The sequence below is a fragment of the Chamaea fasciata genome, unplaced genomic scaffold (genome assembly GCF_029207755.1).
Source record: "Chamaea fasciata isolate MVZ Bird 193981 ecotype frontalis unplaced genomic scaffold, bChaFas1.0.hap1 SCAF_3, whole genome shotgun sequence".
Taxonomy (NCBI): Eukaryota; Metazoa; Chordata; class Aves; order Passeriformes; family Sylviidae; genus Chamaea; species Chamaea fasciata.
Window position 1 is genome coordinate 8,633,740 of NW_027094088.1, and position 141,764 is coordinate 8,775,503.

The 141,764-nt window shown below is 47.4% G+C and overlaps 1 protein-coding gene and 1 long non-coding RNA gene across 6 annotated transcripts; one reads left to right on the top strand and one right to left on the bottom strand.

Moving 5' to 3' along the window:
• Positions 1-7,410: 7,410 nt before the first annotated feature.
• LOC136286385 (uncharacterized) lies at positions 7,411-12,875 on the bottom strand. Of its 2 annotated transcripts, none has more exons than XR_010719884.1 (3): positions 12,812-12,875; positions 10,930-11,032; positions 7,411-7,643 (listed from the first exon to the last, which is right to left on the bottom strand). It is a non-coding gene; the product is annotated as an uncharacterized lncRNA (long non-coding RNA). The 2 variants fall into 2 exon arrangements; XR_010719885.1 differs by lacking the exon at positions 12,812-12,875 and adding an exon at positions 12,187-12,292.
• A 136-nt stretch (positions 12,876-13,011) lies between these two features.
• On the top strand, positions 13,012-88,775 carry BCL11A (BCL11 transcription factor A). Of its 4 annotated transcripts, none has more exons than XM_066177895.1 (4): positions 13,012-13,736; positions 19,345-19,674; positions 74,747-76,626; positions 84,032-88,775. In XM_066177895.1, exons 1-4 carry the CDS (start codon positions 13,682-13,684, stop codon positions 84,131-84,133), a joined length of 2,367 nt encoding a protein of 788 aa, XP_066033992.1. In that variant the 5' UTR covers positions 13,012-13,681; the 3' UTR covers positions 84,134-88,775. The 4 variants fall into 4 exon arrangements, with proteins under 4 accessions (XP_066033992.1, XP_066033990.1, XP_066033989.1 ...); XM_066177893.1 differs by having other exon boundaries at positions 74,747-76,474; XM_066177894.1 differs by having other exon boundaries at positions 13,083-13,736; positions 74,747-74,889; positions 84,032-85,886.
• Positions 88,776-141,764: the final 52,989 nt, after the last annotated feature.

The window sequence follows — 141,764 nt, forward strand, 5'->3', positions numbered from 1 at the left end:
GAGCAGTTCTTTTCCAGGAAGTTTTGGTGCTTTAGAATGAAAGCTGTTAATATTGCACTCATTGGAAAATTCTCACCATTAGATCCGTGGTTTTCTCAAAACCTGTTAAATTATATGAGTGCAGAAATAAGGAAGAGTGGGTTCTATTATTAATTGACACTTATTTTTAGCTGGCATGTGGTGGCAGGTCCTCCAGACAAACCCGAGGCACAGATTAGAGCTGAAAGTTTTGGAAATGTTCTAAATCTTTGTAGTATTGCAGAGAGGAAGTGTAATATTAAACTGACAAATTGAATATATCTATTTTTTTTTCAATGTAATTCACAGTTTCTTCCTATTATTTTTTACTACCCATGGAGATAAAGCAAAACAAATGCCTCAAAACAGAGAGGAATATATTTCCAGATACCTTTTCCTTTTAAGTAATATATCTCTCTCATACATATGTACTGTCAAATATCTATCCACTCCTTTTCCACACCGCGTCTCCAGCCAGAAGTGTTGGCTATGCAAATATTGCAGAACCGACTCTTAACATATGTGCTGTGTGCCTGGCTACAGCTACACGGGAAACTCTAGGTAATAATTAGAGTCTGCATATATTATCTTGCAATTATAATTTTACATAATCGGTTATGTAATCTCGAGGCTGGTATGCGGTGAGAAACTGTGGTTACGTCAGAATTCTTCGGAAGAAAAATAAAATTATTGATTGTAAGTGCACGTCCTAGCGAGGAAGGGGAGCAGAGGGATGGTGCAGCACGGAGTGTCTCGGCGGTGAAAGCCACGCTGGCTCTCGCTGAGGGGGAACTCGCCCCCCAGGAGCGAGCAGGGGCATTCCGGCGCTTCCAGGGCCATCCCGGCTGCTCGGGGCGGGGGAGCGGGGAAGGGGACAAGAAAACGCAGCAGAAGTGGGAAGGTGACAAAGTGGCGGGCGCTGATTTATTGTAGGAGCCTGTGCTCGTTCCCAGCTACTGAAACGCTCCCGCGGAGGAGCGGGATGCGGAGCCGGGGCCGCGGGCTCGGCTCCGCTCCGAGCCGCGGATCGAGCCGAGCCCATCCGCCCCTTCCCTCGGGGGCTGCGACAGCGGCATCCACCAGCCGCTGTCCGAGCGGCTTCCACCGCCCGAAAGGGCCGGGGGCGTGCGGGTGAAGCCCCCGAAAAAAATACAAAATAACCCAGGCACGCTGGGAAAACAGCGGAGTGATAAATAAACCACAAAGTGAATCAGATGAAATTGCCAGGCGTTCGCTCCCGATAAACAGCAAGCTTTATAATATCCAGGTGTTGGGGAAAGCTGTTGTCTTATAGTTTATAAATCCCTGCTGGTGGGAGGGAGGGTGAGAATCTTTGGAGGTGAATGAAATATCAAATCACGAGGCTCTATGTAGATTTATGATTGCATAAGAGGCTCAATCATTTCCATATATTGAAATGTGCTGTCCTTTCCACAACTGCCCAGCCCTTGGAGGGAGAGAAACGCTCGATTCCGCCTTGATCAATGCTGACTGTGAAGCAAGGAGGAGGAGAAGGGGGGGACCAGGCTGGCACCAGATGGAGCAGGGTCTAGGGAAAGGTCAAGGTTAGCTCAGGCTGCTATTGAATCGGTTGCAGCCTCGCAGATAGATCTCTGCCTCCGAGGCACCCACTGGGGCTTCTCAGAATCAAATCTAATAGAAAAGGCAGTCACAGAATGAAATCGCTTCATCTGAATGCTAAAATTGTTATTAGGCTACATTAGAGAGATACCGGGCACATGATTACCAAAAAAGGAAGCATGCCTAGCAGTTTGTGACTGAAATAAAAGCTGTGAATATGTTGATACCATCGGCAATGTGCAAAGATAATAGATAACAGGAGAGAGGGGCAGGGAGAGACGTGTGTGTGTAACGAACAGATTAACATATTGATGCGGATGTATGTATCCATATGAAATTATCTGTGTGGGTCGCCGCGGCTGCACTGGGGTGTGTTTGTATGTATGCAGAGAGGAACACTTGGATTGCTGCGTGTCCTGCAGTGGCTGTGGTCCTCAGCACTCCCAGGACATTTGTTAATTGATTTGGACTGCAGTTACGGACCGAGAAGCAGGAGCCCACTCGGAGGAGAGGTTTGGTGGTGGCTCCTTGCAGGACCCTACCTGAAGCCACACTCAGCTCGTGTTGTGGTGGTTGTTGTCATTCTGATTTTTGATTTTAAGTCCTCCTGGAGGCACAGGGCTCAGACATTGTTCAAGGCCACTCGTTTTCTGGCTTATCTCACGCAAAACTCCAAAGCAGTGTCATTAGGTCCACACACATGTGCAGCCACCCCACATCCCAGACCCAGGAGCACGACGTGAGCGTGCACATACGTGTTTGGAGCAGCAGTGCTGTCAGCTGGCTTACAGAGATCAAAGTGAGGCTCTTCCCAGTTACCGGCTCCTCTACGTTACCAATTCCTTAACCTACAGCACAGCCATGTCTTAAAGAAGGATTTAGTCTTGTAAAATAAATGCTGGCTACACTAGATTAAACATGATGACTGCACTCTAAGGGTTAATAAATTTAGAATTAACAGATCATCCCAGCTTGATACAGCTACTATAGATGATTTAATATGCAGCCTAAGCAGGTTGACAGTCAGCTCACAGATGCAGATAAGATCAAACAGTCTCTTGATTCAATAGATTGAATGGTTGTACTGAGTGTCTGGAAGGTGAGTGACAGTATGTATATGGCAGGGGTTCTGGTAAAGAAGGGCTTCGATTCCCCACTGCTGTGCACTGCACTGGTTTTCCTTTTCTAGCAGTCAACCTTTTTCAGCAATCAAACCCGGAGTTAACATGAAAAAAAAAACCGTCTCAAATATAGTTCAGGAGAGTTATTTGAAGTTTTCAGTAATGAAAAGCTTCATGCTTTAATGGTAATCACCATTACTATCGCTAGTCTGCACTTCAGATTCCTTTTCCATGGACAAGGACATTGCCACCCACTCCATCCCACAGGGAGTCTCAGCTGTCCACAGCTCTGTTTGTCTGTCTGCACCAGACCCCTTCCCTGGGCAGACCTAAATCCACAGGAAGGAGCTATTTTGGAGGCCAAACAAGGACACCTTGCCCCAGACAGCCCCTGGGACTTAGTGAGTGCAGCCTTATCCTAATGTGACTCGCCGTCCAGAGGCTTTGGCTGCAGGAAACCTCAATGGATGCAGAGCGACAAAGACAATTCCCCCGGAATGGAGCTTCTTTCTCAGCTCTTTTGCTTTTCTGGCTTAAAAGTTAATGTCTGTAGTAACTCTTCTGTGGTTTATGTTTTCCTTTTTTGCTCTCCTGTCCTAGTTAAACGGGAATGTAAAACAGTCCTCATGGAGGCTGGTGAGCAATGGGATGACAGAGTGGTCTCTAACAATTTTATTATTTGATCAAGAGTAAAAGCTCCACCTGAACCATTAGATTTTACAATATGAATATGTTTCCAGGCAATTTTAAAAACGCATATTATGCATTCAATAGACCGTCACAGGTCTGAATTGTGTCTTATTGTATTATATGGGACCACCACCACACTGATAGGGATATTTGTGCTAGAGTTACTGCACATCTGAATGCTTATAAATTAGCTGTATGGTTTACTTTGGTGAGGTTTTAAAAATACTTCCATGGTTTTGATGAATGCCCTGCAGAAGGTTGGTGTGATGAGCAGTGCTGCTTTGAATCTGCCAGCAGAGCAAACCCAGAACGCACCTGAGATCTGTTTCTTTGTGATTTTTAAAAATGGGTTCACGTACTTTTACCTGTGAATTATAGTTTCATTTTAATTTAGAAGCTAGTGGCTCCTTTTCCATCCCTCAAATGCTGAGTTAGAAAAGAGAGGGCCTGGATGTGTGCCTTGGATACAGATCCTCATGGGAGTGTCCACAGATTTTCCTGAGCAGGTCTTCGATGCCACTCAGGGATGAGCCTGTTTTTTTCGTACTCCAGGCCTAGGAGCACCTCTCAGGTGAGCTGATGGGGGCAAGAAAATCTTCATCTTCTAATGAGAGACAGGCGACATCAAACTGCCGGCACTTCTCAGCGCGAAGGAAGAGCACTCAGACATCCCTTGCAAAAGAAATGCCGGAGCAGAAGAGCCCACGAGCACACTGAAGAAGGCCACGTGAGGCAGCGTGAAGCCTGGCAGGACTCGGGGAACCCGAGGGGCTCTGCGGGGCCAGAGGGACTCGGGCGCGGAGGGGCCGCCGGACCCCCCGGGTGCCCCCGCGGCGGCGGTGCCGCTTCCCAAGGCGGAACCAGCGAAACCAGTTATCTGGCAGCAATTTGCATATTGATGGTGCCTCCTGCCGTTCTCCCTGATTGCTTTACAGGAAGGAAAGGTAACAGGAAAATACAGAACCCCCTCTCAAAAAATGGCAAAGAGGTTTCTACGTGCACGGGGGCTTTGATGGAAGAGTAAAGCCTGGTAAAGCCCGTGGCAGGGAATTTGTTTGCCAAACTGATTTTTGTCTTAGGATTTGAAAGCAGTTGTGTGTTTCTTTTGTTGTGGTGGTTTTTGCTGTTGGGTTTTTTGTTTGTTTGTTTGGGGGTTTTTGCCTTCCCCCCCCCCACTTATTTATTTTTTTTCAAGTTCTGAGGCTGAAAATGTGAGGTAAAAAATAGAAGCGAGCACTGATCACTTCAGGGAAAATAATTAGCCTCGTCATATTCACTGAATATGTAAGTGTAAGGAGGAGGCAATCCTCGAAGACTGGCAAAGGCGTTAAATAGACACTTAAAAAGCACAGTGTCATGGTACAGGTAGTTTTTAGTCCGCATAAGCAACGTACAGATGTGCAGCGTGGCATTGAATATAAGAGCTAATAGAGAATAGTTTCACTTTTATTGGCTCTGAGTACAGTGGCTGCCTAAGCCACACCTATTGTGAGGCACTTTTGACCTTCCTCGTAGAAATGGCCACGGCTGTGTCCTTGCACATCCCCAAGTGTTCAGTTTCCTTCATTTCTGGGCAGCACCAACCAGGGTGCCAGGAAGCCTGTAGCGCATCTCCCCCCCGTGCTGAGGGGCTGTTCAGCACTGTTCGGGAGGAGATGGCAGTGGATCCCATTGCTTCAGCCACATCCAGACCAAACTTCTCCCTGCTGCCTGTGGGGGATAGCACTTAGAGACTGGTGCTCTCTATGGCCTGGATTTACCCTGTGGATATCTATAGCACCCAAACGTCTGAGGGAGGTGTGTGTCAGCATAGACAGTGCATGGAGCTCTCTCTCCATGTGTTTACATCTATCTCTCTCTCTCCAGGCTCTCAGATGCTGTGAAACTAAATACGCTAGGGCAAATTACAGTCCAAATTGTGAATACATTAATTTCAGTATGGTAATATCAAACATTGTACTTATTTCTGATTTCTGTATTTAATTTCCCTTGCTTTTTTAAATGCTGGGGAATAGTTGCTCAGTGAACAATAGTATTAGTACAATAACTCCCCCCAACCCCACCATTCATACTTAATGCACATCAGCTCTCAATGTAATGCCATACAATATACTTGCATGTTATTTTAATTGACTGAAATCTTATTCATACTGGTGGGAGAAGGCATTCTTTTCACTGCAGCCAGGATTCATACTGCACTGACAGAATTATGTGTGCTGACAATAACAAATGGTGGCAAAACTATCCAAACTGCTCAAAGGAGTGGGCTCTTATCACAGGTTATTCACTACCACTCCTGCTCCCCCTCAGTGCTGCGTCTTCCTGTGCAGCTTTGGGCTATATAATAATTTATTCTTCTGAGTACAGAGAGTTGCATTAAAATATTATTGTAAGCATTTTAACAATTAAGCTGAAATTTTGCGTAGAATAAATATGGCAAAGGAGAAAACCCACAGTAAAGCTGTCCTTATTTTTAAGCACAGAGAAAGGACTCTGCTCTCTCAACTATTAATTATTTTTCATCTAGATCCTCACACAAACTATGTCGTGTTCTGCAAAGCAGGCGCTTTTCTTCTTGGCTGAAGCTAAAAGCTAAACCTAAATGTCACCTGAAACAGTAATATAAAATGAATATAGAGAATGATGATTGTGTATGTTAAATTTCAGTTCAATGCATTCTAAGTGACTAAAAGTTGAAGCTCTAAAAAGCAATGTGAGTTATTTACAGAAGATGTTAAGGCACCAATCTAACAGCATGCTTGAGTACATGCTTACTTTGAGCATGTAAGTACAGCTGATGTGCCCAAAGATAAATATGTGCTTAAGAATTTTGCAGTACCCAAGGCCAAGTAGATTCCTCTGGCAGGAGTCATATCAAGCAGAGTTAGAGGAGGAAAATCCTTTTTTATTGCACTGTCCTTTCCACTGTTCCTCACACCAAGTGTGCTAGGAAGGAGGGACTGTGTTCAGCAGCAGATAAGTAAACAACTAAATCTTTCTTCATCTTGTATGGCAAAACTAATTTCTCAATAGAGGTAATTTCTTTTTGATTGCTGATGTTGGGTTTCTCAGATTAGTTAGTTATTTTTGTTATTCTACTTTTTAAAATTGATTTGAGGTATAGCTGGATTTATTTATCCAGACAAAATGTTTGCCTTTCCCTGCCTGCGACATCCAGAGTAGAGCTTTCCAGATTTCCTCACTGGGAGAGTTTGATCCCCTTGCACAGAAGTGCACTTATCAGCTCAAGTCAGAACAGGAATTTAGGAAGCTGTTTGTGTCCATGACCTGTCTTCCTACCGCTCATAGGCTTGGACACAGAGACCTGCTTAGATGCATGGCTTGGGATCTCAGCAGTGTCTCAAAAGGACCAACTTGTGCCATCATGGGTTCCTGTGAGGCAAGACAGATGGGGGGATTTGGATGTGTGGAACATCTTGCTAAGGAGCACCTGGCTTCTCCTAATGCTTTGTTTTGGAATGGCTCGCACAGGACACAGCCCTGCAGCGTGAGTCCCAGGCTGCAGCCAGGCTTGGTCAAAACTCTTCCTGAAACAGATGGAGATGCTGCTCGAGTTCAGGTGTCCCTGCTCCTTAACTGTGTGGGGAGGTGGGCATGGAAACTGTGGGATCCAGCTCTGTTAGAGCAGTCCATTCACAGCTCATGGCTCATCTTTCTGGCTCTGGGCTGGGCTTTGTTTGCTGTAGGGTCAAGGCAAATCTCGAGTCTGCATCTAAACTAAACATGCTTTGTCTTAGTGTGATTTGAGGTGATAAAAACTGACTTTTGGAAGTTTAAAGCTAGAAAAAAGTAGGAAGCATTTACCAGCAAAATCCTTTGTAACACAAACCAATATTTAAACTCAGGCTCAATATTCAAAGCTGAGTGGCTCATCCCATTGTAAGTGATGCCAGCACACGTGTAGGACTCATTTCCACACATTTCTGGGGGGAAGATAAAGCCAAGGAAGATTAAAAGACACCGAGAAACTGTTAGCAAAGATATTTATTTATGTTCTCTTTTTCTTGCACATTTAGGACCCTCTTTGGAGATAACTAAAATGTCATTTCTTGTTCCTGGCCTCTTCTCAGTGTATAGGAACAGGCAGGTGGGTCAGGGTGGCAGGTGTACCCTATGAAATCCTCAGGGTAGCTGTAGCTTTACCTTGGGGTATCTATACATATTCCATTGAGTATGGAGCTTCAGAAGAGCTGGAAGTACCAAATTCATACCCTAGATGTCAGTAAAAGAAAAAAACATTAAAACCCATTAAAATCATTTTATAAGTCTGTGAATCAAGCAATGGGTTAGTCAGTTATTCATAAGATAATTCCCTATATGGACTGACAGTTGAGTCCCAAGTTTCAGCTCAATCAAATTTACACAGCCCAAGTTATAACCTCTTCAAGATGGGGATTGTAACAGGAGCACTGACAGACCATAACTACTGTGCCTCTTTAGTAACAAAAGCTCAGCTACCTCACTCGTGCCGTGGCTGCTGGTGCTGCCAATAATTAAGACTGTATGGATTTGCATTCTAGGTCAGGTTCTGGGAGATTTTAAGTGTACATAGTTTAGATCATGTTGGCTTGAAGTGTAGCCTAGAAATGCTCAGGGGCAGGTTACGTGTTTACTTATAAAAATATGTACAAATATTAAACCTACAATATGACAACTAAGCAAGTAGCGCAAGCTAAACCAAATTTGGCTGAAATCAAACATTTGATTAAAAATGAGATTTTTAGTAATGCCTTCCTCTGCCTGCCCACACACAGGCAGAACTCTTTGTGTGCTTCAAGGGAGGGTTTTTGTCACTTCATAGTGTGTTCCCTGAGCACTTTGTGCCATTTATTTTATAGTCATCCCCAGAAAACCCAGTCAAGGTTCAGGGCTCCATCGTGCTAGGTGCTGTGCAAGCAGAGGCAGGCTGAAATCCCAGGCCTTGCTGAAACCCATGGAAAAAAAGTCTCCCCAAGTTCAGGGTTTTATTCCAGGTCCTGCCTAGGGCGAGCTGATAACGAAATCTGTCACCTGGCGCTCAGATGTCTGTGATCCTGCACGGACTCGCTGCTGTGTGTGCTGTGCTTGCTAGTAAGAGCTTGCAAAATCAGAGTTTATTTTGAGCCTTTATTAAAAAGGGAGGAAAAAAAAAAGGAGAAAAAGCAAAGCAGCGCGCCCAAGTTTCTCCTGCGGGAATACTAATGCACATACTATTTCTAGAACGTGCAAGTCCTCTGCTCATTCACGGGAGTCAGCCTGGTGTGATAAGAGTTCCACCCACGTTGCCTCCGCCTGATTGAGACTATCAAGACGGTGTCGGAAAGCACCCCGTGCGATCTGCTGTTATATAATGCAGCCCAGCTCCGGGGAACTGGCAGAGTTTTGGAATTTGTGTTTGGTCCTAATGTTCTGTAATGTTGGCAAGTGAGATTCCTGCTCTGAGTGAGTGACAGTTGGAGCTTCGAAGCAGGAACATTTGCCCACCAAAGTTGCTGAACTCACCCACTGCCAAGTCTGTCACTAAATTAGCAGATAGGCAGGGACAGCAGTACATGGCATGAACTGTGCCATGCTCCTTTGTACCTTCAGGTCCCAGTCCTGGGAGCCTGCCTGTGAGATGGAGGAAGGCCACACTTCTCAATGTTAGTTTTATGTCCCTTTCTACAACAACCTCTAAGAATCTCAGGTGCTTGAATGTACAAGACGACCACGCTGTTTCTCAGGCAGAGCTGAGGTATGAGGAAAGGGACAGATACATTCTGGCAGATTTAAATCTTAGGCTAATTTTTACGGCATGAATGTTCTCACCTGGGCACTCTGTCCTGCTGCTGCAGGTTACTGCCATTGCTGTGGGACAAGGCTGGGTGCCCACCTCTGCTCTCAGCTGCTCCAGGGCATGAGCTGGTGTCTCAGGGTTCTGGTTCACGTGGAACAGCCTGAGGCAGGATGGGCACTCAGCTAATGAGACAGACCCTTCTCTGAGGTTAGCTTCGCCTTGGAGGAAGCCTGAAACCCACCATGGCTGTGATTTCAGCGTGTGCCTCAGAATTTGCTGAGGTGTAGGGCCACATTTCCTTCAGCTGACTGCTCTGGGGCTAGGAGTCTGTAGCCACAGAGCAGCTGATAACATGGCCAGGGTGACAGCAGCTCCAAATGCTGCAGCACGACTGTGAGGCATTCCGTGCAGCTTAGGCAAAGAACGGTTGTGGAGGAACAGGAGGAGACACAGGTTTGTGTCAATCCACAGGACACGATCACTGGAGCATCTTCTGTGCTGGCCTGGGTCTGTTTTCACCTGCCCTTCCAATCTGCCGGGGTTTTTAGGTGTTAGCCAGTCAGCATTTTGGCATTTCACACTGCATTCGCCTGCCACGTGCACTGGGTTTGTGAGTATAGCCCAGCAAGGGACACCAGCGTGCAGGAGGTACAGAGAGGGCTGGAGATGCTCGGTGTGTCCCGCAGGCGCTGTGAGGGTGGAAGCAGAGATGCAGGCTGTGGGCTGCAGCGGGGCAGTGATGGGGTGCGTCGCCCTTGCTCCTGGGGCGCTCCCGGCCCCAGCTGTGCCCTCTGGCCCTGTCTTTGCCGCCGGTGCCGGGGCCAGCTCGGAGGCAGCTCAGCTCCCTGCCCCCGGACGCGCCGGGGCTGACCCTCCTGCCATCAGCCTCTTCGGCAGCGCCGGGGGCCATCTGAGCCCCCTTTCCGGAGGGTGTCGGAGCCCAGAACACTGGCGGGGGGACCCGGCGGGGAGTGCCGTGTCTCTGGGGGGGGCTCAGCCCGGTCCTGCGGCCGGGGGCGGCCCCGCATCCCTCCCCAGAGCGCCCGGCGCTGGGCTGAGACTGGAGCAAACTCCCTCGCAAGAGCTGTTTGTTGACCACATTCACGTTCAGAGCCCTGAAGCTAAAAGCACTTTACACCATAAAATAAAAGCACTGTCTTTTTTTCTAAAAGGTTACGTCTGGAGGCCACGCTGCTCATACTTCATACAGAAAACTACTGAAAGGGCTATGAAATCCTCTATGATTTACACTCCCTCTCAGTGCATTAGGATATAGATCTACTCGACTCTAAAAATACTGTGGAGTTTCTAACCGACGTGAATATATGTGCATTATTTCAGAAAGTCTGTTAGAAAACTTGTCAACACATTATAAAGCATAAACCAGGACTTGGCCATTAAATACAGAGATCAGAGACAAAATGTTTACGGCAGGAAGCACGGAGAAAAGTCTCTCCATTCAAAAAAAAAAGTCAATTAGCTAAAAGTTTACACACAATATACAGCGAAAGGTTTAGAGCGAGCCCGTGGACCGCAATTACAAGGCATAAATGGAATCAGTAGGGGCTTTACAGTCCCCAGCGCAGTTAACTGGGCTGCCAGAAAATAATTTTAATATTGTCATAATTTATTACCCACCGAAAGCCACATCAAGGATTGTAAATACAGTCACTCTGTGTCCACGACTGCTCGTTAAACAGCCTCGTTCCCTTCCCCTAAAAATACAATGAAATAAAAACCCACCTGCATTATTAATCTGCGGTCATGCCGTGTTAAAAATGTCTTCTCACTCCTTTTCTTTCTTGAGGTTTGTTATCTCCCTCCAATCACATGACAATGCGAAGCGCTGTGGGGTGGGGGGTGGGGGGGGTTAAGGAACGAGGGGGAGCTAGCACTATTGCGATCAAATGCTAATATTAATAATTATCCAGCCAGGATGAAATATTATTTTTAAGGCAGCGAGTTTCCATTTAAATCGAGGCATTTTTACGGTGCTGGAATTAAGGGCATGCTGATGGTAGGAACATCCTCGCTGCCATTCATGAAAGCATCTGTAAAATTAGCTCCTGACTGTAGGTTTTGAGATGCGGTCTGGGAAGTCACCTCTGGAATCTCAAACACGGCACGATAATGAAACAGATTTAGTTGTCACCAAGTGCTTAATTTGCTATGATTTTTAAAAAAGAAAATCAATGAAACGATGCCTGTGACTGGGAATAAGCACAGGTAGGTGTTCTGATGCAGGTTGGCTTTAGAGAGCGTAATGAATTGTAATTCAGAGGAGTGTTAACTGCGAACCGCAGAACCTTTCAGGGGTAATAAAGTCATTACTTTTTACATTGCAGCCACCTTCAAAAGCTTTATACGTGCCATTAGATATAAATCAAGCCCCATATATATATATCTACATCTCCGGTACAGACACACGCCCGTGTTTCGCGCAGGAACATGTGCACGCCTGGCACAGCCAGCCCTGCGAGCGGCGTGAGCCCAGGAGCCGCCGCTGTTGTCACCTGCGGCTGGGTCCCCCCGCCACGTCCCGCTTCTGCTCCCGCACCCTGCCCCGGCGGCCGCGGGGCGCATCCCCGTGCCGATGGATAAAGGGGGGGAGCGGGGGCCGGGAGGGGGGGGGGGGGGGGGGCTGAGCGGCGGCGGGCGGAGCCGGAGGGCGGCTGGCGGGAAGCTGAAACCATCCCACGGCGGAGCGGCTCGGCCCCGGCTGCTGACAGCTCCCGGGTACGCGCTCGGGCTCGCCCCGCCAACAGGTCCCCGCCGAGCCCCGGTCCCCGCCGCCCCCTCGCTCCCCCGGGCGGCCGCGCCTCTGCCCGCCAAAGTCTCCCTTACGGCGGCGGGCAGCTCCTCGTCCCCCCGGGCTCTCGCCCGGCGCCCCGCTCCGGCTGTCCGCCGCCGTCCCGGGCACGGTTATCCCCTCGCACTCTCTTCGCAGCCGCACTTTGCTCCGCACACCCGCTCGCCTTCAGAGCTTATTTCTACCGCAACCTGATCCCTCCCGGTGCCGGCAGCGTCCGCCTCGCTCCGGGTCCTTTCGGCGAAGTTGCAGCCGCGGCCGCATCCTCCCAACTCCAGCCACTTCTCGGTGCCTCCTGCCGCCTCGCCTCCCCCCCTCTCCCGCCCTTCCCCGTTGCCAGCCCGCTGCCCGCGCCGCCCCGCCGCCGGCAGCTCCGCGTTTCGCTTTCGTTCAGAGCCCGTGGCTGCGGGCAGGGCTCGGAGCGCCGCCGGGGGAGGAAGGGGGGCTCCGGGGCTGGCGGGCGCGAGCAGCCCGCGGGGAAAGCCGCGAGGTCCCGCCGCCCTCCGCTCCCCCCCGCGCCCAGCTCCGGCGGCTTCTCCTCCCCTGCCTGCCGCTTCCTCGCCCGCCAAACTCCGCTCGCTGCTCCCCCGCCCTCCCCGGGGCAAGGGCCGAAGTTTCCCGCGGCCCGGCCCGAGCCCCCGCCGCCCTCCAGCTGCCCGCAGGGCCGCCGCCGCCGTCCCCCGGGGACGGGCCGCAGCTCCCGGGAGGAGGGGACTCAGAGGCTTCGCGGAGGATGGGGGGGGGCGGGGGGGGGTGAGCGGGGAAGCCGGGAGCCGGATGCCCCCCCCTTGCTTTTTGGGTGGTCTCCGGTCCTACCTGGCTTCCCCCAGCTCCCCCACCTCCTCGGCACAGCCCGCGGCCAGCCTGCCCCGCAGCCCTGTCTGCCCGGCTCTGGCTTCACCGATGCGTTTGCTTTTTCCAGCGGGGGTGTGCGTGCGAGAGCTGCCGCTGCCTGCCTGTCTGCTCGCTTTCTCCCGCTCCTTTTCCTCCCTTCTCTCTCCTCGTGTGCGTGTTTCATTTCCCCCCCTCGCCCCTCTCCCGGGTCCCCTCTTGCACCCGCTCCTCCGCGGCCACTCGCGGCTCCGGCCGCCGCCCCCTCCGCCCCCGGCCCCCCGGCTCCATTCGGCAGCGTGCGCCGGGCGGCCGGTGCACCCCCCCCGCCGCGCCCCCTCCCCTCTCCCCCCTGCGATCACTGTCCATTGGCTTGTCCTGCTCTCTTTTTCATGTCCAGCCCCTGATGAGTGTCCATTGGTGTTGCCTTCGCCTTCCCTCCTCCCCTCTCCCCGGCTTGCCCTGCCCATGTTTTGTATGTCTCTGTCCATCCAGGCTCCTGACGTTCAAGTTCGCAGGGACGTCACGTCCGCACTTGAACTTGCAGCTCAGGGGGGCTTTTGCCATTTTTTTCATCTCTCTCTCTCCTTCTCTCTCTCCCTCTCCCTCTCTCTCTCTCCCTCTCTCTCTTTTTTTTTTTCCCTTGCACAAAAAAAAAAAAAAAAAAAAAAAAAAAAGCCATGACTGCTATCCCACAATTCATCTTCCCTGCGCCATCTTTGTATTATTTCTAATTTATTTTGGATGTCAAAAGACATTGATGAAGATATTTTCTCTGGAGTCTCCTTCCTCTCTAACCCGTCTCTCCCGATGTGAACCGAGCGACTCACAAGCCACCGAAGCCACCAACCCACCATGTCGCGCCGCAAGCAAGGCAAACCCCAGCACTTAAGCAAACGGGAATTTTCACGTAAGTAACCCGGAGAGCAATTTATTTAATTTCCCCTTCACGGATTTAATTTTTAATTCGAGCGAGAGCAGGGGGGAAAAAAATTAAAAAGTGAGAGCGAGTGAGCGAGTCGGGGAAAAAATTAACTCGGCGCCGGCTTGGGATTCTCAGCATTCCGGTTCATTTCTCCCTCTCTAATTTAATCACCTTGATGACTTTTCTTCGCTTTCTGCCCGTGCCCCTCGCCCGCCGGCGCGCACTCCGCTGCCCCACTCCGCGCTCTCCTCTCGCCTCCCGCTCTCCGCGCTCTTTGGCGGCAAGAGCGGCAGCTCTCGCCCGGCACCGGGAGAGGCGCGGGCGAGGTGCGGGGCTGCCGGGGGCACAACCCGCCGAAAGTGGGAAGAAATTCCTGCGGGAGCGGCGGGCTGGACGCCGGACACCGCGGTGGCCGGGCGGGCGGGATGTGCGGGCGACTGGAGCGCGGAGAAAGTCCGGCGGCCGGAGCCCCCGGACTGCCGGCGGGCTCGCCCCCTCGCCCCGCGGCGCCCTCCCGGAGGGGGCGGCCGAGCCGAGCCGGGCCGCCTCCCTTTTGTTTCCGCCGCGGGGCGCGGGGTGGCCGTCCCGCCGCCCCCCGCTCCCCGCCGCCCCGGGCCAGCGTCGTGCGGGGGCTCCGCCGCCCCGACCTCGCCCCGCGCCCGCCCCGCCGCCGCTCCGGCTGGGGCTGGGGCGGGGGATGGCACCGGGCGGCGAGGGAGTCGAGCCGAGCCGCGCCGCGCCGGCTGGGATTCCCTCCTCGCCCTCGCCTCGCGTTCTCCCGCTCGCTTACTATTTTTTGGAAGATTTTCAAAAAAAAAAAAAAAAGTGGAAGTGGATTTTGATTGGGAAAAATCTCGTGTCTGAATGTTTACAAGCACCGCGTGTGCGGGGAGCCTCCTGCCAACAAACACAGGCGAGAGCGAGCCCGGGCTGAGCACACACGCGCGCACACACACACACGCACACACACACTCGCACCCTCACACCCGCGAACGGCCCCTTTCTCGCCGCCGCATTTCAACCCCAAACCAAATCCGCTCTCCCCGGGAGAGAAAAAACAAACCCCGGGCCCCACCACACCGTTCGCAACAAAAACTCTCCGGCTCCCTCCGTCCCTCCCTCCAGCCGCCACCACACACACCAGGGCTAGATGCAAGATAAGCGGGAGCGCTCTTTGCACAACAAAAGGCAACTCGAGCTGGAAAGGTTTGGGGCGAGGGGGGTGGGAAGGAAGGGAGAGAAAAAAAATCCGCTTTTCCTCGGGGTGAGCCTGGGGGAAGGGGAGATGCTGCATGCTTTTCCTCACTCTTTTTCCACCCTTTTCTTTATTTCTTCCTTTCTCTCCCATTACTCCCGGCGGGTTTTGTTCCCTCCTAGGGATGGCAGAAAACCCAGGGCCATTTCTTCCTGCCAACCATCCCCGGCTCCCTCGGCCCTTCGCAAAACCCCCAAACTTTCCGCTGCAATTTCTCTTCCCCCACGGCCGCCCAGACATTGGAGCCAGGTTCGCACATGGAGCGAAGGAAGCAGCGGTGGCTCTTTGCAGGCGGCCGCTCCGCCGCGGGCAGGGCCGGCCGGGGGCTCTGGCTGCCCAAAGTTTGCCCTAAAACCCGGGGGGTATCGGGGGCTCAGCCCCTCCCCCCGCCCCCCGCCGTTTTTCCTTTCTTTCCCCCGCTACTTTTCGGGGAGCCTTTTTTTTTTTTTTTTTTTTAAATATTTTTTTCATTGCCTGGCTGAAGATGGGGTGCAGCATCACTGGCTTATAGGGATGGGCCCCCCCCTGGAAATGGGGTACGGGGGGTGCTCTTCTTGGGAAGCCGTGGAAGTGGGGTGCGGGGAACGGGGATCACGGCGGGACCGGAGGAGGGGGTTGGGGCCTCCGACTCGGCCCCCGGCGCGGCGGCGACAGGCGGGATCCCCGCGGCTGCTTCTCGCCGAGAAACCCGCGGGCCGGCGGGAGTGTCCGCACGTGCGGGGCGGGAGCGGCGGCCGGGACGGGCCCGGGGGGTCCCTCCAGCGAGAGCCGCCCCGGCCGTGGGGAGGGGGGGTGTGGGTGGGCCGGGAGCCGGGGGGGAAAGGGAGGCCGGGCCGGGGGAGCGGCGCGCCGGGGATGCGGCGGCGGGGCCGGGGCCGGGGCGGCGGAGGCGGCGGGCGGGCTCCGTGCCCGCTTCGGTCGCTAGGAGGCACAGCGAGATCAAACAACCGGGCAGCCCCGCGAACTTGAACCTGGCCGGCTCCTCCGCTGCCTCCCGGCCGGCGGGAGGGGGAGGGCGCCCAGCTCCCTCCCCTCCACCCCCCCCCCCCCACGCCCCCCTTCCTCTTCTTCTTTGTTCTTAATTTTGCGCGGAGTTTGCTTGCTCCGGGAGGCAGCGGGGGATGCTCGCCTTCCCCCTCCCCGGGTTTCCCCTCCCTCCCCATAACGTGCTGGCGGTTCCCATTGTACCCCCAAGTCTCCCTTTCCTTGCACGGCAAGATCCGAAGACACAAACTTGGGATTAAACGACCCTTCTCCATCCTTCCCACGGTACGGTGCGGGGAAATGCCCCGGCAGCGCATCCACATTGCCCCGCGGGCATTTCTCCGCACCGTACTGTGGCACAACCCCCCCCCCCCCCCCCCCCCCCGCCCCATCACCCCCAGTACCTCCTTTCTTCCGGCACTCCAAAATCCATCCCGCTTTTGCCGGTGCGGTTGTTTTGGTGGTTGGGAACAGGGGGAAGAAGGGGGAAAGCTGAAAAGACATGTTGGTGGAAGGGCAATTTGCATGAAAAATAGAGACGGATGATTGGGGACCCAGGCAGGGAATTTTGATTGCCCCAGAATTAAAAGATGCATCCTGCAAATCGGAGGCAAGACCAGGTGAATTGTATTCTGGCTTTTTCTTTGTAATCCCGGTATTTTATATTATGTTCTAAAAGTAGCAGTAATAATAAAAAACAATTTTATTTTTTTTTTTGCTGGCTCTGCCTCCATCAGGAGCCAAATGTTTTGCAGCGAACATAGTGCCAGCCGTATTTCATACATTAGTATATAATTCTTGTTAATTAGCAATAATTTATGTTAAGAGCATAGAAAATGTTGAGGTTACAGGTTTTATATCTGTACATTTGATCATCTTGTTATTTTCAAGAACTTTGCCTCCTATAAAATTAATTAGGTGAAATGTGGAGGTGTAATCAGCAACCTCTGAATTACCACTTCATTTCCTGGTTTTGATTGTAAATCAGCCCAGTCTGTACAGACTTTTAGCAAAGTCTATTTTTGTTCAGTGCCACTTTTAACTGTCTGCTGTCGAAGCAGCGGGTTACCTTCCCCTGCTAAATAATAGTGACAGCGTCAGAAAGGAATCAGGCCGCGGGAAAACATTATAATTGAGTAATGATTATGCAGAGCTCCTCGCTAAGCCAGTTGTAAGGGGAACACGGGTGGTTTTGTGTCTTTTTGCTGCGGAGAGTCGGTGAGCTCAAAGTTAGATTCGCAAAATACCTTTGTCTGCGGCGTGCAGCGAGCTACCGGTGGAATTAGTCCTGCAATAATTTACTCCCTCGGTCCGAACGCAAGGAACGGCTTGGGGAGAAAATCGCCATGCCCGGCAATCCCGCAGAAACACCCTGCTCCTCTGGCGGCTTCCCGAGGAGCGTGAGATGCACGTTGTGCCTCCTCTCCTGTCGGTCTGTAAGTTTAGAAGAAAGCCCCAGCGATTAAGACATTGTTTTTATTAATACGAATGTAACCTTCATATTCCTGTGGTTGACCTTACGTTAAATTAGAAGTAGTACTAGAGGCAAGAAATGATGGACTGGATCCCTGTGTCCTAGTTGGAGCTGAGGTACGGCGAGGTAGTGTGCTCTTTCAATATTATTTTACGCAGCACAACTGGGAGCTACTCCAGATCTTCCTCCTCAATATTCAGCCTAGGTAGGGTTGAAATAAATTTAACCTGAGTTCACTGGATTTTTGCACTTTATCAAAATCAGTTCCAATATTGTGCAGTCAAATTAAAATCTATTTTTTGATTCTCTGTGGCTTTAAGTTCATTAAATGTGAAATTGGCAGCCAGCTAAAGAAGGTCAGACTGATTAACTGTTTAGGACTTGTATTCTGTCTCTCTTGCGTTACCTGGCAGTGTTTTGAGGTGGGTTGTATTTGTAGTACCCTCTCCTCCTGCTCGCTGCTGTTAGTGTGCGTGTTGTGTTGCACAGACAGAGGAACACCAACATGCTGCTGGTATTTATTTTTTTTCCCCTCGTGAAAGGCAGTGGTGATGGAGACTGCACAGAGATTGCCAAGGTATTTCTCTGCAAATATAACGTAAAAAAAAAAAAGCCAACAGAAAAGAGAGCCGAGTCTGCCTCGTTAAAGCATCCACTGACGATTCTGTGAGCAGAAATAGCCTCATAATGAAGCTTTTTGGAGCTCATTCAGAAAATTTGTCAACTTTGACAACATTAAGCAAGGTATTTTGAGTTTAAAGAAGGCGCTTCTCACTGTTGCGAGGAAATGTGGCAGTTGCTTGGCCAGGCTGATTTTTAGATGCTGAAGGCCACCAGTGCTAACATGTTCAAGATAATTTAGGCATTCCCTTCTTTCAGGATTAAAAAATGCAAAATGACTGATTGCCTTTTTTCCTTAGAGTACTAAGAAATATCCCATCCAGCTAATATCCCTGAATGGACTTGGTGGTGAATTTGCTGTTTATTTCGATTCTGAGGAATAGCTCATAAGTGAGAGGTGCCTCCCCCTGCCCGCATTTCTGCTGCACTTGCTTTTTATCATTTTGGTTTTCTGCCTTATTTATTTATTTACTTATTTGCCTCATACCCTCCCCCTTCCCTTACTCCCCCCGTGTATAACTACTGCCTTTAAGTTTTTTTTAAATTGGAAGCCGCAAACGGGCCGATGGGGACAGTGACACAAATCCATGCGTTTACGTCTGCACGTGCATTCTGAGGGCTGGATGTGCCCTGGGTGTGTGTGCCCATGCAGGCTGGCTCTCCTCCTCTTCTCTTTTACACACATGCACACGTTACCTGCACGGCCTGTACAGGGAATGCGCAGTGTCTGTGTGTATTGAAACACCTTCTGTCTACACTCTGTTTCTGAATTTTAGAAAGTGGGTCTGGCTGGTGGAAGATACACACCCATGTGTGTGAGAGTGTGTGCTGTGCTTTTAGCCTTGAATTCATGTACATAAATAATGCATTCAGCAATAAAACACTATATTCCCTTCTTGTCGGAGTACCACAAGAGTTTCGCAGTGTATTCTTTCAGCCTGTGCATTTAATTTTAGCACCGAATCATTCAGGGAGTCAGAAATGTGCCCTTGTGTAGGAACACAGAGACAGTTGTGGTTGCTCGCCCTCTGAGTTCTGTATGCTACAGCTCCTGCAAAATCTCTTCCTTTTAACTGATGAATCCCTGTCCTCTGTGCCGTGCTGACAGCCGTGTTGCATGGGTTTGGCTGGGGGGGAGCAGGCAGACTCCAGAGCGGGGTGTAATATTCATGAAGAAGGGGCTCAACGTATTCCCCCCCCCGCGCCCGGTGCCTTTCCCGAGAGCTCTAACCATTCTCCTTTTGTTTCTCAAACTGCAGCCGAACCTCTTGAAGCCATTCTCACTGATGACGAACCTGAACATGGCACATTGGGAGCTCCGGAAGGGGACCACGACCTCCTCACTTGTGGCCAGTGTCAGATGAACTTTCCGTTGGGGGACATTCTTATTTTTATTGAGCACAAACGGAAACAATGCAATGGCAGTCTCTGCCTAGAGAAGGCTGTGGATAAGCCACCTTCACCCTCACCAAGTGAGCTGAAAAAAGCATCCAATCCCGTGGAGGTTGGCATCCAGGTTACGCCAGAGGATGACGATTGTTTATCAACGTCATCTAGAGGAATTTGCCCTAAACAGGAACATATAGCAGGTAATTTAAAGCAAGGAAAAGTGTTTGTGAGTTTATTTCTGTTTCAGTTGCAACGTAGCATGTTGGCAGTCGTGCACTGCCGTGTCTGTGTGTTCTGCTCGCCGTGACGGCCGGGGTGTCCATGGCCTCCCTGCCTCGGGTTAGCGGTGTTTCCTGGTGCCTGCGCAGCGGCAGGAGCAACAGGCACGTGCCGTGCCAGCCGGTGTTTCTGGCCGTATTGTTTGAGGCCACTCTCGTGATTTGCCTGCATTGTAGTCACCGTCTCCCGGTGTCTCGCCTGCCGGAGTGCTGTGGGAGGAGGGTTCCAAGGCTGCCGCGAGAGAAAGCAAGGAGCTTTTGAGTCTTTGGCAAAGTCAGGAGTGAAAGAGTTAACCGAGCATCCGCCAGCCTTGGTTCCATATTGGCTGTCAGCGTATGGACTGTAATTAAACACAGCCCCATGGCTAAGTGACACCACCGACCTTGACTTTAAGATGCCATTTTCGACTGGCCAGGCCAGAGTAGAGAGGGCAGTTGCTGAAGCGCACAGACATGCTTATTCGAAAAGTTTAAGGGCATGTTGGAAATTTCAAAAGGTTGGTTTGACAGGAAAGGCTGCTCTCTGCAGCCTGCCTCCTCAGCCAAATGATAAATGCATTGCTGTGCTCTTTCTTGTCTCTGATGTGGTTTTGACAGATGTATCTTGATTTTGTTTGCGGTTTACACAACCACATGTCAGCTGTACAAATGTCCAAGGCAGAGTTCTGTTTTGTGCAACAAACAATATGAAATGTAATTTAAAAAAAGAAAAAAGGGTAAATAATAATTCCATTTCATAGCATAATTTTTTTTAAAAATCAGAAGGTCATTGGCCATGCAGATATTTTCACAAAGGAGGTTAAAAAATTAAGTGTACCATACGAAAGAAAATCCCAGAGCCCTGGGAGTGTAACAAGGCACAATCTGCTTTTAAAACCCTACTAGTAAACAAAAGTACTGCCCATTTGCAACGAGCGTTTCAGTTCAGTTCAAACCACACCGTACTGCCAGTTGAAAAAGGCGACACTGCAGCGTATCAACCCCAACAAATGCCTGAGCCAGTTTCAGACTCCCCCTCTAGTGATGTTTGGGATGTGGCACTGCTGGTTCCTCTCTTTGGGGAGCCTACAGGACCGCTTGGGGTTGTCAGAGGCACATGATATGCTGGAGCTTGTCTTGGGCTCGCTTTGGCCACAAAGTTAAACCGTAATAGGGCAGTAGGCGCTGGGAGGTTCAGCGGGATCCTCCCGCAGCCTTCCCTGGCCTCCAAGCCGGCCGCCAAACTGCTGGAGAGCTGCAGTTTTGGAGGTTTTGTGGTGGCAGCAGATCAGTATCGGTGCATGGGTGTCTGCCTGCGCACGTGCCTGTGCAGAGCCATGTGCTTGCACACGCAAACATCATGTGAACAAGTATGTGCTGTTTCTGCAGAGTTATCGGTCTTTCCTTGAAACGCAAATATCTCTACATTTAAGAGGAAACACAGGCTCAGCTACTGCTAAGCTACATTTTGAATGAGACTTAACCCCCCCCCAATAATTCCCCATATTGCACTTCCCAGACACGGATGTTAAGGGTGAGGTTTCTTTCCCAGAGTGGTGGAGGGCAGTGCCCATTTCCATGTGCTGCCTGCGATCTGACGGAAAGCGAGCAGAAGTGTAGGGCATGATTAATGAAGCAGGAGCCTGGCGGAAGGGATTTGTAGTCTTCCAAGCTCTGGAGCCATACTAAATCACCAAATATGGAGGAGCGGCGGTATGATGTAACGCTGTATTTACGTACGGCGCCGCTCCGCTCAAGAGACAAAACACAGTATCTGTCAAGCAAGAATTAAACATGCTGTCGTCCCCGTGGTCCCAGATAGGTCCCTGGGCAGGAGGGATGGCCATGCCGAGGAGTTCTGCACAAGGGGAACCTCCTCTGTAGAGGGTTTTGCTCTGGCACTCGTTTGGCACGGGAGGCTCAGCGAGCCAAGTCTTGCTTTCGCGTGGCGCAGGTGACACGAAGCGAGGAGGATTTGGGCTTGTGCGCCGTCACGGGGTCGTTAACGCAGAAAGGGCCGTGGTTTTCACAGGCTGTAAATGCTTCGCTGAGCGGAGGCAGTGGCTGAGGACAGGGGCACAGTGGCAGGGCCTGATCCTGCTAGCTTGTACACGTAGGTGGGCTTGACTGACAGCAGGCTTGGTGCCGTGCAGGAGGGTCCACAGAGCAAGCCCTGAGTGTGTCCTGAGTAGAGATGGAGTTGTGGTTTTCAGGACTCTTTTGCCCCAAGGTTTCTGGCTGTGGTACCCAGCCGTGCCTATACGGATGGGAGGTCCAAGAATGCAGGTTCTCTGCTCCTCCCTGGCTGGGCTGTAGCCGAGCAACACTGGGGTCTCTTGGTTCTTCCTGTTGGAAATGCCGCCTGGCTTTGGGAAAGGGAGAAGGTGCACCAGGAGTTACGGGGTCTTGCACTGTTCCTCTCCTTTGTGCTTTCATCTCCCTTTTCAGCTGGATGAGTTCAGCTCCCTTGTGTCACAAAGAAGTGTGGTGATAGTTGGAGTGACCCGTTGCTCGTAGCCTGTAGTTTAAGGAGTCTGGCAGTAAAATTTCCAGTGAAGGTCTTGGAGCCTGAACTTCAGGAAGGCCCCTGCAAAGAACCTCAAACTGTTCCAATTCAGCTATTTATATCTGATTTCTGTGCAAGAATGCAAGATTGGAGTGTGTAATTAAGGGGAAAAAAAAAGATAGAGGCTGCCTTTGGAAGAATACACAGAAGTTGGGGAAGTGATTCTTTCTGCTAAGAGACCATAAAATGCATATTTTGTAGCAATATAAAAATGTTCCCAATTAGTTGTGAGGCCGGAAGAGGTGTTCCAGGTTAGCCCTGGCTACAGAGATGCTGTGGGTGAGCTTCGGGTGCAGTTTTTTCCCTGCCTGCAGTTTTGTAGTCAGTAAGTTTGGGTGTTACAGTAAAACAGAATCTTAAGTATTGGTTAAAGATCTACAGACAAGGAAGGAAGCATCGACTTATTCAAATGCAGGGAGAAATGATGTCTGTTTTAACTGTCCTTAAGCTGCTCTTTATCTTGACGTTTTCCAGAGGCAGGGATGAGGACAGGAGCTTATATGTATGTGTGCACCCTGTGCAGCAGCCGTGGGAGCTATATAGGTGCAGGCATGTGTCCATACCTGGCTCTTCCATGTGGGTGTCTGCCTGTGCACAGCCCTGCCTTGCTATAAAATTTTGAGTGATGCTGATCCAGCACTGGAGCTGAAATGCCATAAATTTAGCTGAAAATTAATAGGATATGTTGTGTGGGTCCAACGAGGCAGCTTTCATCAATATGTATGTCAAAGCCTCACCACCAGATACCGGCAGCCCGTGATTTGCAGTGAGGGCGACGGCAGGGCTTTAGTTATCCGCTCTCGTATTTTACAATAGGGGGAAATATTAACTGAAGTATCTGGAGATCAGTGAATGTAAAATCGCTGTTCACTTATTGAAAAGGCCGAGGAAATATTTATCGCCTGCCTGTGTCAGGTTTTGGTGGTTTGTTTGTTGAATGTATAAATCCGAGGGAATTAATGAAAGGTTGGGGTTTGGGTGAAGAAGGGTCTTAAATGTTACTTGGATGCAGTTGGGGGAGCACTTAGGAGTGCTGCTGCGAATTCCCCCGTATAATGCCAAGTGTGCATCCGTGGATGCTCTATTTACTGTACGAAGAGGGGAGGAGGAGGGGAGGTCATTTTTACTGCTTGAGTCCTATATTCTCAAGCTGCTTGTGACATTCAAATAAAACACGTGGGAAAATAATGTAAGAAATCCCTCTGTCTGCTGCAGTCGGGGGAAGGTGAACGTCATTTGGTACTAAATTCCAGACCGAGTATATTTGATTATTACAATTCTCGGGAGGTAATGTCTTTAAGCAGAAATTTTCTTGGGCTGTTATTAGTAGTTGCCGTTATAATTCCGTAGGTTGTGATTGTCAATTCCTTATTTTGTTTTATTCTGGAGACAGAAAAATACTGCTGGCTGCACTGAATAGTTGCATCTGGACAATACGATGAAAGCTTAAAGATAGAGGAGGGGAAGAAGGAATATGGGAAGATTTTGAAGTCAAATTCTGTCTGCTTTCCCCATACAAAGAACCAGAAAGAGCAGGCTGGGTAAAATACTGCAGGCGGGAAAAATAGTGAGGGTGCTACCCAAAGGCTGCCGCTCCCGAGATTTGGAGCGCTGCGTACAAGCTGTATTTGTAAATAAGACAGAGAAAGGTTGTGAACCGGCAGCTTGGCTGTTTTGTCAAAGTACAATGTCAGAGAAACTCTTTCTAAGACAAATTGTAAATAGAAGTGTCACGATGATTGCATGATTGAGCTCTAGAAGTGTCTTGCAATTGTTGGCATTGTCAGAAGACTTTTGAAAGCTTAATTAAAGGCGGTGGCCTGTGCGGCTGTGAAATTTACTTCTGGGGGGGTTGGGGGGGAATGTAAAAAATGTAGGGGATCAAAAAGTTGCTGTAATGCTGCTCGTGCAGGGATCCAGGGAAGAGTCAATAGTTTCCCTGCTTTCCCCGTTGCCTTTATAAATAACGTTTTTTGAAGAAGCAAGCACGTGACACCAATATCATCCTTTGTACGAGGTAAAGATTGTGTTCGTTTTCCTATTCCCTGCTGTTCCAGACAGTTAATGTAAAAATGGCTCTTTATTGGAAACACAAATACGAGTTCACTCGAAGCACAGACGCAGGGTAGAAAGTTTTCATCTGCCTCTGCCTTCCAGGGGGGTATCACAGTGTTCTGGTGCCCTGAATATTTCTGGTGGGTTTTTTTGTTTCCTGCAAATCAGCTCTTCTGAAAGGATGAGAAACATATTTTGTGTTCCTTTTCCTACTGCCTGGGACACTGAATTGTGGAGCTGTCCATGAGCAGAAGCATAGCATCCCTGCGTCTGAAATGCTGGTGGTTCAAGAGGCAGCCTGGCACACGTAAAGCTCCATATAGATCTTGAAAGGTGCATGTTGGCATCACCTGTGGAAAGCTTTGAAAATCATGCGCGTAAAAAATGCAAGGCTCTGCGTGGAGAGTCCCAGCAACGAATGCTGGGTGACGGAAACTGAGGCAGAGAGTAAATTAAACACCTTCTAATTAGCCCGGTGGGAGAAATAAAGTCTTCCCTAAATATGCCCATAATTTGGTAATGCCTCTTTTAAAGAGGAGAAGGCCTATTAGCATCACCCCATTTTGTATATGCAACCCTCAGCCCACGAGCTCTTTTCTTGTTTCATTCGAATAATAAAGAGGCTTGCGAGGCACCGTCAGGCAAGGGGTGCGGAGCCTCCAGTTGTTTGCCTGCACGCATCCTCATTACAGAAATTTTTTTCGGACAAAATTCCCTTCAAGCCTCGGTCTGTTTTTATATCCACTAGTACCAGCTTTGTGCAATAAAAGGCGTTTAGCATCAAGCTGGACATGGCCTGGCATAGTGCCACTTGTGTTTTGTTGTGTTGGGATTTTTTTTGTTTTTTTTTTTTTTTTTTTTTTAGCTAATCGCTGAGAATCTCTTGTTACCTTTCTGCTTGTTGTGATTTTGTTCGGGTCATGATGCTGCCAGTGAGTCCAAGGAAGTTGTCTTCTCCCAGTGGCAGGCATTTGAACGCAGCTTCTGTCTGAGAACGCTCAGTTTTATGTGTCAGTTACTGGGGTACTGCTCAAGTCCATAAAGCACGTAAAGTCCATGTATTTCAATACATTAAGGCATACATATATATGTGTGTGTGTGTATATATGTATTTATGTATTTATGTTCATACTGGTAGCGTGGCCCTAAAATTAACCATTGGGTGGATTTTTGTTTTGTTTTTTCCTTGGGCTAATGAACAAAATTGTGTCTCACTGTGTACATAGACAGTAGCTCCAGCCTGATGCCTGGTGATGTCGGGCATAGCAGGTTTGGGCCCATGTAGGTAGACAGCAGTCCATGGATTGCTGTGATTTATGGCATACTTTTAAGAATAACAGGCACATTAATGGACCCAAAAACCACCCAAGTAGTTGGGTTGATCTGATAATGAGTTTCCATGAAACACAGTTCGCTCTGGAGGGGCCCCCATCTTGGGCGTGCTTTGCTCTGCCAGATGTGGATCAAACTCTTGCAGGAACTGGACCGGTGGCTGTGGACCCCTATGGATGAGCAGACCAAGTGCTCACATTATTCAGACCTTCCTGTGTTAATGCCAAACGCATTTTAAAGCCCATAAACATCCTCCCCATCTCTCTAATCAGGTTTAGTATGCAACGCATCCCGCACGGGGTTCAGCCGGTTTGTTTTCCAACCTTTATTGGCCAGCTGCACTCGCTGTGCATCTTTAAAATATTTCACTGAGGCTTTTTTTGCTCTTGTATCACCAAGGCTGGTAACTTGGTGGCTCATTCTTCATTCGGAGGTGGCATTGCCTGGGGTTGGCAAGGGAAAGGTTTGCGGTGTGGGGTGTGGTGAGGTCAGCCCCGATCCCAGCAGGGAATTTGTGTTCTTCATTTGCCTTTACAATCGGAGCACAGCTACTGTACCTTGGAGCAGCTCTCAGGTGTGAGCTCAGATGGGTGCATGTAAATGTCCTGTCAGATGCAACACAGGAATATTAATGTTTCCTCGGCACCACGCTATAATAAAGCTGTACACAGCCAGCTTAATATGCAGCTGGGCTGGGGAATTGTATAAAACTTCGATAGCCCAGTGTGAATGACAGCGGTGGAAAAAATATTCAATATGCCACAGTTTGCATTCTTGTTTGCCTTTGATCTAAAGCAAAATGAAAACATCCTCTTCTTTCCCTCCTCGTTCTGAATAGGTGTCCTTCCTCTGCAAAATTGAATAGTAAGTAATAAAAGAAGACAAAGTACGGGGCACGGTGCAGAATTATTTGAAGCACATTAACTTCAGCCTGCTGGGGGATGTAATTTTTTCAAGTATTAGCAAACATTTATTTTTTATACTTGGGATTGTTGGCATTGCTTTTCATTCTTTTTTTAGCGTCTGGGTCTGGTTGCAACAAAGAAAACAGAGGCACCACAAACAGGGGCTGGAGCCCCTTTTGCCCCCTGGCTTGGGCACGGCCCAGGCTGTACATCCTCCTCGCAGAGGTTTCATTTGCATCTTCTGGTGTGTTCGAATCTTCAACTCCATCCAAAGGTGTCTGTTTTTCAGTGCGGTTGTGTTCGAGGATTTTTAATAATGTGCTCATTTAACTGAATCAACAGCTGTCAGGAGCGGTTGTAGTAAATCCACAAAATGCACAAAGAAAAATACATACGTTCCCTGAAACAAAACACTTGAAACAAATTGGCTGCCAAAAAAAGCTGCTGAATTCTGGGTTTGCAGACAGTGCAACAAAGTGTTTCTTCTCTCTGCTTTCCCCGGAGACCTCTCCCCGCTTGCCTGCTGCAATTCTACTGGAACTTTTTACCTGAACAGGTTGCTGTTAAAAAAAATCCCATCACTTCCCCATCTGGTGGGTACAGAGCTCAGCTACAGCTCAGATTTTTGTGTTTCACACTAAATAGCTGAAACACCAGGAGTGGGGCAAGACCAAAACCCAAACAACTGCATTGCCGACAAGGCAGGGAGGCTCAGTATCCCTGGGAAATAGCTGTCAGGAGAAGCAGTGCTTCCTCTCTGCCCTTCCAGGTAGGCGTTGTCAGGGTGCTTCAGAGGGTGCAGGATTCCCACTGGAGTGGGTGTGCTGGTGGAGGGAGACGTGGGGAGCTTTGGTCAGTCAGAGCCAAGGACTTTCTGCTTCCGCCCTTCCCTGTTTTGCCTGAACGCTGAACAATTACACCTACAATTTGATCTTAGCTGCAGATAGAAAAACCTCTGCCTAAATAAACAATGGAATTACTGCTGAACAACAAAGGCTCAAAGAAGAGCCCTGCCTTTAGTGGTGTTATTATTGTTGTTGTGGATAATAATATTATTATTACTATTGTTATTATTACTGCTATTACTACAGCTATTACCTTTTTAAAATTATGCATCACAGTTCCTCGTTCCTTTAGGAAGTAAGGAGTTTAATTTTGCATTAATTGCTTGCTTAATTGATTTATCAGGTAGGGAAATATAAAATGCAAAAATAAAAATGTGCTGTGTTGTATCCCCCCCTCCCCAATATTCACAACAATTAATTTGTCACCCAGCATTACTTTGCTTCAGCATCACAGCTGGGGTTTTTTTCAGACATTGAATGAATCATCTGGGTTTTGTTGCATTTTAACTACTGAGTTTATTCTTTGTGGAGTAAGAGAACAGATCAGCAAAACTGTCGTTCTTCAGCCAGGGCATCACAAGCGTGCGGAGCATTTACTGTGTGAGGGTGGCCAGGGGCTTTTCCCTGTGTTTCTCTGTTTCCAATGCTGATTTTCATGTTTCGGGAAGAGTTGTTGTGCCATGAGAAACAGTCGTCCGGAAGCCTTTTTCTCTTTGAGGAGTTAGAACACAGTGGGATGCATTTGGAAAAAGAGATAGAGGCTGTATTATTTTGTAATAAACTATAAACTGTCCTATGTTAAATTTGTGTTACGTTAGAAAAAATCAATAAGGAAAAATTAAATTCTGATAAAGATACTCTTGGATCTTAGAAAATAACTGCTGTCCTTTTAACTAAAACATTTGAGGAGCTTCAAAGAGTATGTATTTCTTCTGATCTTAGAGCTGTGTGACTGGTAGCAGGGAAAAAAAAAATCTTATTCTACATACAAGTGGATTGCTTAACAAGTCAGCACAGACACATACTTGTTTGTACCATAGAGATAAAAATTCCTGTATAAAAATAATTCAGTTGCTGACAGCAGGCATTGTGCTGGGGCTGCCTCTTTTGTGTTGGCCGGGGGTCAGGGACCACGGCTCCCACTTTCTGCGGTGGAGGGGGGGAGGCTGTCATGATCACTTGCTGGAGCCTGGAAATAAGTTAATTGCTTTATTTTAGGGAATGCTCAGAGCCCAGTTGCGTGGTTTTTATGTTTCTGGAAACAGAAATGGGGGGGAAAAAAATCTCCTGATATGGGGGACATGACTTGACGGCGGTTTGGGAGACGTGGCCTTCAGCAGCTCAGCGGCCCGGCAGTAGTTTCCAAACTTTTGTTTTGAATCTAATTCTGATTTATCCTCTCACATCCCATACTGCCTTCCCTGGACTGTTCTTGTGTGAAGTAATGTTGGTGTTGGGGGGGAATTGCTTAAACCTGGGCACTCGTGGCCAGTCCAGGTGTTTGCTGTTGCGGTTCTTGCACGGCACCAGGTCCTATTGTGCCCAATAGATGTTAAAAAAGCGGGGCATTAGCACAGCTCCAGGCATCATCTGTTTTGCTCCGCAGGGGTGCAGGTAGGACGAGCCATGAAGTTGGAGAAGGCTGGTAAAATGGGAATAGGAATTATTTGAACATTCATCTGTCCTTCAAAATCGGGGTGCCGGCGAGGCAGACAGCGCTTCCCCCCAACCTCCTGCTGGGATCGCTGGCAGAAGTGTCTCCCCTGCTCTGCAGCCTTTGGGATGGCTGGATCAGGCCCCGGTGGGGCCGGCCGAGAGCAGGGCGAAGTTTGGGAGCGGCCGGCGGCGCCGAGCAGTGCCCCCGCAAACTCCGCTGGCTCGGCGGCTGCAGCTCCGTTCCCCGGGAGCACAGCGACTTTCGCAGTGGCACGCTCCGGTGCCGAGATCTTTTCATCCCTCCCTTTTAAATGCAGCGAGTCCCTAAAATTAATGCTGCTGCACTTTGATGAAAATAATGTTTTTATAATACATTTGCTGTTTACATGGAAGATGTGACTTGAGGGGAAAAAGGCTTTTTTGGAGGGTGGTGGAAATCTTGTTAATCTGCTCTCGGAGAGCGGCACACAATATACTGCCTATGAGCAAGTCTGTGCTGCTTTTGATAAATTACCATGTTTAGAGATAGGTTTGGCTCTTAAGGGCTTAGTTTTCTGAACAAAGTCCATAACAATGTTTTCTGCCTCTGTTTGTCTCCAGCCCCTTTGGCTTGACTCGGAGCCCTGTGTTTAGTTGAAGCTCCGTCTGGAAGATATAACAATTTTGCATTAAAAAAATAAGGAAATCACAGGAAGAAAAACCCTTTTGCTTTTTGGATGAATCTTACTGATAATTTGCTAAAGCTCATTTGAATTTTAAGCACTTCTTTAATCTTCAAAGGCTAAATTGCTTTATGAATATGCATGGTGTGGGCAGACTTTAGTTCATTACCTAGTTGTAAATTCTAATGACCATTAGGTCCTTGCAGTAATTGCGAATTGTTTTGCATTTTTGATTGGCCTATTAACATGTGCATTCGGCACACATCAGGCCAGCCTGTCAGGCTGCTGAAGGAGAAAAAAAAGGTGAAAATTGTTTTATAGCACCAAGATTCTTAGATTTTCAATCTTGGAAAATTGATGATGTAAAAAAATTAAAGCGGTGTTTTTTCTTCTCAAGATTGAAAGTTCACCAAGAGATTTGACATATTTAATTTACATGATGACTTTGCACTCCTTCATTAATGCAATTTGCATATGAAGCTGTTGTTAATCACTTTTGATCATGTTTTGTGTATTAGCTGCCTCAGTGGCTCTTCTCCCTCAGATGCTCCAGTAGAAAGCAGCAAAATGATGCATCTTCTTGCCAAGTTTCCTTTAGTGAATTGAGGAATTAGGAGTCTAACCTTGAGTAATTAAATATGTTCTATCAGTTCTCTTTTAATGTTAAGTACACTTGGTTGGAAGTGTAGAAGGAAATTGTTCCCATTTGGGGGAGACATTCCTTTAAAAAATAATTCTACATGTGTAGATAGAAAAGGATTATTTTCCATGCTCTGGAGATGCCAGGGCCGGAGGGAGAGGTGACAGCAGGGCAGGATGTGGCGGTGCCCGAACCCTTCTCTGCATGGCCAGTGTTGAAAGCACGTGCCCCAGGCCCCATGCTGTGCTGCCCCTGGGTGCAGAGCTGCTGCTGGCATTGGGGTGGTGGCGCTGCCTTTGGGGGACGCTGCATAAAGGGCAGTGAGTGCCCTGTTTGTAGGAGCAAATTGTGCTGCTGCCACTGCTCCTCTTCCACTCCCGTCTCCCGGTTGCCTCATGGCAAGGAAGGGTCTCTTCTCCTGCCTGTCTGGGCAAGGTGTTAATCATCCAAACCTGGGAGGGGAAACTGGGAGCAGCCTGCCTGGAAGCCTGCCCAGCTCTCATAACCTGCCCGGGCATCTGCGCCCGGCCAGTGCTGGCGGCTGTCCACCACCCCTCCTGCCTGGCTGGGGCTTGGCTCGGTAGCTGTCCCCTGTCCCTCGCGCTGGCACCACCACAATTCCTGGCTGTGGGATCAGGCCCTTGCCGTTGCTTCATCCCGTCGGTTGTCCAGCCTTGGTAATTGATGCTCAGCTTTGGTTGGAGAGTTTTATCACTGGGTAAGAAGATGAATCGGAGGGGTGAAACGGATACCCTGATTAAAGGAACTGCTTAATGAAGGAAAATAAATGGAGAGGGAAAAGGACTATTCTGGAAGGAACAGAAGTATAATTTTAACCTCGGAGGAGACCTGCTGCTGCCCTTCCATGACTTCCACCCATACCACGCTAAAAGCGTGGTGCAGTTCAAAGTTGTTAATATTCAGCTGGGAAACAGTATCCAGAACACAAATAAATTATTAAGTGCATGAACTTTTTCAGCAGTAAGATGAACTGATGGGGTCCATCTGCGAGATCCAGGGGCTTTTTATTTGTGTGTGTCGAACGATTCTGCCCTCTCCGACTTCATAGCCTTTGGTCCCTGGCCAAGTGCATGCATAATTGATTCCACACGCGCTATCATTTTCTTGATGTAATTGCTTTAGTAAGATATGTTGAAATCTAATGGATAATTTACTATATGAAAATGACAAAAAAGTAAACGTTCGTGTTTTGCGCCGGGCGCGGAGAGGAGAGTGCCCAGGTGACCTGCGTGGTGAGGGGAAACCCACATGGACCATCTCCCATGAGCAAAGATGGAGGTAAATCGCTGGGGAAGTTCAGAGCAAACTCTGGAATTAATTGGAGTTTTACAAGACAGGTGAAAGCAAAACAGTGGCATTGTTTGGAAACTTTTATTTTTTTCTGGAGTGATGGCTTACTTGCTTTTTTAGTTGCTAGAATGTGAACTGAGAAAAAAAGTTCTCTGCAGAAGGCAAGGGGGGAGTATTTTTAGAAGTCAGGGTGTCCTGGACTTGCTGCCCTGTGCTACAGAAGGTCCTGACACTGGTGCCTTGCCTGGTAAAAAGATCTTCTCTTCTGGCTGCTTAAATAATGCACCAAATTAAAATCAATGCATCAGGTTGGGCTGGGTATATTTTTAGAGATTTCAGAAGTGTATAAATATCAAATCCACCTATAATTTCATCCCCATCCAGAGGAAAATATTCCACTTGAAAATTTGACATCACATTGGTCTTTAAGAAATGATTTGTTCATCTCATTTCCTTTCCCCCTTGTTTCCCAGTCCTGGAATATTTTGTATTCCTTTCCGTAATTTTTCAAAATAGACTTTTGAGGTGGTGTAGACACAAAAACATTTTCTCATTTGCTTTCCCCCCCTGCCATGATGTTTTCAATGCACTAAAAGAGGAAAAAATATCCAAGGCAAACCCACATAACTGTAGCAAAACTGTTTCTGAGCAAGTCATAATAATGAACAACACATGATCTGAAATGTGATCAGCAAACATATACTTATGCCAAGGAATTTTTGCCATTCACATACTAAGGTTCTGTAAATCAGTAAACCGCGGCAGGGCAGAGGAGCCCCCGGCACGGCAAGGGGAGGAGCAGGAGCAGGAGCAGGAGCAGGATGGGCTGCCCAGCAGAACGGGCTTGTTCACAGAGCAGGGAATGGGAACAAGCTTTTTCTCTTCCACCTTCCTCATCTCCCACTTGATCCCCACACCAGCCTTTAAAGAGGGGAAAGCGCAGCCTGAGCTATCCGCAAAAGTAAAAGCAGGCAAATAAGTAGCAAAGGAATGAAATTTCCTCACAACGTGTTTTATGGGTTTTTTTTTTTTCCTTCCCCCACCTCCCCATCTTACACAGAACCAAAATGTAAATTACTTTCTGGTCCTAATTGGATTTAATTATTTCTTTAGGAGAGGATGGGTGGGAGGGGGTGGGAATGGCACACAGCTGTCCTAACAAAACAAAGGAGCCAGAAAAGCCTCACTTTCCCCCATGTTGACTAATAAACAGTGCAGAGGATCTTAGTGCTGGCGAGCAAATGGAGCGCTCTGTAGACCCGGGGAAGGGGTAAGCGCTGTCGGCAGCCGGGAGCATTAGGAAAAGGCCAAGCTAGCTGTTCGGAAGTGCCCTTAAATGGTGATTAGTGGTTTCCTATCAATTTCTGTAACTTCTCTGTGTTTTAGAGCACCCAGCCTGGCCCTTCCCTTAACCTAAGCCATGTTGCTCAGATGCCTCGGCCCTGTGGTGAGACCCTCGCTCAATACTGGGCATTGAATCTCTCCGGCACCGCTCACTTGGGAAGCACCAGCTCCCTGGGGCACTGCTGGGAGGGACTGGGAGTGGATTTGGGTGGCCCTGCACTTGGTGGGGTGTTCTCTGTGCCCCCCAGCTGGGGTCTGGGGCACTCGGGTGCCAGCAGTGGGGTCCAGGTGAGCTGATGCTGCTCTGTGGGTCGGTGGCACATTGCGCCCGCGGATCTCCAAGAGCTTTACAAGCTTTAATGAATGTGACCACTAACGTGATTTATAGTGCGATTCATTATTGGTATTGGAGGGACTGTATTCTTATTTTGTCATTTGCTGTTAAAATTAATACACTCCATGCTGGCTATAAAAGTGTATTTGCATTTAATTGCAAGTCAGAATGAATTAGTGGATATGATTTAAACCTGAACTCGCTCCCTAAGAAGAAATCTTCGGTGGGGAAGGAAAAATCATGCTCTGTGCTGGATTTCTTTGGTGGACATAGGGATGGAGACAGGAACTGGGGAGAGGAGGGGGCAGGCGGGGGCTTGGCTCTTTTTTTTTCTTTTTAAATTCTTGAGGCGGCTTTCAGCAAAAAATGCCTTTGCCAGGAGGGGCTTAGGCAAAGTGGTCAAGCACATCTGCTCCTGGGAAGGTAGGGAAGAAAAGAGGTTACTAGTAATAGGGCAGCAGCACAAAGGGAAAATTGTACACTGGAAGCATTAGTCTCCTCGGCGGTGGTGTGGCCAGACTGGTTTAGCAGACAGGATGATAGATTGCTTTGTCAAGGGTCCCAGGGTGTGCCCTGAACTTGAAGCACTTTGTTTATCTTGAATAGAAAGGGAAAAGCACAGACATAATCGATGTCTAGTTTTTTAGGAGGGAGGAAGAGGTAGAGGAGGGAGCGAGGGGGTGGCGGCGGGGGGAGGCCCTGGCTGTGGCTCTCCATTAACAGATGAACTTGGCTGAAGTCCAGGGTTTGATGAGAGAGTGTCACAGCTCCAGAGCCGGCCAGCCTTTTCAATAATTTTCTTTTTTTTTTTAATACCTGCTGACTGTACATCAAATGCTCTCAGGTCTTTTGGCTAAAGGCAAGAAGGGGGGTGGGGGGGAAAGACACAGCTCCATTTTTTCCCTCTGAACCAGTTGAGACCAGTCCCTTGGCCACGCACGCAGGTTCTATCATCTTTCCTGGCTCGCTGTTGGGAAAAAAAAAGAGTTGTCGCCGTGCCAGTAACCTGAGGGCCCAGGACAGGAAAAAAAAATGGGTTTGCTGTTCTGAGAGGCAAACCAAACTCAGGAGTGTGGGAGCAGGAGGGTCGTGCTTGTGTCTGGGGAGATTTCAGAGACAGCAGGAGTTAAACTGGGGGGTGAAAAGCATCTGCAAGGCAATGCCTGCCTGGCTGGAGAGGGCAAACCCTGGGGGCACACCCAATGCAGGTCCATAGCTTGTGCACAACACCACCTTTTCGTGGTGGCTCCCACCCATTCGAGTGACTTTATGAGAAACAAAATCAAATTGATCCCCTAGTGCAGACCTGCACTGGGTGTGAAGGTAGCTGCACTTCCAGCCTTTATGCAGCCCCCAGAACATTGCTGGGCCATGCCCAGCCTCAAGGTGCCTAGTGGAGTGGTGAGAATAAAGACAAAATCTGAGATCTCTTCTGGGTTACTGTTGTTTTTACTTAAAATTCCTTCCTTTGCAAGAGGTGGATGTGGTGGGGCATGTAGTAAATGAGGCTTCAGGGATGCTCTGGGTTGGAGCCTCTCTAGAGTGCCTGGCTGGGGGTTTGGGTACACTCAGAGTGCCTGTGACTTGGAGACACAATCTGCATTCATGGTGGTTTGGGGTATTTTTATTTTTTTGTTGTTTCCGATTATGCCGTTTCTGACAGTTGTTCAGCTACTTACCAGTCTTGGCAGGAGGCTGAGCCTGTAACATCCTGACATTTTTGCTTTTTAACAGGCCAGTCTCATCCTGCTGGAACAAACAGCAGCTTAACTGTGTTTCACTCTGGCTGATTTGAATAACGTGTACTCTGGTCAAACAAGAAACTCCTCAAAGGAAGAGCTCGACGCCTTGTTTCCCGTCATGCTGATGGACGGTGGATTTCAAAATGCTCAGAAAGGGCATAGCTGGGAAAACACTGGCTCCCCCCGCTGCAAAGGGCAGCATTTTCTGTGGTGTGAAGGGTAGGTTGGAGTGGGTTGGGTCACCTGCCTGTCCTCTGTCCCTTCAACGCGTTCCCAGCATCATGCCTTGCTGGAAATTGCGAGGTTTGCTTGGCTACTAGAGGCGTTATGTCACGTAGCTTGGAAAGCGGGCACATGTAGGGATGGACTCTGTTAGTTTAAGCTTTGCCTGAGCACTTTGCTCCATGTGGGCATCCAGGTCTGCAAGTTCTAGTTTTTGAGGAGGCTGGGAACATCACATGCTGCCGTGGTTTGAGAATCCCAGCCATATCTCCTCTTGTTCCCCTTCACGTTCTTAGCTAGCAGCTGGTGATGTGCAGTGCACTGAGCTCTGCTCTGTGGGAGGAAAGTACAAAGGCTGGGAAGAGGCTGAGGAATATGGCTCCACGAGGCTGAGTGCCAGGGCTCTGGGTCTAGAAATCTCCTTCCTTACCCTGGTTCTTCCCTTGCTCCTCATGTTTTGGGTCAGACTGTCGCTGGTTTGATGGTGAGCTAGCTTCCCGACAACTTGGTACCCCTGTGTTTTTTCCCAGGCTTTTGCCTGTGCACGTGTGCAGCTCCAGTCTGTGCAATGCCTGCACAGGACTCCCTGTTATCTGCTGATCGAGGTGTTAACCTCTGCAGCATCCATTAAGGGAGGACCTGAGTGGCTCCGGGATGTTAATGAACACACCCTCGCACTGCCAGGGCGAGAGAGGCGAGTGCTGCGGCACAGGTGGGGTGGCTCACCCTGGGTAGGGCCCAAGAGCTGCAGCAGAGTGGGAATGAGAGCCCAGCCTCACTGCTCTTCCTCAATACTGGTGGCTGGGCAAAGCTGGGGAGAGAGCAAAGGTATGGTCGCATCTCCAAACCAACCTGCTCTTTACCTTGCTAAGAAATCCACCTCACTTTACCTCTGGCCTCGGGGACATGAAGCCCCATGGTTTAGGGGCACGTGCTTGGCTGCAGCTGTGCCATGCCACGTCCGCTGGGTGAGATTCACCTGTACATCTGTGGGGAGGCAGCGGGGTTTGCAGGGGCTTGCTGTGTTTGGGCCAAAGGCACTGGTAGCAAAGGTGGGTTGTATGTCCAGGAGACAAGGCGGTGACCTTTGGGTCAAGTACCTGTGTCTGGAGAGCCCACGAGAAATATTGTTCAGTGGGAACAATGGGGCCGTAACAGAGCTGCACCCAAAGAGGCTCCGGCCGAGCAGCCGGCTGGCTGAGAGGCTGCCGCGGGAGCGGTGTAGTATTTCTACTTCAAACTGATTGAAACGTCGACTAAAAATCAATGTTGTTGACTAGGGATAATTTACAGTTTTCTCGGCGCTAAGTAGCTGCGCACGTAAGGATGCGCTCCGGGATGAGCGTCGAGTGGTCCGGGCACGGTGCTGAATCAGATGCATTATAGGTCAGCTCTTTATTTGTTTCATCACGACTTTTACACAGTTGTCATGTAATTTATGGCTGCTTTCACGTTGTCAAACATTTTCATTGCGGCTGCTTCTTAACACACTCCTGACACAAACACGGCTGCTTTAAAGCCACTGTATTGTTTCATAATCTGAGAGGAGGACTGTAAAACATCAAATTACACTATCTTCAGGCTAATCTAAATGCACTACAGATTGAAATCAGAGCTCATTTGTCCCTGATGCAAATTATTAAGTTCTAATTATAAATATCCATTTAATTACCCCATACATTTTTATTCTGCAGACCTTCTCAGCAATTCTGTCTGAGATACAGTAGATGTATAGGAGAAAATCTGCAGTAATTAATGTGCATTTCCTAAATAATAAAGAACAAACATGAGCCACTTTGTTCATGGATGACATATCCGCACACACATTTTTAGCTATCCGTGTCACAGCGGCAGACACTGAATGCTAATTTCAAAATAAATGGAAAAGGCAAAAATTAAAACTTTGGGGGTTTATTTTCCTCCTTTCCGTGCCTGTTGTGGAAAAAGCTGGGTATTTCAGTGCCTTGTGCCCCCTCCATTCCTGGCGAGGAATGAGGGTGGCTCTGGCAAGCACACGATCATGTCCCTGGCCCCTGTCCCGTGGAGGTGCTGATCCTGAAGCTGCCTTGTACTGGAAGCTCCACAAATCCAGATGCATCTTGCAGTTAAACAAACTGAGGGAGCAGCCACTCTCCAACTTCTCAGTTTCATGCCCAACAGCAGCTGGGCAGGTTACAAAAGCTCCTCTCAGGGAGCAGTAGGGAATGTTTGTGATCCCCTCCCTGCTTCTGTGCTCATGCAGAACCCAAGGGCAGAGACAGACGCAGAGAAAGTGTTTGTGGGGGCAGATCCTGCTCAGAGTTACCCCGGGGGTAATCCTAAGAGGTTTCCCTGCAGCTAGGAGAATCACCTGGTAGGCGCAGCGGTGTGGAAAAGAGCTTGGGTGCTCAACGCATGATGGTTATTTATGTTCAGATTAACAAAGGGCTTTGTCCACCAGCCACTGGAGTCAAGGAAAAAAACTTGGAGAAGGTGGCAGAGTTGAGCCCGGATACAAGTGATGCCTGTCAAAAATCAGCAGAGGAGTGTGCGTGTGTGAGTGTATGTACCCACACACATATATGAGGCGGAAGTCTGACTGTGTGGCAGTTAATGTGAGCATTACACAGGCTTCATTGCACTCCCTATTTATACCCATATTTGCATCTGCTTTCTGGGTGATAGAGTAGGCTTTCTGGAAGGGATACTCGTGTGCTATCAGTAATTATAAACAGAAATTAGCTTTGAATTTTCTCAGACATATATTCCACCAAAGCTCCATTCATTTAATCAGTTAAGAAGATGAGGGGCTGCAGCAGTGTCCTTAATTCCCAAATAACTATGTCCTTATTTATTATAATCGTTTTATCTCAAACTTTGTCCTAGAGTCACAGGGCACTAAGAAGTGTTGGTAGGAGCCTAAGGACTTTTATATAAAGAAACCAAACAAAACCCCAGCCTGATTTCCTAAATAGAAAAATAATTACTTTGGCTTTTCTAGCAGCAGTATATTTTTTGGAAAGATCAGCTTGTCCTTTTTATGTTGTTGTTTTCTTCTTCTTTTTTTTTTTTTTTTTTTTCCAGAGTGACAATTACTGTACTGCTTTGAAACATGTTTTTATTATGATTCCTCTGCAGCACAGTCACTGTACAAATAATGCTGCTTGAGATTTTGCATGTTGCCATCTCTATTATTTAGAAACTTCAACTGCAGCCTAACCTGGCGATTTGATGGCGAGCGAGCCACGCTGCAGGCTTGCGAGTGCTTTAATTCCCACATGATCTGCTTTTGCCTGAGCAGCCGAATCTATATCTCTGCTCATGTTGTCTGGAGCAGAAAGTCAACTATGTATCCCACCAGCCACACTAGCTTTTCACAGCTTTATAGTATTTACCTGTAGTTGTTGTTATTGTTATTATTATTATTATTATTATTATTATTATTATATCCTCCTGGCTGGGACTCGCTAATGGGGTCACCCATGTCAGGGTGCGATGTATGGATTATGTTTACTGTGGCATGCTTTTTTTGTGAGGCTGTGGCAGTGGGGCAGGTGATGAACGAAGATACTTCATGGTTTCACTCTCGTCCCTGTGGTTCCAAGTCTCCAACACAATAAAGATCCTCTTGTGATACACAGAGATTTATGTGCCTGTAGTGGACTTAGAGCTAAACTTGAAGGTGTGATAGTCCAGTGCTTTGTGGTATTTTTGGTTAAATTTTGGTTTGTATGTGAGCTGGATAAACACTTGGAATTTGTTGTGAAAACCTTGGAGATGCGTGAACCATCCAGTTAAATAATTTGCCTGGCAGAAATATTGGTCTGTTTCTCATCTTTGGGCCTCCATGAGTCAGCTGGGTGAAATTCATCGCCACAACACAAGTGGCCAAAGAGAATCAAAGGATGGTTTGGGTTGGAAGGGACTTCAAAACTCATCTGGTTCCAGTTTTTCTGCCACTAGCAGGGTCACCTTCCAGCAGACCAGGTTGCTCAGAGCTTGATTCAGCCTGGCCTTGAACACTACCAGGGATAGTGAATGTGCATGTGCTCTCAGGGACCTCAGTGATTAATGCCTTCAGAGGCTTCCTTACCTTCCAAGATGCTAGCAAAGCATTAATTCTCTTAAAAGTCAGGTTTGCTGTAGTACCTTTACACCTGGGCTGTGGAGATTGGACTCAGGGCATGGTAAGGATGGCCTTCACCCTCGGGGCAGCTGGCTTGTCACTATGGCAGAAGGCAGCTCGGAGCTTCCCACTGTTCTCTCCCATAGGTCTCACTTCCCCTTTTTTCTGCCCTGTGCATCCACTTAAATGGGCGACTGTGGTCTGTACGCAGGTTCTTCTTACTTATTTTATCTCCTGAAAGACTCCAACAAGCTTTTACCCACCGAGTCTATAGAGAAAACGGCCAGGCAATTTTTGTTTCAATTTAGGCGTCTCTCCGGAGCACTAGTTCCAGAGACTGATCAATAGGTTTTATTGTAGACCTCACTGTCTGTAAAAGCACCGTGACCTTATCCTGTCTAAAAATAGCATTTGCTCTTGCTGCCTGCAGAACCTTGACCTGTGACAACCCATTTGGAGCATAACTGACACGTGCAGTCAGCTATGCATCCAAGACCCTTGCACGCCCCGGGAGAAAGCTCCCTGTGCCCCTTGTAGCCCTTGTTGAGAAGAAGGAGAGAGGGAGGAGCGTGGGGGCGGATGAGGTGCCCTACTCCCTCAGGAATCCCAGAATGGTTGAGGGTTGGTCTTTTCCAGGTCCTGAGCAAGCCCTGCTCCAGCCCATGGGCAGTGGGAAGCGAGCACCTCTTGAGCATCCATCCTCTTCTTCTGGGAAGAGCCTTACATGCAAACCCGAGTACACATTCACACCAGCACCTTGTGCCACATCCCTGGGTGAGTTCCTGAGCTTTGCGAAGTGCTGCTCTGGAAAACATACTCTCCTTTGTTTCTCAGCTGCTTCTCACATTTGGACAAGGAGGTCACCTGAGTTTCGCCATTTCCTGGTCAATGAGTGTGTTTAAGGCAATTCTCAAGGGTAGAGTGAGGGGGAGAGCTCAGCGTGGATTTTGGTGACCTCTTGATGCAGCTCAGGGGCTTGAAGTGGCCTCCAGGTACTTCCTGCCTGTGGCAATGTCAGGCAGAGAGGAGCCCTGTTGCACACCTGCATCCTTCACCAGAAAAGGCTTGTTTGGTGTTTTCTGTGCAAATGAAGGGATGTGGGAGAAGATGAGCCTGCAGGGACCCTGACACCCCTCCCTCCTGCTGTGGCCGGCTGCCCAGCAAGGGTTAACTATCCTCCCCGGTGAGCAAGGTCTGGTGCAGAGCCTCTGGGAGATGAAAAGGGAAGCAGCTATGATTGCAGAGCTGTAAAAGGTGGCATTTTGTTCTCCCCGCGAACAAAAGCCAGGACTGTTGTTGCCTCTGAGCTTGAAAGAGAGGTCACCAGTGGTATTAGAGCAGCTAATCACAGGAGAGGCCGGGTGGGCTCGGGGGCTGCTGGCGGGGCTGGGACTGGCCAACGCGGGCTGTTCCCAGGCACGGGTTCCTCTTTGGTTACACAAAATGTCTGCTCCCGCTCCCCTCATGTGCAGGCTATTATTAGCCAGTGTCACTCGGTTATCTGAGAGTGGCGCTTTTAGCTGCCATCTAAGTGCTTGACACTTGGGTTTACAGCAGATTAAATTAATTTTTAGGCTGGTTTGGCTTTACTGGGTGTAGACAAAGGGAGCAGCTGCTGTGGAAATGTAATCTGGCACTGGTGAGGGTGGACAGCCCTAGCTGGTCTTCCCCTCTGCCTGTGCTTGGAGGTTCTTAATATGCAGGGGACACTTTTGGTACCTAAAACACCATCCCTTGGAGCATGGACACCTGCATCCCCAGCTCAGTGCCGGGCCATGTTCCTATTAGTCAAAACATGTTGAGATGGTGGGTGTTTGGATGTGACCAGCTGGCAAGCACAGGCACCAAACTGGTGCTTATCTTGTGTCTGTCCAAATGCTGTAGTGCAGAGCTCATGATAAATATTATTTACTTATTGAAGGGTCTGTTGGTGCAATCCATTCCTTTTGCTCCTGGGCATGTTTTTGTCATACTTGTTTTTGGCGAAAAAGCAGCAGGCCTTCAAGAAGATTCTGCGCAAGTTTTTTTCTGCCCTAAAAGAAGATCAAGTCAAGCAATTAGTCAGAGATGGAACTGACTTAATTGCCAATTGTTGCTGTGGGTGATTGGCACAAGGGATGGTCATTTCAAGTGGAGGTGGTGAGGGAGGGGAAAGGAATTTAAATCAGGGTCAGTGTCAGAGACCGAGTTTTTCTGAGTCAGCTTTGGTTGGAAAAGTCTGGTTGAAGGGCATTCTTAGATACGGGATCTAGTATCACTCTATCTTTAAAGTTAGATTGAGAGGGATCAAAGACACCTCAAGATCAAGACACTGCTGGCCCTGCTCCCAAACTGCTTCCTCAATAACCTTCCTCAAGAAGAGAAGGGTAGCGGCTGGCCAAGAGTCAGCAAGGTTGGTTGTGTCAGGAGATATTTTTCTCTTTAGCTGGCTGAGGAGGTTCCAGGATGGCTGGTGCTTTGTGCTCCTAATGTGAGGAATCAGACCAGTCATCACCCCAAAAACCTGAGGGGGTGGGATCTGTGGGGCAGGGGAGCAAGGTTAGCCCAGAGCTGGGGTGAGCAGCCGCTCCGCACGGAAATAGCAGACATTAAAAAAAGTAATGGCTGGATTAAAACTCAGCCTCTTTCTTAAATTCATTGCTGTCTTTTCTTGTGGCTTTGGGGTCAACGACTGGCGTAAGCAAGTTCCAGTTTTGCTGTGGTAGCTCAGCATTGACTGGTGTGCAGCTCTGGCAGGCTGGCCTGCTTTCCCTTGAATCCTCACCACTGTTCTTCCCACTTATTTGCCTGCTGGCATGGGAGAGTCTCTGCGGCTGTGGTTTGTGTGCAGGGTGCATTTCAGGGGAGCATGCACAGGTGCTCTATGGGCGTCGCTAAGGAAGGAGGTGTGGGCTCGGAGGCTCCAGAGCCGAGGTTTTTATGGGTAAGAGGCAAAGCAGAAGCACCTCTGAAGTTTCTCTGCCCAACCTGGTGTTTGGCTTTGATCCATTCAAGACTGATAATCACATTGAATTGGTCACTTTTCAGACTGAAGTCCAGGCAGTGGTGGGAGAAGGTGCAGAGCCATGGTGAGGTTGCTGTGCAAGCCTGAGCGTGGGAGGCTGGTTGCCTGCCCCTTGTAGCCCTTGGCACGTTGAAGACCTCCCTGAGCAGCCTGGAGGCACGTACAGTGACTCTGGCCAAGTTTTGGTCCTGGCGGTTCCCCTCATTCCCTGGGGGACTTTAGGAGAGTCACAAATAATTCAACTTGGTGTGTTGCAGGGGGAGGATTCGGTCTCAATTTCATCATGTAGTGGGGTGTTCACCTGAAAAATGAGAAACTCTTTTGGGTGGGTAAAATATTTGGTGGAAAGTGTGACTGGGTGAATTTGGGTATTTGCCAGTGTTGGCTGGCAAACAGAAGGAGAAATTTAAAAAAAAAAAAAATTGGAAAACTTTTGGTCATTGAACCAAATCTAAAAGATTTTTTTTTTTTCCATTTCATTTCCATTCTGTTTTTCCCTCTGAGTTTTCTGTTTGGAAATCAAATGGAAAAAAATCTGGTTTACGTCCTGCACTAATTAGGAAAATGAAGCTCCTGTGAAGGGGATTAAGTTAAACTTATTAATGACTGCACAACGATTTGACAGCCTCCATTGAAAGACAGTTACCTGCTCATCTTGTCTTATTTAGAGTTTTGTTCAATGTTGTGGCAAGGTGGAGGTTTCATATAGATTTCTGGGCACATCTGTAGGTACACCTCACCTATATGCTTTGCCAGTAAAAGTTTTGCAACAAGTGGATAATGTGTTTTAATCATCCCAACAGACCAGCCAGTGGTAGCATTGCTCTGTAATGTGTTTTGTTGTGATGGAAAGCCTTCCTTGTCCGTGGTATTTTGGGAGTTAGGAGGCGGATTTTACGGAGTGCTGACTGTGCTGCTTTCCATCTTGATGGGGATGTCCATCCTGATGGCTGTTGGCCTGGCCTTGGGGAAGGTGGTGGCTGCTGCTCTTGCTAAGAAGCTCTTGGAAACCTGGTTTTCCATTCCATAATTCCCAAATTTAAATTTGTTTTTGGGGCTGTAGTGTGTCAACCCAGTCAAATTTGAATCATATTTGCATAATTCACACCTCATGTCTGATGGGAGAAAAAGTGTTTCCTTAAATTAACAAAAGCCTGTAATTATTTTCTTCTACATGTTGAACTCTGAGAGAAAGGCACCTCCTTGAATTTTATTCTTTCTAGAATTTGTTTTTGCTGTTGTTTCAGAATAATTTAGTCATGTATTTATTAGGAACTGGCAGCATCTGCTAATTTTCAGAGCCATCACAATGATGGCAACATAAAAACTTGAGGCCAGAAGTGGGGCCAACACCTTATTTGCAAGCAGTCACATTTATTTTGGTGCTAAGGCTGCTCTGTTAGCAGAGGAATATGGTGTTCAGCATAATAAAGAGTATGAAAATTTGGCCCTGAGCAATCACTTCTGCTTCGTTGGGGTCAGATTGTGGAGCCTTTACTCATCATGGTAAGTATTTATTAACCTTCGGAGAACAATGGCTGTAATGAGATTACCCGGGTAAGTGCTTATCCAGTCGGGAAGGAAGTTTTGGAGCCTGGGCCCAGTGGTATTTTAAGAGAGATAAGGATAAGGATAAGGAGGGCTCTTGGCTCTGCAGGTCGCTTTCCTACCTGTGCCTGGCAGGGCTGGAGGGCAGCCCGGACTGGCCAGGAGTTAATGCCTTTTGAACTGGTAGTTTCACTCTGTGTTGTCTTTCCCGGATTAGCCGTGCTCAGAGGGAGAAAAAGCAGGAAAAAAGTCAGTGTCTGAGTGACGTGGACGAAGTAATTGACTATCAGTATCAAGAATTGCTGCACAGCCACGCAGGGGACAAGTCAGAACATACCTTGACAAAACCCTGCAACAAAGAGCTGCTCAAACACACCCTTCAGTCTCGGGAGCTGTAAATTGAGCTTCAATTCCAGGCAAATACTTTTAGGCTTTGTGTACGTTTTTGTATCTGCTTGCAGTGCTTCAGTGCCACTCAGGAGGTGACTGTAGTCCCCCAAGAAAAGCAGCAAGCACCATGCTCAGCCAAGCACCAAGATCAGTTGTTCATGTTGGTTCATGGCAAAGCGGCTTTAGCCATCACAAATCACATGGGATTTCTCTGATCCCCACCTCATTTTTCCATCTGGCTCTGCGTACATCTCAAAAAAGTTTGGGGACGTGAAACAGCTCCTCAGTCGTATTTTAGTTGCTGTTTTTCCTGCAAGGGAGAAACAAAGAGGGGGACCTTGTACCCTGCTGTGTGAGTGCAATGATTGTTCCATGAGCGATCCACACCCATTTCTTCCTACAGGTTAGAGACACATTTTTGGCACTGGACACGGTAAGCGTTCCAACATGTTTTTAATCTGCGGCTCTCACATCTTTAAAGGTCTGGTGTCGTGGCTCTGGTTGCGTGCACGTATTTCAAGGTATCTGGGTAGTACAAAATGTGGGTAAAATACCATGACATGAATTTAATCCGTTGGTAGGAGTTTGTTCTCTGTTTGTTCTGCCTGTCCTTTGGTGACACTTGCTATGTCCTCAGCTTTTTGCCTGTGACATTAGATGACTCCTGGATTTCCTGGTGTCTGGCAAAAGGCTCGTGACAATACACTGTTGCTACTTGCCACATTTATTCTTAAATGCTGAAACCTGTCAACGGCTTTTGCTGGGCATGCAAAGTGAAAAGCCCTGGATTGTTCATTTTCTCCCCAGCGTGCACCTAGGTGTTGAAACACAATGCCAAAATCAAGGAATTTTGTTGAATTGGGTTTTTGATCGACTCCAGATTCTGATTTAATTTCTTCCCCATTTGCCCAAAATGGAGACTGTGCCAGTTGATTTTCCCCCTTCTTCTGAATGGCATTGCCACAGTCTGAACGCAACCAGCCTTGTGATTTCTCAGATGCTTTTTCTTAGAGGCAGAGCCGTAGGAGCAAATGTCTGGGGAGGACCTTCCAGGTCACTGGGTACAGTCTGTGGCCTTCGACATCCAGAGGTGCTGAAACGGCTTCATGTGGCCTCATTTTTTGTTTTACTCAAACACGCTGAGATGAGAACAGTGCCTGGGGTGGAGGTGGCGGGTGAGGAGGAGGGAAGAGGAGATGGATGATCCCTCTCTTGTTGTGGGAAGATTCAGCAGTTGCCCTTGGTCCTTTCACCTCTGCGGGGCCATGTGAGGGTTACAGCATTTGAGACGTTTCCCAAAGTGTCAGCGTTCAGAGCACCATTAGGAAAAGATGAGATGAATGACCAAAATGTAGGGGCAAAACAAATTAGGCAGTTCAAAAGCTGCAAACAAGTCATTTGTGGGGAATAACGAAGGCTTGCGGTTGTGAGGCCGTCCCTTCTCCAGCCCATTGCCACTGTGTTTATAAATCAGGGGAATAAAACAAGAGCCCTTGTTAGGCCTGGGTGACATTGAGGGTGCATTTAGCTACAGAGTGTAACACTGGCTGCTGTAAAATCAGATGGATGCTTGAGCTATGCTGCAGCTTGCGTGGAGATGACAGCAAGGCTGTGGCTTTGGGACTGGGTCAGACCTTGCTCAAGTATTGCGTTTCCCGTTCTGCAGAGGGGGACTGTTCAGCTCCTGAGGTCCAAGCCAGGTTTTTCGCCATTTGTAGCTTTCTAGTTCTGTCTCTTGAGACATTGCTTCAGCCTAATATCCACTGACCTCTTGCTCCCTCAGGGACAGACCTGACACGTCCCCTTGAGGCAGTGGTGCCTCCTGTCCCCTATAACTCCATCTGTAGGGTCTCTGGATATGCGGAAAACCTCCTGGTTATCCTTGCACACCAGGAAACCTAACTGGCTGGTGTAGGTGCTCCTAAGTGAGCAGTATTATATTACCCCACGTAAATGTCACATTAATGGAGCATTATAACCAAAAGATGCTCGTAGATCACTCTAAATCATTTTAGGCATCTGTTATGCTTCCGTCATCTGCTCTTCACCCATTTGTTTGTGTTTGGGATGCGAAGGACACTGCCAGGAGAGCCTGGAGAGGACCTCGGGGGAAGTGAGAGTGGGCTGGAATGATGAGCAGCCCACCTTATGTCTGAAAGCTGTGCTGGGGTGAAGCCCAGCTCCACCAGACTGTTGGCCATGCTGGAGGAGGCGTCACAAGCTGCGGCTTGGCTTTGAAGGGGTGTTGATAGAAAGTGCTGACTTATCTGAGTTGGCTCAACGCCTCCTGAAAGTCCGGTGTAGGCACGGGGGGAACCCGAGCGTCGGCACAGCCGAAAGCCCAAAGCCCACGGTGCCTCGTCTGTGATGGCTTTCTAGATCACACCATGTAACACAGCCCAACAAAGGGCTTTTAAATCCTAGTCAAGAAGACAGACAATAGAAGGTCAGAGTTTAAAAGAGAAAGTGTGCCTCAGACTGATGTAATTCCCCTTCTCCCCCCTTTTCTTAGTGTGAATCCTTTGATATTTGAGCAGGGAAATCCTCTTTATCGGGAAACTCCACCTCCTCTTATCTCATACTCCCTCGAAAATACTATCTGCTCTACTGCCTTTCAGCCTCCCAACCCAGTTTGTCGTGGAAGCCTCCCCGCGTGGGCAGTACTGCCCTCCCATCCCTCTTGCCAGGTGTGCACAGCAAGGCTTGGGGCTCCACACAGGGATTTGCTTTATGTGAACACCCTCTGGCTAATGATTCCTGTGGGGATCCATGCTTGCCTGTCCTGGTCAGGATCCTTGGAGCATGTGGGATCTGCAGATGAGGCAGCCTCAACCTGTCGTGACATTGGTCTTGCTGCAGTCAGCTGGCAAGGTGGTGAAGCCTGCCCATGTTTATCTTTCAGCTCAGCAAACAGAGGTCTCCCTCACCTCCTTGTACTGTGGAACAATCTTTTTCAAAAAAAGATAGAAAAGTGACCATGTTGAGTCAGGGCAGAGATCTGGCGTCCTCTTTCTGGCCTGTGCAGAGTGAGAGCCCTTGGAAGCAGCAGACAGGGAATTTCTTATTCCCTGCTGTGCTCTCTTGTCTTTCCTCTCTGGAATTGTGGGTTGGGCTGGAGCATCCGCAACTTTTCCCTCAAGGTTGTGCCATCCCTTCTGGTTACTTGCATGTATTTTGCCTGAACTGGGGCTTGGGAGGTTGCATTACATTGCTGATTGCATCAGATAAGTTATGTTTCTTAACCTCCTTGCAATGGGCTCCAATAAGTCTTGTTAGGACTCTTATTTAACAAACAGTTGCAAAGCTGGGGAAAGGAAACGTCCCTGTGTGTGCACTCAAAACCACTGGAGATCTTGGCAGGGCTGCCACAGCTCTGGAGACCAAAGAGCTTCTGTCCCACTCCTGCCCTGTGGAGCAGATTGTGGCTCTGACCTGAGCTGTTGGTAATCAGAGGACCAGGCTCTTCTTTCACTCGAGCAGATTTTCACCTGCTGTAACACTGTGGACATCAGTAGGTGTGTTCTCCATGTGTGCTCACGTGAGGCAGGCAAAGGTGCCCAGCACATCTTTGTGTGCAGAGGAGACTAGGTACCTGTCCTGATGGCCAGCTGGTGTCAGTGACTGCTGGGGTGATACCTGAGGAGTTCTGTTCTTTCTACATCTGGAAGAGTCAGTGAATCACCTGTAGTCACACCTAGGGCAACCCTTGAGGTGTAAAGCAGATGGGACCTGTCAGGCCAATTTGCACCAGCAGCTGTTCTAATCCTGAAGACTCATCCCTGAAGTCATACAGGATTGGCCACTTAATTTTTTTCTCCTTAAGACATTAAAAGTGACTTCCAATACGTTGAATTTTGGTAATTCACATTGCTCTTTCCCCTCCCGTTGGCCCTAAACCGCACAGGGCTGGGGGGAGAATTCACAGGACCTCTCAGCAACATTTTACAATCTTCCCAGTCAACTGAGCTCCTGCCTTTCCAACTTCTTATAGTCTGGAAAAGAGCTTGGCTGCAAGAAAACTGTGTCCATGAAATGGTGCAGAGTGGAAGGAAATTATGTCAGTAACTGTGCAGTTGATGTAGATTGTAATTCTTGCAGCCTTCAGTTCCAGCCCAGATTAACACTCCCTTAGTTTAAAATAACAAAAAGGGAACTGTCAAAATCAGAGCAAAAATGTTGGCGTGATGAAACATGTTAACAGGTAGCCATTAGCATTTTATGTCTGCATGAATAGTGGCTGTAAGTGTTTTTTATTGGTAACAAAGCAGGGAGGATGGGCAGAAAATGGTATTTGTTTTCAAACTGGCTTGTTGCTTTAATTGCAGTTTTTTATTGTCATTACTTAGTGGTCATGGTATGCTCTGGGCTGGGGAGGTGGCCTTGGGACACAGCTGGGTTTGCAGTTTTTTTGCCAGAGAAGGAGGAAAGGACAGGACCTTTTGTTATTCTTATTTTGCTCTTACAATGTGTTTGAGATACCCAGCTCTGGAAGAAGACTGAGGGGATAGCTGTGGTGTGGACTGAAACATTAGTGTAACATCCAGGGCTGGTTGGTCCAGGTGTGAGATGTTCCCGGTGCTGAACCACAGGAAAGTCACCACACTGAGAGCAGGTCTGGGTTGTGCTGGTGCTTTTGCTGGTTGACATTTGGACTGATCATTCATGGTCATTCCCAGGCCTCAGAATCCAGTTGCTTAAGAGAATGCTGTACATTTATTGGAAGAACTAAAACAAAAACAAAAACAAAAAAACCCCAAACAAACAAAAAAAACCCCAAAAAACAAAAACAACCCCAAGAAAACAAGAGGAAAGAAATAAAAAGGGGGGTTTGTGTAGACACCAAAAATATTTGCCCCAGAAATTAAGGTAAATCCTTTTTGTTTTTTGATAGTGTTGAGCACTGTGGAGGAGTGGGCATTGGCCCCATCCCACAGCAGCAGCATGTGCCAGCTCAAATGGCTGGAAGTGACTTTGGATGTGTGGTCTTCCTGACTCACCCTTGAGACCCATCACAGCCCTGCTTGTCTCTGTTTCCACCCTCTTTGACCATCCAGTTGGTGTTTCCTCCGGTGCGTGGTGCTCTCTGGCATCCAGCTTCTGCCAGTGTGGATGTCCTGGGGGGGAAAAAAGATAAAAAAAAAAGCTGTGTTCTCTTGCTGTCTCTTATGGACCCTTCCTGTTGCATCCCTTGAGAAAGGAGCCTTGTGAATGTTTTGTTTGTGTCTCAGCAACTGGCAGCCCTTCTTGTTAGTGGAAATGTCATCCCCTGGCTGATTGCTGACTGCGGGGCTGAGTCTCTGTGTCTCACTGCTGACAAGGAGCCAGCCTGGGGCAAAGCCTCTCTTCCACCCACCTCTCTCTGCCTGTTCTTGGGTCATGTCCTGATAATATGTGTCGCTTCCTATTGTTTATTTATACAAGATTTTTGGGGAGACAGCCTGACGGCAGTCGGTGTCTTAGGTTGGTTCTCCAAGGATGAGCTTAGTAGTTGCTCAACTACTTTTGCTGTTGATTTTGGGTTTGTTTGAAGGTTTTCCTCATGGGTGTGTATTTGGGCTTGGGTTCTGCTGTGGGGAGACATTGGTGCCCCCTGTGTAGCCTGAAAGCCTTGCAAATCTCAGCCCTGGGTGCAAAATGTGCCATTTGGGTATCAACACTTCCTTCCTTCCTTCCTTCCTTCCCAGAGAAAACAGAGTAGTGCTGGCAGTTGTAGCACAGTGCCTTGTTCTTTTCTTACGGGAGCTCTGGATTAATGGCAAAAACATGGTCAGGATGCTGCTCTACAGCCTTCAAAAAATCTGTTTGTTTGTTTTTCCCCCTTGGCGAGAGCGAGGACACTTCCCACCTTTCTGCCATATGTTCTTGGATTCTTGCAAGACGGTAGCAGGGTTTGCACCTGGACAGCTGAAGGCCATGGGTGGCTCTGTGGGACCCACTCTGCCCTCCCTCCCTCCCACACAAGTTAAAATGATACTTGCCTCCCGCTGAACCTTACAAGGTTTTCCTCCATATGCACTTCAGTAGGTTTTAACTTTTTTGTCTTGAATCCAAGCAGCTTTAATCAACATAAACGCTTGCGGTGGGTGTAGGTTGCCGCATTTAATAAAGGGTGAGCTTGCCCCCACCCCCCTTTCTCTTTCTTCTCTTCTTTCTTTTCATCCGTTATTTTGCATTCTGCCGCGCGCGATGAGCGTTTAATCCCTGCCCTTCTGTCTGTTGAGATATTATGTTTTTTTAATAGTGCTTGTTTATGACTAAGGTCAAAGACAGTATTTCAGAACAAAAATTAGAGTTAGTTCATAATTGAGTACATATGTATGTTACTGTTTATTTTTATAGTTTGCTAATTTATTTTTAAACAGCTCGGTTGAGCCAACATGTTTATAGGTCTGTTTATCACATGTCTTGCCAGTCGGAGTGCTAAAAGACACATGCTTTTCAATAGCACAGATCCGAAGTGAAATTAGATAATACCGCCAGGTAGCAATTTAATTACATTAATTGAATGTTTAGGTTGAAATGTAGTTTTGTAAAGGCTATAATGGAATACATTTATAAGTGTCTGCGTATAAATCTTGGCATTTAAAATGTTATTCAAGCCTGCTGGCAGGGAAATGAAACTCAATTGAGTGTTTTTGAGGGAGAAATGGGGTTCACAGTACTCATTTCCTGTGAGTACTGTGCTTGCCATCGCTTGGGGTTTGGGCCCTGTCCCGGCTGTTGGGAACCTCTGTGGGTGCCCCTTTCTTTGGAGAGTTACCTGGTTAGGAGGATGCATGGCCTGATCCAGAATGATGGGATGAGGAAACCACAGCCCCTTTGGGTCCTGATGGGGAGATAAAGGAGTGAGTCCAAATGGAGAGATAAGGGCTGAGCTGGTGCTCGGCAGGAGAATCCTGAGCTAGCCAACATGGAGAAAGTGTCTAGCTGAAACCAAGTCCTTGTGGTCACGCACTGAGTGATTTCCCGAGTTTGCCAGCTGCTGTACTGGATTGTACCTGCGGGTTCTGGCCACGGGCTGCCTTCCCTGTCCAGGGAGTTGCCAAATAGCCCTGGAAAAGCAGCTCGGGAAGCTCCAGTGAAGAGCAGAAGCAGTGAATGAGCCACGCTCTCCAGCCCGGATGAGGATTTAATCCTCAGTGTAAACATGTACAAATAACGTATTGTCAGGAGAGGGAAAGGGAAAATTCCTTTGGTTTGATGGTGCCCAAGAATAGCAGGCTTGGTTGGGAAAGGATGGGAAGAACTGCTCTGGCACTCTTTGGTTTTCCTTACACCATTGCCTTTTGCATATACCCATTTCCAAGCAAAAAGCTAAAATCATGGCATTTCTGTTGGGAGTGGGGCTGGCTTTTTTGCAGATCTCTTCCAGGATCCCGAGAGCTGAGTGAGGTTCCAAAAGTAAAATGTAATATAAATAAAAAGGAGCAGGAGGTCATAGGTGGGTTTTTATCGGGGCTCAGGGATAGATAAGGAGTATCCCGAGGAGAGTCACAGCTTGTGCAACATTCTTGTGCCACGGTGGGCGATCTCCTTTTGGGTGTCTGCATGCTGGGAGGGATGGAGGAGGAAGAGTGGGGGGATATGCAAGACCTAAACAGCCAGGCAGTGGGAAGTGTTTGGAATTACGCTTGGTGTGGTGGCGAGCTGGCCCCTGGCATTTCTCTGGCTTTTGTATTGCATACAAGCCAGGAAAAATGCTTCAAGCTCAGCACAGGGATCTTTCCATCTGGTTTGGGCACACACTTGTACGTGGGAACTGAAGCCTCTCCTCCCTAGTGTTTATCTGGGTTGGCATGGTCAACTGAGGTGTGGGTTTTTTCCCCCTGGTCTTGAAGGGTTGACGTGTGCTTTCAGCCCCTTGCCCAAAGCACAAGTAACATTGAAAAGTTGATTCTCAAGTTGCGGTGCCTCCAGTGAATGTGGCAATTTTGGCAGTCATGGCTGGTGTTTTGGCAAAAGCTCCGGTTTCTTTTCCATTTTTTGGATCAAAGGAGGATTCTTGGTGTGTCTTGATGGACCTTCGTGCTGGGGTTTGGCATTATGGGTCAGGTTCTGCTGAAAAAAACCAGCACAAAGCTATTGCTGGACAGGCTTTGCCGCACATAGTAAAATATTTACCTGTGTTAATAGCATTTGCTTTTTCCCCCTCTTACTTCCCCACCAGTCTATATAAAGTGATGATTCTTTAAGGTCTTTAAGGGCCTGATATGCAGTTGAACATAGGGTGGCTATTTGCCCCCTCCTTTGGTAACTTGTGACTGTCTTTAAAAGCTCTTATCAGTGAGGTCTTCTCATCTCCTCTCCTTTTAGCTGAAAATAAGTGACTGATTTACGTTTTTTCATCTTACAAAGGCTCACTTCTGGCTTAAGACCAGCTAGGGAGAGTTTGTGCTGGGGGGAAAAAAAAAGTCCAAATCAGAGGATTTTCAATGAAAGTCACAACATAAAACTGAAGTTAGGGTGGCCTCCACCAGGTGATTACTGTAGTGCCGAGTGCTTATTGCTGGCCTTGAGGTTTCTAAACGCTTGGGAATGATTCCAGCTTGTTTGAGCTTGGGAACAAAACCTCTCAGTGATGCTGCAGCCAGGGTGGAAGGGATCCAGGGAGTGTTGGGAAGCAGCACAACACCATCCCCGTGCTGAAGGCTTGTTTTAATGACTAAAGCTAACAGAGCATCCCATGGCATTGCAGTAGGAGTGTTTGCAGGCTCAGTTCAAAATGCTTATTTAAAAATAATCAGTCATGGCCTAAAAGCTGCCTTATTTTAAGAAGGAGACCAAGATGTTGGACTGCTGTATTAAGGATGCTGAAGTGGTACCTGTTTTAGCATCATATTGCAGTCTTTTTGAGTTGGAGGTCATTTTCTTCAGCCTCGATTCCGCTGCTATCCTTGCAAACAAAACCAAAGTTGGCTTTGTCTCAGGTTTTGTCTCAGGTGACAGAGTTGGTGTGGTAGAGAGCAGCTGCAAACGCTCTTTTTTGGAGTTTATGTGGCCTAGGCCTTGAGAGTTGAGTGCAGGAGTCGATAAACAAGCTCTGCTGATGGTCTTCTGTTACCTTTACAGTGGGATCTGTGTTTTTTAGGATCTTTTTTCCCCCCGAGTCTTTGAGGGTCGGCTACTTAAAGGACTCACAGAGCTGTATTTTCTTTACAGTAATGAGGCATCATGACATATTAGTTGTGGGAAATCTGATAGACTTGGGAGACCCTAGGAGGGTAGAAAATTACTTAATCTACTTTGTGTGCAATAGTCTTAATTTTCAACTATTTGAACTACTGATTGCTGGGGCAATCATCAGATCTTCAGAGTTAAGATGTTTCCTGCTGGAACTGAGCATTAGCTAAATCAGCGATGACAAACCGGAGCGATTGCACATGTCCATCTGAGAGTAAAGAGGAGAAATTAAATTCCTGAACATGAACTCCAACACTTTCTTCTTTTGTGGGAAGGGTGAGGCAGGTGAGGCTCACCTGGTCTGGTGGTTAGTTACCCAGGTAGGGAGCTGGGACTGTGTGGCTTTGGTGGTGGCTCTGGTTGGCTCCGGCGGCGGCTCCGGCAGGAAGGAGCTGGTTCTGGTTTCCTTCTGAGCTCTCTGCTCAGTGATTCCCCTGGTATTTGCTCATTGTGAGTAAGAGCGATAAAATCTAGTGGTGGAATTACATTATCTCTTGGGTGCTTTCTTTCCAAATGAGTAGTAATCCTATGTGTCTTTGACCCGTTTCATGGAGACAGAGGGCTGGATTCTGCTGCCTGTTTTCCGTGAGCAGCAGGCTGAAGCAAATAGACCTTGAGTAAAGGGATTAGAAACCAGCCCTTCTCTTGGGTGAGGTGTTGCAATCCTGGTGCTATGGAGAGTCCTTTCTAGAACGAGTTTTCCCCACGAGCCCTGCACGGGTACCTGCTCATAAAGAGACTGGTGGTTTAGCTCATGGGGATGGAAATAGCAGGAGCGGAAGTGCGGAGCAAGGCACCCACGGTGATGGGACCCATTTTATTCACCAAGATTGAGCTTGTACTGGAGCGAAAAGGACAGAGGACTTTTCATTTTGAAAACTCTATGCCACTGAAAAAAAGTATTTGAAATTGTTCAGAAAGGCAGATGGGCATGGATGTTCAGAGACCTTCTTCTGCCTTTCCGTGCCAGCAGAAAATGAAAAATTCAGTGTGAAAGTATTTTCTTATTAAAAGAACCCTGAACTGGACTGTAAAATGCAATACTAATTTCTGAAGGCTGAGAGCTGCATGAGTGAGAATATTTAATTTCAGTGGCAGAGTACAAACATTTCCTAGGGAGCATTCATTGTATTAATAATAATTAATTAATTCTTTGGCTAAAACACATATCCTGCTCCTGTTCTTTTTTAGTGGCTGGGAAGGTGATCGCACTTCTTTATTTTGCTGAAAACTGCCCAGCAAGTAGGGAGGGTAGAGGCTGGAGACTGTTTATATAAACAGAGGCTTTATGTTTCGCTGTGGGGATGGTGATGCTGGAGTTGCACGGTTTTGGTTTAGCAGAGGAGGCGAGGACTTTAAGCCGATCAGCTGATGCAGGGGGCCCGAGTATCTGACTGCTCCAGCGATAAGTGTCTGTACAAATATTTATACAATCCCGATAGTCTTCTGAATTGCATTATTACAGCACAAAAAGCTGTCAGATTTCCAGGCTTTCCGAGGCGTACTTCTTACGAGGCTCGCGTTCGTTTTGCCAGCGGACACGGGTGAGCTCCGCTCCCGCTCGGAGCCGGCTGGACCCGCGCCACCGCCCTGCCGGGAGCAGGGCAGGTGCTGAGCCCCTGCAGCACCCAGCCCCAGCTGATAAGCCCCGTGAGAGCCTGTTAGTTCAGGCTTAGCACTGAATTCCTGCAGCTCTGTGGCACAGGGCTGACTCAGAGCAGCCGCAGAGTGAGACTGTGGGCTGAAGAAGCTCAGAGGAAAGGGTGATGGAGGGGCAAGCCCTGCATTTGAGAGACATATTTCTGTGCCAGGCTTGCAAACTCCCGCCTTATCCTGGAATGCTGCTCCTCCCCAGGGTCGCTCACGAAGTCTGATCCCAAGTCTGCTGCTGATGGTTGGAGGCTTCCTATCAACACAAGCATCACATCAGGCCCCATATAGGAAAACGACAGTTGTCATCCAGAAGGAGAGGTTAAGAGGTTTTAGTAACTAATGTGCAGATGTAGATGGATTTGAATAGGTGTAGAGGAAAACTAACCTTTTGCCTTTTCTGCTGGAAGTTAGTCCAAATATCCACATAGGTAGATATCCAGACATTGCTGATGGTGATTCGCACTAGATTTGTGTTTTTTCTTAAAGCTCTCTTGGAGCCGTGGGATTACAGGATCCTACCGGCGCTCTGGAATAGAATTTGACAACAGGACTTCAATTCCACTTCAGATCGGATATACGCAGGCAGGGTTCACACTGCTTGCTGCCATGAGGCCAAAGGGATTATTCCAGATCTGCAAAACCAACGAGAGTTTGAGACAGTCGTAGGGAAAGCTGGAGGCTTCACCAGAGCGACGGGAATAAATCGAGCGCTGTCAGTGGAAAGCAGTGGCTGTCTTGGAATAGGGTTGGAATACATCAGTAGCTGCCCCAGCCCTGGCAGAGAAAACCCGTTTTCACATGCTGATAGTGATTGCCTGTTCTGTTCCACTTATTTGTAAGATTAGGAGTTTGGAAAATATTTGCAAGGTTGTGAAACCACAGTCTGGGGTTGCTGAGGGCCTTCTGGTGTCCTTCAGCATCACAGTTTGGGATAGCCTTGGTTTTTAGGGATGAGTGTGTGTCTTCTAACAGCTTTAAGTGTCTCTCTAGAGGTTTCAAAGGAGTGGGCTCTTTACTTCCAGTGCAGCATTTGTTTGGTTTTAGGGCATGTTTTTCCCCAAGGAAAGAAGAGTAGCAATCCCATGATCAAAGAAACAAAGGAAATTGCTGTAGAATTTCTGCTTGACAGTATTTGAATACAAAAAAAAAGTAGTATATAATTTTAGTATATAATTTATAAATGAGTCATGTGTGCCTCAGCTCTGGCCTCCTGGAGCAGTGTCAGAACAGTGTCAGGTTCAGCAGCCAGGGTAGCAGGGAGCAGCCTGTGTCAGCCCATCACCTGGGATGTGGTGCTGCACAAGGGAGGGCAGAGCCATGGGGCTGCTCCCTCCACATCCCTGGCTATGGTGAGCCCCTCTGCTGCTGGAACTCTTTGGCTTGGACAGGGGACCTGCATGCAGGGGAAGGATCAAGTAACTTGGGGAGGGAAAAATCACCTCCTGATGTTTGTGGTAGGGAATAAAGCCAGGTTTTTCATGGTGGCTGGTTAATTTGCTGGGACCGCTGTGTGTCCCGCTCCTACAGCTCCCGGTGCTTCAGCATCCCTGCTTGGCCAGGATCACTGGACAGACCATGCCCATCACAGCAATGTGGTTAGCTGGATTACAGGGGCTTTAACACTGTTTTTCTGCCCGTGTTCTAACAGGAGTAGCCCCATTCCTGAAATTGTACCTGCAAACCTTATGTCTAAGTCATCTCATCTGGCTACTGCATTGCTGCTGAGCCCGGCTGCAGTGGGTGCCATGGAGTAGACCCATCCCTTCATGCAGTTACTTGAGCTGTTGTGGGGCAGTGCTGTGCTCAGAGAGGCTTTACCAGGATAGGAACAATTAGGGCTGGTTTTCGGAAAGTACTAGGGTTGTGCTTAAAAATGCCTGTTGGGCTTGGAAGGGCTGCATGTGTTTCCCTGGCAGCCTCTCTAGTTTCCAGCGGGGACGTGCTCTGCCACTGCAGCATCCCAACTTCAGAGGAGGCAGATGGAAACAGTAAGTGCTCAGGGCAACTTTAAGGCAGCATTATTAATGTCACAGCCCCTAAAAGGAGTCTGTGTAGTGTATTGCTTGATGTATAGTGTAGCTGGACATTTTGTTTGGTGTCTCACAGGCAGCATAGCTGGAGCACGCAGGTTTTGTAGCAGTCACCTGTCCCCCTTGCTGTTTCCTCTAGTGCCAGTAGCTCTCTGGATGAACACAGTGGCATGGGACATCCTCACCAAGAGTCCAGTAGTGGTGCCTGTAGCAACACACCACTTTGGAGGGCTTTTAAAAGCTCAGCTGTAGAGGAGATGGGAAAGTAAGTGCAGAATTGCTTGAAACAGCTTAAAAATGTGGGATGTGTGGTGGAAGGCACGTGCACTGCAGCTGTTTGTGACCTGATCTGATCCTGATCACCCATGTGTTCTACTGAAGGGGGCAAGGAGCTGCAGGTGCTGTGGGAGCTGCATCAAGGGGACGGACGGCTTCCAGGGCTCCCATTTTGGTGTCATCCAAGGCTGTGGAAGCTCAGAGATGGCGTGAGCTCTGTAAAGCTGAGAGCTTAAACAGCAGCAAAACTGTAAGGTGGACAGGGTCCAGAGGTGCACATCCTACTCCAAAGGCAAGGGCCCAGCAGTTTCCCTCAGGACTGGGACTGTGACTTTGGCCCAAAGTACCAAAGTCAGCCATTCAGTTCTGTGGCTGGTCCCTGCAGACTGTCCCATAGGTAGCATCTTAGAGCACCCGCACTTCTGTGGGGCAGAAATCAGAGCTGTGTGTACCTCCTTGCAAACATCCAGGTACTGACTGAACACTGTGAGTGGCCTTGGCACTGAAATGGCAAATCTGCTTTAGAAAAGGGCCTTTAATCACAGCAAAAGCTTTTCTTCTATGTAGGTGACTGGAGTGCAGTTGCAGGGGAAGGACTGGATCCGCATCAGTTGGTTTCTCAATCTCTGCCTGGTGCAGGAGGTGTGCTCTGGGGACAGTTGGGTGACAAGCGATCTGGGATGTGCCATTCAAGGGCTGATTTATTATGACTTTGTGAGGATTTTTAATGTATCTCTCTTTACTCCAAGCATCTTCTCTAGCAGTGGCACGTGCCTGAGTGGACAGACAGACAGGTGGTGGGATGCTGCCCCACAAAAGCCCACGGGGAGCCCGCAGCAAACCCCGCTGGCCGCACACCCAGCTGCTGCCCCACGCGTTGCCTCAGCGGGCAGATGTCGGCATTGCTCAACGCCAGCAGGACCCGAGTGCCTGTTTATTAACGGATAAGATGGTCAGGCCAGCACACGGCTCTCGAGCCGGCCTGTGCAACTCCTGTGGTTTCCAACCGTACTTATCAAGGGAGGGGGTAGCCTGCCCAGCCAGGGTGTTTCCTCTAATCAGTATTTTCACATGCCAATGGCAGGCAGATGTGCAGGGGGCAAAGGCTCGGCCATCTCTCAACAGCTGCTCAGGGGAAGGAGTCATCTAAGGCAAGGCTGGGGAGGTGGGAAGAAACATGTTGCTCAGTGCAAGTAAACATTCCCCAGTACTGGGTAACATGGGGGAAATTCAAAACACATCCTTGGCCATGAATTTTTAGCATCCCATCTAGAAGGAACCAAGTCCTTGCAGTATTGCCTAGCAATAAGTTCAGTTCCAGAAACCCTTCTCCAAGTCTCCTTCTGTTATTGTCTGTCCTGTGTCCCCGAGCCGCCGGGGGCAGCGCACGAGTGTCGCGGGCTCAATTTAACGGCATCTCCCCTGCTTATCAGACTATATAATAAACATGGCTTTAAGGGGGGACTTTTTGGGGAGGGGTGCGAGGCAGGCGGTGAATGGAGAGGCCAGACACCATTGTCTGGCAAGAATGTGAGTCGCCCTGGGCTCGCCTTCCAAATTGTCCCAGCATCAATCCCCCCTCCTTTGCGGGATTTCCTTCTCCAGCCGGGGTTTTGTTTCGGAACAAGCGTTGGTCAAACAAGCTTTTGTTTGCGGTCAGTTGGTTGGCACACATACACCACTTCTGGTGGGGGACAATGAGGAAGCTGTTTCGGGGGCAGCTGTGGTGGGACTGAAAGGGAATACTGATGGAAAAAAGGGCGCGGGGAGGAAATAGCTGGGTGGAAATTAATTGGGAGGATCTTATGGAGTCTGGGTGCTCTGCAGCAGAGTTGGGAGAGTGGCGGGGAGTCCTTCGATCTCGCTGCCTCATCCCTCTCGCCGCCTCGTGCTGGTTTATTTGACTTCTTCCCCCCAGGATACCCCGCCCCAGAGCAGAAAGTTGGACAAAATATTTGTGACTATGCATCTAAAAAGCTATCTTTCAGGAAGAAGTAAACTTATTTACAGCAATAATAGAGTTTAAAGGAATTGTATAAGTGAGACCGACTTCTTTGTCAGCAAAAATTGCAGCAAAACTGTTCATAGATGACATTACCTAAATGACATTACCTACGTATGTCCTTTCTTTCACATTTCCTGTAATCCTGTTATGGCATTGTCCCATTACCTCAGGCACTGTCATCTTTAAATGCTGTCAGATCTTAACTGGATGGCCAAGGACATCAGAAAAGGATCGAGGTGAAGCTGATGGCAATTTCAGACCTGTTGTATATATGGCCATCTCCCAGCCTGCCCCCCGGGTGGGGTGTTGTCTGATAACATGTTCAGGTAAAGTGATGACTCAAGGACTTGTACATCTTTTACGGAGCTGCTGCCCATCCCCACCACATCCAGCACCCTTTTCTGGGAAGTGCAGGGTGTCAGGCACAGACAGAATATTGGAGGTGCTGGAGGTGGCAAGTATGAGCTGTGTGCTTGTTGGAAAGTGCTCCCATCCCCAGGAAAACGAAGACCCAGAGGTCAATGGATGGAATGAGCAACTCTTCTCCCTGTACAGCCTTCGAGGCATTAATGACCGTTGCAAAGCACGTGGAGTTCCTCAGAATTAAGTGCAACATCTTGGTGTCAATACTTTTAATATTCTTGCTCTCACTGTGTTACTGCTAAAAAACTACATGATGCCAATTTCTTTTACTCCGGTCACGAATGGGCCTCTGTGGCTTTTCAGAAGCGCTCTGAGACGTGGCAGCAGATGGGAGGATTGCTACTTCTGCCGCTCACCTGCTGGAATATTCAGCGCTCTTAAGCCCGAGGAGTGGGGAGTGTTGGCGTGGAGGCAATGCCTGTTTAAACTGGCGGCCCCTCTTACCAGGTTATGATAGTGGTGGTGATAGCTGCCAGCTCCAGGGGCAGAAACTGTCATTTTGTTATCTCTGGGTGCAGTGCTGTGCTCTGATGGGTTCTGGTCCCCCGTGGTGGCTGCTGGACCTGGCTGCAGTGCCAACACCAGCAGTCCTGAACCTGAAGCACTTGCTGCAGACAAAAGTCTGTGGTCAGGCATGCACAGATGGATCTGGTTGTCCATCTTTGGCCCTGTGGGCTGGCTTTCCCAAAAAGCAGAGCTGCTCTGTGTGCTGGCAGCAAGGGAAGTGATGCCAGCATGTTGCTCCCAGATGAGTTGTCCTGGCTGTGTGGATGTAGGAGGTGCTGCTGGCAGGTCACAGTACGCCCTGTGTCCTCCTGTGCACTTGAATGTTCAGCAGCATGTGTGGGCTGCCTGTGGTAGCATCAGCAGATGGGTGATGGAGATTCCACCCTCCTTGTGAAGAGTCAGCAGAGGAAGACTCACAGATGAAGAGCAGGAGAGTGGCTCATTCAGCCACATCCATTTGGCCCAGCACAAGGGTTAGATAGCACCAAGGCTTTGTTTAGTCCCAGGGATGCTAAAGAACATGGCCTGGGTTCACAAATTTTTCTGCTGAAAAGTAACAGTGGAACAGCCCCTGGAGTAAGGAAGGATATTATGATATGACCATGTGGCCTGCATGGGGGGTTGTTTGCTTGATTAGGTGAAGGTGTGGGATTTTTTTAAAGGCTATTACTTGTGTCTAAGTGCAGGCAGTTACAACATTTAATTGCATTTTCCTGTAAGAAAATGCTTATATTGCAGAAAACTGGCGTTCTTTACAATCTGTTTTGTATGCTTAAAAACTCCTGATTTTATTTAGTTCTTTACCATCAGTGCCATCTTAATGCATCCTCCAAGGCCAGTCCTCAGGTCTTACTCTCTGCTAGTCTGAGGCTGTGAGTGGGCAGAAATGCCCATGCCAGGACTTCCCTCATGAGTGCAACAGCTCTGCCCGCTTCTCCTGCAGGATATGCTGGAGCCATCTCATCTCTCCATGCCTTCCACAGCCCCAAGAAGGCTCTCCCTGGAAAGGTCTCAATCCAGTGCTTCTTAACTGGACACAGTTTGTGAATTGTTGCCCATCTGGCTACTAAACGGATGGCTTTCTGGATGCTGGAGGACAATTTTTCTTTCCTTTCCAAATCTCTTAATAACTGAAGATTTGGGTGTAAAAGCACTAACTGCACACACTTCACTGGGTTTTTTTTCAGTCATAGCTTGGATTTTTTTCCCCCTATGGGCACAGGAACCATTTATAGTTGAGGTGGGCAGAGTTTGCAACTTATTAATCTCTCCCTCGCATGTGGGTTGAAAAGAGACACCATGCCTTTATCAAAAGCCAGGCTAGCACAAAAGCCTATGCAAAATCATCATCAAATCCTATTAGAGGTGGAAAATATCTCTTAGATCATCTCATTCATTTCCCTGCCAATGCTAGACAGTTCCTGAGAGTTAATTTTCTAGCGTCTGCTGCCAACTTCCTGTGTGACTGCGGGTCTGTCATCTTCCCTTTAGGTTGTCACTGTAACTTCCACACGTTTCCATGCATTTCCAAACAAGCCTTGTTTTGTTCAGTCATTGCCTGTGTTGCTATTTGCTCTGCATTAGGTGTTATCAGTAGTTTCCACTCTGGAGAACATCACCAGACCTAGCTTGTGGCTGGGAAAGGCATCCCCATGGAATGGGGAATGCTGGGTGCTAAGGGAAGCTCAGGAAGTGCCATCCCCTGGGCAAGGGCTCCATCCCCTGCAGCCACAGGCATTGGGAAAATGAAATCTCAAAAGGAGGTTTCTCTCCTGCAGTTGTGGATGTGAGTTCAATGCAAGGAGATTACCCCCCATAAAGCAATTCCCTTCTCCCAAACCCTGCTGGTGCCACCTTTGATAAACTCCCACCCTGAAGTTCTGGACTGGCTGTGACATCCATTCATTCAGCAGGGAGGAATAATAATAATAATTCAACACTGCAGCTATTTATAGCATTAAGCAGATGCAGATTTCATCAGGGTTTGTTTCAGAGAAGGAAATGACACCTAGGAGCAGGGTAACCTTACTTGAAACTTCCCGGCAGCGCTGGCGGCCGTGATTGAATTCCCCGGCATGGCGAGGGTCTGGGCAGCCCTGCCAGCGCCGGAAAGGTCAGTCCAGCAACTGTCACCCGGAAAGCATCAAAAGCAGGAGCTGTCGATAGCGACCTGCATTTGCAGAAAATCTGAGGGCTTTCTAATTAACTGAGGATCTCTAAATTAGAGCGAAGCCACTCGACAAGCCCCCTCGTACGCCTTAAGTGTCAGGGCTCAGCTGATCGCCGCATCTAACAAGCGGCTGATTTTTAACAGTAGCTCTGAGACTCAATCAGCTCCTAATGGCTCCGTTTCAAAACGTTTCAGTGCATTTTTCATCTCTTACTCTGGAATTTATGCTCTTTGTTCCCTGCTCAAATATTCTGGCGCTCTTCCTTAATTTCAGGCTTCTGCCTTGCGACAGCTCCTCTGCCCTAACTAGGCAGCTCATTGCCTGCCTTTCCCCGCATGCAATTCTCTGCCGTGGCCACTCGCTCTGCTTTCTAATCAGTAAGTTTCAGAAATTCCCCCTCTCTCTCCCCCCTGATGTATAGGTAGTGCTGCGGGGTCTGGAATTTCATAATTAAAAGGAAACCCATGTTTAAGCAGGCCTGGTGTAATAGCAGCTGGAAAGTGGTTTTATTTCAGCTTTAGGTTAGGGAGCCAGTTTGGAAATGCACCTGGTTTTGACTTTCCTCTTGCTGTTGTTCTTTGGTGCCACAGATTCGGGTGGTGGTGCTCCTGATTTACACCATGGACCATGAATGAGATTGAACCCTGCTTTCAGTTGCGTTCACAGAGGAGTTAGATTATGCACATTTAAACCGAGGCCTTTGAGCTGCTGGGAAAACGAGTGGGGGATCTTTTCTGACACGTAACTCCTGCCACTGGTAATGAGACCCGTGGATGCATCCTTGGGCAGGATAAACTCCCACATAAACAGTGATTGGGAACGGATAAATTCCGTTCAGGAAGATAGAGAGTTAATCAGCAACTCTTAGAGACTCCTCTGCGTATGTTTATGTTCCAACGGCTTATCCATATCTTGGCAATTATTCACATGAAATAGAATATAAATCCCACAGCCTAATTTTTCTTCGAAAAAATTTCCCCAGGTAATCAAATCCTGAAGTGCATCTTCTATTCCGGTGGTTTTATCAGTAAATCAAATTTTTATCATTTATCAGCAAAAGTTAGATTTAAGCATCTTCACTGTAATGTTTGAAAGATGAACATTTGTTTCAGCGGGTACTGTGCCAATCAATAATCTTGCAGCTTGACTCAGCTATCAATTATTGCTGCAATTATTTGTCGAGTTGGATATTTAAAATGTCATCAGAAAGAGATGATTACATATTCCAGAAAGCAAGGCACTGTATAATCAGATGAACTGAATTCAGTTAAATGTAGTGTGGTACTAACCTGTCCTTCAAAGCTGAATTCTGCAGCCACGACTGAAACAACAGCTTTCTGCATTATTGTAAGGAAACGGATCTTAACCTTGGAACGGCGCGTGTTATTGGGGTCGGGTAATACTCGGCGAGAAGAGACCTTGCAAGCCTGGGAATTGAATCAGCCGTACTGACATAAAAGAGGGAGGCAGGGGTTTTTCGGGGGGGGGGGGGGGGGGGGGAGGGGTTTGGGGTTTTTTTGGGTTTTGCAGGGCTTTTTTTTTTTTTTTTTTTTTTTTGAGGAGGGAGGGCTGGTTTTGTTGGATTTCATCTGCAAATCTATAAATAAGGAAATCCACTCTTTTATCTGCCTTTCTGGGAGTTTCAGCTCCTGAGCTCGGAGCGCCAAATTTCCGCATGCCCTTTTTGCATTCCCTTGACTTGATGTATGTGTGGTAAATACTCTCTGTGCCCCGAGAATGCAATAAAGCTCTAGCAATTCTTGCAAGTCTTACATCCTTCCAAACTCCAGATATTCAGAGTATTATATCATTTTCAACTTCAAGGATATCTCAGCGATGGAGAGGAGACAGGATAAACCAGAGAAGACCGGACAACTTTACGACACCTTTTGGTCCTATTTGCAAAGCAGAGAGGGGAAAAATATATATAATTTATCGATTCTGCTAATACTTGCTTGTGCAAGTTATGAAACTAAACGTTGCAGGATCTGGTTCAGCACTTGCTGTGCTTGCAACTCCATGGTGACATTGAACTTGCTCAGGGACAAAATAAACCTTTGCCTTCCTGGCAGATGATTTGCAGGCGGAGGTGTCGTTTGGGGGGACCTGCAGTTCCCCTGACCCACTTTGTCAGGATGGTTTGCTGCTGGCTAAATATCATTCATTCGAAAGTGAGAAGAAAGCGAGCCAAAGGAGAAGGCGGGGAAAGAGGACAGTCTGAAGAGGATCTGTTTTGGGAAGGAGATGGTGGAATAAGGCTTCCAAGGAGTTCCTCAGCCACTGACTTGGCTGAGGGCTGGAGATTTTCAGCTCCACCGACACCCTTCCCGAAGCATGGGTGGGAGCTGGGTGCTGTGGGCTGAGGAAGGGGACATTGGTGGTGTCTGGCTGATTAAAAGGGCCAGGACAGACTCTCAGGGACCACTGTATCCCTTCAAGGTGATGGTTTAAATACAAATGGCTTCATAGAGCCAGGTGCATCAAATAGAGACACTAAGATGGGAAAAATCGGCAAAAATAAAGCAAGGCCATCAGTGATGAGGGGACTTGATGGCCCAGCCATGCTCTGGCAGCAGTGTCCCTGCGGGTGAGCAGCAGTGGGAAGGTGCCAGCCCCACTTTCTCCACTTTCTCTGGGATGCGGCTCAGGCGTTTGCAAGCACACATCATCTCTCTAGCAGTGCCCCGTGCGGCAGAGCTGCCACAGCCTCCAGCAAGGTCCTGCAGCACTGATCAGGTCAGCAGGCATTAGCACTCTTCCCGGGAAAGCAGTGTCCCGGCGTTGGTCTGGGAATTTCTGTGTGTAAGAGATCCTGAGTACACGATGTGCATTGCAGAGCAGCATCCACGACTCACCCTTGCTTGTGCTGGCTGCATGACTGAGCAATGCCAAAACTGCCGTACAAACAAGGAGAAACACCCCCTGCCCCACACCAATAGTGGTGGCCTGAGATGTCGTGCTAGAGCATCTCCTTCCTCTCCTTTGCAGGAAACTTTCTGAAGTGCGCCTTGCCTTTCCCTCAGATGCCTCCAGCCAGGGAGAAAACGGTAGAAAGTGGAACAATTCATCGCGTAGGTGTTACGAGTGAATGAAATTATTTGGAAGCTCTTTGTAGCTGTATAATTACAACACTGCATTTAAAAAGTGAATTATTGACTTGATTGTCACCAGCAGCCACTGGGTAAATGCGTAATTATGGACTGTTGGAGCCAGGTTTGCTGGATAATCAGGTGAGGCTGAGGGAGGGCTTTGATGCTCTTTTTGTGGCAGGGCTTAGATGAGGCTTAGTCCTTGGCGGGTCCTGGTGGACCTTCCAGCAGGGGCCACACCTGGTGCCAGAAGAGATGATTTAGCGGCTGTCACTCCAGTGATGCCACTCCTGTTTAAATCTTTTACAATCCCCATGCCTGTTCTTGGAAGAGGCAGTCAGGGACAGGCATGTGGGGAAGACTGTGCATCACAGAAAGACAGAATGGTTTGGGTTGAAGGGACCTTTAAGACTGTCCAGTTCCAACTGCTCTGCCATGGAATTACTTTCCACTAGACCAGGTTGCTGAATGCCCATCTAACCAGGCCTTGAACACTACCAGGAATGGCATCTGGGATGTTGGTTTCTTCACTGAGGATGTTTTTCAAGATGTGTGGTGGTATCAGTGGAGAGTTCCTCCTGCAGGGCTGAAAACACTGCATAGTTCATCCTTTAGGTCCCAGCACAGGTATTTGTAGTTACTGGAGCTGCTTCCCATGTGGTGCTGAGGGCTGCATCGCCTCTCTTTCTCCACCCCATAGCGTTAATGTATAGGGTGCATGTGTGCACATGATCAGGTCATCTTTGCTTGATGGCTTTCATCTAAAACTCACTCAGGGCTGAATTGCAAGCACAGCATTGTTTTCCCATGACAGGTTTCTTCTGTTCCTCGCTAATCAAGGCGCGACAGATTTCCACCCCCCCTTAGGTTTTAAAAAAGCACAAAATCAGTCACAGGCTGATACCTTACTTGCCAAGTTGGAGCTCATAGCAGGTTTTCTTGGTGGCCAAATCATCGTTGCCTTGAAAATTGTGACAGACGCTGAGGTCAGGCCATGGGACCCCAGCACCCCATTGAGGCTCCGACAAGCCATGTGTTTTGTTTCTTGTTGCTAATGAAGTATTTTTTTGGGGTGGGAATCTTAAGTGTGTGGACTTTGGTTCTGGTTCGAAGAATGAGTAATGTTGAGGCTACAACCAAATTGGTTACCCATGAAATACTCATATATCTTCTCCAGGCAGGAACTCGTCTCCCTGATCCCATACCTTCCCACCCGTTCTTCCCTCAGGCCCAAAAAACTTCTGCTTTGTGGAAACTTGAGCAGTGCTGTAAAACCCAAGGAAGGTTTGGCTTTGAGAGAAAATGGGGAATTCTTGGAGTTCCTAACTCCAGTCTAAATCTTTGACTGGCAAAGCAATGCCAGCTGCTGTTATATTATTGCTGGGGCTTGGGTTTCTTTTTGAAGTTTGAGGAGTCACGGCATTAATGTTTTGGCCTGGTTGTTCCTTAAAGAGGGTTTTTAAAAGAAGGTGTAATGAAAAAATGGTGTTACTCACACTTGGTTTGGAAAGTGTTTTCCCAGTTTTATTAATATGATTTCAGGAAGTCTGAACTTGTAGGCAGAACAATTATTTTCAGGAATGTAAATATCAGTACTGATATATCAATCTCAGTATTGAATATCAGTTTCAGGAATGCCTTTTATCAATTGGTTACAGCAAAGAAAACCAGATAGAGATGGTGGATGGGGCATTGAGAGTCCTGCAGAGCAAAGTTTCTTCTAGATTTTTTGACGTTTTCATGGCCAGGCTGGTCCCGAGGCTCTCCATCAGGCCTTTGCATGAACAGCGTGGCGTTGGTTTGCAGAATTTTACATTCAAAGGCAGAACAACCGTGGTATTTCCTGTTGTACAAGCAAAAACTACGTCACTTCCTTCAGATTTTTTGATGATATTTTCTTTTTCCAGTGTTTCTGAATCTGGTTCCTCTCATGATAAAGAGAAAAGGTTAGAGAGGAAGTACCCTGTTGTACGCAAATGCAGCTACTGCTGTTATTTAGTATTATTCCAGTTATTATGAGAGCAGCAGTGACAGTGCTGATGCTCCTGGTGCCAACAGCTACTTAAGACCAGTTAAAGATAGACCAGGTTAATCATGTGCCTTTGCCAATCCAGAGGATCAGGAAGAGGAATGAGTGCAAGAAGGAAAAAAAACCCATTTGGACAGTTACAGTTTCCCTTGTGAACTGATGCTACCAGGAAAAGGTGAGTCATGCCAAAGCAGCTCTTCCTTACTAAGGGAGAAGTGGCTGCTGCAGGAATGGAGCAGGACCTGCTTATCTCCCGGCCCTGTGACACTTCCCGTGTCCCAACTGTTTCACTTCACTGGTTTCCCGTTGAAAGGAATTTCAACAGTATGGATTTCCAAAAGAGAGAGAGAGAGAGGAGGAGGAGAAAAAAAAAAAAAAAAGATATTTGACAAGCCAGATGGAGAACTGAATCAAGTACAAGTGGTAACAATTAACTCAATTTTTTTCCTTCCCCCCTTTAAATACCATAACAACTCTGAATTTATCAGTCCAAAAATCAAGCAGTCAGTTGACATTAAAGCTGAATAAAGAAGTTCCTGGGTTTGGCTCAGGCTGTTCTTCCCACGATTGTTTGTTGGTGATCAGAAGAGAGGGGGATGCTTTAACTTCTGTCCTTGCTGTTTGATAGAGGAAGGTGTTTATGTGCCCTCTAGGTGCAGGTAGCCTGGTAAAGACTCCTTGGCTACACGTGCAGGCGTCTTGGGAAGGTGAGGGTGAACACAGGAGCAAAGCCACCGAGGCCTGGGGTGCTGGTTTGTGGAGGGATGCTGCCGTGAACAGGGGCTGGGCTGTCCAGGCAGAAGGGCCACAGCCAGGTCTACTCGGAGATTTCTCTGGCATGGGGATTGCTCTGAGGGAGTAAATCTGCGGCTGTGAATGAAATCCTTGCGCACACCGTTGGCACATGCACAGCCACTGCTTACCCTGCCGGTTTGTTTGGGAAAACACTGGGAAAACTGGGGTGCCTCTATTGCTCCGTGTTTGTGTGCAGCTGGTGCAGTGCCCTGGGGTGAAACACACCTTGTGTTTAATATCCTGCTCCTTAAGCAGGGCCTCCTTCCCCAAACACCATCCTGTGCCACGGGCCTGGTTAGGTGCACCCAGAGGATGCTGCATGTGCTGTGTCCAGTGAGCAGCTTTCCTGGATCCAGCCCTGACTTTTGAGAAACTAAGGAAGCTCTTCCAAAGCACATTGGCACAAGCATGCAGATTATTCCATTACTCACTTGGCAATGCCTTAACTTGCATGCCTAGCTCCAGAAAGGCTTTTTTAATTTTTTTTCTTTTTCCCTCCCAGCAGTGGCATCTAGCTGACAGCTTCTCCTCCCAGCTGGTCTTCTCCCCAGCATCTTGTCTGGCTTTACTGCTGGTGGCTGTGGAGATGGCTGTGGTTCTTGCTCGGAGCCAGCTCTATTGTGCCTGGAGGTGTTGGCTTGCTCCTACTCGGACTCAGAGCGCGCCGGGTGTATCTGTGAGCACAGTACAGAAGCGCCAGCTTTTCCTTAATATAAAAAAAGCCCCTTAATGCTGAAAGCAGCCATCTCTTCATATTTTACTGAGTAATTCTGCCAACCGCCCTTAAAGGCACTCAAATGCCAATATCCATCCCGCTCATTTGTTAACATTTTGCGGATCAGAAGCTAAATCTGTCACTCGTGTGTCACTGGTTAAGTCACTTCTTCTGGGGGCATGGCAGGCAAGAGCTGTTCTGCTGCCTTTTTTTTTTTTTTTAAGCAGGAGCCAATAGCCAATTACTTAAGAAGCACTGGACATTTGCGCTGCAGTGAAATGCTGTGCCTCATCACTGGTCTTTAGCCATCCAGGATGTAGAGGAAGAATAAAAATGTAATGGTGGTTGATGCTTCACTGAGTGAGGCCAGTCAGGTGCCATCTTGGCCCCAGCTTTGTATTTGGGTCATGGTATCCCCATGTAATTCTCCTAGAGGGGTAATTTCCAAAGTAGCAGGAAAAGGAGCAGTAAAATTGACTGGGAGGAAAAATGTACACACAAAAATGCGAATGGTAATTGGAAGCTATTTGTAAAGAGTTGATGAGCTGTCCAGGAAGAAGAGGGCAACTTTGGCCCCAGTCCAAAACCCACTTCACTCGCTTCAGTGGTGAGATGAGAACAGCAATTAGATATTAAAAAATCAATATATAACAATTAAAAAAATGGAAAATGGATAGCAATCAATCGCAGTGAGAAACCACGTTGTGTAGAGATCGCGTCAGGAGAGCTGGAGATGCCGAGGAGAGCTTGTGCCTGGCACCAATGGGGAGAGAAGGAGAGAGAGAGACCTTCTCAGGATTCTGGAGAAGAAGAAAGGGGATAAATGGAAGAAGCAGTAAGGTGGAAATTTTTGATAAATATTTCTGCTGTAGACCTGGAAAGCAGCCGTGTTATGTTTCTGTATCATAGGTGGGTGATGATGTTTTTTCCTAGCTCATTGGTAGCCACGGAGGGTTTTTTGTGAGCAGAGAGAAAAAAATATTTCTCCTTCAATGGAGAGAAATATTTTTAAATAAAAAGGCCCTGAAAAGTTGCACCCAAGGAACCCTGAAGAGTTGACACGTGATGCTTTAAAAAAGCTTATGAACTGGGAAAATGCTGTCAAGAGCTGATCAGGGTAACGTGGGAGAGTGGGCAACACTTTGCTTATCTCTTCTGGGCCATATAACGGAAGAACCAATATAAGATTCAATTGATGAAGAATTAAAGGACAGAAATATAATTCGTGCCACTCAGCCTAGATTTATGGAATATGGATCTTGTCAAATAAACCTGATTTCTTTCTTCTGGATGTCAACTTTGGTTGATAAATGTAGATGGAATAGACTGCACAGTGCTATGACATTGCATATGGGAAGACCAAGCATTGGGTGCCCAGAGCTGGCCAGCAGATTTGGGGATGTGGAGCTTTAGCTGGAGAGCTCAGCAGGTGCTGGTGGGGGCATCAGTGGTGCTTAGTGCTTTGTTGGTGATTTAGAAATTATTATGCAATTCTGGTTGATTGGCATTGTGGGTAAAGCAAAGGCAGGTGCAGAGCAAGAGGGGCAGGTTAATAGGGTGATCTGGAAAGACTGTCAGGAAGGACTTGTTGAGAAGACATCGGTCCAGCCTCATGTGGTCCTTGGCTGGAAGACTGGAATCGGGGCTGTGCTTACAGAGCTGGGTGCAGTACCCTGGAAGGTATCAGCTCTGTGGGAAGCTGAGAGGAAAATCAAGTCTTTCCCAGCATGATGACAAGGGCTAGGCTGGTCCTTGAGTAGTGGAGGGGTGGCCTCAGAATGGAAAAACAACTGGATTTTGAAGTGTGCCTCAATTTCATGAAGAACACCTTGGTGAGTGTGAGGGGCCCATTGTGGTTCAAGAGCTTTTCAGTGTTGAACAGGTAGAGGTTAGAGCTAGAGAAGTTCAGGTGAATCCCAGTACCCATCTGTGAGTGTGGTTGGCTGTATGAACTGACTGTGGTGGTGAGCAGTGGGTGCTCTCCTTGTCTGCTGAGCTGGTCTGAGTAGATTTCACTGGGATTTTGTGCTCTGCCCTACGTTTTGCAGTGCTGGAGGGGGTCATGCTTTACTGAAAGACACTGAGTTGGTCAGAGTGACATGTACCGCAGGGAACATCAGGGGGTGAGAGCTGGGGAGTCCCTTTCAGCCTCAAATTCCTGAACTGAGAAGTAGCTAAGGATGTGAGCTCCAGCCCCAGACTGTGAGCTCCATCCCGGCTGCTGGTGGCCAAGGAGGGCTGGTTCAGGCGGTGACTCCTGACGCTTGGAAATCAGCTGAAAGCCCCAGTGGCATCACAATGGATGACATATCCCATCACATTGTCCTGGTGGATGGTGAGCCACGAAGAGCCCTATGGGATCTTCTTCAGCTCTGGCCTTGGCCAGCACCAGCTTCTGCATCTCCCTGCTGTGAGACCCACCTTGCTTGCCCGTGCTCGTGCCCAGATGCGTTATCTGGGAAGGCTGTATGGACACGGGCTGGCCCACACAGTAAGGAGACATCAGTGGATAGATATGGCCTTTGGGTCTGACTCTTGAGGGGACCCAAATGGTGTCCCAGAAAAACCCGTGGTGGTGGTGGAATGGGAGCAGGGGAGGAGGGCGAGTCCCTTCCAATGCCAGGGATTGCTGTGGCGGTCTAAGGACCTGTCTTGTTGCTGTGCATTAGTGCCATCATTTTTGCAGTTTGGCAAGGCTGCATCAGACTGGAACGTATCTCTAGGTGGTGATATGGTCAGTCAATAGCCTTCATAATTAATCAAGCACTAATAGACAAATTAGAAATCATGTCTCTTCAGAGCAGGAGGTGGAGACAAATGGCTGGTGGATTTTAACTGTTTCTCTCCTTTGTTTTATTGCCTGGTTTTACGCTGCTCTCTTGAAAATAGTGGGTTGTTTAGGGAAGTTTTGTACGTAAACATGATTTAAAATGTAAATTATTATCTTGATTACCAAACATGGACAATGAATTGGAAACTTGTTTTCCAGGAAGCACATGAAGAATAGTCTTACATTTTACACTTCACTAAGTCAATGTAGCCCTAATTTTGCCACGCAGGAAATCAATTCCAGTCTTTATAACAGTCAAAGATGTTATGAACAAAGTAATTTTGCAAATTATGGCAAGTAACACATTTATTGATGACTGTAGCTTAGGAATTTAGAATTTGTGAGCACTGTAATATAATAAGGCTACACTGGCAGGAGCTGAGTGAAATACAGATTATACGGTGAAACTGTAATGCATCATTTGCTATTAGTGGACTGGTAATAATTACCAGTTTCAAAGCAGCTTTTTCCATGTAATCTTTAGTCTCAGTCGTAACAGCCCTTCTCATTGACATTATGATTACACGAGCTGCCCTTATGATCTAGAATATCTAGTTGATGGGAATACTAAAATGTGGTAGCAAACGCTCGATGTTGTATCCTCATTATAAGATAAAATGCTATTTTCTCTGACCTGATCTATAAGGTAGAGAGGCGAGGTAGTGTTTCGTTGTTAGCTCCTACTGTGGTGTTAAAAACTTCCACTTCATTATGATGAAGCGAGATATTTTTTTTTCCCCCAAGCTCACAAATGAGCATAGGAATGTGAAAGTCCAATTGAATTTCCCTCTAATTTCAGCAGATTTAGGTATTTATCTGTGCTTACATGCCTGGCACATACTAAACACAACAGTGCATTTTATTCCAACGCAGGCTTCAGGATGAAACATTAAATATTATTCCAAGGGCTTTTAAAGTGATTAAAGTGTTAAATGCCTGCTGTAGATGATTGAGGCTCTTTGCTTGCCTGATTCAGCTTCTCAGGCCAAACGCAGAATAGCGGCAGAGCCGGGAGGCAGGGAGGGAAGCTGGGATGGAGCAGTACAGCCAGTGCTGGATCTCATAGGATCATGGAATGGTTTGTGTTGAAAGGGACCTTAAAGATGCCTGGTTCTGTCCTGTATCCCCAGATCATCGAGGAGGAAAATGCCCACATGACGCTTTTCCTCCCCTCCCCTGCGAGATGGGAAATAAGATGGGCGCAGATAAAGCGATGTTCCCTTTCCTAATTTCCCTTATTGGTTTTCTTTTAATTTTCCTTCTTTGTATTAGGCAAATAGGGAAAACCTAATGAGGGCAACTCTCAGTGCGGCCTGTTTACCCAAGAGAGATGTCCAAGGAGCAGATTCCTTGGGATGTAAATGTTGGGTCAGGACAGGAATATGTGGTGAAGGCTGGTACCACACTAAGAGCTGATGCCCTTGGAGTTGATGCTCCTGGTTTATATCTATGGTTTAGCAAACCTCAACTTTACTTTTGTTACAATATCACTAAACAACAGCTCATTGAGAACTGCTGAACAAGGCTGGAAATGAATTTATATCCTTCTCTTAGCTCCAGCTTTGGTTTACCGGCATTTAGCAAAAAGCATCCTTATGGGGGTGGAAGTGAATTATTTGCAAAATCCCAGTAATCAATAAAGGCACCCTCACCTTCACCATATCTCACGCTGTTCTTCCCTCACGGGCAGCCCTTAAAAAGTTATTCATCCCCCTTGTTTTGCCATATATTAGAAGGGGCTGCTTTCTGCTGTCATTATTAGCCGGCTTTTTGTTTAGTTATTTATTAGTTGGTTGCTCTTTTATAATGTCCATGTTATCTCCAAAAATAAATTATCATGAAATAGAGTTAGCTCACTACTTGCCAAAGTGGCATTTACCATCCTCAGCTTCTTTTCAGCGCGAGAGAAATAATGCGGCTCCGGCAGGGCGCTCGGCCAGGCCTCCTGGCCACCCTCCAGCTCTTTCCCTGGCGGAGCTGCCGCTCTCTCTGTCTTCCCCTCTCCCTGTCCCATGCTCGATTTTTTTTTTCCCCCCTTCCCTTTTTATTTTTATTTCTTTCTTTCTTTCCTTGCCCCAGCGGTGAATCTCTGCTAAGGAGCAGAAATCGAATCTTAATTTTGTACACATTGTTAGTCTCAAAATAAGGAAGAGACTAAAAATGTGTTGATGCCCAGCTTGCTGGCAGTTGTGATGCTTTGAACTGATCTGTGTGGAGTGCTTTTCAGAAGGGGATTTCTTTCTTTTGTATTTATTTATCTATCTATTTATATATTTATTTACCAACACTCTAAATGCCTGCAGCCTCTTGCAGCATAAAGTCTGCTGAGTTGGAGCAGGCCTTGATTGACTTTAACATCTCTTGCTTTTCTTAGCTCGTTTTATTCTGTGGTTACCCGGCATGGTTCAGTTTTGAACCCAAAGCTGGGCATGGTGGGAGGAGGTGGATGGGCTCGGTGTGGGTTTGGATTTCCCCATTGTGTCCCTCACCTTTTCCCATTCATGTCCCTTGCCTGTCCCTCAGCTGGGATGTTCCTTCCCCAGCTCCCAGCTGAGTGTCCCAGAGGAGGAGAGGAGGTTAGGCGGGGAGGTGAGCGCTCGCCCGCCGCTAGACGGCCAGAGACTGACGCTGCTTGTTGTGTTATTTTGCAGGTAAAGATGAGCCCAGCAGCTACACGTGTACGACTTGTAAACAGCCTTTCAACAGCGCCTGGTTCCTCTTGCAGCACGCACAGAACACGCACGGCTTACGGATCTACCTAGAAAGCGAGCACGGCAGCCCCCTGACACCACGGGTTGGTATCCCAACAGGACTAGGTGCAGAGTGCCCTTCCCAGCCACCTCTCCACGGGATTCACATTGCAGACAATAACCCTTTTAACCTGCTCAGAATACCCGGCTCGGTCTCGAGGGAGGCGTCGGGGCTGGGAGAAGGGCGTTTCCCACCCACGCCGCCCCTCTTTAGCCCTCCCCCGAGGCACCATTTGGATCCGCATCGCATTGAGCGCCTGGGTGCGGAAGAAATGGCTCTGGCCACCCATCACCCTAGTGCCTTTGACAGGGTGCTGCGACTGAACCCCATGGCGATGGAGCCCCCCGCTATGGATTTCTCCCGGAGGCTGCGGGAGCTGGCCGGCAACACCTCCAGCCCACCCTTGTCCCCGAGCCGGCCCAGCCCTATGCAAAGGTTGCTGCAGCCCTTCCAGCCTGGCAGCAAGCCCCCGTTCCTGGCCACGCCGCCCCTTCCTCCTCTGCAGTCTGCTCCTCCTCCCTCCCAGCCCCCCATGAAGTCCAAGTCCTGCGAGTTCTGCGGGAAGACCTTCAAGTTTCAGAGCAACCTGGTGGTCCACCGCCGGAGCCACACAGGGGAGAAGCCCTACAAGTGCAACCTCTGCGACCACGCCTGCACGCAGGCCAGCAAGCTGAAGCGCCACATGAAGACGCACATGCACAAGTCCTCCCCCATGACAGTGAAGTCAGATGACGGGCTCTCCACCGCCAGCTCCCCTGAGCCAGGCACCAGCGACCTGGTGGGCAGCGCCAGCAGCGCCCTCAAGTCCGTGGTGGCCAAGTTCAAGAGCGAGAATGACCCCAACATGATCCCTGAGAATGGGGATGAGGAAGAGGAGGAGGAGGAGGAGGAAGAGGAGGAGGAGGAGGAGGAAGAGGAGGAGGACTTGAATGAGAGCGACAGGCCGGACTATGGCTTTGGGATGAGCCTGGAGGCGGCCCGTCACCATGAGAACAATTCGCGGGCTGGCGAGGAGGGCCGGGCAATGCCGGACGTCATGCAGGGCATGGTCTTGAGCTCCATGCAGCACTTCAGCGAGGCCTTCCACCAGGTCCTGGGGGAGAAACACAAGCGGGGCCACCTCCCCGAGCCCGAGGTGCACAGGGACACTTGCGATGAAGACTCGGTGGCCGGCGAGTCCGACCGCATTGACGAGGGGGCCGTCAACGGCCGGGGCTGCTCCCCGGGGGAGTCTGCCTCGGGAGGCCTGTCCAAAAAGCTGCTGCTGGGTAGCCCCAGCTCCCTGAGCCCCTTCTCCAAACGCATCAAGCTGGAGAAGGAGTTCGACCTGCCGGCCGCCGCCATGCCCAACACCGAGAACGTTTACTCCCAGTGGCTGGCGGGCTATGCCGCCTCCCGGCAGCTGAAGGACCCCTTCCTCAGCTTCGGCGACTCCCGACAATCGCCCTTCGCCTCCTCCTCTGAGCACTCCTCGGAGAACGGCAGCCTGCGCTTCTCCACGCCGCCGGGCGAGCTGGACGGAGGGATCTCAGGCCGCAGCGGCACGGGAAGCGGAGGGAGCACCCCCCATATTAGTGGCCCGGGCCCTGGCAGGCCCAGCTCAAAAGAGGGCAGACGCAGCGACACTTGTGAGTACTGTGGGAAGGTCTTCAAGAACTGTAGTAATCTCACCGTCCACAGACGGAGCCACACGGGCGAGAGGCCGTATAAGTGTGAGCTTTGCAACTACGCCTGCGCCCAGAGTAGCAAGCTCACCCGGCACATGAAAACACACGGGCAGGTGGGAAAGGACGTTTACAAATGCGAGATTTGTAAGATGCCTTTTAGCGTGTACAGTACCCTGGAGAAACACATGAAAAAATGGCACAGTGATCGAGTCTTGAATAACGAGATAAAAACTGAATAGAGGTATATTCGTACCCCCCCTCCCCCCATCCACCCCCGTCCCTAACCCATCCCGCATCCCTGTAGAGGTTTTCTAGTCCCTTGTGATGGAAGTCATGGAAGCTAAGGATATTTGGAAAGTGCTTGTCACCAGCACACCCTGTTTATTTTCTTTTTGTTCTCACCGTTTGAATGCATGATCTGTATCGGGGCAATACTATTGCATTTTACGCAAACTTTGAGCCTTTCTCTTGTGCAATAATTTACATGTTGTGTATGTTGGGGTTTTTTTGTTTTGTTTTGGGTTTTTTTATTTTGGTTGGTTGGTTTTATTTTTTTAATTTTTTTTTTTTTTTAAATTTTTGGATTAGACAGCATGTATGGTATGTTATGGCTGTTTTTAAATTGTCCCTGATTAGTTGCTGAGCAAACACGTCGCTGTTTCCAATTCCGTTCGGGAAAAAAAAAAAAAAAAACAACAAAAAAGGAAAAGAAAAAAAAAAAAGAGGAAAAAAGAGGAGAGGAGGAGGGAAAAAAAAAAAAAAAGAAAAAAAAAGTGAAACAAAACCAACCCGAGAGCAAACAAAACCGACCATGCTGCATACATCCTGTAATACATATCATGTACAGTTTTGTTTTGTGACGTGCAAAGGAAAACTCGCTGTGGGTGACCCTCTGCGGACAGGACCGATAGCACCGAAGAAGCGTTGTGTTAGCCTAGATCGCTGTGTTAAACCAATAAACCCACAATTGGAGACAGAGTTCCCCTTGGGAACATTAAAAAAGGCCTTTAATTGGGAATAACCGACCGCCACCAGTCAGGAAGAGGTAGATTTCTCTTAGCATTTGATTTCAAACACACCCACCCACCCACCCACCCACACACACACACACTGATAATAATAATAATAAAAAACAATCCGAGTGCCTTGGATCTGTCGCGGCCGATGCCGATGGCTCCTTTCTGCTCGTCCTCCACGCGTAGCTCGTCGCCACCTCAGCCGTGCTGGGAGCCGCCTCGTGCCCCTCACAACGCCGGCCACCTAGGAACGAAGAGGGAAGAGGAAACTAAGGAAGAGAAAGAAATGACCCGCTCAGTCCTAGTTAATCATCATTCTCCTCTGCCTTTTATTATTATCATTAATTTTTACTATTATTACTATTTTTTTAAAAAAACTGATCATACCGGTCTAAAAACCTGCTTGGCTCGTGGAGAGAGCTTAAAACAAGATGTAGAACCTTCCCCCTGCCCACCCTGCCCCAAACTTTTATTCCCCCTCCCCATCAATGATTAAATAGAATGTGAAACGCACAGAGGCCCTTCAACACCATTAAACACACAATAAAGGAAATCCGTTTTATGAAGATATTTACTTTTAATAATATCTCTTATTGATTCTGGCACCAAAACAAATAAATCCGGAGCCACTTGGTTGTCAAGCTGACAATCAAATTATAAACTTTAAGACCTCGTGTATACCGTATAAAAAATAAAATAAAGACTGGCAATAATATTTTACTGAGTGTAACAGATAGAGGAGCAAAAAAATAAATAAATTGTGATTTATTAGCACAATGTGGTACTGTTTGCCATTTAAAACTAGAACAGGTGTATAAGCTAATATCAACACGGTGATTAACTATGAACTCTTAAGACTTGCCTTTAATGTGACGCTTTGGAAGAAGTAACAGAAATTTAAAAAAAAAAAAAAAAGAAAAAAAAGCAAAAGAGTAGCAGTATCTGTCTGTGCTCCCTAAAAGTTGTCCTTCATTTTTTTTTTTTCCCATCCTCTGTGTGCTATTTGTGTTGACGTGGAAGAGGATTCCTTGTTTTATTCCTAAGCTAGCGCCTGCCCCGGTTGGTGTTCAAATAGCACTTGACTCTGCCTGTGATGTCTGTATCTTTTCTTTAATCAAAGGTACAGAGGTTGAGTATAAAATAAGACTGCTCAGATAGGACAATTAAGTGCACTGTACAATTTTCCCAGTTTACAGGTCTATACTTTAAGGGAAAAGTTGCAAGAATGCTGAAAAGGAAGAAAAATAAAAAAAAAATAAAAATTCAACACACATTGATGAGCATAAAAAAACAAACAAAGACAAACCCACAAAACCCCACAAACTTTGCCAGCCATTTACTTGACTAATGAGCTTATCTTCTCGGACGCGACATTACAGCGCTGTGAATGGAAACAGACTCTACACTCACATAAAATGAATGATTGCTTTCACTCCTACAGTGCAAGGATTTTTTTTTTTTTGTACAAAAAAAAAAAAGATTAAAAAAAACAAACACCACAAAACCTTTTTTTAAATATAAATGTTAAGAAAATTTTTTTTAAGGTAGTAAAAGAAAAAAAAAACCACAACACTTCATTATGTTTAGGGGGAAACTGTATTTTAGGGTTCATTGTCTTGGTGGTGTACAAGACTTGTTACTCATTTTCAAATGGTAGTGGAAATTCTATGCCTTGGATATACACAGCTCTTCAGGTTGTATAAAAACATGCATTGGGGAAAGGTTTTAAGATTATATAGTACTTAAATATAGGAAAATGCACACTCATGTTGATTCCTATGCTAAAACACATTTATGGTCTCTTTTTTCTGTATTTCTAGAATGGTATTTGAATTAAATGTTCATCTAGTGTAGGCACTATAGTATTTATATTGAAGCTTGTATTTTTAACTGTTGCTTGTTCTCTCAAAAGGTATCGATGTACCTTTTTTGGTAGTGGAAAAACAAAAAAAAACCACAGGCTGCCACAGTATATTTTTTTAATTTGGCAGGATAATATAGTGCAAATTATTTGTATGTTTCAAAAAAAAGAAAAAAGACAAAAAGACAGAAAAAGGTGTGACATTGTACAGGTCCGAGGCCATATAATGGCCCTTTGGGGGAAACCTGTTCCGATGTCACGCTGCTGGCCGTCACAGAGGGGTGTACATATCTTTTTTCGTTCTTTTTTCCTGCTGCCATACTGTATGCAGTACTGCAAGCTAATAACGTTGGTTTGTTATGTAGTGTGCTTTATGTCCCTTTCCTTCTATCACCCGACATTCCAGCATCTTAACTTCATATGCAGTAAAAGAAAGAAAGAAAAGAAAGAAAAGAAAGAAAGAAAAAAAAAAGCTAAAAAAAAAGTAAAAAAAAAAAAAAAAGAAAAAACCGTTTTGCAGTTTTTTTCATTGCCAAAAACTAAATGGTGCTTTATATTTAGATTGGAAAGAATTTCATATGCAAAGCATATTAAAGAGAAAGCCCGCTTGAGTCAATACTTTTTTGTAAATGGCAATGCAGAATATTTTGTTATTGGCCTTTTCTATTCCTGTAATGAAAGCTGTTTGTCGTAACTTGAAATTTTATCTTTTACTATGGGAGTCACTATTTATTATTGCTTATGTGCTCTGTTCAAAACAGAAGCACTTAATTTGATCTTTTATTTTTCTTTGGGGTTTTTTTGGGGGGACTTTTTTTTAAATTTTTTTTAATTTTTTTTTTTTATTATTTGGATGACCAAAGGTCATTACAACCTGGCTTTTTATTGTATTTGTTTCTGGTCTTTGTTAAGTTCTATTGGAAAAACCACTGTCTGTGTTTTTTTGGCAGTTGTCTGCATTATCCTGTTCATACACCCATTTTGTCCCTTTATTGAAAAAATAAAAAAAAAACCTTAAAGTACACAGTGTCAGCTTCTGGTGTCCTCATTTGACACACGCTGTAGGTGGCTTCCAGCAGCAGGCTGTAGGGGAAGGTCCCGCGCAGGGGCGTTTTGGGGGGCCCGCTCCAGTCCCCAGGGAGCGCCCGCCACCCAGCTTGGCCTTAAATCAGCCCCCTCTGCCCAGGAAGAGGATTTTTGGGCTAAGGAGTTCCCTTCCCGGCCAGTGGAAGGTGTTTGCAGTCTGGACCTGTAGCTTTGGGATTTTTCCCCCCTCTAGATCAGGAGTGAGCTGTGAGCCCCTCACCGCGATAGCCTGTGGCACCCCCGGCCTTCACTCGGTCTGCAGCAGGGACTTCCCTCCCCGTTTGGCAAATCTGTGGCAGAAGAGGTGAGCAAACCAACAGCTCTGCAGCCCCCCAGGACACCCCCATCCCCGGCTGCTTTTGGGGACGGGGGTGAAATCAGCCACTGGCGCATGCGGGTGCATGGGCAGCAGCTGATTTCTCTCAGGGGGCTGAGGTCTCCCGCCGTGGCTCTGGGATCACACTGACCCCAGCCCAAAGCTCCCAGCCCCGCTCCCGACTGGAGCTGGGAGCTCCCTTCTTTTCTCCCCGGGCTTTGATTTTTTTTTTGGTGGGAATTGTAGGTTTCTGTGCGTTGTCTCTAAAATCTGGAGTTCAGGTCCCTCCTGCCCCCCCCTTAGGGGTCTGTATATGTTGTCAGTTTGACAAATACTGCATGTTGCAGCATCTCTTTACTTTATTAAAGCACATTCCGCTGTGATATTGTCTCTTGCTGTTCCTAGTGTAATGGATTTAATACTTTTTTTTTTTCTTTTTCTTTTTTTTGATCTCTGTAAAACCTTCCAGTTGTTCTGTCGTCTTCTTGTGATGGCATCGTTTGTTGCCTGTATTTTGCCCGGCGCCTTCTGAAGGGGAGGTTTGGAATTTTAAAAAAAAGACACAAATACCTATTTTAAAAAAAAAATTCCTTTTCTAAGAGAGATTTGACCTGAATGTAGTAAAGCTCCATTATAATTCTGGAAGAGGAGGGATGAAGATTCTGTTGTCTGGGCTAGTGGGATGAGATTGCAGGAGGGCTGGAGAGGTGCTGGCAAGTGCCCGAGCGGAGCTCCCCTTCAGCAGGCTGGTACCCACTGCCTGGAGCTGGAGTTGTGCCAGAGGGATCCCTAGCACAGCCTGGGGGAGGCAGAGTCCCACCCCTGCGTGGGGAGCTAGAGGTGGCAGGCATGGACACTGGAGGGCCAGTGTCCGCAGGAATGTGCTTTGCAGCTGCCTTGATGACACATCTTTTGATCCCATGCCATGAAATACCTGTACAGAGTCTGGTCTTTCCCTCCCTATCGCTATTTTTATTGCTGGTTGTTGAGACCACAGTGCAGGATATTTTCTGGAGGTCTGGGGTTAGCTGTGCCCGGGGTCAAGCATAGCCTGGCTGTCTTTCAGAGAGGGTGCTGTACCCTGGGTCCATGCTACGGTGGTTGTCATCCCACTACCTTTCCCTATACTGTGTTTTACTTCTGAAATAATCATATATAAAAGCACATGGACAGGCATCGGCATATACCCATACACAGGCATCACTAGGTAGACCTGTGCTGCTGCAAGATAACCCAGTGGAAAGCAAACGATTGCATTTATTAAGTGGCACAGCGATGCGTGTGATTCACAGGTTTCCCAGAGCTAAATTTTTCCAGGTTTCCCAGAGCTGAACGAGCCCAGCGGGCGCTGCGTGGCACACAGGGCAGGGGCGGTGGTTTGGAGGAAGGAGCTGCGGGAGAAGCGGCTCCTGCTGTAGGAGGAGTTGTCTGAACACCGGCTGGCGAGGGCGTAGCTTGCGAGAGGCAACGCGCTGTCACCCTGACACCAGAGCAGATGCTCATGAACGTGGTGTTTTTCTGCCAGGGGCAGTAAGTTAATGGTGTGACGAATCCGCTGAAGTTGGTTGGGTTGGGGCATGGATGTCCCAGGCCCCACCATGTGCTCCCGAGCTGATTTGGCATCCTGTGCACACGTGACGTGCGCTCCCCAGAAATTTCCCTGTTTCTATGCAAAAAGATCTCTCTAGGAATAAGTGGTATTTGGGTAACAGCATCTCTGTTGTTAAAATCTCAAGCCCCGTCAACTTTTGAGGAGGAACATGTGTTTATGGCATAGACCCTTTAGTGTCTAATCTCCTCCAAATTGAATGATTAATGTAATGAAGGCGCTGAAACAGTATCCAGAATTTAGACTACAGATGTTTCATATTTATTATGTTTCCAAGGGCTGAGAGAATACAGGAATAAGCGATACCATGTCTTTGCTTGACATTCAGGAGGCTGTGGCGTATCTGATGAGATACAGTTTTGGGGTTTATCTTAGTGCAGAGTTTGTGCCCAACAGAAAAGTGATACCAGCTGCTCTTTTAGATCCCTCCTTCTCTTTTTTCCTCCAATAAAAATTGAAACCCACTTTTGGCGAATGCATGGACAAATTGTAGTATTGACTAGGAGGGAGTGATACTGCCCGGAGGGCTCTTTGCCAGAGCTGCTGAAGAGATGCTGCTCCTCGAGCCCAGATGCTTGGCTGCTGGTTTCCAACGAGCCACAGGCATGCAGGAGGGACAGGAGGTGTGGGGGAACCCCAAGGTTTTGTGCCCCTCAGCAGGACTTAAGCTTTGCAGTGGTGGTGTGCTAGTGGCCGGGATGGCTGTGCTGCTCTTGGCTGCCTTGGAAATCTCAGCCAGCTTTAACATTAGCCTGGAAACTGTTGGGCTCAGACGGCAGCAGCAACAAGCCCTCCCTGGAGGGAAATCAGGCACAGTGCTCTTGCCTTCAGAGGAGACACTCCAGTTAACACCCACTGAAGATCTGGCCTAGGAAGGAGCTGGTTACCGAGTCCTGATGGCAACTCACACGTAGTAGCCCTTTAACCACTCTTTTAAGTATTAATGAAGTAAATTCCACAGAAACCAGCTTGCCATTGGGCTGCCAAGGTGGATTTTGAGGAGCGTGTTGATGATGTGCCAGCCTTGCTCCCTGTGTAGCCTTTAGCCTGTCGTGTGGGTAGTGTGGTGCTGGGTGATCAGCCTGGAGCAGGTGCTGGGAGCCAGGATTGGTTGCTTTCCAGTGCCCCATCCCATGCTGCTGCAGTCAATGGCTTTGCTGGGCATGGGCTGAGGCTGCGCACCTGAGCTTTGCTGCTGCGGCGTGTGCTTCCGTGCCGTGCGAGATCCACCGTGCCGGGAGTTGGGAAAAGCCCTCCGTGAACCACCCGCCGTGTGCCGTGTTAATAGTTCCAGTGGCTTTAGGAAGGCCTTCAGCACCTGGGGGAAGCCCATGAGGGTTTGGGAATGACTAGGAGGAGGTTTGCAAGACAGGTTGGCTTGGTCCTTGCCCAGTAAAGTCCAGAAGTTTTTCTTCCGAAATGGTCCCTGTGGTTCCTGCGTGGTGCCGAGGATGCCAGATGCGGGAGTGTGTCCTGAGAGAGGAAGGGCTCCGTCCTGCCCTATCTCTTTGTTGGGTGTCCTAGTTGTTAGAGACAAAAAAGAGACAAAAAGAAAAGTAGGATAAGGGAATGACTCACACCGTGGGCCATGTCACACCTGTTCTCTCCTCTGTCCCCATGCTCTCTGTAGGTTCGGCGTACCCCCCCAGCTGGCGCAGCGCCCAGGGAGCCCCGGATGTCTGGCAGTTTTCGGATGGAAGTTCAAGAGCACTTAAATTCTGAAAGGAGGTGAAGCTGGGGCGAGCAGCTGGCGGCATCTCGGCGTCCGGAGGTGGCCTCTGTCCTGCTGGCTCGCCGCATCCCCGGGAGAGCCTGAGGAGTCACCCGCCGATGGCAGCGCTCCCCGGGCTCCTCCTGCCTGCAAGACTATCGTATTTATATTTTGTAATAGAGTACAACACTTCTTTGGGGTTGGTTTTTCGGTTTTTTGGGGTTGGTTTTTTTTGTTCATTGGTTTCTTTTTTCATTTTCTAAAAACAAACAAACGAAAAAAACCCCACCCACCAAGGTCAAGGGCTTAATGATGGCTTCGACTGGCTCCTTTCCCCATGGAAAAGACTGTCTTGCTCTCGTGGACAACCCAGCCTGTTGGTTATCCCCGCAACGTGCCATTCCTCGGGAGGCACATCTGATGTGATGAATTAAAAATAAAGCAAAACACAGTGTAGGTCTGTGGGTGGGTGGGAAATTGCCATAATAAATGTTGGAGCTTTAGGTTTTGTTTGCTCTGTCTTTAATTTTTAATGCTAACAAGGGCCAGACGGCTGGTGTGACTTTGTGTTCCCATACCGGCTGCAGAAAAGCAAGTGCTGAGTTTTCACTGGGGATGGTGTTGGCACAAGGGGCTGCCTGGCCCCAGTGGACAGACCTTTCCCGCAGAGCTAGGCCAGGAGTTGGGCTTAGGGCCGGGAACCCCGAGCAGTGCTGAGCCCTCTCTGGCCTTCGGTGATGCTGAAAGGGGGGGGTCTCCCGGCTCTCCTGCATCATCCTCGATGAATGCCAGCTGTTGTGTTGCATTCCTGCTGTTAAAATATGTACTTTTGGGGCTGCTGGGATCCGTGACGTCCGCTCGTGTCCGTGCGAGAAGTGAGGCCAGTGCAGGTTTTGGGAGGGGCGATAGTCATGCACTGGAGACGCTGTCAGACCAGGGGATGCAGAGCCCTGCCCTGAGCTGGGGGAGCTGCTGTCAGGTTGTTGTCCCAGTGTTTCCCAGACTTTGCACCAGGGTCTTGCCAGCGATGCCCATCCCTTGGTCAGCACTGAGCACCCACCCAAGGAGTCTCCTGGTTTGGGGCCGAGGCGCTTTGCTGAATGGAAAATGGGTTATGTGTGAGCTTTGTGCCGTCTCTGATGGGATTTATAGGCTGTAGCTGCTCATGCCTGTGCTGATGAGTGGGAATGGACCTTATCTGGTGAAAGAAGCCAGCTGGGTAGCGAGTAGAGTGGCTGGCTGGCCGTGTCAGGCTGCCGGGATCAGCGGGATGAAGCCAAGTCATGGGGAAAGGGCCAGTGAATTTATTGGCTTTGTGTATTAACTTCAATCTCACTTCTGTTTTATTCATCTCCTTGCTTACAATCTGAGCAAGACCCTCACTTGGGGTGGCTCTCTCCTGGTGAAACGGCTGTAGGGAAAATGATGTTGTCTTTTCCGTGAGCGGTGGTTGCTCTCTTCTTGTTTAAAACCCTGGGCTGTGGTTTTCTCGGGGTGGCCTGGGCACAGCACAGACACTTTGGTACCTTAAAATTTGGCTGGGGTGGGCAGCAGGATCATCTCCAAGGGGTGTCACACTGGGAGCCTGGAGGACTTGGTGCGCTGGGACACAAAGGGAGCTATTGCAGCTTCTTCTAAGCTGAATTGGTGTTTGAGGGCAAACTACCCCAAAGTCTACGCACAGCCTCAGCCTTTTTTTATCATTAGGGGATGCTTTTAAAGGTTCTTCCTAACCCAGCCTGTGCCACCACCCCTGTGTCTGCTCCTAAGGGTTTTTTAAGCTTTGGAAGGGTGAATCCTGTTGGAGTAAGCACCTGATTGATTTTGAGTGCACCAGTGGTGGAGAGTTAGACACCTGCTCCTGCCCTGGGGATCTCTGCTCCAGGCAGCTGTGTCAGATCAGGGCTAATGGAGTTATTTACTACAAAGGGGTTGCTCTGCTCATTTCTCTAGACTGCAAGTCAGGACTCACCTGGTCTGTATCTACAGCAGGCTTGGCCCAGCGCACCTGGGATGTCATGGTTCCAGTGTGCTGGCTCCTTCTGGGGGTGTGTCTGACCCGCTTTGTGTGAGTACAGGCCAAATTCTGTTCGTGGATGTCTTCTGGGGTAGCTGGTTATGCTTTTGCTGCTCTGCCTGGTGGAACAAGTGTGATGGGATCTGCTTTCTCTGTGGCTTTGTCTCTCCTTCAGCAGGCAGCAGAGGGCAAGGGTTTCTCCCAGGAAAAGCAGGAAATGACAAAGTGGGGATGGCTGAATATGTTTCTCCAAGCACAGAAGTGATACCTGAAGTGCTGAAGATGTAGTCAAATAGTCTTGAAAATGTCTATTTTTTAATACCATTGTTAAACTCTCCCCCAGCTGTTAGGACTTTGAAACATCTTCAGAATTTGTGTTGCCTTAAAGTTCTAAAAAGGTGTGATGTCTGTGCTGAGAGTCCCTTGTAAGCCATGGGTGCCAGCCCTGCTCCTGCTCCAGACTCTGCTGTGGCTCTTGCAGTGCACCAGGACAGCCTCAGCATGAGGTCTTGTGGAGATTCCAAAGGGTTTCCACTGCTCTGGGTGACCTGAGGGGGCTCTGGGCTTTAATTAAGGGTCTCATTAGGGTCCTCTTTTTGTCTGACTAGGACTTGGCTGAGTCTCCTTGCTGTGTCTGTGCTTGGGATCACCAACGGCTTAATGAGTTTCTGCCAATTAACAAGAGTCCAAGGTTTCCTGTGAGGGGAGGGCTGGGAACCTGTTAGCCTCAAAGCTGAAGGTTGCTGGTGCAAGAGGGGCAACATTCCCAGGGGTTTTGTATTTTAGCATATTCTCCAGGTGTTGATCTGCACATCCAAATTGGAAATAAGGTATGGTTGGTCTTTATTAAAAAAACAAAACAAAAAACAACCAAAACCAAACCAACAAAACTCCTAAAGTTTGGGGGTTTTTAATAAAGAAAAGATAAATTTTCTTCTCAGTCCCAGGGGTTGAGCTGAACCAGATTCCTGGGAATCACCTGGCTTAGCTTTGAGGTTTTGGGTTTAAAAAGCTGCTTTCAGACTTGGAGATGATCCGACTATGCTGTGTTTGACTTCTACGCACACTTTTCCTGATACTAAAATGCAGCAAAGGTCAAGGCTTTTGTGAAGTCTAGCTTAAATTTTGCTTCCAAAATAACGTATCTTTTGGATTTGTGATTTATCAGGGCTGGACTTTTATGAGAGGTAAGACCTCACCCCAGAAGGCATCTGAAAACAGATTTTGTGAGTGAGTTTCCAAGCAAAACTGCCAAACTCCTTGTGGTTTTTTTCAACCCCAGCTTTGTGTTGAGTCCCACTAGGTGACTGTGAGACAAGGAGCATCATGGTGTTGGTGGGTGACAACACAACTGTGGGCTCTGGGAGAAGGTGGAGGGAAGGTCCATCCTCCTTGGGCTGCTGCAGGTTATTTTACCATCTTTAGCCTCTACTTTGGGTTTGCATCTCCTTTCTTGTGTGTGTTTGAGCTGTCTGGGTGCTGGTGAGGCCTGGGGTGAGCCTTTACCTGTGGATTTTTGGGAGCAAAGAGGGGGAGGGCCTGCTAAGCATCACTGCTGGTCCAGGGCTCCCTGCTCTGCTGTGGTGTTTTACCTGACCTCACTGAAAAGTCTTGTTGAGGAGTGAGCTGAACCCCCCCAACCCCTCAAAAATGAGAGTGGTGCCTCATTTCCTTCTTTTCTTACTCCCTGCTTCTCCTCCCACCCAGTTTTCCCATTTCAGGCATCATCATTCAATTGTGTGTAGTATCTGCTACAAGTCAAACATTGTTGCCCCTCCATCCCAATTCTCTCCCCCCAGAAATCATCCTCTTAGCATTCATCTTCTGCAGGGGTCCAAATAACCAATTGCCTTCCCAAGGCAAGATGGAGTTGCAGGGGGCCGAACAACAACAAAATAAACCCCCTAAACCCCAGATATGGCCCTTACTCCTTAATCTCACTGGATAGAGTTACACATCTGCTAGAGGCTTGTTCGTTGTTGCCATTACTTTTATTGCGTCTTTAGCAGTGATGAAGTTCAGATGGCAGAACCAGTGGGCCCCAATTTAATTTTGCCTGGCCTCCCGTAATGAGCACGATGTGATCCCTGGGAATGCCGGCTCGGCTGCGGTTCTGTGGCCATGGGCAGGCAAAACCCCACGGTGAGGGTGGGAGGAGGGGGAAGATCTGGGACTGAGGATGGCAACAGGTGGGTGGAGGTGCCTGTGCTGTGTGAGCATCACATATCTGCAGTGAGGGGGGTGGATGGGCAGGTGGTTTCTCCTGTCAAAACCCACATGAGGTGGATTCCCACCTTTTTTTGGTGGCCGGGGTGTGTGCACCACGACGCTTTCTGAGGTTGGTCCAGCCCTGATGGCCCTTCCCTGGCAATTTCCGTGACCCTCCGGGTTTCCAGTGGTGATGTACAGAAGCTCCCACCTCTCCCCCAATGTCTGCATGTGTCTAAGGGCTATACAGGACTCATTTACGGGCCTCCCGTCGGTGGGATATGTGCATGCAAAATGAAGGTTGTATTTGGCTTCTCATATTCGGATCTATATTCCATATTGTGTTGACCAAGAAAAACACCTCAGCCCCTGTGCTGAAGAATGTGATGGACTGATGACTTTCAGAAACGTACTGTAAATCAAGGAGGCTAATAAATACTTGCTATTAATAAAACAGGGCTACTGCCTTTCAAGTTATTTTTACATTTTACAACATCCTAACTTAAATGGCATGAAGAAGGTGGCACCTTTGGACCTCTCCTTCTCCCCCAGCATGGCGTGGCTCAGCTTAACCCCCCGAAAGGCTTGGGCAGGAGTTTTTCCTCATTGAGGAGGTTTAGATGGAGCAGCCCAACCCCACGGAGCTGATGAGGGGTTGACCCCAGTGGCAGGGTCCCCTTGGCAGAGGGTGGCCTCTGGCTGGGGCATCCCTGGGTGCACCCTGGGGTCTGGCAGATGATCCCTAGAGCTTGCCAAGCCCAGTGTATCAAAGAGCCTGCAGCCAAAAGCTCCACCAGCTGCACCAGCTCATGCTAAACCTTTAATGGTTCCCAGTTGTGAGCGCAGCCGCTCCAGGTGGTGAGTGCACAGGCACAGCATCCACAGGCTGCTTAACCCTTTCCCTCAGGTTTCTCTGGACCTGTGCATGAGAGGTTGGGTGAAGATGGTGGTGGCCAGGGGCCTACTGTGACAGACACCGGCAGGCAGCAGAAAATGCAGCTTTGAATTCGCTTCCTGAGTCTCTGTATCAGTGCTTGTAGTGCCCACAGGGGTGCCAGATCACTCTTTATATAGCCCTGCCCTTGGAAACCCGGGACACTCTGGGCAGGGAGGGAGCAGGGGATGGAGCCCTAAATAAACCTTTTTCCTCTTTGAGTGTCTGTCCTTTCCCTGACCTCCTCCTGCAGCTCTACTTCAGTGAGCAGAGCCCAGTGGCTGTGACACTTCTGTCCCCCTTCCCTGCGGGTGGAGGGTGTCCTCTGGCAGCCCTTGCTCCATGGCTTGTGTCCATGAAACCCCCCACTGCTGGGCCTGCACTGCCATCCCCAAAACCCCGCTGCACCCCTCATTCCACTATGGATAACACTTATTTTTTATGTTCTCCTTCCAACAGACCTTTTCCCTGCCCTCTGCCTGGCACAGTCCCCTGGGCTTTGGCTTTTCCATTTGGAGGCTTTGGGAAGGAACATCCCTTTGGGAGCTGCTCTGCACCTGGCTGCTCCAGTTGGCTTTTTTTTTTTTTGCCTTTTTTTTTTTTTTCCTAAAATCCCCCTTTAGCTGTTTTTCTTACTTTTTTCCCTCTTCCCTCTCTCCCCTGCTGAAGAGACAGCACCTTCTGCAGCTGTAGTGATTAAAGGGGAGGGGAAAAAGAAAGAAAAAGCTTATTTAAAGCAGAGCCTGGCAATATAAAATAAGGTGTGGAGGTGATGAATGATCCTGGGGTACATTAAAGCAGGGGCTGGCATTTTCGACATCGCTCCTGCTCGCGGCGTGTTTGAGCACTTTCGGAGCCCGGCTGTTTGGAAACGCCGAGCATCCGCCCCTGGGCCCTAATTCGGGCAAGTTTAAAAACGTCCTCTGGGATTTAGGCAAGTCGTTGCTGTTTTTCCTCTCCTGAAGACCTCTCCTGAAGGCTGGAAGGCCACAGGAGGACAGACCCCACCCTGGCCTTGCTCCGCCTCCCGAGGGCAAGGGGAGCAGAGCTTGGGCACTCCTGGAAGGTGCAGAGATGGGGGAAGCCTCCCTGCCTTTTAAATGCTTTTTAGAAGCTCTTGGCAGGGTATTCCCAGCACTGCTGTGGGAGGCAGTCAGGAGAGAGGGAGGAAAAGAACAGAGCTCATTGCATGCAAGGAGCAGGGCAGGTGCAGGGAAATTATGCATTTTTCCAGACTGGCTTATTCCCTTCTGTGTATTAAACATTATTTTAATATTCGAGTGACAATGTTTTATAATTAAGCCAAATGTAAGAGCTGGAGCACACCGGAGAGCTGAGCTCGGTGTGGGGAGGTGAGGAAGGTTCCCACCCTCTGCCCAGGATTAACCCCAGGCTGCAGGATCCCCTCTGGAAAGGACAAAGCCTGGCTCTGGAATTCCAACACACCCCGCGCTCGGGCAAGGAAAACCTTTAACTCATAAAGGTTGTAATGTTAATACAGAAGAAAAGCCTTTTAAAAAATTACATTAGTTCACAGACATCTCTTGAACTCATGAGGGGAAATCTAGCCCCTGAGAGATAGAAACTAAAGAGCTGAGCCATAAACCAGTATGATAACATCCTTATTATAAGATGCAAATTAAGGGGCCCAATTCACTTTAAAAAAGCATTATGAGTATTTAATTTTTCTAGTGGGAATCTCTGAAGCTGGCCTCTGTGTGGTTTTTTGTGCTGTGTACTTAAAATAAAAAAGAAGAAAGTAAGTCAGGCCATGAAGGAGCTGCTGAAGGCAGAGTTGAGGGTGCTGAGCGGTGGTTTGGGTGTGGGAAGAAGGAGCTGGTGCTGATGGGGGGGCAGGAAAAGATGTGTTCACACTGAATTTGGATGGGGAGCTCTTGGTTAATGCCAGCAGCATTGCAGTGGGGTTTCAGTGGTGTAAAACAGGGTCAGAACCTGCCCTGGGTATGTTTTAAGTGTTTCATCTCCAGAGCAGCTGGCTGGGTCCCTGTGCATCTCTGCTCTGACACTGGTGCCCTGTGGGTTGACGGCAAGCACTGGCTTGGTGCCCCATCTGTCTTGTGTTTTGGATTTTCTGGGCAACCTTCTCCCTGCCTTTGGTGTTGCATCTCCTTTTGTGCTGCCATGATGTTGCCACCCGCATTGTTGGTTACAGAAAACATTCAGTGGCAAAGGGACCACGAGACTTTCGGGTGCTTTGCTTGTGGCAAAGCATTGCTTCTTCACAATGGGAGTGATTTGAGGCTTAACCATATCTGCTTTGTTTGGTTTTCCTGGCCATTTCTTGTTTCCTGGAGCTTTTTAAAGTTATTTTATTTCATTCCTCCCCTCTGAAGTTGGAAGATGGTATAATTGCTGCCCTTGGCTCTGCCCTTGCTGTTTGTCACTTGCTGGAGGTTAAAGTCTCGAGCCAGGAGAAAGACTTGCAATGCAAGGTGGGGACAGCTGGGACAAATGAAAAAGGGAGCCTCCAAATACCAGGCCTACTCTCCATCCAGCTTTAGAGTTGAAAGGTCAGGACTTGTTCAAAAAAGGCCAGAAAATGTGGTACACATCCTTAAAGACAAAAGGGCTGGTTCAGCCGCCTGCAAACCGGAGCCATCCAGAGCCTGGAGTTGTCTTTTCAAACGTAGAAAATAAAACAAAAAGCCCTACCCTGGAAGACTGCTTTTCAGAGGGGCATTATACTGCTCTCCTATATAATGTGCAGAGGTCACAGGCTGAGCAAAATAGCAAGACCAGGTAAATACATTCATTTGAAACCCGGGGATTTTATTTATTTTGTGGCACTGTAGAGCATCTCTCCAATTCTGGGCATGAAACTGGAATGGGATGGGGACTCTGCAGCTTGACTTTGGGGTCAGGCTCTGTTCCCCCACCTCAGCTGCTGCCTGGGGTTCAGGGCATGAAATAACCAGGTTTTCAATGTGCTGGGGAAAACCCTGGTCTCCAGCTGGTCCCCAAAGGCTGGGCTTGGACAGGGTCTCTGCCGTGCTTTGAAACTTGTTTCTCATCCCAAGGCTGCTTCCTTATCCTCTTTCTGACAATCAAACACTTCTTTCCAAACCACTGTTTGCAAGGAATATCGCTGCTTTTTAAAGCAGCACTGGTGCCTCCAACCAGCAAAGACCATAAAATTGTGGTGGGTAATGCTTGTGGTCAGGCACTGCAGTGGCTGGGCCCTGAGTAAAAGACTCCTTGCTTTGATGGAATTTTTTAAAAAAAGAAAATAAATCCTGTGTACCTTTTTATTTTGTTTGAGAATCATAAATTCAGCAGCTAAAACAGGGCTAGTGGTCCGTCTGGGCAGTAGCATGGGGCCATAGGTTAGTCAACCTGGGAATATTTATGGGGCTTTGCTGGCCAGGCACACTGAGAGGGCTCAGAACTTGCTGCACGAAGTATCAAACACCCATTAGAACTCCCCCCAAAAAACAGTAGACCAACATTTTCTGATAGAGCAGGGCATACCATGATCCACAGACCTATAAAAAGAGGTGTTTTAGTAGTGTTTTTCCACCACCTCCTCCTGAATCTGCAGAGGAGCACCTGGCATCGTGTGGCCAAAAAATCACCTGGCTGTGAAGTGATGGGACTTTCACTTGTCATTTCCAAAGTGAACTTTGTGGGAAGTTAAAGGATAAATACCACAACAATATAAAGCCTGTGGACAAACCCCGGTAATAACTTTCCACACCATCTCCAGCTCGTCTTGCACCCCCTAAACCTCCCCTTCCTGTCGATTTAGGAGCAGGAGACTCATAAATCCTTCGGACCCGGCTGCTTTATCAGGTCTCCCAGGTTGTCCCCGTGAAACCGCGGCGTGGGAGGTGGGGATGAACATCTGCACAGGGGAAATCCTCCTGCTCCCGCGGCTCCCACCGGCCGCTATCGTCGCCGGGAAGGCGGTTGTGGTTACGCAGCTCCGGAGCTGTGAAATGGGGAAGGATGTCCTTCCTTGTGGTTGGCAATTACGGAGCAGAGAGGAACAGCCGTGTTTCTGCATCCTGGAGTCGCTCTCCGGAGGCCAGGCGCAGATAAGGGGCGATGTGTTGGAAAACAGAGCTGGGGAGCGAGTTGGGAAAGTGATTGTAAAACCTCCCTGGGAGACTAAATGAAGGTCTGTGCCTGTGCGTGGCTCCAGCAGCCCTTGGGAAGAGTGTTTCATATCACACAGCACCTTGCTTTGTTAAAAAAATAAATAAAAACAACCAAAAACTCCAGAGTCCCTTTGCGCTTGTGTTTTGTCCCTGGAAAGCCTTTAGCTTTTGGGCGCAGATGATGTGTTTGTGTCTCACAACCCTTGCACAATGATGTTTGCACCACCAGAAAGGCCCAGGGATTAGCACCAGCGGAGAGTTGGCTTCTCTCAGGAGCTGGGCTTCTGTGTCAGTGGGAATGCTCTGGAGAGCCTGCAGGGAGGGTTTATTCAGGATGGAGTGATGCCCAGTATCTGCCTTGCCATCCCTCCAGAGGTGGCTCCTGGTGTGGCTGGACTGGAGCTCTCTGGGACATGCCGTGGGGCTGGATGCAGCTGGAACGTACTCACTGTGTGTGTTGAGGTGGCTGGGGATAAGGAGTTGGGAAATAGGGATTTACTGATTTGCAGCAGCATGAGCGGCTGCTTCATACCTGGTTACAGGTGCTCCCTTCCCATCCCTGTGCTGCCTGCAGTGGATCAGCCGGCTGAGGGCTCCTGGATACATCCAGCCGCAGCCAGAATCTTTCCAGGTATGTCTTTTGTTTGGTTTGTTGGTTTGGGGTTTTTTTCAAGACTGTGGCAGAGGTCCTGCTTGGTGCCAGATGTCCTTCCCGAGGTGCTTCTCTTCACACCTCCTTTACACCTTACCATGAGCATGATGCAAGGCCTGACTTCTCACCTGCTCCAGTAACCCCCAGTCCTGGGGCTAGAACAGCAGAGCTGTCTGCAGACCAGGGCCAGCTCCGTTCTCCTTTCATGCATCCCTATATTCTTCTGCTTCTGAGTTGTGCTGAGGTGGATTCAAGGAGGACACCTCAAGATCAGTGAGCAACCTCAAAAATCAGTGGGAATCCTGGAAATACTTGCTTCTACTGTGGTTTTTTGTTTGTTTGTTTGTTTGTTTTTTTATTTTAACGTTGCTTCCTGCACTGCAGTGAGAAGGTAGCGGCGAGTCCTCCTCGGCCAGGGAGGTGCAGCCAGGAAGGGGATGATCCTTGCCGATGGCTCCAGCTGGGATATGCTGTTCCTCCCACCCAGAGCCCCCGTGGCCGGGGCCCTTCTCCCCGCGCGGCTCGGCAGGTTTCGGCATGACTCGCCGGAGCCAGGGACAAGGTGGGGTGTGTTCTTCAAGGTCAGGATTTAGGTGGATTGGCAAAGGGCTGTGGGAATGCTTTTAAGGTGTCGTGTTGCATGTTTGGAGTTTTTATCTGTTTTGTTTTGCTGCAAGCAGTGTCAGGCTCTCCTGCCCTGCCTTTGCCTGATGGATGAGCAAAGAAGAGTTTGGGCTGCTGGAGATGCATATTTTTCCATCCTCTGCATCCCACCCTGGTCCTCTGCTCAGCATTTCTCCTCTTCTTCTCGCCACCCACCCCCCAAAACCATTCTTTCATGAGTCAATGGGCCCCCAATGCACCCCATGTACTCCCTCCTTATGGGGTACATAAGGGATGGGAATCAACTCACACTTTTACATACTTGTTGCCACACCTGGAATATTAAAAACACTGGAATGAGAGTATCTTTGTAACACACAGAGAAGTCTTTCAAGAATTGGGGTCCAAGGTTTGTGGAGAAATAAATAATAAGCAGTAATTAAAGATGCACACACCTTATCTCAGAATTGCAGGCATTTTTGCAGTGGATGGTCAAGGTGCTCACTGCAGGAGTTTGGGGTGGCTGTGAGGGTGTGCAGCTCAGCATCTGCCTTGTATTTATGTGACTATTAATATTTAATGTGCTTTAATTACCTCAGCTCTGGCCTGTCAGTGCTGGGCTCGCAGCCTGGCCACTGCCCACTGCCCCTTCTGGTGCCCGCCTGCTGCAGATTGAAGACCTCGTGCCACCAAGCTGGGCTAAACAACAGGATTTGGGCTACTGGCTCCCAGCAGGATTATTTGTCTGCATGGGATAGGCCCGAGGGCAAACCATCCTGGCACTCCAGCAGTGCTTTCCTACGTGAGCTTCTGGGAAGTGGGGGGACAGCCACATGCATGACCTGTTCTTCTGGCCTCTCCTCCATCACACTGCAGCCTCAGGTGCATTTTTAACTCCTCTGAAACATTTTGGGGGTGGTTTTTCTCAAAGCTAGTGTCTTTTTTTTTTTTTTACACCTCTTTCCTTTCCTCTGACATGTCCGAATCATCTCATCCCTTCCTTACTATTGACATAAAAATGCAGCTGAGAAAACACTGAAGCTGTTTCAACAACTGCTGTGCTAAGAAGTCAAGTAAACCAGAAAATAGTTATTACACTGAGAGCTTCCTCCTTAAATCAGTTTGGGGGAGGAAGAAGTGAGAGTCCTTGGTAATTAGATTCTCTCCCTCACCCTAATTGCATTAACAATAAGTCAGCTCCAAAGATCTGGTTCTTTTTAAGTTTTCTTGAATTTGGCCTTTGTCTGAGAATCTTGGAACAACAGAGCTGCAGTGAATATGGGTATTTTGGCTGTGCCCTGTGGACGCTCAGCCAGCCTGCCGTGGTGAACCATCGGGCTCTTGGAAAGCAGCCCCTGCCAAATCCAGGGAGTGGAGCAGCCAGCGTGGTGAGCTGCTCCTTCCTGACCAACATCGTTTAAAGCTTTACCTTAAGGGATAATTTGGCAGTTTGGTGGAAAAAAACTACCTTTTCCTCAGCATGGCTTTTTTTTCCCCATCTCTTTCCAGAGTTGCTAAAAGGTCATGGAATTTTACTTTGGCAATGCCTCTTTTAATAACTTTTAAAATTTCAGAGTGTCAAATTTGTTTAAACTCTGATTAAAGCAATATGTATATTGTGTATTTTCATTTTTAGAAGAAGAGATGATGTTTAGTTAATATATAATTAGGTGCTGGGGCCATGGGCTGTACAGAGGCATGGAGAGAAACCCATGGGCAGGGAGAATGAAGAAAAAGCCTCCCATACCAATGTGAGATGTCCCCTTTCCCTTAACTGAGGTCAGGACAGGTCTTGTTCCATTAGAGGTGAGCACCTAGGGCTTCTTTGTGACTTTCCACTGAAATTTTGTGCTGTTGAAAGCTGGTGGATGCACAAGAGGCGATGCTCGGCGTACGGTGCTGCATTTCAGGATTCCTGTGAGCTCCTGACACATCACAGCTCCCCACTTATTAGAAAAACCAGTGCTGATAGTCCAAAAAAATTAATTGTATGGGATCTCTGTAAATTCTGGATTGAAGGAGTCTGTCCTGTCTACTGCTTAACTCAAATCTGTGCTCTGCAAAGCTTTTCTGCAAGAATTTCCACTGGGTATGAAGACAAGGACTGGTGTGCTGATAACGCAGTGACCTTCAGCAGGAAAAGAAAGCTCGTGTCCCCAAAACACAACTACTCCTGGACGATATTAACTGGGAAACTTGTGGAGAAGGGACACTGCAGCATGCTGTCTCCATCAGGAAAATATCAGTGAGACTGAAGCTGCTCTGTGATAGGGATGAGCCAAGGGTGATACCGGCACTCGGTGGGACTTCACTGTCCCATAGGGGCTGACCTGTGAGGGCAGAGCTGGCTGCAGGCCACAGGCTCCTCTGACAACTCCAGGGATGAGCCAGGGTAGGAGCAGAGAGGATGGGAGCGACAAGGTTACGGCCTTTAGTATTCAGACACCTGTCCCACTACTCGTCCTGCGTGCTCAGAAAGCACTGCGGGCTGCCCTGCTTGGCCAGGGACGTTAATGACCTTCAGCTGTGGCCGTGCTGCCCCTTCTGTAACCGCCCTAAGGTGGGGGCACGGCCCCTTCTCCAGGTGTTCCTCCTGATGCTGATTAGGAGCATTATCAGCACAAAGGCACGGCTAACAGCAACTCCTGGCCTTTGTTTCGATGCCGTCTCGATGTCCTGAGGGTGCCCTGCAGCTCATAAAGGCACAGCTAACAGCAAGCTTGGGCTTTGTTTTGGTGCTGTCTGGATGTCCTTGGGGTCTCTCCACTGGGTGAGCTGTATCACCCCCATCTGCTCTGCCCGGCTCGCACCTCAGCTGCCTTTGCTTTGTGGACTGGGCCTGAGAGACGCTGCCTGTGGTCTTCGTTTGCAATTTGTCTGGCTCAGGAAAGGATTTTTTTGGGCTCAAACTCTCCCTGGGCTTGTGCAAAGTTGGTGCTTAGAAGTTCCAGCTTACTGTGAGTATCCAGCGAGCTCTGGATGTGGGGAAGAAAAGCTGAGCTGCTTTGGGAGAAAAGAGAGGATGTGCCTACAGAGGATAGAGATTTTTGTGAGGTGCTTCCAGTTGAATTTTCCTCGTGCACCATGCTGAGAGTCAGGGGGCACCTTGTCTTCGTGATGGAAGGACAGCACGTTCACCAGGGAGCTGCTCTCCGTAGGGTAGGTGGATGGTTCATGTACCTGCTGCTCTTTAAAGCACTCCTGTCTCTAAGATTCCAGCTCTTTGCACATAGCTGTTATCTCTGGAGGATCTCCCCGTGCCCACGGAGTGGCACCTGCAATAGCTGTTATCTCACAGTCCTTCTCCTACGTTTGCCAGAGAGGAGAGCTCCGTGTGGGCTACGCGTTAGGCTTTTGGAAAGCCTCTCAGCCCACTGGCACCGAGGGCTCAGCTGAGCCCTTCACCTGGGCAGGAGAAATAGTTTGGGTGTTATGAGTGTGCGGGGTTGTGCAGTGCTGTTCTGAAGGCAGCTCTAGAGCTGCAGGAATGATCTGTGCTGGACTATTCATTGTGAGAATGTGTGTTGCTCTTTTTTTCTGGGTGGAATCTATGTTTTTTTTATTTATTTCTTGTACCTGAGATTCTTGTTTTTGGGAAAGGCTGTACTTCAATGCTGCAAGGGGCAGAACATTATAAGGTTTTTATAAGTTAGAAACTCATTGGTGGTTGCCAAGTGTTAATAAACTAAAAAAAAAAAAAAATCGCCAAACCATATTGCTTGGAGACATTAATGTCTCTTGTAAGTGCTGAGAGGGAGGGAATGCTCAGCCTCTCTGATGTGCAGCTTTGTGCCGTGCCTGGTGTTTCCCTCACTGGTGAGTCAGGGATGACACCAAGGGTTAATTCCTCTTTGCCTGAGGAAGTTGCAGAAGCAAATGTGGTGACTGAAGACCAGGCTGTGTTAAATTAGCTGGACTTTGCTGTTGAAGTGACCTCCCTGCACAGTTCTGCAAGTGGCAGGAGGATTTGGAGCTGGGGGTGCCCACAGCTGGTGCTGCCTGTGACTGTGGTGGATGAAAGAAAATGCGGATGTTGGTCCTGTTATTCCCTTCACAAACCCCTCTGCCCCTGGACTGGTCTTGTCTTCAGTGAGGACATTCAGCTCAGGGGACACCTTTTCATCCATTTTCCTCCTCACAGAAGCACTGGGGAAGCTTATCCAGGGGCATATCTGGGGTCTGCAGGGTGCAGAGCTCAACCCGGGTCTTTTGGGCCATGAGGATCTGTCTCCAGGCTTCATGGCTCTCCCTGTGGTTAGGTAGGATTGTATCACCTTCTACCTGAGGACACCACAGTCCTCCTCCATCTCCTTCACAAACCACTCTCCTCCCCTCTGAGAATCCCAGAAAAGGTCAGCTTTATGCATTTCTTGGCAAACCCACACCACAACTGGCTGGACTGGTTTGAGAATGCCTGGTGGCAGCCGTGGCCTCGTGCAAGCTTGTTTGAGGACAGCCTCTCCCAGGGAATGAATGAGTCACTGCCCAGGCCAGTGTGGCTGTGCACTGTTAGGTGTCCATCCCGCTATCAACCCAGCTGGCACGGCCTGGAATCATCCTTGTCATCCTGCTGCGGCCGGTGGCAGCTCTGGGTGAAGTTGGTGGTGATCCTTTGGAGGAACTTGAGGGAATCCAGAAATTATTTTGGCTACTTCTTCCTCTGCCCTTCCATCTGTGGCACAGGGGACCAGGCTTTAGCTTCTGAATCACGCCAGCAGCCAGGATGGCAAGATAAAGGCTTATCCATTAAAAAAACATCATCCTTGACTCCTGCGGACCCGGAGCTGCACTCATCAGTCCTTGTTTGAGCGATTAAGGATTGTGCCATTAGTCTGCTGCTTAATGAATATTGAGATGCTGCCTGGAAATGAAAAGGCATCTCTTTTTCTGTGGCATAAACAAAGCAGGGATGTTTTCCACTTAGAGGGATGGTCCCTAAGTGTTGGGTGTCACCCCTCTGGAGCTGCAGCAACGCCCTCATCTTTGAGCTGAAGGGAGAAGTGGGAATCTTGCGGCTGGTAATAGCCAGGCCATTATTTTAAGGATACAAATGTTTAATGTACAATAACGAGTCACATAATGAATGTCCAAATGAGTGATGTTTTCTTCAGTTTTACGTTCCCAGAGGCGCAGGAAGTATTGGTCACTTTGACATGGGAGGCAGTCAAGCAATTACATTGGTGTGCTCTGAAAAGAGGGGGTTTTATTTCATAACAATTTCATAACAAAAAACTTGAGGAAAGGCTCGGAACACCCTGTGCTTCCTGGTCACTGCTTTGAATTTAATTTGCCTCTGCTCCAGGTTAAAAAGGGATGTGGGTTTTGGGGTTGTCAAGCTAGTGCTGGGTATTTGGAAGTGAGGAGCAGGGAAGGAGAGCAGGAAGGCATCTCTAAATGGTTTCTTCTTTCCATAGAAAGACAAATGAGAATTAATGAGGCCTGGTTACCCTTTGCAGCGAGGAAGGTTGGTGGGTGCCACCAGCCCAGAGCAAAGCTGGGCTTGCTCTGGGTGGGACATGTGCTCTGGCTTGCCATGTGCTCGTGGATGTGCAGGGTTGGGTGCTGGTCTGCTCTTACCCCATTGCCACATTACCAAAACTCTCTGTGGCTTCAAGGGGTTTGCCCAGAAGCTTTCAGTACCCTCTTTTTTTTTTTTTTTTTTTTTTTTTTTAAGAAAAGCTTTTTCATAAGTGAGTTAATGAGAGAAGTTTTACAAAATATCTTGAGACTTAAGACTCATTTTCTTCCCTTACTGAAATTTTGGGGAAAGCAGTACCCGTGTCATTTTAGCTGGGCAGCACCACCTAAATATTCGTCATGGTTCAGAAAACAATGAAACCTAGGTAATTTCAGCGATGCTGGAAAATCAGACTCATGCATGCCATGTGCAGGAGAGATCTCAAATGCTGCCATAGGAAACAAAGTTGTAGTGTTCAGGGGGAAAAAAAACAAACCCTCCAGGTTTTATCTATTTTACTGAAGGTTAAAATGAATTCTTATGTATATTTTATAAGAATATTTGTTTTGTGTTTAGCCCAGCATTAAGGATACTTTTCTTCTTAATAAGCTCATGCCAGAACTCCTGTAACCGTAGCCTGAAGGATGTGTTTTGTGAAGATGAAAAATGAACATATTATTTACCTATCAATAGCAGGCCAGGCTGATCAATGCCGGCCAGCACTGCCCCACCATGCCGGCAGGAGGGCTGCCCTGTCGGAGCAGTGCTGGGACTTTATCTCTAATATGGAGCTTTCAACCACTGGGCCGACAAAATGCCTCTCTGACAGCCAAGCCATTAATTACCATCATCTGAGCCTAATTCATTCATCCCTTTCCCTCTCATGCAGAGGGACAGGGAGGGCCGAGGGCACTTGGGGAAACATAGGCATGATTCCATATTCGTTATGCGGCGAGCGCTGCCTGCGACTTTGTTGGTTGCAGTGGCTTTAATTGAATTGGCTTGCCAATAAAGCTGTTGTCATTCAGTAAGTGAATTTGTTGTACTACTCGCACCACAGCTGCTGCATACAACCAGGCGTTTCCTGAAGGCAAGCCAACCTTGTGCTACCCTGGCTGGAGGGTTGGTTTTTTTTGCCTTCCCCCAAAACTCATCCATAGCATGCTGTAAAATATCCTTTAGGTGTTGTTTCCCACCTGGGAGCAACAGGGCATCACCTGCCTGAGCCCCTCTTGCAGGGCTATATCCCAGCCCCAGAAGAGGGTGGCTGTGAGTGGGGGGCTGGTTATCCGTCTGGGTCTGGGACTGGCTGGTCAGACCATGTGCTTTTCCAATTAACGGGCTCTGACCTCTGTTACCCTGGGCCGCTGCTGAGAGAGCATCATTGTTCCTTGCAGGAAAAGTAAATACAGAATATGACAGACAATATATTTTGTTAGTCAGGAGCTTAGAGCCCCATTAAGAAGTCTGGCAGTATTGATAAAATAAAGCAACATTAGGAGAGGCATTTATTATGGGGTATGTAGGCTGTTGGGCCAAAAAATACTCCAACTTTCTGCAGTTTATAAAACATTAGGGAAGGAGAGGGGGCGTACTGCTTGATTTATGGTGGCTGTAAGTGATACTGAGATGAAGTAAAACATCCAGAGGTCTGAGAAAGTGTTACTTTTGTGTTTTAATGCTTGGTGTGAGGATGCACACAGAAGGCCACGAGGCAGCTCGGGGGTGGTTGAGGACCAGCACTCCCTGCACAACCACCTCATCCTTCTCATGGGGACTGAGATGCAACCCTGCATCTAGCTATCTCTGCTTTCTGCTGGGTCAGAGCAAAACCCTGAATTTTTTCACCCCTCAAGAAGGGGGGAACAGATCTGGATCTGTTTCAAGATGATGTGGATGGGTCCTGACTCCAGCTGGGATGAAATACATTTTCTTGATGCTGAGCTGAGCTGGAGGAATTACCCCAAGAAAGAAGTTTTCTTCAGAGATTGTTTTGTTTTTTAATAACAATCTCATAAAAATTTCACATGGAAATCTGAATTAATTCCATCAGATTTATGCTTATTGTAGATTATTTTAACACATCCAAAATAGGGGTAGGTCAGGTATTTCAAGCCCTCTGCTCAAACTGGATCACGCTCACCTATATGCAGGAGCTGAAATAATATTTTGAGTGTTGATTTCACTTGAGGTAAATCCTAAATTTGAGGAGAGAAGCTGGATGTTAGATGGCGAAACTTAGTACATCAATGTGTGTTTCCAGACAACCAATAAACCCCCTAATTTTTGCCCCCTATAGCCCCATGTTATCAGAGTTGTAACTCACGAAGAGAAGCCTAAAAATTGCTCGATAAGAGTAAAAGTCTGACTTCAGTACCAGTGGAGGTGGCTGGTAATGGGGACCGTTGCCTTCAGTGCTGGGAGCCTGCTTGTACGAATCCATGGAAATGGTTTTGGCAAAGGCTGTGGTGCCTATTTCTAGCCCAGGAAAAGTGACTTTTCCTGGTGCATTGGGAATAAAAATATATCAATACCGCTTAAGGACCTTCAAGTAGTTGGCCTGCCTCCTCCTTGTGGGGCACTAACTCTAGTAGAAATATGCTGGGAAATGTCCCACTGAGGCCTATAAGGCCATGGCCTTCTTCTCCCTCACTGTTTCTTAGGTCTTTTCCAAGAAACCAAGATGCCGACCTACAACTCTAGGAAATCTCGGTGGTCAGCTGAGAACCATCAGCCATAATGCCTCATATTAGGCAACACATCTGGAGTCACGGGGTGGTGAGGGTGTATCAGAGTGTAGTCTGGGGTTTTAGGGCCAGAATCCACAGCAGCCACCCCTCTTGATGATTTAGCGTCATGCTGAGTTCCAGCAGGTCTATCAGGCAAATTTTCCTGCTGCACCAAACCTTGTGAATTTGAGTGTTTGTGGCATGGGACAATCCCTTGGGTTGGAGCATCGCTCTGCTGGAGCTTCAGGTCACTGGGGGCCAAGAGGGTGGGGAAATCTTAATGGTGAACCTAAATCTGTGGTTTGGGTTACTGCAAGTAACCCGATTTGCTGCGCACACTCCCCTTGGAGCAGTAACGCTCCCTAGGTGGCTGTGTCAGTCAATTATAGACTTAGGGTGGCCAGGAACATCTCCTATCATCTCTTCCCACCACTCCCCAAGCCTCTGCCAGAGAGGACAAGCCCAGTGGCAGCAAGCATACATCAACCTCAGGTTGTCATGGCAAGGAGCCAAGACAAAAGTTCTGGATAACTTCATCTTGTCTTTTCCTTTCCTTGGGTATAATATTAATGTATGTGGAATGCAACTGCACTACTATTAAAAAAAAAAAAAAAAAGAAAAAAAAATACCAAGCTGGCAAGGGCTTTTGTATGTTCGTATCCCCCATGATATTAGAAATAACTTTTCATTAGTAAGAGCCATGTAGTTCTCAATGAGTAGCTAATCAATTAGGCTCTTCTTTATTTAGAAGGTTTATATTATTTTTAATTCTTCTGTGCCCACCACATTCACAGTACAAGAAAATTGTGCAGGCATGCTGGCCTTTCTTTAGAATGAGATTTCTGTATAGAAAACACAAAGCCTAATTTTTCAGTGATTGAGTTAATGATTGGGAGAGCAATGACTTGGAGAAGGAGGACTTGAGTGAAAGGGAACTGCTCACTGAAACCAGACCCTAAAAGTGCCATAAATTTAGGCTTGTAGCAGGCCAATGCTTATTTTTCCTTCTCTATGCCAGGCACCGCTTTTGCCTTTAAACCTAGTGGGGTTGAGAAGGAAAAAAGTCCATCTGGAAGAATCATGGGAAAGGAAGAGGAATTTCCCTTGGTGAAATGAACATGGTGAATGTTCAGGTCACAAAACCTAATTATAACTATCTGAAGGGTTCTCAGTGAAGTAACTTTTACAGGATTGTGGAATGGTTTGCATTGGAAAGGACCTTAAAGACCATCTAGTTCCAACGCCCCTGACATTCAGCTCTTTGACAACGCAATCTTGAAAGCTTCGTGAGCCAAGTTTGCTTCAAAGTAACCCATCCAAAAAAAAAAAAAAAAAAAAAAAAAAGCACAACCTGTGTGTGTGTGAGAGCTTTGCAGCAGGGGAAAAAAACCCCAGGGAATTCCTTTCAGGCTCATGAACACCCAGGCTGTAAAAATTAACTCGTGTCTCACCTAGCTCGTGATACAGGGCGCTGGCGGGACGTGCCTCCTGGTGCCAGCCGGTCTTCGTGTCTCTGCGAGCCACAGGAGGCCCTGGATCCTCTACACCCAGCCCTTCGCTGGCTGTCGAAGGTGTAATTAACTGCGTGGGTGGCAAAATGGCCCAGGGCTCCCCGTTTGCATTTTGTGCAATTGGAATGTACCCTCCTTGTTCGGGTAAGGTGGCAAATAAAACCCGAGCAGGGCAGCGGCGGGTGTTGGTGAGGAGTTTCATAATAGCATGAGAATGGGTTTTATGACAGTGTATCACTTGCTGAGACTGCAGGGCTGGTGCAAATCATGTGTTAGGAGAAGGCTTTTGTGCAGCTCCATGGCTTTTTCGGGAGGTTTATGGCTTGTGGAGCGATCGTTTGCTGTGTGAAAGTCGGGAGGTGCGAGGCTTCCCAGGGCCGCGTTGGCAGCGCTGCCGAGTGTCGCAATGCGTGCGGAGCTGGAGTTCCGGAGCAAGATCCCAGCCCTGCCTGCACGGCCTGGGCTTCTCCAGGGCTGTTCCCTGCCCCTGCCCCACGTTTTCTTTGCCTGTGTGCTCTCCACCTCCTGCAGCTGGGCTTGCGCTCTCACACCAGCACCGAGGCAGATGTGTGTGCCCTTGCCGTGCGCTGAATCACACAACCTCTGTGTCTGGGATGTGTTCCTGAGCCTTTTTTCTTACCTTGGGGTGCTGCTGTCAGAAGGTTTGGCTGTGTCAGGGGTCTTGAGTGTTGCAACTCTTGCTTGTGTCGCAAGGGAGAGCCGAGGGGCTCCCTGCTGCGCTCCCAAGGAGCTGGGATTAGACTTTCCTTGAGCTGGCTGTGTGACCCAAAATGCAGCCTGAACTTTAGTGGTCCAAAGCTTTGGCTCTGAAGGGTGAAGCTGCAAGCCAGGTACAGGTGGGAGGGGATCAGTCAACTCTGAGGCTCTGCTCCCTGATAGGTTCGTGTTCTTTTGCAGCATCTCCGTGGATCTGGTGATTTCAAGGCTCTCTGTGTGCAAAGTTTTGTCTGCTTTCCGTGGATTGTCTCTGCTCTTGGGTACTTTTTGAATGAGAGCTCTGGAACAATTTAGGTATTTTGGTATTTTAGAAGCGCTTTACACCTCAAGGGCGACTCCTCTTTTTCCTGGGCAGTGCAAGGAGCCTCTCCCCGTTTGTCAGCAGGCAGAAATTATCAGAGATTGCTTTGTGCGTGGTAGAAGACATTGTTTGAGTTCCACAGCAGAGACCTGGGAGGACATCTGGCATTCACCGCAGTGGTAATCTGAGTTTGATGTCCCCACAGCTTAGTTTGGGACAACCCCTTTCAGAGTGGATGTTTGCCTTTCTCCAAGAGGTCTTTTTGGGTGGATTGGAAGGTCTGATGGGAGCCTTCTTATAGCTGTGCCTTGTGACAGTAGCTCTCTGTATTTGTTTAAAGATTGTACACTGAGGTAAAAAAACTCCACGACGCTGAGGGAAATCTTTCTCTTGGCTTTATTGGGTGTTGCTCCATCTCTGCAATGAAATCAGAAGTCAGAACCTGCAAATATATGCGGGTGAGATGCAAAAAGTCTTAAATAAGCTCTAAACAAAAAAGGAGGGGAGAAAATAACAGCCCCAAACCCAAGAAAATGTGACACTGGTGCCGTTCTGAAACTTTCTCTTCTGTTTATTTTGAAGTACTGTTTAAATGGTGCTTCAGTATTACTGGACTTATCATAGAGATGACACTTGATCTGAACAATTAATTTCCAGGTGATCCACTTTAAAATGTTTGTGCTCACCAGGGAGGGAGCATATCCACTTTGAAGCAGCTGGCCTGAGAGAAATTCACAATGATGAGAAATACTCTGGAGCTGAGAGTAAGACAGATCACTCTGCTTTACTGCAAACCTGTGTATGAGCTGGATGTTGCCTTTCCTAGCCCAGCTCTTCCCCGCAGCTGGAATTCCTAACACACAATTTCTTGGTTAGGGCTAGATTGGTTTGCAGTGGAAGTTACTGAAGTTGAGAGAGATGCTCTGGATTTATTGTGAAATGACCAAAATCCAGCCATCGGCCTGAGAACATTCTTCAAGACACAGAAATTGTTGTTAAGTTCCTGCTGCTGTGGAGGAAAGCAGAGCACTAGAGGAGAGGAATGAAAATTGCTCCGTGGTCCTCCCTGAACATCCCAAATCTGATAGAGCTCCATTCACAACTCACCCGACTCCCTCGCATCCCTGCTGGGCTGAGCAAGTGTGGACAAACCTGGAGCTGCTGCCAAGCTTCTCCAGCTCTTTCCAGCAGTTTGCCCAAGTGCTCAGGCGATAAGATTTGTCCTGCCCTGTTTTTGCAAAGGGATTTGGTGATTGCAAAATGTGTCACATTATTGACTGGAAGTTGTTACCATCTGTTTCGATGGTCCGGTACTAATGAGTGGGTAATCTCAGTCGAGTTTCTAGGGGACAGCTGTCCCCTCTCACTTTCTTCCTCACAGTCCCAGTCATCGTCACTGCACTGGACACTAATTGGAATTCTTAGTTACAAGCGCTTCTTCTGGAAGCACTTTCCACAAGAAATGGGTTAATAGGAGGAAAAGTGCCTTTCCAGCAGCTGCAGAAAGGATCTGGGGTTTTCAGTGATTTTGTACAAGCCTTAAACACCCTCTAAAGAGGGAATCAAAGGACATGAGCTATAGCAGATGAAGTAAGAGGGAAAAAAACCCACACTGCTATCCCTTTGGCTTATTTCCTAACCCTCCCACCAGTCAATAGGTGCTTGCTCCAAAGTGTCCTGTCTTGCAAATGCATGCCCAGAAAATGCAGCTTAAAAAAAAAAAAAAAAGCCTTGTGCATATTCAGAGTTGGTATCAGGTGGAAGCATTCGTGGTTCTCAGTGGTTTGATGATATTTGAAATGTTATTCAAAATCATGCAAAGTTGGGTTCTGTTCTTGGAGCCATGGAGGTGGGGAGATTGGTGCTGCAGGGGATGTTCCCATGGAAGGGAGAGGGCTGGAAATTACATGGGATAGTAAATGCAGCTCAGATATAGCCTGAGAAGTGTCATGGTCTTCTGCCTCAGAAGAGACCTTTCACTGCTGCTTTAATACCCCTTGTTCTGCTTTTCCTCTCTGGTCCCTGTCTGTCTGTTCATGGGGTCGTCACAACCCCGTGCAAGCCCTCAGTTTTGGTGGAGGTGTCTCCTACTCACCCGGAGCTCCCTTCCACCCACACGGATGTGTCCAAAGGACACGTTTTTGGAAAGCCAAGGCACACTCTGTGTGCAGAGGTTACTAAAACGTGTTTGAAGTAAAGCACATGCTGTGCCATGGTGGAGTAGAGCATCCCTGGAGACCTGAGCTTCTAAGAGTGGGTTTGGGGTCAGCTCCTTCTGTATCATGTCTCCTGTCTGAGGCCTTGAGTAGTCTGGCTTGGACTTCCTCACTGGCGAGTCACCCTGATTGCAGGTGGTTATTCACTCATCTGTGTGCGGCTCCTCCTATCTCCCTCCTTATCTCAGCTGTCTGCACTGACTTCAGGCTGCTCTTAAATCTGCGAGGAGCTGTGGTGGTGATGTGGTGTGAGCTTGGTTTGAGCTCAAGTCAGCAAGAAGCAATGTCTCAGCCTGTTGGAAGCTACTTGAGGTAGCTGAATGTCGGCGTGTGCGATGGGCTTTCATTTACTTAACTGCAAAATACAACTTTAAATGCAGTAATAAGTGTTTAAAGACTTGCTGGGGGGAAAAAAATATTGAAAGCATTCTTTAGTTCAGTTGTGGAGCAGGTTGGGGAGTTTTGAGGCCAAAGAGGAAGGTAGGCTTCATGGTCATGATGGACCACATGCTTTGTTAGCACACTGGCCCGATCCATCAGGAGCCCTGCAGAACTGCCTGCCTTGGCCACAGATGTGAGCGTGGAGCAGCAGCACTGAATCACCTGTCATCCCACACGGCTGGGGTGAAAGGGGAAGATATTTACATAAATTATTGGAGAGCGGTAAATATTATTTCATGATATCACATCAAGATTAACTTAATCAAACCTGATATTAAGAGGAGGGATGATTTGCTTTTAGCTGAAGACACAATTAAAGAAGGTGCTTGAGGGTAAAGGAGAGTGCCTGCTTAGGAAGATGTTTATCACACAATGGGTGATAATGGGTTGGGAAGCTTATAACCGAGATCTTAACTCCTTTGTGGATTTTGTAGCTACAACTCTCCTAATTTTAGCAGCTGTTGCAGTCTCAGGAAGGAGAGCATGAATGAAATGTAGTTGTGGGGTTTTCTTGTGGGCTTTGGCTGGAAGGGAGCAATATCTTAGTATTTTAAATGCCTATTTCTCATTTCAAATATTTCTGGAAGATTGTCTTGGCAAATATTGTCCACAGTAAAGGTAAAACATTTAACTCTTCCCAGCTGGACTGGGAATCTGTCTGGCCTCAGCTATGCTGTGGGTCAAGGCTGTACTTTTTTTTTGCCTGGAGTCTGTAGAGAGTTAAAGACATTGTAACCTCCCCTTCTCACTGCTGCTTTCCTCTTGGTGAGTAGATCCATGTCTGCTGAATAAAGCAATGGAGTCATAGAATATCCTGAGTTGGAATGTCATTTGTTTGCTAGGAGTGCATTCATCTTCTAGAACCGTGGAAGGTTGAGTTTCCCAATGTATCCATAGCATATGAATCATGTGGTTCCAGTGGTTTAACTGGGAGCTCAGTGTTGTATTAGTTGTCTGAGAGAACAGATCCCATGCGAGTTTATTGCCTCCAGAGCAGGCTGCAAGGGGATTACTCTTACACTACTTCTTAAATATTTTTTTGCGTATTTTTTACAAGAAAGCCAAAGCTGACCCATTTGGGCAGTTCCTATGTGAATGCCTGCTCCTTTTCTTTTTGAGGAACGCTGGGATTTTCCTCACTCTCATATTTTTTAATCAAAACCCAAATTATCAGTTGAGGGAGGTGGGAGCTTAAAATTGAGAATCTTGGACAAGCCTGAACCGCATCTCCTCTTTGTGTAAAGTGCATCGTCCTTGATTCCAGACAGCGCCAACACCAGCTGGAGGAGCTGGGAAAGGTTCAAGACGTGCTCAGCGCATTCCAGGATTAGACCTATTGTTTCAGTAATGACACTCAATCTCACAAGCCCGTCTTCATTTTTATTTTCCATCTAGCCTTTCCACATGAAAGGTGTAAGGGCGTTATTTTTTCCTTAGCTCTTTCCCTGTCCTTGTGTTCCTGGTGTTTTCATAACCTGCTGTGCAGGGTTATGTGGTGCCTCTCCCTGAGGTCTCCGGTGACAGAGAGCAGAATTTGGCCCAGGGTAGTAGTAAACTACTAAAAAACCCTCAGAAATCTGCATCTGAATTATTTCATGTTTATTTAGTTCAAGTGATGCATAGCACTGGTTCTTCAGCAGCCACCTGTGGGATGCTCAGGCCTTGTCGATACATCTATCCCTGCTTTCAATGCCTGAGTAATACAAGCATCTGCTCCCACTTGACAAGTGATGCTCTGCTGACCATTTCTAACAACTCCCACCTGTTCATGTTTGCAAAAGCAAGTTTGAAATGCCTGGCCATGGGAAGAACAGCCCTAGCACTGCTTTGTAGCCACAGCTTTTTCCTCCCTGACTTCTTCAGGAAGCTGCGGATCACTGATTTCAGAGAATGGTAGAATGGTTTGGGTTGGATGGGGCTTTAAAGATCTACTTCAATCCCCCTGCTCATTGAGGTAAACACCTTCTTTTAAGGGCTGGTCATCTCTTAGGTATTACACATTTCAGCCTGACTTTGCCAGGCCTAAAAGCTGTAGGATTTTATTTTTAAAAATAACGATAGGTACTTGTAGCCTTTTCCCAGTCTTCAATTTGAAGGTGTTTGTAGGTAGAGCTGTTAAATCTTCTTGTAATGATATTCAAACTGCAATGCAGCTTTGATAATGAGGAGATGGTGGTGAAACCAAGGCTTGTCGTGTCCCTCCCAGGTCAGGGGCTGGGCTGCACTTTCCCCTGAGGACAAGTCTGGAGCTTGCAGAGGGGCTGGACCCTTGTTTTGGGGAGGTCCATCTCTGACAAAACCTGTGCACCTGCCATGGTGGTTGGATGTCCCTGTTCTGTGGGGCAAGGTATTCAAGCTTGTCCACAGGTGCTTTAATGCTACATTAACACTGGTTTTATATTTCTGGATCAGCCTTTACTCCCATAATTTTCTGATTTGATGCTGAATGTCCTCTGTTCCCAGCAACTCAACCTGTGGCAGAAAGGAAGTTTTCCATGTGTTGCTGCTTCTTTTCTACTGTTGGAGACCTTTTCTGCCTGTCTCAGCTATGTGAATTCTGCCCAAAACTGCAGCTCCTAAAAATGCCCCTTTCTGCCAGGTAGCTGAAGAGGAAGTGGGCTGACAGCCACATTTTCCTTACCAAGCTGAATTTTGTTCTCTCCAGCATTTGGTAGTACTTGCTTTGCTGGGACAACTTCGGCCCATGGCAGGAGAGATGGGATTTGGGCTCAGCCTGTGTTGAAGGAGAAGCTGGTGAACCAAGTGGCTTGATCACAGCATTGGAGATTGAATTAATTATTATAAACCCTGATAATCTTGCTTAGATTATACTTTTTGTCAGAAGTAGCCTTAGCGGTAGCTTTAGCCGTGTCAAAACCTGATTTGTCATGGAAGCAAAAAATGGGGCAGTCACTTTTTTTCTTTGCATCTCAGTGCTTTTGGTGCCCAGGAGCATCTGAGTAACTATTTTAAGGAAATGATTTTTGGTGAAACACAGGTAAGACCTTAGAGACTTTAATTGCTCCTGTGGGAGGTCAGCCCAGGTTAACTAAAACCTGGGGCTGTGGGTGCAGAGCTCTTCGGAGCCGGGGAGGCAACACCTCCTCTGGGGATGGCTGAGGAAGCAGATACAGGAATGAAATTAAATGGGTGTTGCTGGTGTGATATTACTCAATATTTCTGCTTTGGAATCACAGTGAGAAGTATTTTGTGGAGACTTTGGCCAGTGTGATAAATGTAGGCATGGCAAGGTCTCACCTGGGGAAAAGTCAAGCAGTGCAGATTGAAGCACCTTGTCTCCGGCTCAGCTCAGCCCACCTTACCTGTGGGTAAGGCTTTTGTTGAAGACTTTTGCTTAATTCTTGGCTCTAGTTGAGGCTTTGTGACATCTGGAAGATTTAATCTGGAGTTTTAACCCAGAGATATAGCTCGATCCATGAAAGGATTGTGTGGATAAACTCATTAATGTTTGCGGAATACTTACGAGCCACTTAAGCATATCAATAAGTTTAGAGTGTTATTACTGCATGGACTTTGATTAAATCCCATCGTGTCAGATCTCCTTCTAAACATTTTCATCAAAAGCCTGTGCTTTTTTAAGAGTGTTTTATTTTTGGTTGTTTTTTTAAAAATTTGTTTTGTTTGTTTAATGTTGATTCTGCTAACTTGGATTTTATATCTGAGGCAGTCCTGGAGCTGCTTGAAAATGTTCAAAGCTTTTCCAGGCGTATTTCTTTAGTCAGTAATATTGTAGAGAATTGGAAGCTTGAGCTGTAGAGAGTTTTAGCAAATCTTAATTCTGCATGTCACAGCTCCATGGGTCTCTGCACGTGCAGCCCTGGTGGGGTCAGATCCAGCCTCCTCCCTACAGGGATGTGGGAGTGATCTGATGGGGTTTTTCAAGGCAAGAGTTGGGCAAACCCACATGGAAACGCTTCTGTTCCTTTGGCTGTGACTAGGCTGAAACTGGGAAGTGCTTGCCCGATGCTCAGGACAGATGAACGTTGAGAATTTGATGTAATCCTAGACCTCAGGCATGAAACTCAGCTTGACCTTTCCTGTCGGGTGCTTTTGTGCAATTCTACTGGACATTTAGCAACGAGAAAGGAAGAGGAGGAAGGATATCGGTTCAACCATATGTCAATGCTGGGACGTGAAGTGACAGGGAGAGGAAGGGCTGAGACGTGTGTGGAGGCACTGGTTAAAGTAAGAGCCTTTATGGAGGGGAACTGGGGGGCTCAGGGGACTGATGCTCTTGCTGGAGGTCACTAGTTCAAATCCAGCTTGTGGAAGTAGTGACCAAAAATTATAATTAATTAATGAATTTCTTTCTGTACCCACTGAGCATCCCTCTCCTGTGGTCCTCCCCAGCCTGATCACGGGTCATAAAACTTTTTGCCACAAGTGATCCCTTTTGGCAGATTAATGAAGGGTTTAATGGCTCTGCTGGGGGTGCTAAGAGGTTTGTCTTGTCCCTAAAAGCCAGCTCTTAGGGAAGGTTATTCTGCCTTCAGAAAATGTGGATTTTGAGGTCCAAACTGGGGTTTGTACTGATGGATCACAGGTAACAGACCAAAGACAGTGCTGGGATGAAGATAGCATTGTCCCTGATGCAGTCACAGGCAGTTCTCACCCTGTTTCTCAGAGAGATGCAGTTTTCTGCCAGGGTTTTCTCAGCAAAAGCCAGGGCACAGAGCTGCTGCTGGTCTGAGTGCTAGGGACCGAGCTGGTTCACAGCAGCCTGTCCCAGCATCTTCTGGCCAGGGAAGTGGACGTTAGGATTTGAACAGATTTGCACTGCAGATTTGTTTTCCTGCCAGAAACCAGAACCTCTGGCTCTGGGCTCATTTACTTCAGACTTGCATTAACTTTAGAGTTTGATGGCTCTGGCACTGAGCTCGCAAAATGCACCAACAGCGTGACATTAATTCTCTTTCAGCAGCGTAAGAAGCGTGTCTGAAAATAGATGCCAATTTAAAAATAATATTTCAGGGCTTGCTCAGTGCCAAATCAGACCTTTGGCCATTTATAGTATCTGTCTTTCTGGCAGAGATTGGCTTTGGATGCTTCACATCAAGATCTGGTGTTCAGTCAAGTAGGGCATAAGGAAATGTATTGCTGAAAAGGATGCAAAAAAGGAAAAAAACCCCCTCATATGTCCCCCAGACAACACTTCTCCCTTGTCCTGCAAAGCAAGAGAGTATTGGAGATGGTCTTGCAGATCTTTGCCAGTGAAGAGCTGCTGTCTATTTAAAGGGAACTGCTTTTATTGAATAAAGCTAACACAAAAGTGTGAATGCTTCTAAGTTTGTATGTGGAAATTTGTGAACCAGGAGCAGCTTGATCTGCAAGGAAAACCTTAAGTTTCAGTAATTGATAACAGGACTTGGTTATGACTTCAAGCCAATTTAGTAGCTGCCTGTAATGTTTTTTGGGAGGTTGGCTGCAGAGTGAGACCCTCCAACAGCTTTATTTCTGGGTGTTTTTTTTTTGGTGTTGTTTTTTTTTTGGGGGGGGGGGTTTGTTGTTGTTTTTTTTTTTTTTCTTTTTATTTGCAAGACTTGCAGCTCCACCTCGCATTTCTCTAGGCTGAGAAATGAGCTGGATGCCTTGATCTCCTTTCCCTGCACTCATTTTTAGGCAGGTGGACAGATACACTTTCATGAATCACACAGTGCAAGCAGATCCCAGAATGGTCGAGGTCTCCAAAGGGACATTCCTTTCTTAGCACGTGAAAAGATGTCCTTGAATATTTGGTGTCAAAAAGTGCTTTTTAAAAAAGAATTTAATTTTGTGCAGCACATGATTCTTTATATTACTGTTGTGCTGGACAATAACAACAGCATGAAACAGTGTGAAAGGTTTCAAGCAGGATCTCTGGACAAAAGGGTGGATTAGGATAAAAGGCAACTTTCAATTGTCAATTTTTCTTGTGTGAGGATGTGGAGTTGTTACCAGCCCTGTTGGGGAGAAGGGAAACTGAGGAACAGAGCAATGAAGTGATGAATCCAAAATCTTGAGTTGCTGCCAAAAAACAAGACTGAGTTTTTTTGGTAACTGTCCTCAGTCTGGGAAACCAACCCGCATAGGAACTACTCATGAATACCAACCTCTGCAAGCAAACCCGGCATTTCTGTGGAATTAAATCAGGGTGGCTGGTGGATGGGGTGTTGTTGTGCATGGAACCCTAAGCAAAGCATCCCTTCCCCAGTTTGGGAAGCCCCCCAAAGCAGCTACAGGGTGGGCTGCACCCTGGGAAAGTGCCTGGGGCTGTGGTCAGCCCCAGTGTGGGATGGGAGCAGAAGAAAGCAGGACTCAGCAGTTCCTTTTTCTTAGCACAGGGCCACAACTGAGACAAGGCAGGCACTCTCCCTTCCCAAATTTTCTTTCTAAATTCAGGTTGGGGTCACGTGGGAATGTTTTTTGTGTGTTTTTTTTTTTTTTTTTAACTGGCAGCAGAAGTAGGGGATATAGTGTAAGTAATAGCAATTTATGGATTTCCTTGGAGTTGTTTGCCCAAGAAAGGGAAAGCTGGATCATGTGGGTCATTGGTCTGGGTGCAAGGAGCTGGTTTGTTGTTAAAAGCCGTATTGATCTGTGAAGAGGGGACTTTCAGGTGCTGTCTGTCCAAGACAGTTTCATTCTGAATCAAATTCTACTGAAACTGTGAAGTTCTAAGCTCACAACCATGGGAACTTGTGAGGCTCTTATTCCAGGAGATTCCCACTCAAGCATGCTGACTGAAATTTGGGGAGTTTAAGGAAAAACTCTTTTAACCTGATGCTCCTTCTGTAATTTGTGCAGAGGTGGCTTCTTCCAATAAAATAACCAGGAGGAATGCTTTGGGATCTGGCTGCATCCTCCCTCCCTCCCCTATAGCCAGTGTGGGCAAATTTTAGCGGGGGAGGAAATAGGGAACAAATGTGGTGGTGTGGGGGTTTGTTTGTCAGGAAGCATCTTCAGTGTTCCAAATATCTCCACTCTGCTCTTTCTGGAGTTTTTGGCTGGCTCTGGACATTGATTTGTCCATCGGAGCTCCCCAGCGTGGGATGCTCAGGCACCCTGAGTGATGCTGTTTGTGAGATGTGGGTGTTTCTGAGACATCCCGCGAGTGGAAACTTTCCCTGAGCGCCTCTTGGTTTGGGACAATCCATGCCTGAGGTCACCAGCTTGCCCCTAACTGGGGAAGCTGTGAACTAAGAGGTGCTAAAAGGTCTCCTTAGCAGGAGAACAGCATTCTTTTGCACCACTTTTGCGCTTGGAAATATCCTAGGAATTAGGAACAGGCTTTTCAGGAGGTGGAATAATGCCCTAATTCTTGTGGCAAACCAAGTGTACCTAAATTAAAAAACCAAACCAAAAAAAACACCAACCCACAAAACCCCCTCAAACAAAACCAAACAAAACAACTAAAACAGCCTACTGAAAAATCCCCTCTACCTCGCTGGCAGAAAAGTCCTCATTGTTCTTTCTCTCACCTGCAATTTTTTGAGGTCCATTTTGAAGCTAAAAGGCCAATTTTGGGGATGCTGCCACAAAGCTCCTGTTTTTTCTTGCACATTTGGGTACTCCCTGGTATTTCCCTCTTAATTTCACTGCTGCATTTACCCCTTCCAAAGGCATGTATACAGGGGCAGAGAATTTGGGTTTAAAGAACCCCTCCAAAATCCTGTACCAAGGCACGTGCTGTTGGAATGGTGGTCCTGAGCCCACCCACTCCAGTCCAGAGGAGGACTGTGGAAGCAGGAACAGATAACTACACTTATTCCCTACCCCCAGTAGCACCTTGATGTCAGTGAGATTGTGGGGAACAGGGGCTGCTCCAGAGATGAGAGGTGGGACCTCTGGGCCTGAACCTCTGACTGTGTATTTTTATTTATATATACACCAAAAAAGCCCCTATTAACTCTTTTGAAAAACACCTATTTATAAGATGACCAAACCCTGTGTGTTTAGTGACCTTTGAAAATAACTTTTTTTTTTTTTTTGGTTGAAACCCAGCCCCTGGGTTCATCTCTCTCAGAGTTTCACTTCTACCTCCTCTCTCTCATTTCCCCTTTACCTCCCCACTTGGTACTTTTCCTGGCCACCTCAGATGGGGTCTGTCTGGATTAATGCCAGCCTTATGGACAGCTTGGAAGTGGTCACTTCTGAGGGCACTGCAGAGGAGCTCACCCTTTACAACTCTCCCCCTGGCAAGGTGAAACCCAACAGACAAAGGGATCAAAGTATTTATACAAATATTAGTGCTAGCCATGCAAAATAATGTAAATTTACATACTGTACTTGAAAAAAAAATGTTGTTTGTTTTGGGGTGTTGCAAGAAGCCCGGGATGTTTTCATGGTTGCGCATTTATATTTTACAAACTTTTTTCACAAAAAAAATTATTGTGCTTTTGGTAGGATGAAAATATGTTATTATGGAACAAAATAGAAATCCAAAGAACAGTATGCTTTGCTTCCTAGGTGAAATTCACTGGGTGGGCTTTTTTTTATTTTTCCAGTTCTTGTAGAAATTAATTTGGCATCTTCATTAAAACTGGCTCACCTATTAACACAGAGTTTCAAAAGGATTTTTTTTTATGAGTAAAAATATATATCATGGGGGGTTGTATGTGTAAAATAGGAATTATTATTCTACTTTTAATGCATTTGCATAAGGAACTATAGTGGAGAGATGTCTGGGAGAAAAAAGCTTTCTGGTTTTAATCATTGTATGCCTCATTGTGATATATGACTGTAGAAATTGGTAAAAATAAACCAACAAAAACTGTTTAATAGTATATTTTTGTATTTCTTCTATAGTGTAAATGGTATGTTTGTAATAATGTATTGCATAGAGATGAGTTAAAACAAAAAGCTCACATCAGCAGCCCAAAACCTCCAAGCAACGCATCAAACCAAAGCCAGCATCCAAACAAAATTGGACGGGGGAAAAAACCACATGGGAAGGTAAACCCTATAGCAGGGAGGAAAAACAAAAGTGATTAGTTAAAGTCCTGCCTCACCACTGTTTGCCTTGCAAAGAGGGAGGCTGATTTAAAGGAGGAGGGGAGGTGGGGGGGGGGAAGAAAAGGGTGGATTAATGTGAACTTTAATACTGAAGCAGTGTGTGTTTACTGCTGGTGACCACAAGACATAAATCTTGCGAGCACAATGTACAATGCGAGGCAGCCCCCAGGTTTTTTTTTTTTCTCCCTCCTTTTTTTTTTTTTTTTTTTCTTCCAGCCTCAATTTGTGTGCAAGTGTGTGTTAAGTGCCGTTGAAAAATAGTGACCTTTAATAAAGGATCGTATCCTGAGACTATTTTCCCAGACACACAGTGACCTTTCAAACCAGACTGGGGTGAGGGGGTGTGGGGTTTGGACTTTGAACCGGCCAGTTCCCGCTGCGTGCCTCTGTTTGCCAGGCTACTTTTTATTGTGTGGCCGGGGAGCGCTGGCTATGCAAAGCAGGCTGAGCTGCCAGCCTCAACCTTTGCAAATCAATTTGTCTGCACCCGAGTGAAAGATGCTGCGACGGGGACAGACTGCGGTGCTTTGTGCCACCGGCGCTTGTGGCACTCCTGGAGAGGCCACCCCCCACCCCAAAACATCACGTGCCTATGTTTTTATTTTTTATCTCCTTATTTTATTGTTTTATTTGTATTTTTTAAAACTTATTTTCTCCCCCTGCAATCCTGGAGGGGTTGCCATGGGGGAGAAAAGTGGGTTCCTCTTCCTGGGCATCCCCTGAAAACACAGGGATGGCATTAGGAGACTTCTTCAACTTTCCATCCTGCTTAGAGAGGATAAACCCCAGCCCATCACACATGCAGCATCCTCTACATAAATGCAAACACTTCCTAAGGGTTAACGTTATTGATTTCCCTTGGCTCTGCATTAATCAGTACCTAAAAATGCCAGGAAAAGACAGAGAAACACAATTACTTGAGGTCCTCTGAATTTCAGCTTCTCCAGGTGGCCCCTCCCAAAGAAGTGGCAATCCCTTGCTTTTTGTAAAGCTGGATCAATTCCTGCATGAGCAATTAATCACTCTGTAGTCCTCAGGAGCTGGGGAGCAAAGGACAGGGGTTCTTCCATGGGGAGCCCCCAGGACCCCACTGGGATGTCAGTGGGGCTCTCCTCCCTCCTGTTCTCGTCTCATTGAGCAGACCTATGAAACTGGATAGTTGGGCTCCTTTGGCATTTCTCGTGGGGACTATTGGTCGTCACATTCATTTTGTGCTTTGTTTCTGTGTGTGTTTTGTGAGCTTTAGAGCAGCTCCAAGGAGTCAGGTGTGCTCCCAAAAGTTTTATCCTCTTGAGCTCCATGTTTTAGTCCTCCCCAGATGCTTTTTGGTCATGGTTTGCCTTGTACCTCGAGAGTCACACACAGCCAGGCTGCCAAGGGTCATCCTGGCTCAGTCTGGGTTTTGACATCAGGCTTTGGTTGGTTTATTTATTTATTAATTGATTTAGAATATTTTACTCTAATTTTATTTTCATTCTTATTTTCCTTAGCGTTTGGTTAACAACTCCTCCAGCTGGTGCTTACAGCAAAAGGTCCAGGGCCATGAGTGTGTGGGATGGGTGAGGGGAATGGAGCACATCATTACCCCCACAACTCCAGCTCATATAGGAGCTCTTACTCCCTGGGGAAGATGGGGCAGCTCCATCCTTATCCGGAGGGGAGAAGCCATCTCATGCAGCTCTGGCAGGGCTGTGAATGCACCTCCTGGAGAGGGGAGAGGAGCAGGGATCTGGATTACTTACTTTTAGAAAGGCCATAAAAATGAAAGAGGAGGAAAGAATTTACTGGAGTCAAGATGGGAAGTAATTATGGTCTGGATAGAGATTTCGGCAGCAGCGGGGTCAAGGTGAGGATGGGCTCTGTCAGGGAACCAGAGGTGGTGACAGGTGGATTTATGGGCATGGGAGACAGGAGGGAAAGCAAGCTGGAGTGTCAAGGATGGCTCCAAGGTTCCTGGCCTTATGAGACGGTTGGAGTCAAGGAGAACACCCAGTGAGACATTTTATATTTCTTTTCAGTAATTATCAATAATACAGGTGGAGGGAAAGACCATTTTGTTGTAATACTGAAGTGGAGGGAGTTTACAAGAAGTGAGAGGCAGTGTATTGGATTGTGGGGAACTGGGTGGGTCCCAGGAGGAATTATTGAGATGTACAGAGTTTGATATTTCATCTAGGCTGGGCTTACTCTAAGTTTTTGGTAGGTGAGCTGGAGATGGGATGCAGTCACCCACCAACGCCTTGTGTGTGTTTGCTGGGCAGGACGATCCCTGCTCCTGGGCTGCCCTTGGCAGGAGGGCCCCCAAGCTGTGGCTGATGCACCGCTGGGCCACTCTTGTTATCCCTTTATCCCTGTCTGTATTGGGAGGCTTTGGGGTGGCAGTGGGTTTTTGAGCACTTACTCCAAGACCTTATTCATACAGAGAATTCATACTTTATTCATACCGAGTTTATTCATAGCACTCTGTCTCGTTAGCCCTCTGATTCAAGGCATACACAAGGCTATGAAAGGGGGGTTAGCAAGTGGGTGTGTGCTCTGAATGCTAATGGCATCTGCTTTATTTTGGTGTCCTTCCCAACGAGGATATGGTGGATCAGTGTGCCCAGGTCTCGTGTGGGAGTGGGCCATGGATGAATGGCAGCTTTTGATTCAGGCCAGCCTAAGGAAGCCACCAGAAACTCTGGCTGTGGGCAGACAGTGTCTTGCTAGAGTTGGGATAAATTTTTTTTCTCCTTCCTGCAGTGAAAAACATTTCCATGAGTGAGGGAAGAAATTATTTTGTTAAAATTTTATGTGTAAACCACTGGCTTTTGGGGTTAAAAGAAAAACCTGGGAGCAAAGCTGAGCGTTTTTTTGTCTTCAACTTTCCCTTCTCTCTTTTCTGTGAGGGACTTGCTTCTCCTGTAAAGCACCTTAATTCTCTTTACCTGTGTGAATAACAGAAGCTACTCTCGGTGGAATATCCAAGCACATCCACAAACCTCTCAAGCCTCACCTTATGTGCAAACACTTTAATTCGGGTTTAAAACTTTGTGTCTACCTGAGGATTTACCTGGTCATTGAAGAGCAGCTTCTGTCCCCTCATCCTCTGGCCTGGCAGAAATCTGGATGGAAGTGGCTGGGTTGGTGCCATGAGATGCCCTCACTACAGCCACTGTTGTTGGAAAGCTGCTGTTCCCATGTTCTCTGCATCTGGTGCCTTGCACGCTCTTAGCCAGGAAAGATTTTGGTGTAATCACAGTTTTTTCTAGCTTTAGTAAATGAAGCCTTATTTGGATAAGTGGAATAAAATGGTTTTCTGGAAAAAGGTTTTGGAGGAGCTGAAAAAGCTTTTGCGGCAGGGAAAGGTCTCTGGTCTGGTTGCTAAGCCATGCTGGGACAAGTGTCTAAGGGAAAATTATTTTAATACATATAGGGTCTAATTTCTTTGGCCAAACTGCATGTATTCACTCAGGGAGAGCTGGTGGAAAGTGGTGATGAGAACACTTAATCGTGAAAAAGAAGAAATTTGTACCCTTTTCTCTTGAGACCTTGCTCAAGAGCATTTCATCCCTGCGAATATTTGGATACAACCTTTAATGCCACTAAGGTCCCTTGAATACTTTGCCTTGCTCTTAGGGTGGGACACTTAAAAAAAAGATTTCGAACTAGTCTTTATCAGTACCATTTTTTTTTTCATATGTTTACCTGGACATCTTTCTTTTTCTTCATCCTTTTACTTATCTTGAACTGGTTTCTTGGCTTCCTGGCATTTCTGGAAAGCCTCCTCTCTGTGTTTGTATAGGCAAACACAAAAGTTCTTGGATATATCAATTTACTTGGTTCAACACAAGCCACACAGTATTTTTCCAGAGTCTGCTTTTTTTCCCTTTTTAATTTAGATTAAGTCAGCTGCTGATGGGTCGGGAGGCTACATGTCTATCTAAATAATTACAGTTCCTTTTTATAAGCGTCAAAAATCATTAGAACTAAACTTCTAGGATAATTTTGAAAACCCTTAAAAAGAGGATTTTTTTTTTTTTTTTTTTTTTAATTCTGGGAGGATTTGAAGCAACCCTGCTTAGATGAAGGTGTCCCTGCCCATGGCAGGGGAAGTGGAACTAGAAGAGCTTTTAAGATGCCTTTCAACCAAACCCATCGTAGGATTCTTAGGTTTGGTACTTAAGGGTGTCTGTCTCAGAATCAGCAGAATTAACCTCCCCAGGAAGGGCAGTTTTAATCATCCTCATCAGGTTAGTCATGGGTGCTGAGGATGGAAACTCTTTCAGTTTTCACCCGTTACCGCCTGGCTGGAGATGCGATTTCTGCGCTGCTCTGAGCACCTCACGCTTTCTGCTCGGGGTACGTGAGTGTCTCACCAGGGCGATGGCTCAAAGTCTGGGGGGTGAGAAACAGCAGCGTTTTCACTCTTAAACTTCCCCCGTCCACACTTGGCTGCCTCTGCAGGTGTGTTCTCCAGCTGTGAAATGGACTTGAACGCTCCCCACGCTGTGAGAGATGCTGGGTTAGACCAGTGTGGCCAGTGGGGCAGAGCAAAGGCTGTGAGTGGACCCTGCCCTTTCCTCCCCGTGTCCCCTCAGCGACCTCTCCCCCTCCTCCTCCTCCTCCTCGCCATGGCAGCAGATCTTTTTGCAAGCCGAGTCAGGCTGGCTCTCTCCTGGCTCTCTCAGCCCAGTGAAATCTGCGTTTCCTAAATGCATTTAAATGTATTTCCACCTCCCCAGCCCAAAGCCAGGAGGGAAGGTTGGGTAGAGGTTTGACACCTCCAGCACCTCACTTCAGACTCGGGGTAAATCTATTAAATATGTGTTATGTGAAACTCAGTCTGCCTTTTTATTTTTTCTTTTTTTTTTTTTTTTTTTTTTTCTTTCTTTCCTTATTTATTTATTTATTTTTTTAAGCAAAAGAAGAAAAAGTTACTTAAATGCCCCTTTTCTTCCCAGCTCAGTCCTCAGGGAATACAAGGAGTTAATGCTGGTATTTATAGCAACAAGCCAAGCTAATAACCACTGCGGAGCTGGGAGTGTGGTTGGGAGGTTATCAGCAAACACGGGACTGAAAAAAAAGTTGGGTTTTGGAGAATTAAAGAGCTCTGGCCCCCCTCCCCTCTCACCCCAAAGTGTGGGACCACTGCGGTTGTTGGTACAGAAATGAAAGGTATTACAGGAGAGTCATTGTGTTACCGGGGGTGGGGAAATGTGTCTGCCGGTCTTTCTCTCTCTCTCTCTCTCTTTTTTTTTTTTTTTCCCCCCCCTTTTTTTTTTTTCCTTTTTTTTTTCTTTTTTCCTTTTTTTTTTTTTTTTTCCTCTCTTCTCTCTCTCTCTCTCTCTCTCTCTTAAACTTCCTGGTCGGTCAGGCCGGGGCTGACAAAGGGGAACCAGTCGTGTCCAGACACATTGCAGACTTCTGGCAAAATAGCCCAAGCTCACGAAAATTTACACATTTCCTGGCGCCCGGCCAGGCGGTACTTGTAGGACTTGGCATGGCTTTTCCTTCAGTTAAAAAAATGGCCTTTTTTTCCCTCCTCTTTTTTTTTTTTTTCTCCCCCGCCCCCGAACCCTTTCTTCAGCAGGCCAGGAGGTGGAAAGCTCCTGTGTGCTGGATCAGGACAGTGGAAAAGTCAAAATTTAGTCATGGGGAGCAGTTCTCTGATTTAGCAGCGTGTGTAGCTTTCCTCGTCCTTGGGATCAGTGGACCCAACCTGCCTGATTCTCACCCTCTTGTGCAGGAGCATCCTTTGGCCAAAATAATGCGGATAACCACTGCTGAACACCTTTTTCAGGTGGCCTCAAGCGTTCAGATAGGCAGGAAGGATGTGCTGCATGGGTGGTATTTCAGCCTAAAAATAAGAAATGTGGGTAAAAAATGGGTCACTTCTTGCAGCTGAAACTCCTTGCCCGGCTGTGGGCTTCTGGCTGGCTCTGACACCTCGTCTCAGTTTCTCTGAGGGGGGATTGAAAGCAGCCTTCCGCCGGTCAGCAAGCCCTGTGTCATTTCCTTCCCTCCACCAGCCTCACTCTTTCCACAGAGCAGACTTTCAAATTAATATTTTCGGTTCATTAAAGGTAGTTTTGGAAACATTTTTAGTTCTGTGAAAAGAAAAAGCAAGTCAAACAAGCAAGCCACTAAGTGGGGACTCTTCTGGACCCCGTGGTGCAGGCTAAAGAACAGGGGCGAGAGAAGCCCTCTCCATTTGGGGAGAAGATTTTTGTTTAAATACTCCTATCCCTTTTCAACAGCTCTCCTCAGTGCCTCCCACAGCTACACCTCTTTGTCTCAACATGGCTCATCCTCCTTGCAAACTCCCCCAGGGCACGTTCTCCTCTCAGCCATCGGGAGCTGTGGATGTGCATCCTCCTGCATTAGGCTGGGGCTATCACACCAGCCCCTCCCTTGACAGGCACATACCTCAGGCAGGGAGGTCCCCACCCAAAGCAGGAAGAAGAGGGGAAGCTGGGCACCCTTGGATTATTGTGGGATTGGGGTGGCTGGGGTCTGGTAATTCATTGTACTCGGAACAGAAAGGGGAACCTCGGATTTTGGTTAAAAATTTCAAAGCAAAGAAGTGGTCCTGGCTCTTGGCTTTTGAATAGACATCCTTCCCCCCCCCCCCCCCCCCCCGAAGCTTTAAAGCACTGCAGGGCTTTGGTATTGCAGAGGACTTCTCTCCTATTCCTTATTACAGATCTTGGACATTTTTGGGCAACATCTGAGCCGATTTGCATTTTAATTCCCAGTGCTCATATCCCGAAGGATCTTGCCCAACCTGTGTCTGTGCAATCCTCTGCCCTGGCAGTTCTGGGGCTTTGAGTCTGCTGGAGTGGTAGAGGACGATTGCAAAGCTCAGGTTTGGCTGCAGGCTCCCCTGCAGCATTAGGGTGAAGGAAAGGGATTTGGGATTTCAGGTGGAGAGCCAAGACTGATTGTCCTGGCTGGAAGCAGAGGGTGGTACGTGCAGTCAGGACAGCAGAGGACACCGCATGTGGGTGGCAGTTAATCACCCTGGAATCCAGGCAGGATTGAGACCACATGTCTTATGAAACAGAGCCCAGGATCTTTCATGTGCACTCTGACTCTACCAACTGTGGCTGGGGCTGGAGATTTCCACTTTCTAAGAGCACCTGGAGCATGGACCTGTTGTTGATGTCAAGGGCAGAGTGGTACTTGTTTCCATCTCCTGTGCCCTCAGAAGTCAGTTTTCCGAGGAATGGATCGTGGGCTTTGACCACTTTAATCTGACCTAAAGATCAGGAAGTGATTTTTATGGGGGCAGGGGTTTCAGGATGGTAAAGCTTATTGAATGCCAGTGTTTGACTTTGATTCACCTGCTCTTCATGGCAGGGCAGAGAGATACTGCTCTGCTGCTGATTTTCTCCGTGTAATCGCCTGAGTGATAAGTTCTGTCACTAAATCCTAATTTCTTCCAGGCAAGAGTCCTGTTGTACAAAGCCACTTGCAGCAGTGAGCACGGTGGCTCTGCAGCTGTATCACAGATCATTTTACTGCTTAGTTCTGTTTGCTCAGAGCTGCTCTCACGGTGCAGTGCCTCACTCACTAAGAGCACGGAGGTTTATTCACACGGGCAGTTGAGTCTTGCACTCGTGGGAGCGTTTGGGTGCAGCTGAGCGAGCTACCTGTGCAAATAAGGCTCCACAAAGCGAAAGTTTTCTTGGATTTTATCCTCAGGGGCAGGGAGCACAAACCTTTTGGACTTTGGGTGGTGATGATGGTGCTCTTTAGCTTCCTCCCTGCCTTGTGAGGGAGCGGCAATGACTGATGCTGGGTGCTAGCCAGGTGCCCCCTCCACTTCCCCAATACACCCTCAGGCAGCAAACAAACAGCTGGGAAGGAAAACCCACAGAGGGAGCTGCTCTCTCAGATTTGGGTGGACAAAGGAGGGGAAGTTAAAACTTAGAACAAGATGAGACTATTTTAAGAGTTTGTTTTTTTCAGCTCACAACCTTGCTTTTTTTCTACATATGTGTGCAGGGACCCATGAGGATACAAATGCAGGGACCTGTGAAGATACAAATGCAGGCTTCTCCCTCCTCTTGTCCTGAGGGATATTGGGTGTTCACACAGTGATGGCCAGAGCAGGTAGATCATAGCAGGAAGCACAGGGCATAGCTATGCTCTAGGGCAGTTGTGTGCCCTGGTGAGGCTCCCACAGCGCCTCTCTGTTGCCAACATCTATTCAATAGTGGGAAAAATTTCTTCACTGAAAGGGTGCTCAGGTGTTGGAATAGGTTGCCCAGGGAACATGGAAGTGTTCAAAAGGGGTGTGTGTGTGTGTGTGTGGCACCTGAGGACATGGCAGTGCTGGGTTAATGGTTGGACTGGATGATCTTTTTCAGCTTTAATGATTGCATGACCTACTTGTCCATAGGAAAGACTCCAAGGTTTGCCATAAACCTGTCCTAAGCAGAGAGATGGCTGCTGGTACCTGCTAGCTTCAGATCTGAGTGAGGTCTTGGGCAGTTGATCTTTCTGCAGACTTTGAATTCTTGTTGGCATCAGAGAGGTCAGAGTTGCAGAGTGTTCTAAGAGGACCTGCCAAGCCTCTAATGGCACTAGAGACTTGAGGCTGGCAGAGGTAACCAGTAAGATTCCCTTGGGCTGTCTGTGTCCATCTCAATCTGAAATGAGGAGAGAAACTTCTATTTTAAGGGGAAAGCATAAGTGGTGAAGAAATGGTGGCAGAGGTGCACCCAGTGGTGAGCCCAAGGTCCGTGTTTGCAGGAGCATCCTCTTGTAGGAATAATTGTTGGATAAGCAGCTGGTGGTGGGTTTCTACTCTGTGGCAGTGTGGCAACCACCCTGTGCTCTGCCCCCAAACTGGGGCTCACAGGTGAGGCTGTTAAAGGACCAGCTCTGCTCATTGTTTTCTAATTTGGTGTCTTGAGCTCCGTGATTTTCTGTGTTTTTGGAAATCGGTCAGGCAAAAAACAGCAAGGCAACTTTATTTGGTGAGTTGGAATTCTCTCAGGGCAGGAGTGGGGATGGAGGTGTGTGTTGTGGGGGCTGTATTGAAATGCTGGAAAAAATTACATTGTGTTTGGATAGGTCTGTGTGCTGTTTCTGTTGCCTTCTCCTTCCAAGGCTCTCTGAGCATGTGCTGAGTGAGGCTTAGCTCTGAATTTTACGAGGAAGGTGTTTGTCCCCCAAGTACAAATGTCTAATTAGACCTGACACAGCGGAGGCATTTCCCTGACATTTATGTCACCGTCTTTCAAATCCTCAGGGGCACACAGGCTGGTGGGAGGCACCACAAACAATGTCAGAAACAGCATAAAATTCTCTATTAGCCACGACCCCCAGAAAAGAAAAAACAACAAACCAACACCCAACCCTCGCACTACTTTTATTAGGCACACTAAAAGTGAAAGCAGAAGGGTGGGGCTGGGTTTGTTGATCTCTGCTTGTAGAAAGACATAAAATGGCTCATTTAAATTCTTAAGAACTGCATAGGAGGCAGGAGGCACAATGAGGATCTCAGAGAAGAAAGGCCATCAGCTGAACAAACTAATCGTGTGGTAATCAAAGGGGAGTTCTGCAGAGCCCACTGGGAAGTGCTTCAGATGAGGCGGTTCCAGCTCAGCATAGCGAGTGCCCCGTCGACTGAAATCTTTAATAAATTATAAATTTTAAAAAAAGGCAGGAAAAGGATGTGTAGCAAAAGGAAAAGACAGGTCTGAGATGTTCCTAAACAGTACATGTTCCAAGTGTGTGCCGTGGTGGCTGTTCCTGCATGGGAAACTCGGCAGAGTTGGTGTTGCTGAGGATATCTCCCAAGTCCTGCTTTGCTGAGCTCAGTCATCCCTGGTGTGCACGAGGGGCACATTCTGTGCTTGGAGCAGCTTCCACAAGTTTTGCTCTGGAGGTTCAGTTCTCCAAGAAAGAGGATGCGGCAGGAGCGTGCTGGGGATGAGGAACCAACCTGCAGGAACAGGGTCAGGCCCTTGTTGCTGTCGATATCTACCATGAGCTGTCAGGTGCTGCCAAGCAATTTTCTGAGCAATAATGGTCCAACAAGGCTTAAAGATAGAAAAATCAAAACTCCCCAAGTAAACCCTGAGTGATTGTGGGGTGTGTCATCTTCAAAGCACTGCACAAGCAGTAATTGAGCTTCAAAACACTGCTACGTGGCAGGGCAGCAATGTTGTCATTTTTACAGGTAAACACTTTTCTATAGGTAAACACGTTTTTACAGGTAAATTAATCATGATTTTTTCTTGTTGTTATTGTTGCAAAAGTGAAATTTAGCATAATTTCTGATAAATACAAAACTAAGTTTGAAAAACAGGGGGGAACAAAATCTGCAAAGTCAAAACCAAGTAGTGCTAACCCACAGAATAGGGAACAGGAGGTAGCTAAAAGAAAAAAAAACAACTTAGAAGCAGAAATAGCCTAAGCTTAAGAAGTGAGTTTGCTTTTAGCCAAAATTAAACCATGTTGAATTTCTCCTTGGTTGATTCAAGTGGCTTTGGTTAAAGTTACACTATGGAGAAATTTGGCCTCAAGGAAAATTTCATCCCAAGAAGAAGTGGTGGTAGGACAATTTAAGGAGATTAGACTTGAGCTCAGAAGTATCTGCTGATGGGGACTCATACTAGGAACCAAGGCTGGGTTGGACAGGGCTTGGAGCAGCCTGTGGAAAGTGTCCCTGCCCATGACAAGGAGTTTGGAACAAGATGATCCTTAAGGTCCCTTCCAACCCAAACCATTCTATGATCCTATGAAATTCCTGTTGGGAGGGCAGGAATACTGCCCAACCAAGGTGCCAAGCTTTGGGTCAGTCAAGCACCAAAAGATTTTGGTTTTGTAACTGTAGTTTTAAATCAACCATTGCTCTCATTCCACACAAGAAAAGCCTTGGAATTAAAATCCTACCAGGTTGGAGCACTTACTATTAGAAAAGTGTTTGACCTAATGCAAACTCAGCTTGCTTCAATTTCTGGTGTTGCTTTTTCAGATCTCCTCCAAATAAATTAATAAAAGCTTGAAATCAGTGTCAGTTTTAGAAGTGTGAACACAGCCCTACCTCTGAGCAGGGGGCAAATGTGAAATGACATCAATTTTTTGGTGGTTTAATATCAAATCCTTTGGAATCAAACTACTGGGAGGATCCTGATGGAAAGTATGACAGAGACTTAAATGAACAGTAACAGCACAAATTCAATATGGTTATAATGGCCATTTTCCCTCATTACAGATTCTGACTGTGACCTATTGCCTTTGCTTTCACTTTCTTCTTCAGCTCTCTGAGTTTTGTTACCTTTCTCATCAAACTGGGATGTTCAGGAGGAAGAGAACCTGTGATGTACTTAAAACAAAACCAACCCAAACCCCCAAACATTTAAAAATAATATTACTATTTATGAGTGAATGATTAAGGAGATTGCAACGTATGCCTGCTCCATAACACCTTCTGCAGTGAATGGCTGCAAGATCTCAGTGCTTCTGGTGCCTGAAAATTTCACACTCAATTCCTTGCTTTGCTTGAGTATGCAGCAAGATATGCCAAAAATGAGAAAATAGTTTGCTGTTTAGAAAAACCCCAAATTGCTCAAAGTTAAGTGCAAGTGCATCATCAATAAAATTAAATTTTGCTTAGTTCTCAAATTGAATTCAAACAATCAAACTGAATATTTGAAAACTTGCTTTGACTTGAAAGTATAAACTCTTGCGATGCCAGCAATTTAATGTAACTTTTTTTGTCTGTTTCTCAGAAGCTTTTGGAAAACCTCCTTCCCTTTTCACATGAAATTATTTTTTATGACTTCCTGAGAGTGTTCAGGTGACACAAAGTCTAAAAATTATGAGCAAGCCTCTCCTGAAGCTCCTTCCTCCCTTTTGCCTTCCTCCTTTGTGTTTTTGGGTTTTGTTTTTTTTTTTGCAAATAAGTGTCACTAAGGTTCCTGAGAAGCAGATACACAAATATTGCTTCAGCCAATGGCACTGAATTGGTGCTTTACATTACACTTGTTCCTTCCAGACTCAGTTTTAATCCCAGTGAGAGAAGCTTTGTCCTATTAATGGCAAGTAATTGTCATCTAGGAGAGCCCTGTATTATTTCCAGGGTGCTTCATGTGGGGAAGCCACATGAATGGCCACCTTCATGTGTGTCTGGAAGCTCAACATTGAAATACAAGGGGAAGGATAGGCTGAAGACTTGAGTTTTTATTTTTAAGTATTTCTCCAAGGTTTTGTTGTTGGTGGTGTTTGTTTTGTTTTGTTCTAGTAAAGGAAAAAATTGCAACATCTCAAGTAAAGATTACACTTTTGAGACTGGCAGGGGTGGTTTTGTGCCCTTGTCCCCAGTGAATGGGACTCCTCCTGCAGCATCTCACGTTTGGGTGTGTGAACCCAACTTGGTCCATGAATAATGAGGATGTAAAAAGCCGGAGATCAGGAAAAAATAGATCTGGAAGACAGGGATTTTTATTCTTGGGCCATTCTGGGTAGAACGCTGAGCCAGGTGATCAATCCTGTTTTCTCTAGTGGGCCTTATTGGATGAGTGTTGAAGTCAGTTCCATTAAAAATCCGTGGGCTTTTCACTGTTTTAAGTACTTGTTCCCTCTCCTTTATTGTCTCATTTCTAGCTTATCTACCTGGCCTAATTTTGCTCCAAATGTCTCCATTCACTTTAATTAAGCTGTTTCCTGGCAGTGTCTTTAAGCAAAGAGGCTTTGAGGAAGAAGAGCATTTCTGTGCAATAAATGAGAGCAGGACTGAGTAGGTGGGGTTAGAAATGGTTTTGCCAGGAGCTTCCATTTTAAAAAAGGACAGAAGACAGACGTTCCCTTCGTGGCAGCACAGGTTTGGGTGTTTAAAGCAAAGTGTTCTGTCCTTCTGGTCTGGGACATCTCTGAACAGCAAAAGTCACCTGCTGACACCCACCTGTGAGTCATTTATCAGAAGTAATTTATTTTCCGTGGTGCTGTTTAGTTGTAGCTCAAGCAGCAAGTGTGATAAAACTGGTGAGAGAGGAAAAAGTCCATCTGGGAAGACAGACCAGGAAACCTGTGGAATTTAGGCACAGTTTTGTCTGAACCTTGAGCCCGTTTGCTGCCTGTGCAGGTACTGAAGGGCACCAGCTCGGAGGTGGCAGAGTCAGTTTCGTTGCCAGTCGTAAAGATGCAATTATCACCCCTTGTTTGACCGAAGACTGTAAAAGGAGACTCAATGTGAGTATTTACTGTATTTTTCTCCCCCCTCTATTAAAAGGATGGCCAAGTTTGAATTATGGTAATAGCGGCACTCAGGGTTTAGGACTCGCCTCCCTGAAATTTTCAGGACCACTAATTTGTGGTTACTCCAGTGCTGGAATGGACTCGGTGGTGGTGGCCTTTAGACTGGCAATGCAGTAAAAGTTTAAAGCTGCAACTGCTTTAGAGCCAAAGAAAGAGAGAAGATTGAAACCTAAAGGTTAGCGTGAAATGCACTTTACTGTTATCTATGAGAACAAATGAGTTAAAAAAATTTCAAATACCAGAATACCCTACAGGGAGGAGATATAACTATTAAAGGGCTGTTATAGCTGCAATAAATGTAGGAACAATAAAAATAAATTGATGAAGTAAATGTCAGCGCTGTTCCCCTGAGCTGCCCCCACACCTTTGTCCAAAAGTAGAACATCTCCAATTACAGAGGGTGGAATCAGCCTTCAATGACAATATGACAAGGACAGAACATAGAGCAGTGGCACAGGGAACACAATTATGCACAGCCTTGAAAAATTGTATCATAGCACAATGTATGGAAGAAATCAATTAATGATGCAGGGCCTCCACTTCTGTCTAATAATCCTGTGAGAGAAGGATGAACGTCCCCCCCTCACCTTGGAAAAGGAGAAGGGGACAACAACGGTGAAGAAGGATGACCCATGAGTGAAAGTCTGTATAATACCATGGGTCAGCATTTTCATGCTCTGTGGTGTGTGGATAGATCTCTTTACCCAATATTATTTTAAAAAATCCTCTCTTTTGGGAAAATATTTAACAGAAACCCCTGTTGGTGGCTAAATAGCCCACTGGAAAAAAAAAATGAAAGAAAAGAGATTTCTTTGGTGAAGAGGCCAAAGATGAGAAAAGCTGACCACACAAATCCAAAGCCAGGAGCTGGAAGGAAAATGAAAATTTTTAGGAGTAAACAGTGTAGATGGTAGAAGACAATTTATCTTGTGCAATTTACAACAGGTGCTAAACATTACGAAAACCAGAGCTATTAAGCAATCAAATTAAGCTATAATTAACAGAAGAAAACTGTGCAGGAATTCTAATTAATACATATCTGAGAACATCCGTGATCCCCTTCACAGCTCAGCTTTCTAAACCTCTGCCATTACCCAAGAATAACCCAAGGGTCAATGCTTGGAGAGTGTGTGGGACACTCTGGATATCACCAGAGGTGTTCCCCAACAGCTGCAGTCCTGGATGCTGACTTGGAGAGTGATGCTTTAATTTGGGATATGTTGTTTCAAGCCTCTAGAAAGACTCTTCTTTTGTTTGAAGATTTGGCTGAGAGAAGCCCTAAGGAGCTGGGTTCATCCTTCTGTTTATGTTTGCCCTCTGTGGTCATCCTCCCTTCCTGTGAGGTGTATTTCTGAGCAAGCCCTGTTTCCCAAGGTGCTGTTGAAAAGGATTGCTGACAGCAGTTTTCCTGGATGGAGATTCTAAAGTAGGATGGCCACAATTCTTCCAGAGATGTTAATTCTTGCTTTGCCAAGGACCTGAAACACTCTTGAACTGGCACTGGATCAAATGTGTGTCAGGGGTACTCCAGATGATTAATATCCCTGAGATGACAGGGACAAGTTTGCCCAGCTTTGGTTGAAAGCAGAGCTCAACTCCCTTATCTATATGCTTCCCAAACAGAGATAACAGTGCTTCCCTACCTTACGGAAGTGTTGGGAAGATCAGGTGGTTTAATGCCTGCGTGCCACTTTCAAGTGCTATCATTATAGTACCATGGTCCCTCTTAGGGAGGATTTGTTATTTTTACAAAATTAATTGTAAATCCAATAGAAAATAATTCAGCCTCTGAAATTCTGGTGAGATAATTATTGTGAAGGCAGTATTAGTGTAGTTCCTTTCAAATTGTTCTCTACTTTAATTATTACTTTCTAATTCTATGCAAATATCATTTAAAGCCTCTGTAACCTTCTCATGGGTTGGTTGAATTTACCCCCTCAAATATGGTGCTGACTCCTTCAATTCCTCTGCTACATTCCTCAGGTGGATTGTTGTGGTTGGCAGCAGTTTTCCCTGGAAAACAACATATTTTACTGGTGGTTCTGCGTGTTTTCTTGCCCAGGGTTGTGGGTGCCACTGCTTGTTGTTGGTTGACTGTGTCTTGCATGATTTGATGATTTTTCACTTTTTGTGTCAGTTTGAGCATTATAAGTTGCAAAAATATCTGCTCCAAGATTGTGTCACCTCATCCGTGCCCACCTGGTTGGCTGGAAGTCACTGGGAAAAATGTGAAGACTAAAGCCACTGCCAGGTGGATTTTGAGTCAAGTTGAGGTGACTTTACCTGACCATTTCACACTCTCCCCTCCAAACCAGGGGACTGAGGGAGGAGTTTTCCTCTGCTGTTTTCTATGCAAATGTCTCTGCCTGGAAAGATGTGTTGTAATTGTGCACTGAATAATTTTGAGACCTGCTCGCTCTTCCTGGCTCCCTGCCAAGCTGGTGTATAAACAGCCCCCTGCCCCTACCCTTGGGAGCATCCCTCCCTGGGCATCGCTGCTGCCTCTTCCCAAAGCTATGCCTGAGGAGTTGGATACAGGGTCAGGCCTGGGCTGGTGGGATTCAGCCGGCTGAGCACCCAGAATTCTCCAGGGATGGGGAATGCTCCAGCCAAGGTGCTTAAATGAAACATTTTTGCTTGGCATTGTGCTTGTGCCTTCACAAATCCTGCTCTCCACCGGGGTGTCCTTCTGCCATGGCATGCTCAACGTGGTCTGGGAATTTGTGTGTGTTTAAAATGCTCTCAGGCTCTGGGAGCATCACTCTTGGAAGTGATTGCCAGTGCCTTACCCTCATGTGCATGGATGTCCTAAATCTAAGTGTGTGCGTGCCTGTCTGTGAGATCAGGACCTCAGTTATTAATAACAATTAACAATTAATTAATTATTCCCATCAGGTAGATGTGCAAACCTCTGGCTTATTCCTGGACATCTAGCACGGCAAATTAAAAAGCACAGTGTGAGTTTTGAAAGGGAATATCGTTCCCTTTCCTTGGGCGGTGTTTCATGTGTCAAAGTTTACTTTTGTAATTTTGTGGCAAACTCCCTCTTTTTCGCTCATCTTTCCTTTATTCAAATTTTTGTTGGCTAGATTGTGGGGATTTTGGTGCCTGTTGGAGCGAGTGATTAATGGCATGGATGAGAGAGGGGAAAGGCAAGGAAGCTCTGGGAGGAAAAGCTGGGTAGATGGGCTAGTGCTGGTGGCAGGGGAGAGATCCCAGCCCCGGGCAGGGTGACACCAGGTCAGGGTATAACTCCACCCCGGTGTCCAAAACCAGTGCCTGGAGGGGATGCACAAATCCCACCACAGAGGGGGAAAAAGGACACCCGGCACAGGAAGGAATTCAAGCAATTAATCCTTTACTTAAAGAATAATAAGCAGCCACATTTTTACATACCAAAAGTGGGAACAAGGTAAAAGGGGTTAAAAACTAAAAAGCAAGGACAGCAGACACCAATTAACACAATGCTAATTGACAATTTCCCCAAGCCTCCATGAAACATGCCAGACCTATTTCCCCAATTACTAATTAAATCAAACCGCACGCACAATACTAATTTTCCCAACTTTGGGAGCTCAGTAGACAAATAAAATGTGAAACTAACTTAAACATGTTGTCAAAGTGCAGGAAGATTAAGGAACTTTAAGGGAAAAGGGATAAAGTTTTGCTCTGGATGTAGTCTTTATATTTCTGGCCGTTTTGGGGAGCTAGATGAGGGATGTTAATTGAGGCAGGTATGTGGTGGGGTCCTGCTTGCCGGGTGTGATTAACACCCCGAGAGAAGGTGAGGACAAGGCTGGTCTGGTTTTCTGCTTAATGAGAGGCTTCCTGAAAAACAGCCTAAAAGGGGATGCTTGGGCATCCTGAGAGGCCTTGCAGGTTTTAAGAAGAGCAGTTGTTATTTGGAGAAACTTTTATCTGGGGCTGGGGGAGAGGTGGCAGCAGCAGCTCCTGCCAGGCTGTGCTGTGATGGGGTGGGGACAAGTGTGCTGCCCCATCCCTGGAAGTGTTCAAGTCAAGGCTGGGTGGGATTTGAGCAACCTGGTCCAGTGAAAAATACCCCTGCCCATGACAGGAGGGTTGGAATGAGGTGATCTTCCAGGACCCTTCCCAAGCCAAACTGTTCCACGATTCTGGGCTGCTCTTCCTGTGGAAAGGTTCCGAGAGGTGCTGGAGGTGCACTTGTGGCTGAGGTGTCCTTGCCCCGCCAGGCTGGGCAGAAGAAGCAGAAGGACAGCTCAAAGTCCTCCAGTTGGTTGTGCTTTATCAAACGGCTGCCCCCTCCCCCGGCATGGAATGAGGATGAAATCGTGATGGGATAGGTTAATGCCGATAATTAAAGAGAGTTTAAAACTAAGCAGGAGACTGAACTGCGTGTGTGGGTGGCTGGAATGGTTGTTTGATGTGAAAGTCAATGACTGAATTATTCAGAGAGAGTGATTTCCAAATGATAATTTTACATTTCCCATAACTGATTTTGATTTATTCCAGCAGCAACTGATAGCCCAGCAGGAGTTGGGAGAGGTTCTTGGCTCTGCCGCTGCTTTTCCCTCTCCTTCGAGCACAGAAAGGTGCTCAGAGATGGAATCCACCCCTGCTTGGCAACCAACCTTTGTTCACCCATCACTGGTGGGGCTTGGACTTTTTCAAAGGAGAAAGGCAGGGAAAGCATTTGTTTCAAAGAAATTCGCCTGTTGTTCTCATCCTCTCAGAGACCTCTTGTACAGAGCATCCCTCTCCTATGGAAAATAGGTATTTAATTTCTTAGGGGACACCCTGCTGCTCCAGGGAGGTGTGGGATAGCCTTATCTTGGTATGCATGGGCCGATGGGATTTGTAGGATGCTGCTGGCACTGGTCCCTCGTGGGTCAGGTGAGAGCTGCAGGTTGTTTCAGAGGAGGCTTCTTCCTCTCTCCTTGTGGTCATTAATTCTGTCTGGGGCCAGGGAGATCTCCCCTGATGAAAGCTGCAGTGAGATTGGTTTGCTGGATGGCAAAGCCTCAGTTTTGGTGAATCAGCAATTTCTGATGAAAAATCTTTTGTCTGAAAATTCCCAAGAAGCTCCAGCTCTGACCTCGGAGCGGCTGCCTTCCTCGGAGCACATTACCGGGATTTATGGTGCTCTCCCATGGTTTATTGTTCTACTGCAAGCTGAGCTGCTGGATGAGTTTTGACTATCCTTCTGGGCAGGGAAGCAAATCAGCGGCCTGGGACTGTCCAAACTTGCGTGATTTAACACAAATCCTTGCTGTGGGGTGGGTGTGTGCCCACATCAAGTAGTTTCTGGCCAGTTTGATGCTGCTCAGAGTTTGGGGTACATCTTACCTTCTGTAGGCCCAACTCCTCCTTTACCTGTTCTGGTGAGTGGTCCTGAAGAAATATTCCCAGTGCCACCAGCTCTTTAATTAGGAAAGTAAGTGGTGACTGCATCACAAGTTTGTGGTGTGTTTTCTGAAGGCTGCAGGCATGGAGAGGATGTTTATGCCATGGATGTGGCAAGGGTACCTTGGTGAACCAGCAAACAGCCACAGTAAGGCACAAAAACCCCTTGCAAAGCATGAGAAGAATAAAAAAAAAAAAATAATCCCATTTTATAGCAGTATGCCCAGCTCATTGGCACTGTAGTGTTTGCTCAAGGCTGCAAGAAAACAAACCCTGAGCTTGGAATTGGAGTGAAATCTGCAGAATGACTTCAGCAGCAGGACACAAATTTCCTCTGCATTATGAGGATCCATATTCACCACCTTAAGGAGCACAGCAGAAGGAATGTGGTAGCAGAAGGGCTCCAAAAGGCTTGTCCGGGAAAGAGGGAAGAAGTATTATGTAAGGCATAATTTATGAGCAGGGAGAACATCACTGAAGTGCATTGCCAGGCTGTAGGTGAGGCCTTCCCTATACAAAAACTCCCATCCATTTTAATGGAGATGCTGGTGAAGAGTTTTGGAAAATGTGAAAATACAGGGAAAACACCATGATGGATGGAGATTGCTCCAGCCCATCCTTCCTATGTCCAGTGTCTGCTTTAACTCAAGATCACCCCACACTTTGTGAACTCTCTGTTTATCAGCTGTAGCACCCCAAAGGTGTAGTGATCTCCTCAAGGCAGAGCAGAATGTTGGGGACAGGGACAGGCCCATGAGCTCAATGCTCTGGCTGCCTGGAGTATGGCCCATCCAGAAGGCCAAGCTCCCTCCCCATAATCATAGGAAAAAGTAATCAAATTACTGCCTTTCATGTCACATTAGTGAAAATGGATACTAGTATGATGCATATTAATATAACATGATGGGAAATTGCTAATACAATTAGACCATCACATTTTATTAGCACTGGAGTGACAACTCCCACTGAAGAACAGCCACGGCTGGGAGCGAGCACAAGCCTGGTGTACAGCCACAGTGTCAGAACTTAACTTTCCAAAAAGCCCCCTTTATTTTCTCTCCCTAGTCAGTGCTTGGTCAACTGGGTATAGGTTACAGCAGTCCTTTGTAAATATTCCCTGGATTCCCTGGGAAATGAGTCCTCATCTCAAAAGTTATCTGCCTCTCATAGATATTTTTTTTCTTTCCATAGATATACACAGATGTAGATGATGTGAGAAAATCAGAATATGCTACTCCCCTCTACAAAGATGTATAACTTCTTCTTAATAGAGTCTGCCTTCTTCTATTTCTATCTTCTTAACTCTTTATCTAGTTATAAAATGATCCTGTACAAGTTTTGTGGGCTAGAATTGTAAATATCACATCGCCCTGCCAGGGCAGTGGGGTTGGAATTAGATGGTCTTCAGGTCCCTTGCGACCCAAATCATTCTGTGATTCTATCCCAGTGCTCATCCCCAGTCCAAGGGCCATCCTAAGTGGAAAAAGGCTTCTGTCTTAGCTGGCAGCCTGCTGGGATGAGCAGTCCTGTGACATTCAGCAAATGTGAGCTCCTACCAGGATAAAGTACTTTTCCCCTTGCCCCCGTAATCCCAAAAACTGAACTCCTGAGCAGAAGTGGCTTTGCTAAACAGTTTATTTTCCTGACTAGAGGCTCTGCCTTGGAAATACTATCTATCATAATGAAATGATCTCTAATCATGGTATTATCTATCATATCAAGAAACATCCATGGATTTCCTATAGCAGGCAGGTGCAAGTTTTAAATATGATGCCCAGGTGAATGATTGTGTCTCTGTCAACTTGGAGAAACAAGGAAGGAGTTGGTACTCTGAAAAATTGTTATTGTGTTAGTACAGCATGAACAGGATGGCACCAAATAGGTGAGCAAACAGCAGAGCAGGAGAACCCCTTTTCTGGAAGTTTAAGACATTGGGAAGTCTTTAAAGAAAAGATGTTTGCAGTTTGTCAGATTCAAATACTGCCCAAAAATCTATAGTGTGTTGTGTTTCTGCCTCTTCATGTCGTTTTTATGACAAAAATAGTGTGTTTTGTGTTTATGGCTGGTTGTCACCCCAGGAAAGAATGTCTTTCTGCACACTCACATGGAGATGTTCTCCTGTGTGTGTTTTAAACACTTTCAGCTGAGGCACTTCATAAATGCTGTCTCTAACATGGTGAAATGGGTAAAGACTGATAATTTCCTATTTGGTGAGGGACACTGAGGCCAAAGGGAAATCTGGGCAGTGGAGGAGGGCAATGATTGCCTCAAGCTGGGAAAGCAGTGGTGGGAACCTCAAGCCTAATTAAAAATGCATTATTTTTCTGGTGTAATACTCTGACTATTCCAGAAGAACTGTGCTTGTGGTTCTGCCCATTAAAATCAAATATTTATATTTTATATTTACTTCAATGACTGTCAGTGAAAAGAAAGTGCTTTCTAAGTAGTTTAACGTGTGAACAGGTTGTGGGCCAAGCTGGGAAAATGAATGTGCTGATGTTAAGTGACACAGACCACATGAATATTTACAGGTGCTTTTTGAAGTGTAAGGTGGTTTTACCCAACCTTTGGCGTGTGGGGAGGGTGTTGGTGAGGGGGAAGAAGTTGCACACTGGAGGAGCATTTCTTATTTTCTTGCTTTTTTATTATGTGCCAGTTTTTGTGCAGAAAATTTCCTCACTCTGTGGAGTGCCTTGGGATGATTTGGATGCCATGGGCTGCTTTGGGTATCACTTCCTAAGCAAAAGACAGGGACATGATTCAAGCACCATCAGATATCTTTGGTTGTTCCGATTATTTTGGAAATATTAATCTAACTCTAGGTTCAGAGAGGCCAATCCTGCCTGCATTTGACTGTGTTGGACTTGTGCTGGGCACAGCACCTTGCTCACCTCTTGTGTTCGGAGACAGTTTTTAAGTTCTTGTTTTTCCCCAGGAAGTTTATGAAAACGAGAAAAAGCCATCATCATCCTACTGATGTGGGTAATAACAATGTTTAACATTTCTCATCTTTGAAGTGCTTCACAAACATTAAATAATTAATCTGCACAAGAATGGAAGAGAGAGAACCTTCCTTCGACTGATACACTGGGGAGCAGAGGCAGAGAAATCCATAAGCTTTCTTCAGGCCAGAGAGAGAGAGAGTGATGGGGACATGGGCCCATTCCATGTGGTGTTCATCCAGGGCCACTGTGCCTGGATGGTGGGATCATGGCACTTGCACTGAGGGATGGTGTGCCCTCACCTTGCCCCTCTGAGCAGGGAAGCAGATCCATGGCATTTCCTCCAGCATCACCTGGAAGGCCTTTCCAAGGAGAGACAGACACTTTATGGACATTTTTTTCCATGGGGAGGATGCTGGGAATAACATAACTTGTGGTATGGATGAGACTGGATCATGATTTGACTTGCTGTGGGAGGTTTGAATGGGTTGGATCTCCTGTGGGGTAACAACGTGAGGAGTGAAGAATGCAGCTGCTGGATCTGGGATCACAGCCTGGGATGAAGCATGATACGGGCTTTGCTTTCCAGAGCACTGGAAACAAACCATATACAAACTGTTTATAGCAGCTCTCCAGAGATTGCAGACTTTCTACAAGCACCAAGGGAAGACCTCTAACATAGATAAGTTGTTCATTTCACAAATCCCAGCCTCATGTGACTTTCCTTAAGCCCTTGGGTGTGACGGGGAGATGGAGCTGGGAGGGCTTTCCATGGAAGTCCCATAAAGGTGAGATATGTTTTGCAGGAGACCTGGGGAGAGGCAGGACATCCCAGCTCCCTGTCAGTCCCTGCCTGCCCTTGGCCGTGTTGGGCAGGGAAAAACAGGGACTGGAATCTGGGTTTCTCACAGCCCAGGGGAGCGTCCTCAATGCCTCGCTTTCGGCTATTCTGGGATGACTTTTTACCTTGTTTCTTTGGGTCATCCTAGAGATGAGAAACTTCTCCCTGTGAAAGTCATGTTGAAATTGATGTATTTAGCATAGTGGATTTTGGTTGTTTTTTGGCACCTTTTTTTTTTTATTTAGATCAAAAAGAAAAAAACAAAACCAAACCAATCAGATTTACCCAATATACTCTGATTTTGCCCTTTTTTTTAGCCCAAGAGTGTTGTGGTGTATAGCAAGCACTGATCTGGCAGCAGGGCCCATCTTGTCATTCTATTTGGCTTTTCCTTTTCTTCTCTTGTGGGCCTGGTGCTGGGCAACTAAAAATCACTTTGCCTTTCCCAGTCTTTATCTAACCTCCTCAAAGTGGGCCAAGCAAGCCTGGTATTTCCACACAATTCAAGCAGTGTTTTTTTTTCATCGCAGAGGGCAAGTCCCAGATTAGAGCATAAATAAATAGATGATTTTGGAGGACTGTAGATCATTGAGCAGAATGCAGAAAAGGCTCCTTGTTTTGAAAGAGCAGCGTGAGGCTCAGCAACAATGAGTCTTGAAGCCCGATGAAAATCTTGGATGCTTTGAGGCTCTGTGTGTTGGGTGAACTTTATTTATATTTGGCACAGACGAGCTCATGTGTGATGCCAGCAGCTGCCAGGGGATGTGGATGGAGCTGAATAAAGCTTCTCCCAGCCTGATACAGGGAAATGTTGAATCAGGCTGGAGGTGGTAATTTCTAAGCTTTGGTTGGGTTTTGAAGTCAGCCTGGTTTCCATAAGGAAAATCCCTTTTTTTTTTTCCTTTCTTTATTTTTTTTTTTTCTTTTAAGAGGCAGACCCCCCACCATAAAAAAATGCAGACAGCACCTGTGTTGTTATTTCCATAAACCCCCTGCCTATGGCAGGGAGTTCGAAATTAGGTGATTTTAAGGTCCTTTCCAATCCAAAGCAGTCTATGATTCTATGGAAAATTGCAATAGGAATTCTCCATATATTTAGTCTCTTCCTCTCCCCAAACTTACTCTGGTGTGCCTCTCTTTTGGGACATTTATTGCTACCAGCAGACCTTACCTTCTTAAATGAACTGTAAAACACATCTCCTTTGCTGGAAAGAGGGAAATTTGTCAACCCTTGAAAAGAGCAGTAGGAAGCAAATATCCTTAAAACTCCATTTCAAAACTCAGACAGTTAAGCATGTAGATATATATACATATATATATATATATATATATATATATATATTTTTTTTTTCCTAGATCAGAAATGCTTATTTCCAGGGTAGACATTTTGGTGATGCCCAAGGAGTGTGCAAATAGAGAAGAAAGTCAGGGCAGCTCCTGTTTGCCATATAAACTGGGAAATTCCACTTTTGCAAAGCCCAGTCTTGGAAAAGACTTCGCTGATTTCATATGATGGAGCTCTTTCCGCCTCCAAATTCCTTACTTTGAATACAATGAAGTTGCTTTGAACTCTTTCAATTATTTAACAACTTTCAAGTGGAGAAATATTTGGGGGTTTTAATTTCATTTTTGGCTCTTCTCCCCCCCCATCCCAACTCCCCCCCCCCTTTTTTTTTTAAATTCTTTTGCCTCCATTCTGTTTGTTAAACAGTAATTGCAGATCTTTCCTGCCACCTTTAATACTCCCAGCTAATTATCCTGAAATAAATCTCTTTCAAGTCTGCATGCCAGCAGTTGTGGGATATGAGCGGCTCTTTCAGCTCCTGCCTGCCTGTCACTCAAGCAGGCCTCAGCTGCAGCTCCGAATGATGAGTATTAGTCTCCCGCTGGGATGATTCTCCCAATCTCCCCACTTCCAACAGCATCTCCCAGGGCTGCACCACGCTCCTACCTGTTAGCCTAATCTGGGATTTTCTTCTGCTAACGCTGTTATTTTGAAAGGAGGAAGAGGATTCCTGGGAGAAAGGCACTCGGTTAACCTTTTCCTAATTGCCATTCAAAGCTGAAAGCAAGGGGAGGGGGGAAAAATACAAATAAAATCAGATGATGGGTGTCGCTGCACGGGAGGATGGCTCGGGGAGGGTGGGTGTGCAGGTGAGGTCCCTCCTGCCTTCCTTGGGGTTACTTCTTTGGCCAAAGTAGGGGTTTTGGGGACAGGCTCCCAGTTTTGGGAGCCCGCCCTCTCCAGGGACTCAGCGGCGTTATTTGCAGCCTGTGTCCCGCTCGCTCAGGAAC

What these genes read in the sequence shown, in the direction of transcription:
- BCL11A (XM_066177892.1), top strand. Translation starts at nt 13,682, where the DNA reads ATGTCGCGCCGCAAGCAAGGCAAACCCCAGCACTTAAGCAAACGGGAA. An exon ending in AAGCAAACGGGAATTTTCAC is followed by an intron (nt 13,737 to 19,344) that starts GTAAGTAACCCG and finishes CTCAAACTGCAG; the next exon opens with CCGAACCTCTTGAAGCCATT. An exon ending in TAAACAGGAACATATAGCAG is followed by an intron (nt 19,675 to 74,746) that starts GTAATTTAAAGC and finishes GTTATTTTGCAG; the next exon opens with GTAAAGATGAGCCCAGCAGC.